Genomic DNA, 144,179 nt, shown 5'->3' on the forward strand with positions numbered 1-144,179 from the left:
ATGAGCGTAGAGAACAAGCTATTTGACTTGGGCCGTGATCCCCAATGGGTATCCAAAGGTGGAAGAGGCCCTTTGTGGTGCGTGACTATGGCGTGCCTTGGGGCGGAGCGGCGCGCAGCCTGTAGGGCAGAGCTCTGGCTCTGCGCAGCGCTGTGTGCGGCGGGTTTTGGCCGCGGCGGGGGATGCGGTGGCGCACACCCGCGTGAGGAAGGAGGCCGACGATGTTGACTGCTGATGTGGCCGCCCAATGGGGGCCCGTTCACACGGCCCTTAAAGGGTCCCTTTTGAATGCAAGAGGGGAGGCAATAGCGACCTTGCTACTGCCCCCCTCCCTGGTGCAAAGCAAGTAGGGTGTCCCATGGTGGAGTAAAGCAGCCAGGTGCGGGACAGTGAGCATAGGAAGAGAGAGAGAGAGCCCGAGGGCGGCAAGGAGCCCACTTCAAGGGCCATCTGGGCAAGGCAAAATCAAGGGCAAATGGGTAGGTAAGAGCAGGGACCAAAAGGGGCGACCAAAGGAGCAAGGACAAGCCAAAACAAGGCCGAGCAAGGTGGAAGCCACACCAAGGGGAAGGAGGAGAGAGAAAAGAAGAGAGAAGAAAGCAAGTGTGAGTCGGACAAAGAGGGCCAAAATTGGGCCAAAGAGGCAGTGCACAGCTAGGCCCCCACAAAGGGGTAAAATTGAAGGAGGAAAAAATAAATAAAAAATAGTAAAAAGCCAAGGGGCAATAGCGACGTCGCTATTGCACCCCCCCCCCCCCCCCCCCCAAGAGCAAAAGAGAGAGGAAGAGAGCAAATAGACTAAAGCAGTTCCCCCCTTCCAAAAAATGCCAAATCAAGGTGCGAGATAGAGCACTTAAAGTGTAAATTCCAAAATTAATGGCCCCCCCTATAAAAGTCAAAATTGGATCAAATTAGGGGCTTTTTTGGTGCCGTTTGAAGTCTGCAAAGTGGAGTTCTCTGACAAGCTAGCCCCTTTGTAACTTTTTCTTGAAAATGGCCATAGTGATGGCAGTGCAAGACAGTGCACATGCTTTTTGAAGTGCAATCAAGACATTGTTGCCCCATCTTGCTGTTGTTTCCCCTTCCCCCCTTCTCTTTCTCCTGCTCTGGTGTTTTCCCTCGATGCTGGTGACGGGAGCAAAGCGAACCCCAAACCCCGACGGACTCTAAAACACCGGGGACCGAATGGCGCGCCTCGAGCCTGTCGTGGTAAAGCAAACAAGGGGCACCACCTAGCTTCAGCGGCTAGGACGCAAACAACACACCACCATAACAAAGTTTTCATCCAAGAGAGATGGATGCTTGGGAGTAATGATGAAGAGGAAAGGGAATGAGATCGAGTGAGAGAGAGAGAGAGAGAGAGAGTGAGGGAGGGGGTATAGCGGCTTAGTACTTAGGCACCACAAAACGATGGCGAATCCGCACACCCTTCACACATACACAAGATCACTCCAAACACAAGACTAGGTGGCGATTCCGCACACCTCACATGGGCAAAACATTGCAAGAAAACATACTCACAAAACCTCAAGCTTTATTTAGAGAATAAGGCGATGAAATGGGGAGCATAGGGTAGGGGGATGAGAAGGGAGAGCGTGGTAGAGCACATGGCGGATAGGTGGGAGTTGATGGCGAAGACTCGCACGAGGGTTACGACCATCATCCTTCATTTAGTTTCCCTTCATCTTCAATAGCCCAAGGGTGTAGAGGTCATGCTCAAGACGAGGATGGTGATTGCGATGATGGTGATGGTGTGGGTGTGTGTGTGTGCACTAGGCACACACAGTGCATAGTGTACTCTTTGGTGATGGTGTGTGTGTGTTTAGTGTGATGGTGAACCCTCTTTATATAGGGTAGGAGGGGGGAGAAATTCTAGAATTTAGAAATGAAGAAATCATTATCTACAGAGGCCATGTGACTGTGGGCCCCACTTGTCTGGTTGTGTGTATATGTGCCAGAACAGCAGTCTCATGAGAGAGAGACTAGGAGAGAGAGATGGGTGAATGGAAAAAAGAGAGGTGACATGGAGAATAAAGTAACTACAAGAGGGGAGAGAGGGGAGTGTGTTCAGAGGTGAATCTGTGTGCAGATTTGTGTGAACACAAGAAAATCAGGTAACCACTGGGTGGGGATGGGTCTGTGGGCACCTTTTTCAGTGAAACTGAGTGTGTGTGAGTGTGGGGGAGGCCATCTGGCTACAAAACAAGAGAGATTTCGAATTTTAGAGAGAGAGGGGGGTATTTGGATCATGGGAGAGTGTAGGAGAGAGAAAAGGGGGGGTGGGGTATACTGTTTTGGAAGATAGGAGAGGTGGCATGTGAGTTAGGGTGCATTATTGGTAAGGACAAGGGGTGGGGTAGCTTCAAGGGAGAGAGAAAGGAGAAAGGACAAGGGGAAGAGAGAGGGGGTTGACCTTTTGAGTGGAGGAGAGGAAAAGGGACACCCAGCGGGGCAACAGTGAAGAAAAAGGAGGCAAGGTGGGGATGGGCTACCCCGCAGGCATGAGGTGGCCTATTTTACCTTTCTTATATATTTACATAATCATACTTTATTTTTTTCTTACTTTTTCCAATGCTTTTTATCACTCCCTCCATAAGAGGGGGTTTTCATGGGGTGGGGACGAGAGAAGAGGGGTATGGGAGCTTGGCTTGTGAAAAGCCCCCATCACTGGCTGTGTGGAAGTGTGTGCCCCCCGGACCGACGGTGTCTTATGTGAGAGAGTGAGATTGAGCGGTTGTGAGTGTGTGTAAGAGTGGAGACAGGCCGTGGCAGTAGGTGTGCATTGTGTGGTGGATTTGTGGAGTGTTTGAGCAGTGTAAATTGAGTAGGCGGTGGTCTGCTAGTGTAAGGTGTTTTTTTTAAGGTGTTTTCTACAAGGATAGGGGTGTTGTGGATACCCTGAGCTATAGAGAGGCCCTCATGTTTGTGTCGGGCGTATTCCCCCATTCCCGTTGTCCAGCGTCTTAAATGTGTATGTATGTGCAGAGTCTTAAATGTGGTGCATTTGTTGACCTGCAAGATCTTTACTACAAAGCATGATCTCTCTCTCTCTCTCTCTCTCTCTCTCTCTCTCTCTCTCTCTCTCTCTCTCTCTCTCTCTCTCTCTCTCTCTCCCCACCTATATGTAGATAAAGTAGTAAGATTCTCCTTATCACACAAAGCGTGGCTCCTATATGTTTCTGTTGCACAGAGATTGCAAACCTCTCTATATTCAAGCATGTGGCTCTGCAAAAACGGCCCTGTTCCGCTCAGCCTCACTAGGCATGATCGTGCATCTCCTCCCTTGAAATTGCCGATATACCAGGTATCATCTCCAACACACACACACACACACACACACATACACACACACACACACACACACACAACATGAGCCATTGGGTAGGAATTATGTTGTTGTGCAAAATTACACCAAGGTGCACAGCAGGAGCCCTCATTACGCCTTCTCTCAGCTGCCTCGTTGCCCTCATAAACTATACACGGGAATGCTTTCTCTGACTATAAATTGCACATAACCGCTTGCTCGTTTCAATCACCTGGCCTTGCTTTGAGATTGTGCAGGGAAATCCACTCAACACACATACACACACACACACACACACACTCACACAGAGAGTGCCGAGTGCACATAGGAACATGTATACGTGCAGATAATTATCTGCATGCCCACCAAAGCCCTCTATGCTGACCCATGCCTATCTTTGCAAACATAGCTATTGGAGAACCTTTTTGAATACTTCAGTGCAAGCCTTGTTGATGCTGGTGCACAATCGGAATTCATTTTGTTACTCGGATCTAGCTGGCTCGCCCATGACTACTCACGGAATCTCTCTAAACTTTCAAGGAGTCCCCAAGTGCTTGCCTTCAACCATACATGAGCCATACAACATATCAACACATGGCTCAAGTAGGCATTCGACTATAATACAGGTAGGTGGTCATGGACCTACTTAGAATTTGGTTATATCAAAGTATGCGAGATAGTCATGATTTTGGAATCTGTTGATAGACATACCCATAATGGTAATCGTTTAAAGCTTTTTGGGGTGAATAAGCTGACAGTGTTACTTTTTGGTCTTGGTCTTGAATAAGCTAACAATGTTACTTTTTAAGTCATTACTTTGAGCCTTTTTTATGTTGCATGCGTCGGAAGTATGATTCTTTGAGGATTTCAAACCATTTATGTTGCATGCATTGGAAGTATAAGTCGTTCAGGATTTCAAACCATTGTAAGGGAATAGACTTTTATAAGCACTATGGTAAGGTCACTTGGACCTTAATCCTCTTGTGAGGGTCTCTTGGTGAGATGGTATAGTTTGTTGGAGATTTTTTTGAAACTTTATTGAAAATACAAGGGAGATGCTGTCAAAATTTCATAAATTATGAGCTTGCAAGATTATCAGCTACTATGACATATGTCCGGATAACATAGGAGTAGACATGGACGGCAAATTATTTTAGGAGACTGCTCAAATTGGGTATATTTGACATATTGATGCTTCATTCATTGCATAATTTTTTGACAAGATTCTACTTCATGAATAATGTAGCTAATGACTTACTCATCAAAGAAAACCTTGAGAATACCGTATTTTTTAAGCTACTATCCAAGGTAAGGGATAGTAATTATCTTTGCGAATGGACAGTCTTACAGGGCGTTTTTGATACTACAGGTGTTTGTTATTTTTGGGATCGGTTATCATTGCATGTAAACATATAAAGAATTACGGATATGGTTTTCTGAATCCTTTTTTAGATACAAACAAGATGCTAGTCTACCACCCATAGGAAGTCTTGACCTCGTGCAGTGGTTGGTAAACCCACAAAAAAATCCATAGAGATACTTTTCCATTTACCATTGAGAATCTCCAAAGGATGCAAGAGACCTCTTGCATTCAAGATCTCCACTTTATTAACTTGATGTTTTTGGCAATGCAAGACATAATCTTAAATATGTTTTGAGGATGCTACCATATTTTTGAGCTAGTAACATGGGATATACTGCTAGTTTCTTATACCTGACATATATTTTAGTTCTTGAAGCCGTAGACCTCCTATGGAGGATCTCGTTGGGAGATGGCATAAACTGAGTTTTTTGAAATGCTACTCAAATTACAAAGGAAGTGTTGTCCAATTTTTGCCAGGTGTTCTACATTGATCGATAACCCAGAAACACATAGGAATTTGCATCAAATATGGTAATCGACACTAATGGTTTTTTGAGAGAGCTCGATGAGTATTGGGGTACACATGCATATACATTCAGAGGTTATCTTACTTGAAATCTTAATAGTCAATCCTAAGGGTAAGCTGTAAACTAGGTCTACATTTGTGACATGGATGACAACTAGATCCTTTGTCAACACCTGCAAATCGCACAAACATAGCCAGTTCTAGTTGAATGTTTTTGTATGGATGCAGGTAATAGCTGGATCCTTCTCCTTGTAGGTCTAGTGAAGGCTCATCCCAAAGGACGGACACATATACAATATCCTGTTTTGTAATGGTTAGATGAATATATTGGCTAGTAGATTTTGTTTGGTATATTGACAAAAGTGAGACAAGAATTTATGTACGAATTGTGTACACACTTTGTGTTATGATAAGTATTGTTATTTAATGTTTTATTTAATGCAATTTTCTAAGTATGGCTTAGATATGAAGGGATTTTCAAACACAAACACACACACTCTGTATCCCTACTAGTCTTTGGTCCGAGTAGTGCCATACTTAGCAATTGTAATTAAAAAGGATATTAAACAATAATACAACTACTCCAATTTATCCTGACTTTAATCAAACAGTTTTTGGCAGGATATGGGTGTTCCTACCCTAAGAATTGGAGTGCTTAATGTTTGTTATATTTTGTGCAAAATCGATACTCCAAAGGGATGGGTTGGGGCTCCTTAGCTCCAAAATTGGTCGAGTTAATACATGTTACATTATTATTCGCTTGATCCACCCAATCCAAAGGGATGGGTTGGGGCTCTCAACTCCTAAATTGGTCAAGCACCTACATGTGTACATATAATTCATATATTATAATCAGTGTCCACCCTCGAGCAAGTGTGGCATTTCAATTGGTCTTTATCTTGCAGGATTGGAGTATTTTATAATAACCACCATTCGACATGGTTCACAAATTTGGGATGACCCTTTCATATTACCCATGATACGATATGACCATAGCCTTGATGTTTTCATCTTTGTGTTGTTTTGACACTCTCTTTTGTGTTCTTTCTTTGTGTGTGTGAGTGCAAGAGAGAAAGAGTGGAACTTCTTTGATTGCACTTCCATCCAAACCCTAGTCTTCATGGCATCTACGGTTTAACTCCTTCATATAGTTTTTGGAGTTCTCTCACAAACTCTCACAGCCATAAGCCCGGTGCTTTCCCAACAAGACGGCAAATTTTTCGACAACGTGCTTTATTCCCATGCACTCTAACACATGCTCGTCGCGGACGACTCACTTTAGGAAGGGGGGAAAAGCGGTTGGAGTACCACTTGTATATACCATTATTATCACCCCATTTCTTTTCTTTTCCGTTTCCTTACAAAAACACAAGTTTTCGAAGCCTGACAGACTCTTAGTTGGCATAATCATGAGCCATACCGTCACGATCTAATACCATAAGAGTATATATATATAAGGGAGGTGACACTAATTTTGGTCAATTTTTGGCCGACTAATAATCATTGTAAATAATTTTCTTTTACAAAAACGCAAAAAATCACAGGTGATCAACAAAAATTTGATAAGTCGAGCCAGGAAAGTCATAATCGACTTTTGAAAGCAAACACCGAAACTTCAAAGCAAGGACTATAAACATGGAAAATATGGAAAAATTCAACACAAAATGAATTTTGAACCAACTTCTGAAGGATCAAAACTGCAGATCGGACGCCATTTGTAAACCGAGCGTCAGAATGACGAACGGTTCAAACCACAGGTGATGTGCCCAACAAGATATGAGCAATGAAGGTAAGTATAAATAGGGCATTCCGGGTAGGCTGGGATCATATAGTCAAATAAGGGCAACAGAAGCTCATTTGCATTCAGAGTGAGAGAGAGAGAGAGAGAGAGAGAGAGAGAGAGAGAGAGAGAGAGAGAGAGAGAGAGAGAGAGAGAGCCACAGGAGCATAGGGTTTTCGGATTGCTTCTGCCCTGCGACCACCTCAGTGGATCTCACTACACCAGATTTGACAATTATGATCATTAACCTTGCAAGAGCATGTGTGTGTGACCCATACTGCATCAACAGTAACCAAACAACAAATCAAAGCAGTACAAGGTCACAAAATCGGCAAACTCACAGGGCCAATGTGGGAGTCCAAAACCCATCACAAACAAGAAAAACTTCATCACTAGACCCCAACTACCTAGCAAAATCAGCCAAACTAAGAACAATAGGAAAAGGTGTTGGAACATGGATCGCGATCCATGTTCCCAAAACCCTAAAATCAAGGAAACTTCTACAAGAGCAACTATAGAGGCCCAGGAACAAAGCCCCATGACTGTTTTTGCAAAAAGCTTCCCAACATGGATCGCGATCCATGTACCTTTTTACCAAAATTAGGATCAAAGAGGTTCACTAGCGGGACAATGTACCAATAGTCCTGGGGTTGCAAAATGATCACAAACAATGCTTTAAAGATCTTCAGATCCACCTAGATGGCTACAATCAGTTTGTAAATGGTCTTTTGGTCAAAAGTACTGCTAAAGTAATTTGAAAAACTTCAAACTTTCCTCGAAGTCTATCAACAAGCAATTGTAACCTATGAACGGTGATGGGATCAAAACCAAGCAAAAGTATACTTGCAAAATGGTGAAGCTTGCAAGATTCAGTTTGCCTTCCCAAAAGAATTCAAAGTCTGGGGAAACTTGCCAGGGAACCAAGCAAAGCTATGAACTACAGACCTCAACCATCAGAAATCAATTCAAGGAGAGATTTCAAGCAAAACATGACTCCAAAAGTGGTGGCCAGAAACAGATTTGGTCAAAACGGAAAAAATATGGCCATAAACTAAGAAATGGGGCAAACTATGGAAAAACATGTCCAAAGTTGAAAAACATCCACCAGTGTATTAGGAAAACCTATAGGAACCAATGTGCACAAGAACTGTGTTCAAATGCTTCCCAACATGGATCATTATCCATGTACCTTTTTAGCCAAAATAATTAAAACCCATGCCATTTGATTTTGGACGATCAAGGAAGCCAAGCCATGAAGTGTCAAGCCATTTGAATCCCAAAAATCCACTTCCAAATGCCAAAATCTCTAAATCTGTACATGATTTTCAAAATTTAGCCCAAGTGTCAAACCATTGATCCAAATCCCAGACTTTTTGGACCAAGTCATAATCAAGATGAACCCTACCAAACGGTATCAACAGTTTTTCAAAATATTGTCCAACATGGATCGCGATCCATGTACCTTAAGCTCTAAATCTAGAGAAAATTTCTCAGTAGCATCCCCTTATGCCCAGGGACAACTTCCCAAAGTTAGAATTTTAAAATGCTTTCCAACATGGAGCACGATCCATGTTCCTTTTTGCCAAAATCTATCTGTTTCATTACAGTTTTGTGCCTATAGTAATTCTAGGTGCACTGGTGAAATTTGGTCAAATTTGGAGTAGTTTTGACAAAGTTAAGCTCACTTTTTTATTTTATGGTCAAGTTTACACTTTCCAACAATTTTGATCAATAGCTAAAACATGATTTCACTTGCAAATTGGCAACAGGATGCCTCGAAGGAAAGCATAGAGGGAGTGGCATGTGGCACCCTATGAGATAACCAATATCTCATCAAATGAGAGAGCTCACCTCGCCCAGCAAATACTGGAAGCAATTCCGGAAAACATTTTCATTGGAAGGTTCCAAGCCGCAGACGGAGAGATTGTAAAGACCACCACCTTTCCCCAGGAAATGTGGACTTTGCACCAGAAACCAGAAGTGCAAGTAGGGGTCAGGTGTTTACAGCTTGACCATTTCTTAAGACTGCCTCCTTGGGGAACGGATTTCAGACAGGCTCACGAGCTCATAAGCACAATGCAGCACGATGGGGAAGCAACTCTAACAGACAAGGACGAGGCAGTCGGTAAGGTAAAAATTACAGCTGAAATCATAAATGAAGCCCTCCATCTGCCTCAAGGGACGCACAACCTCTTGCAGAAAACGAAGGTAATCGACAATGATAAGGCCTTTTTGAAGCAACGTGGTCACAAGCTGACATATCAAGACCTGATCTACTCAGAAATGGAACTGCCATTGTGTCTTATATCCCAGCATTTCAAGGTACATGAGCCACCCAGATATATTGAATCCTTGTTGCATATGGCAGTGGTGATGGCGATGGGTTTGGTTGAAGGCAGGGTGGTCAGTTGCGATTTTGGCAACTACCTTCTTTACACAATTGTGGAAGCAAACCTAAAGGGAGGTCAACGAAGTAAAGCTTACAACGGAGGGCCCATGCTCACACGAATAGCCTATCAACCATTGGGCATGATTGATGACCAAGCGCAAATAGACCTAATCCACAGGTCCAAAAGAGCCGTGAGACCAATGGCAGGACCTTCTACAAGACCGAATCCTAGAGTCAAACAAACTAGGCAAAGTGCACCTCTAAGGGATTCGAATAGTGAGAAAACAAAGTCGGATGCTCGGAGCAGCCAGGAGGAGGGATCCAACCCACGAGATACTCCTTCTGCGTACCAGTCTTCGGAAGAAGAGAAGGATACCCTTACACCCTGGGATACACTTGATTAAAGAAAAAGACTACACATTTGGCAGAAGCTATCCCCATCACTCATGCCAGGAGGACAATGGAAGAGGCACAGGCATTGAGGGAAAAGCTCTGCCAACAAAAGAAAGATCACCAACAAACCCAAGAGACAGAAGCGGATGACGAGAAAGAAGATGATGAAGTCGAGGATGTTCCGCTGATACGCAGGCAGACAGAGGCCTTGGAAAGGATCAAGCAACAAAAGAGGAAGGAAGCTAAAGAGAAACGAGAAATTGCCAGTGCCATGCGGCAAAGAATTCACAATGAGCTCAAACGAAAGATGGAGCAGCGACAGCAAGAAGAATCAAAGAAGCAACGCATCGATGATTTAGAATCATCTGACGAATCTGGAAAAAGTAAAGAGGAGAAAAGTCTCTCGCAAGGAGAGGGACAGCATGAGACACGGGAAGGACAAGACCAAGACCTGAGTTCACCCAAGGATGCTGAGATAGTTTCAGAGAGGTCAGAACAAGAGAAAGGGAAAAGTGCAAGACAGTCGGAGCAAAGAGTCAACAAAAAGCGGACGGAACAGCAAGGCAATCAACAAACGGAATCACAGACAAAGCCTGCCACGACCTCTGACGCAATAGAGGGTTTAAAACAAAAGGAAAAGCAAGCAGAAGTGGTCGAGCATTCAGATCAGCAGGGGCCAAGAACGCAACACACTCAAGCAGCCATAAAAGAAGGAGCGGAGATGGTTAGCTCCTTTGATGTTGACAGTCACCTAGAGCATATCAAACTGCAATTCCAATGTCAAAGAGCTCTTTATAACCTCAAGGAGTTGGAATTAGAAGATAACAAAAAGGAGGTATCTCGAGCAGCAGCAGAATCCGAGCAATTGAAGCAACAAATAGAGGCACTGAAGAATGCACAATTCCAGGCGCAATCAGAGCTGCAGAGAGAAAAGAGAATGCAAGCTACTATTATAAAGAAGTGCAACAATTCAATGAGGCAAACTCAGCTTTACAGATCGAACAACAACACCTCGAGGAGGAGCTAACCAGGGAAAAGGAACAGAATGAGAAGCTACAAGACTCGTATGCCGTGGTTAGCACGTCTCTCACTCAACTCCTTGCAATACAGGAGACACCCTCCTCTTCGACTATGCCTGCAGGCTCTACTTCCTTGAGCCAGGAGATCAAAGAGTTAAAAGAAGCCCTAAAACAAGAAAAATATGATAGACAGATCATGAGAGCAGGTCATAGGTCCCTACAACAGGCAAAGGATGAGGAAATTGAAGACTTGAAAAACCAATTGACTGAGGCAAGAAAGGAAGTAGAGGATCTGAAAGCAAATCAAACAAAGGATCAACAGGACACAAGAGAATTTGAGCAGGGAGATAGATTCGATCACTTCGAGTTTGAAACTCAACAAATGGAGATGGCAACTAAAAGCACTAGAAAAGGCACTCAAGAGTCTGCAGATCCAACCACGACATCCACCTCGGAGTCGGAAAAAGATGAAATTCAGTGTTGGATCTTAGAAGTCAAAGACCGTCACACAAGGCATATCTGCAATATGAGTTAAAAGTGCTGGAATCAGCTGCCCTCCTCATGATCACTCTAGATGAGGTTGTAAAAAATTTTGGGCACGAAATGATCGCACTACCGTTGATGCGTCAAGAAGTTCGATTATGGCAGCAAAAAATGCTCCCAAAAATTGAACCAAACAGCAGAGGGGATTACAAAGAGGTTCCAATTACAGCTCTTCAAATTGAAACAATCCTTGACAATCAACCCCTCTGGAGAAAGAAATGGTTTGATCAGCCCCTACTGACGAAACATATTACAAGAATGCACCCCAACATCTCAGGATCGACCCCACTTACATTCCTATCAATAAGCGGCGATCCTGGGACAGTTTTTACAGTTGGCAAAGCAAAAGATCGGCAGTGCTGAACTACCTTGTAATAACCAAGCCGATCAATAACAACCCCCCATCAGAGCATTACATGGTTCAAACTCTGAAAGGAGTCATCAATATGATGAAGGAGATCCCACATCTTGCTTGCCAGATGCTGGTAAAGATTGCCAAAATGCTCATCACGTGCGTTACAGCCTTCAACGACATTGAAGACAGAGCATCCATGGCAGGTGTTTGTCGAGGGCACACGGGGTATCTGCTGAACATGGAGACTGAAATCCCTAGCAGAAATATTATCATGGGATTATATGCAAGAGTCATGTTTCTGCCATCTCAATACATGCAGACCTTCGAAGAAGCTTTCATGACAGGTTTCTTCGAAGTGAACTCTTCCATATTCAATCCAATGACAAAAGATCTGACAACCCGTCACATCGCTTATCAGAGCACCATAGCAAATAATCCCTTCAGAGAACTAGCAACCAAAGTCAAGATCGAAGCCAGAGCGCAGAAGTTCAGAAATCTCACTGCAACACTCAAAAGAAGGCACTAAAGTTAACTCCCTCAGCTGCAGCTTGCACGAGGGCGTGCAACGAATAGGAAGGGGGGACTGTTTGGTGGATACGAGCGAACAGGCGTATGCACACAAAACCCGGTGGATATTCTATTTTTTCGACAAAAACCCTGTAATTTAGCCTAAAATGAGTTGTAATCATAATGCGGTTAGACCATACTCTTTTTTATTTTCTCTTAGTCTACCCCTTGTAAGAGGCCGGATGGCCATGGGAAAGCCCCCTAACTTTTAAAGTCAAAACCCTTAGTTTTGAAAAGAGGATTATCATTAGTTGGGAGAAGAAAACGTGCGCTGCAAAAGCTTCTTGTGACTACAATTTGTAGTCATCATTTCTCCTAAAACGGGTAATCAGAATTCTATTCCGAATAGTACATTGTGTTCCTTGTCTCTTGCTCTTCAATCTAAGTGTAATCATTTCCAATTCTGTTGTGGTTCGCGACGAGTCGTTTGTGAGCTAAATGCATTAATTTGGGAGTTAAAATGGTTGTTTTTTGATGTTTTGACCATGGATAAGTGTTTCTATACTTAAGGTGGATTTTTCCAAGTACTTTTGTTTTAGTTTTTTGCACATTTTTTGTGATGGATCGTGATTTATGTACCTTCCCAGATGGTCACAAAACTTGGTAGGATTGAGCCCATAAGTGTTGTGATACCTCTCCTTAAGTTTCGTGACATTCCGGATTCGTTTGGATACCGAAACGGCGTGATTATGTTCAGTGTTGAGAATGGACGCATACTGATTGTCTGACTAGGAAGTGGTTGATTTTCTTTTGTTGTAAGAATGAGTAGTTTTTGAGTTTACTTTGGTGAGATTGACACTCTCATTAAGTCTTCGTGCCCCACCCCGAGTCGCTTCCTTGCGTATTAACATTATGTTAGTACAAAAGAGCTATGCTGCAAACGTTCGTCGCGGCAACCCGATAACAGCTTGCACAAGGGTGTGCAATGAATAGGAAGGGGGGAAGGTTTGGTGGATATGAGCGAACAGGCGTATGCACACAAAACCCGGAGGATACTCTATTTTTCGGCAAAAACCCTGTAATTCAGCCTAAAATGAGTTGTAATCATAATGCGGTTAGACCATACTCTTTTTTATTTTCTCTGAGTCTACCCCTTGTAAGAGGCCGGATGGCCATGGGAAAGCCCCCTAACTTTTAAAGTCAAAACCCTTAGTTTTGAAAAGAGGATTATCATTAGCTGGGAGAAGAAAACGTGCTCTGCAAAAGCTTCTTGTGACTACAATTTGTAATCATCATTTCTCCTGAACGGGTAATCAGAATTCTATTCCGAATAGTACATTGTGTTCCTTGTCTCTTGCTCTTTAATCTAAGTGTAATCATTTCCAATTCTGATGTGGTTCGCGACGAGTTGTTTGTGAGCTAAATGCATTGATTTGGGAGTTAAAATGGTTGTTTTTGATGTTTTGACCATGGATAAGTGTTTCTATACTTAAGGTGGATCTTTCCAAGTACTTCTGTTTCAGTTTTCTGCACATTTTTTGTGATGGATCATGATTTATGTACCTTCCCAGATGGTCACAAAACTTAGTAGGATTGAGCCCATAAGTGTTGTGATACCTCTCCTTAAGTTTCGTGACATTCCGGATTCATTTGGATACCGAAACGGCGTGATTATGTTGAGTGTTGAGAATGGACGCATATTGATTGTCTGACTAGGAAGTGGTTGATTTTCTTTTTTTGTAAGAACGAGTAGTTTTCGAGTTCACTTTGGTGAGATTGACACTCTCATTAAGTCTCCGTGCCCCACCCCGAGTCGCTTCCTTGCATATTGACATTATGTTAGTACAAAAGAGTTATGTTGCAGACGTCCGTCGTGGCGACCCGCTAACAGGCATTGACATCGGCGTAACACACACAAACACACACATAGAGTACACACCTGCTTTTTCATTGCTCCGCATCGACATTCATTCAGCGGATACGACATCGGCACTTCTGTTCGGCTGCGGAAGGCGACATCGGCCACATTTTTCCTCAGTTTCGAGCATATATGGATCGGTGTCGGCATTGACCTTTTGGCATCAAATTTGTCAATAATTTTCTCTTGGCATACACGGGTAAGGTACAACTGTCATAGAGGAGTGATACCAGGCATTCACATAGAGCATATATTTGTCATGCGGTGGAAATCAGCATCAACGTTCCTAGTCTACACTAACACACAGGTTTATAGGGGCTTTCGAGCCCACATATAACTACATGCACAATGCCTTCACATGCACTTCTAACAGTCATTTTGGCAGTTGTTTCTTTGCGGATGGCCATGCGTTGACATATGCATGTTCTTTTGAGCTCACAATGCTATTGAGCTCAATAACACACACAGTGCTATTGAGCTCTTTCGAGAGCAGATATCCCCACAGCGATCTTGTTTACTGCACGTAGCAGTTCTTGGTGCCTCTTCATGTGTGATCACTCAGTACATTGAATTGCAGTCACTGCATATGTATGTTGTTTGTGGTGCCAATTTGGCATGATAATTTTGTAGTTTCTCGGTCGTTTTTGAGACTCGATTTTGGAAGAGCCCTTTTTGAGACTGTGGCTACTGTCTTTGAATCTGCTTAACCTCTGGAGGGCTGTTTGTGTGAGGTTTTCTTTGAGCTGGGGTATGCTCGAATGTTGAGGTGGCTGGAGTTCCCCATTATGGTACCCTCACCATAGGATATGTATCTGATTGTATTTTATGATTGACGTCATTGTGCGCTCCTTGCCGCATTGTCGAAGCAAGGGACTTGCCAATACGCCGTGTGCGAGCCATAGACGGCTCCAAGCACACAACAAGCCTAAACTAGCAAGCTCAAGAAAACAAAGGGTGTGTCACTCACCGCTCTACGCTCGCCTTCGTGGTGGATTCCTCGCCGCGATGAAGAAGAAGCTGCAGTCGTGCCGCGCTCAACCGCTTCGCCGCCGTCGTGCCTTCGTAATGCTCGATCGCACACACACTCTCCCTCTCTCTCTCTCTCTCTCTCTCTCTCTCTCTCACACACACACACACACACACACAAGGAGGTGAAGAAGAAGAAGATGGAGATGGAGCAAGAGCACTCTTCAATTGCACAAATGAGAGAATGAGTAAAAATTAGGTTTAGTTGGCTTTTATAGGAGCTCACCCCATTCACACTTGGGCGCCCATGCTTAACCAACTAATCCCTTGAATGTCCAAGTTAAAGTGCGCCTCTCATCGGCGATCACTCTACCTTTCCCTATTGGACCGACAAGCCCGGTACCTGACTCTAAATAATACAACGTTTATAGATCACAGGGTGTCCGTGTGCCGTGAGGGTTAACATGCCCCCCTTCCTGATGTAGATTCCATCCTCGGAAGCTATTGAGTTGAAGCTGGTTCGTCGAGGTGGAAGAGCATTTGAGATGAATGTCCTTAGCCTTCTTCAGTCACTACAAAATCAAACAGCATTGGCACAGTAATTGCATTCTCTTAAAAAGCATATGCAGTTTTAGATAGACACATTGATTGGTAAAAGAATTTCAAACAATTTGGTAGCAATGAACATTAAATTGCAATGTAATCAAATGCATAAACAGATGTAAAGGCAAAAAATTAAACAAGTCTGGGGTCGCTAATTTGACGGTCGAAAAGCACTAGAGATCGAATATTAATACCATGGGTAAGCTTCTTAATTTTCTGTGGTCAATTAAGTTGTTTAATCGCGAGAGCCAAGTATTCATGTTCAAGGGCTGACTAGAGGCTATATCTAGAAAACCTTGTAGTTAAGCTACCATAAAAGGAATTTCTCATGAAATCATCGCCTAACTGATTACTTTTTCTTTGACCCCCCAAGGTCTTTTCACAGTGATTCAATTATGATGTGTGTGCTTATTTTGTATGCCTTGGGTTTTTTGCTTTTCAAGGAAAAGCGCCCACGCTGGGAACCTCTAGGGCTCTAGTACCATAGGCAATACATGTGAGTGAAGTACCAAATCAAGCTGAGATTTCTCTTCCAGCTTAAAATTTTACATTGTGGCACTTTGATTTTTTGCTTGTTCATTTTCATCATTTTAATTTTGTAACTTTGGGGGGTCATATAACACTGTTACACTCCCCAGGCTCATCACATTAGTAAACTCCCTTTATAATACTTACGCTAAAGGTCAATAGGGTTAAGCCCACTAGAAAGCCCTAGTACATTTCATACAATGCTGCCTAAATCGGATTAAGAACCTAAGTAACCATTGTTTATTAGGAAGGCATTCCCCATGGTATTAAGAGAAGATTTCTAATACCTAGCTTGGTCAAACTAGCTTAGTCGGACTGCTTGATTTTTAAACCTAGACAAGTGACTATGACAAAAGATTGCATTGAATTAAATGTTTGATACTAAGCAAATGCGGTGAATATTATGCTACCAGTCACAATCAAAGCAGACAATCATAGATGCAAAAAGATAACGGCAATGCTAATGGACAAGAAACACCTGTTTGTGTTGATGGTCGCGCTTGATTTGAAGGTTCCATGAAGATCCAAATCCTATCAATAGCAACACGCTCCTGTACACACTAGGAAACAAAAGGAATACCTCCAGGAGGCACATCAGTGGGAAAAATTAAAACTCCTAAAAAACAAACTCAAAACACCATCTAGACCCCTAACCTACCTATCTGTCACCCCTTTTAGAATCAAGGAAAGAGGATATTATATAAACCGGGTGGCCACCCTAAGGCTAGGCCTCTATCCTCATCATCTAGATAAATAAAATCGTTGTCCGTGAGGCCATAGTCTTCCTCGGTCTCTATTAGTTCCTCTTCATCATCCTCTTGTGCAAGCATGCTAATCAAGAACCTCGTGATGCGTGGATACTCATCTTGTGCAAAAGAATAAGCATGTGCCATTGGAGACACATTCGCTACTGGGTAGGGATCACTAGTTAGCCATAGACGTATCAGCCATTCTAACTCCTCAAAATTTCTCTCACATGCAAGGCTCTCTATCAAATCCCATTCGCAAGAAAGTATAGGGTAGCATACGTAGAACACTTGTTGAAAAGACAAGGGGTACCTTTCATCAAAAATAGAAGTGCATGCCTCTGGTGAAGTAGCCATTTCTGACAAGACAGATAGATTTGGTTAGGCCTTTAAAACATAAGAGTTGTTTTTGTGTGTTGCTTGACTTGACACGGTGAATTTGGACTTATATGTAAGATCTGATAGGGTGCTCTCTCATTGCTAGGCGCTCTTGCTCTTTACTATTTTTGTTTTTTTGCGAGTATAAGGCTATATATATACATTCCCTAAGATTAGAATTGAGAGGTCAGGGAAAAAGGTTGAGAGGGAAACAAGTGAATGATGGATGTCCACAAACACTCCCCCCTTCCTTGGGTAGATCATACCGTTTGAAATGAGCTTGTCACCCTTTGAAACCAATTGTTCCAGTTGGTAATAGGTGAGGATTTTTGCCAGTAGTTTTCTATTACCCTAGGTGCCTCATCAAGCTGCAAGGGTGGTAAGGTACTCTCCCAGGATTTTATTTGCAACGTTGTTGTAGGTGGTGAACTTACCCCGGAAGGTGCAAACTCTTTCGTGCTTGGATGGATATGTACAGTGGTAGGTGGAGGTTGTGTCGAAGCTTCTATTTGCGTATAGGAACTACATGAAGAGCAAGAAGCTTCATTTGATTTCCCTGTTCCTGAGCTAGGTGGGACAAATCGTTCTTTCTTTGGTACCCAAACTAGCTCTAGAACGGGTGTGTAACGTTCCATGATTTTTTCCTTTCCGCAATTTTCGATTTGTTTTGGAGCCACAAGATTGGGTTTACATGGGCCAGGTGACAGGTAAGAGTACACTTTATGTTTGGGCACCCAGATTTGATCATTTCCTTCATAGTATCCTTGGGCTTCCAATAGTCGTTTAGGAATCCAACGCAGCGTTTCTTTACATTTCTTGGAGTGAGTGGTACGGTTCTTACTAGGTTTCCGTTTTTTTGCATCAACCATGCTCACTATAGAGGTTTTAGGGACCCACTTGTATGTTTTCTCTGTTATATTAGGATGGTTCTTGTGTGTCTCAAGCTTTCTTTCAACTACATTAGTTGAAGCTCTAGAGAGTTGGGCTATGGGGACGTATGGTTCAACCTCCTGGACATGCAATGTCTTGGGTTTTATTTCCTTGGGCAATATCTCAGGGACTATGGCTTGAGTGGTAGGGCTAAGAGTTGGTTTTTGCATTGTAACACCCCCAGTCCCCCAATCAATAGTGCATTTGGTGGCTATCATCCACGTGCGGCCTAGGTTTATATTACCCTCCATAGTTCCAGTAGGCATGACCAAAAAGTCTTGAGCTACCACCCCATTGTCATAACTGACAGAAGTGTGCCAGATTCCAAAAACCGCAGTTTTTTTCTTGTTGACACCCTTGACTTGGATAATACTCTCAGATAGAGGTGGCTTCCCTAACTGACACCACACCCCATAGGATAGCAGATTGTATTTAGCACCCGTGTCCAATAAGGCGTTATATAGCACTTTTCCATAGGCACTATTTAACTCAATGGGGTATCGTAGAGGTGTGTCAGAGTCCAACCCATCCTCTTCGATTTCCACGTGGAATGCATTTGTGACCCCAAGGTTAGCCTCTCGTTTTTGTCTTATACGTTGTTGTCGCTCCTTAGCCTCAGCTTGAGCTTGTATCTTGTTTAACTCGGTTTGTGCTTTGGCAGCCTTCTTTTGATGAATGGCCCGTAGTTCTTCTTGGCTTAAAGGATCATAATATCTTTTGAATTTACTCCCATTGAGGAATCCAATGGTTTCAACTCCATCAAGAGTTTCCACACGAAGGGTACCTTGTGGGGTAATTTCACATACTCTATATGGTCCTTTCCCAGCATATTTCAACTTTTTCTTCTCTTTACGTACTCCATACATAAGGACTTTATCACCAACTTTGATATCCTTGTCCTTCACATGGCGATCAAACCACTTCTTTCTCCTATCCTTTTCCACAAGAGCATTTTGCACAGCCAACTGTCTCTCTTCGTCTAGTTTTTCTAAGATAAACAAACGCTCGGTTAAGGGGTTACCATTCCATCCTTCTTGCGAAGCTACCCTAAGACTAGGAATGACAAACTCCCAAGGCATAACCGCTTCTTGGCCGTATACCATTTTGAATGGCGTACAATTAATAGCCACTTTATAAGCAGTACGATAAGCCCATAGAGCAGATGTCAACTTCAAATCCCAATCAGTGCGATGAGCTTCTACCGTCTTGGTTAAAATAGAGATTAGAGTCTTGTTGGTGCTCTCGGCTTGTCCATTAGCTTGCGGGTAATAAGGTGTAGACTTATGGTGGGATATCATAAAGGTCGTGGTAAGCTCTCTTATTACCTCATTTATAAAATGGGTACCATTATCACTAACAATTTCAAAAGGGCAACCAAATCTTGTGATAATGTTCTCAAAAATAAACTTAGCTGTTGTCCTCGCGTCAGCTTTTTGTGAAGCCTTAGCTTCAGCCCACTTTGTTACATAGTCCGTAGCAACTAGAATATATCGAGATTGAGTGTTGCGAGCTGCGGGACTAATTGGACCTACAAAGTCTAAGCCCCATTTTTCAAATGGTTGGGTTACTTTAATAGGATGTAAGGGCATTCTGTCCTTGCGCTGTGTGGTCTTGTAACGTTGGCACTCATCACACCCTTTTGTAAAAAGTGATGCATCCTTAAATAAAGTTGGCCACCAATAGCCTGATTGCAGCACCTTTCTAGCAGTCAGGTCCCCTGAAAAATGTCCTCCTGCTATGCCCATATGTGCTTCTTGCAAGATATACAAATATTCATCCTCGCGGGCACAACGCCTAAGAATATCGTCCTTGCCTAATCTATACAGGGTTCCGGCAATCAAACAATAGGGTTCACATTCTTTTACTAGCCTTCGAGCGATATCCTTACGAAGTTCCTTGGGTGGAAAACCATTAACTAAAAAGTTAACAATGTTCTCACTCCATTCAGGCATAGTCTCAACTATGAATAGGGAAGTATCGGGTAATTCATCATCAACTCCTGTAGGGGCTTCACCATTGGGTATGCGAGACAAATGATCAGCCATGACGTGCCTTTTACCGGGTCTCACTACAATCGTGAAATCAAACTCAAGAAGAATTAACAACCATCGTGTGATTCTTCCTGTGGAGCATGGCTTGTTTACCAGATACAGCAACGCTTGATGATCCACATAAAATACAAACTTGTTTGCCAGAAGGTAGTAGCGAAATTTCTTTACTGCATAAACCATTGCCAAACCTTCTCGCTCTGTAGTGGTGTAGTTCCTTTCAGCATCGTTCAATTGACGGCTTGCAAAGCTAATGGGATAGTCCAATTTATGTTCTCCTGGTTGAGTGAGAACACACCCAGTAGCAAAGTTTGATGCATCAATATGCACATGGAAAATGACATCCCAGTTAGGTGTCCTTAAAATCGGAGCACTTGCTAGTGTTTTCTTCAATTGTTCATAGGCCTGGTCACACTCTTCAGTCCATTTAAATTCAATGAGAAGCTTGTACAAAGGACGTGCTATCTCAGCGAAAAATAAAATAAACCGTCGATAATAACCCACGTGTCCCATGAACCTTTGAACTCCCTTGTAATTGGTTGGTGGTGGTAACTCTAGAATCACTTTAATTTTGCTCTCATCGGTTGAGATACCATTCTTGGATACTATATGCCCTAAAATAACTCCATGCTTGACCCAAAATTGGCATTTGAACGGGTTCAATGAGATACGATATAACCTACATTTTTCAAACACCTTCCGCAAACATGATAGATGTTCTTTCCAAGAAGAGTAAACACAAAGGTCGTCTAAGAAAGCTTCACAAAACTCTCTCAAATATTCTTTAAAAGCAGTGTTTATTAATCGTTGGAATGTAGCAGGGGCATTTGTTAATCCAAAAGCCATCACACGAAATGCAAACACGCCAAATTCTGTGATGAAGGCAGTTTTAGCTTGGTCCTCTAGCGCTATCGTGATTTGGTTGTAGCCTGAGTACCCATCTAGAAAGCTATAAGCTTCCTTGCCTGCAACTCTTTCGAGTACATGTTCGGAATATGGTAGGGGGTAATGGTCTCTTCTAGTAGCTGCATTAACTTTTTTGAGGTCCACGCACACCCTGAGTTTCCCATTCTTTTTTGGCACGATAACTATTGGCGACACCCATTCAGAGTGTTCAATAGGATATATGAACCCACATTTGATAAGCTTTTCTAGTTCTTCTTGAATGATCTTTGCGTACTTAGGATTCATCGGGTAGGGTCTTTGTTGTACGGGCTTCGCAGTGCTAATCATAGGGATTGTATGTTGGACCACAGAAGGCGGAACACCTTTCATATCATGGTATGTCCAAGCGAATACGTCCTTGAATTCCTTGAGAAGCTCTTTGAGGACCGCCTCTTCAACTTCTGTGAGGTCTTGGGCAATAAAAACAGGTTTTGATTCTTTACCGGGGTCAGCTAATTCTATTTCTTTAACTATTGCCGGACCATCATAGATTCCATTATTCCCATCGATAGGTATTCTTTGGGCTTTTGTGTACACAACCTTTGCTTCCCCTGTGGTGTAAGATTTGAAATGTTCTGGTGCAGGATGCAAGTCTGTGGATTCTGGTTGTGCGTTGGTTTGTGCTTCCATTTCTGCTTTCTTGTGTTGTCGAGCTAACTCTTGGTTTTGACGCCTCCTTGCAGTGCGGCTCAACTTTGGCTTGTCTATGATCTCTAATTGGGCTATGTCATGGGGTCGTGGTCTACACCACATAACATTTTGGAGATATTCACCCCAATTGTCTACCAATTTTCGATGAGCATCACATGCTCCTATATAACTGAGCCATTCTGCTGAGGATCTCTTCTTGTTTATCCTAGCACGTACATTGGCTAGATATCGACGCCTCTTAAGGTTTTTCTTTTTCTTATTTGAGACCTGCTTTTGATTTGCATTTAGATCTGGTTCACTAAAGGAGTCCTCGTTGGTGTCCTCTTCACTCTCGGAGGAGCTATCATCGGTTGATGTGCTCGATCCTTCCGAATGTTTTGACTGTGAACTTGCTCCACTCTCTAATTCATGAGATTCAGAATCCGTTTCACTCTGGGAGTCAGTGTCCAAGTCGTGTTGGTCAAAGTCTTCTATTGAGCTATCAGTGTCACTGTCAGATTGGTCCACAATTGCCTTGCCCTTAGAAGATGCATGTATGGCACTTATCATGTTCAGAGGTGCAATTTGTGGTACCTCTTCCCCCTCTGGTGTGACCCAAGTGGTTCCTCTATTTCCCCAGGTATCTATGGTTGCAGCTAGGTGTACCCAATCCACATTGTCCGACTCAGTCATCCCAGGTAGGATATCCATATAAGGAGAATCTTGGCCAATGTCTGTATCCTTCTTACAAGTGTAACAATATTGTAGTGGGGCCGAGTGAACTGTGGTGTCAGAGCGATGATCAATAATGGTTTTACTCCCTAAGGGGTGTACCTTACCAGTCACCAAATCCACTCTAAGGACAGAGTCTTGGAATTGCAAATAGACATGATTTTTAGACCAATCGTGAACCATTTGTGCTTCCCTCATGAATGGTCGTCCTAAAATCATTTCATATGACATAAGGTGTTTAGAGAAATCCATTACAATGAACGTATGTCGTACCTTGTGTCCTAGAACTTTGATCTTAAGATCCTTGAGCATCCCCATAGGTTTGGCTATGGTACCATTTGCCATCTTTACCACAATGTTAGTAACACTGAGGCGGGGTTTTCCCATGGATTCCCAACAATCTTTTGTAACGATGCTAACTCCCGCACCACCATCAAGAATTCCCTTTATAGTTAATCCCTTGGTAGTGATGGGTAGGGTCGCATTAGACTCGTCGCCTTCAAAATACTGGCCTAATTCGTTAATGGGTACCTCGATCACAGACTCGTGTCCATCTAAGTCAAGTGATTGCACATGATTTTCCTCATCAATCATAATCGAGTCAGGCCTATTTGGTTGCGCAAACTGCGGTAATCCCGTTCGTAGCTCTCCGTTAAGGAATGCTCGAAGTGCAAGGAATAACTCAGGATCTCCATACAGCTTTGCTATGATCGTGGTTCGGACCTCGGAAGACATGAAGTCCACTAGTTTGGCAACATTCATTGGCGTTTTGCAGGGTGTAGGTCCTTGACTAGGAACTGGTGAGGATGGAATCTCATATTCCTCAATGGGATAAGGTATTCCTTCGTTAAACATCCTTTCCAACAAGAAGGGTGTATGCTCACTTTCTGATGTCCTGTCCTCACTCCCTTCTTGGATGATACTAGATATGGCTAACGGTCTATGGTTCATGTGGGGTGGATGAACTTGCGTGGGAAACACTGTGTCATGAATTTTGACCTGCATGGGTTCTGGTTCTAGTTTCCTTTGAGTCTCCTCCACTAAACCTCTTAGATGTTTCACCTGCTTAATCTCGTCTATAGGGTTTGGGTATGTCCCAATCTTCTTTTTACGATTTTTCCCTTTTTGCCCCTGCGATTTATCTTGGGGGTCGTGGATTGGATTTGGAAACACTTGTGGTGTTTTCAGAGGCTCTTTATGGTTTTCTCTCATTCGGTTTTCATTTGGTTCCATGTTACGGTTTTCTTTGTCGGTCTTTCCCTTTGTGGTATTGGTCCTAGTCTCCATTGTCTCGACTGAATCTGAATCATCCTCGAGGTCATTCATATACACGGGGTCATCTCCTGTTCCTATGTTTGTTTTGGAACTTGGCTTTGAATTTTCCGTATTCTGCGACTTCTTCCTTCGTGTCTTCTTTTTCTTTGCTTGGATAACTGACGCGGTATCTCTCTCTTCGAGGATATGTCCTGGCCCTTGAAGCATGGACCGTGTAATCGCATAAGCAGGTGCGACGGGTGGTATTGGCGATGTCACACTAGCAATTTCGACCAAATTCAGGGGTGTGATTTTAGGCGCATTTGGGTTATAGGGGCATTGGGCAATCAAGTGATCTATGCCACAACGATTACATGTGAGTATTGGCATTGCAGACGTGCTCCCTTGATTCATTTGCATCTGTGCAGCATTCTTTTGCAGCCTAATAGGGCACTCCGCTACTCGATGTGGTCCACCACACTCGTAGCATTGAAGAGGTGGCCTCCTAGCCTGGGTGTTGATATTTTGACCTCTGGATGCGAGAGCAGCAGCTTGATAAACCGGCTTGACTTGTCCCCAACAATCTTCCATGTAGTATATAGGACACTCTTCCAATGTATCAAGTCCGTAGGCAATACTAGTGTCTATTTCCTCCTCACAACCATCTGCATAAGCATTAGACGGCTCGCAATCCACTTGGTTCATAGGGGCGACTCTTGGATGCGGGGGCTGCGGTCCTAGCACAGGAGGTGGTAACGGTGTAGCTTGTACAACATTTTGAGATCTAGGGACCATGTGTTGCGGTAGTTGCTCAACAGGTGGAGTAGGCATCAATACAGGAGCTCGAGGTGCATCCGTCCAGGCTACAGGTGGTCTATTTGCCATCATACGTTTGATCATTAAACAATCCTTAGCTTGGTGACCATACCTACCACATGCGTTGCAAGTTCCATTAAATTTTACTCTCAACGTAGGGCACTCACTAGTGCTATGTGGACCTAAGCAAATGGAACACCATTGTTGCTCCCTTCTTGGATACATGTGACTATTTTGAGGGGGTCGATTATCCTTAAGAGACTCTTGGATTGCCTTGGTGAGGTCTGTCAAGAATGTCTCAAATACCTTTGGCTCATTGGCAATGGGCTTTGCAGTCATGGGTTCATACTCAATGGCTTGTGAGCTAGTGGATCTCGTGTCAGTAGACACCCTCATGCCTGCTATCATCAAGTTGTCCTCTAATTGGATTGCATTGGCAGTGACATCTTCCCAGGTTGTGATACCTCTAATCACTAGTCCATTATAGATTCCTTCATTCCTCAACCCTCGAATGAATCGATCAAGCAGTTGGTTATTGTTGAAGCGCTCATTTACAGGGCAGCGAGAGTTTAAGTGCTTTAGACGACTAATGAAGTCTCTTACTGACTCTCCTTCCTTACGTTCGGCCTTCTGTAGCTGAGATGCTACACCCCAAAGCACACCTTCTCGTATGTACTCCTTTAGAAACAACCTTCGAAGGGTAGGGTAGATTGTTTTCTCGTCCACCCTTAGGGTCCTATACCAATCTCCAGCCTTCCCACTTAATGTCAAGCTTAGGGCATTGCACTTATGTAGTTCGTTGCGTTCCCCTAAGGAATCACATACTTGTTCAAACACTTCAATGTGTTTTCTAGCATCTTCGTCCCCATTGAATTTTTGCGTGAGTTTGGCAATTTGTACTGCCTTACTTCTAGGCTCTCTATCAGATGCATGACGCATATTTTCCGTGATAGATCGACCTATGGTTTGAGCAAACGCTGCCAAGTCACCTATGGGAGGAGGCAGGGCCGGTGGAGGTACTCTTGGAATCATATGTGGGAGAGGAACGGGTACCGGTCTTGGCATATGTGTGGATGATGCAGGATATGGAACATAACCGGGCATAGGTCCACTCGGATAAGAGCTAGGGAGCGGCACTCGAGGAGCATAAGCAAGTGGTACAATTGGAGGTGTGGGGGCCATGTGTGCATAAGGGGCTAGAGGCACATACGGTCGAGGCCCCATATTAGGTACTACGACACTAGGTAGTGGCACTGCGCTAACCGTAGATGTCATCGGTACATTCTCTATTAGGCTTATCCCTGGAGTGAGCACTGTGTTTTCCTTGATAGAGGGTTGAGCCAAGTTAGGGAAGCTAAAGTTTTCGCTCGGAGGCTCAGATTGCATAGAGACCCCAGGTGAAATGACGTAAGATGGGTCCATGGGGCTCATTAGAGGAGTCTCCATTTGTGATAGAGTAGGCTGTTGAGCCTTGCTCGTATCCAGAAATCTCATGGGGCCAGTTGAGAGTATATTTACCCCTCGGTTTTGCCTTTCTGATTGAATAATGCCATGGATAACATTACAGATCATTTTTTGTTGATCTTCGATGCTCGTGGCACTAGAGGTGGATTGTACAATCTCTATCCATCCTACATGGTAGGCGTGGCCAGAGTGTAGATCCGTCAACACCTCAGTGTGGAGGTCGTATGTCCAATGATCATTAATGAACCATCCTTCTAGAGTCGACGTGTTAACGGTTTCTTGTGAGGTAGAAGCAATGTTGCTCCCCGTGGTTTTACTTGTCACCAACGGTACTCTAGAGGGAACTTCTGAAGGAGGCAGCTCAACAGGGCCTTCTTGGTAAGAAGTTGGTAGGATATCCACATGGACACTCTTTGGGGGTGTGGGGTCCACGTGCGATGTGAAAGGAGAGTCCACTTCCCCACACCCTTCGTGTGCTTCATTTGCATCAGGTTCCGAGCGAGTAGCTCTACCTAATGTTTCCATGAAACGGCTAAACATACTAGTACTAGGCTGTGGAGCTTCGGGAGGTGCATGGTCTTCTCTCTCAGTGTTTTGGTTAGGGTATGCTTCCATGATTTCTGAGTCGGAGGAGGAATCACTAGCGGCTATTTTAGGGTCTTGGGTGGTGCTACCTTGTGTCCCCGCTGAGGGTCTAGATCCTATCGTGGATGGGTAATGGGTGTCCGTATGAACAGAGGCACCCTCAATATGCTCGTGTACTAGCACCCGCCCAGAGCGTAAGTGCATGTGCTTTTGATACCCTAAGGTGTCAAAAAGCTGCTCTAGGAGGCCTTGTGACTAGTTTTTAGCGTGTTTTTTGTTTGTTTTTTTGCTAGATTTTTTAGAGCGTGTCGTGGAATGGGCCGTGTGATAGCTCGAAACGAGCGTATCGGTCAGAGGGTCGTGCCGTGCTTTACAGCCCTCCGATTGGTCACTCTATGCCCTCGGAATCCCTAAAACTGTCAATTTCCAGTAGGGAACTAGGCCCAAACTAGAAAGTCTAAGGGTGCAAGTGGGAAGAGAAAGGAGGAGAGTGGAGGACTTGTCCCACATGCTCTCATTCTCTCTTGAGGGAGTAGGGTATATATATAAGAGTGAGTCTAGTATATATCATAGGACTGAGGCCTGGGCCTGGGCCTGGGCTTGGGCTTTGGGCTTGGGAAAATGATCCCGATCCCGATCTACCTTTTATACAAACCAACCCGTCCGTTTTAAGAGTCACGTTTTTTATTTTCGAAAAATATCGCCGCCCACTCGCTCGCGTTTTTAATTTCTGAATTTTTTTCCTTTTTTTTCAAAATTATTTTTTTTTTCTCAAAAAACTTTTTTTTTTATTTTTTTTTTTGTTGATGCAGAAAATACAGAAATTGAAAAAAATGCAGAAAAACGCAGAAATGCAGAAAATGCAGAAATTGCAGAAAAAACGCAGAAATTGCAGAAAATGCAGAAAAAACGAAGAAATTGCAGAAAATTGAAAAAACGCAGAAATGCAGAAAATTGCAGAAATTGAAAACGTCAAACTTGGAAATGCAGAAATTGCAGAAATTGAAAAAACGCAGACAATAGCAGAAATTGAAACTTGACAGCAATTGCAGAAAACGCAAAAAACAGAAACCTTCCACACACTCCTTCCCTGCCTTTCCTATGATAGAAATTGCACCACAAGGAAGCGTAAAGTGCTAACCGAGCTTAGTGTAGGGCATATCCCCGGCAACGGCGCCAAAAATGTGCGCTCCTTGCCGCACTGTCGAAGCAAGGGACTTGCCAATACACCGTGTGCGAGCCACAGACGGCTCCAAGCACACAACAAGCCTAAACTAGCAAGCTCAAGAAAACAAAGGGTGTGTCACTCACCGCTCTACGCTCGCCTTCGTGGTGGATTCCTCGCCGCGATGAAGAAGAAGCTGCAGTCGTGCCGCGCTCAACCGCTTCGCCGCCGTCGTGCCTTCGTAATGCTCGATCGCACACACACTCTCCCTCTCTCTCTCTCTCTCTCTCTCTCTCTCTCTCACACACACACACACACACACACACACACACAAGGAGGTGAAGAAGAAGAAGATGGAGATGGAGCAAGAGCACTCTTCAATTGCACAAATGAGAGAATGAGTAAAAATTAGGTTTAGTTGGCTTTTATAGGAGCTCACCCCATTCACACTTGGGCGCCCATGCTTAACCAACTAATCCCTTGAATGTCCAAGTTAAAGTGCGCCTCTCATCGGCGATCACTCTACCTTTCCCTATTGGACCGACAAGCCCGGTACCTGACTCTAAATAATACAACGTTTATAGATCACAGGGTGTCCGTGTGCCGTGAGGGTTAACAGTCATATATGGCAGTCTATTGGTAGTAACAGTGTTAGTTTTTTTTATGCCCATTTAGTGTAGTTGACACATTCTATGCGTTTTTTGAGTTCTGACTCCTCATACAAAGGAAACTCTGTGGATTTTTCCCGCGAGTCGTGACTTTCATTGTTGGCACTTTTGAGCCTATTTCGGTTGAGATCTTGCTCCGATACAAAGGTTACTCTACCCAAAATTTTGCAACTTCTCATGGAATTTTTGAAAGATTTCTTTTTCTCAGTTAAATGGAAGTCACATAACAAGGTTCCTTGTTTCTTTAGAGGTTTATCAAATCCAAGAGGAAGATAATATGAAAACTATGATCCAAGAAATACGCAAGCGGCATTATTTCTCAAACCCTCTTGTTTTAGTGATGGCTTCTTCTTCAAAAAAGGAGGAGTATTTCATCCGCAAGTTTGATGGTAGCACCTTCACCATGTGGAAAGAGCGCATGAAGTAAGTTTTGACTAACAAAGGTCTATCAAAACCATTGAAAGAGCGTGCAGAGGGTGATGGCTATGTGCAGGCTCAGTGGGAGCTTTTGGATGTGAAAGCCATGGCTATGATACATCTACATCTAACAGAGTCACTGTCTTCACTATCATAGGGAATACGACATCCAAGAATCTATGGGATAGCTTATGTTCAACATGGGAGAGCGAAGTAGAGTTTTTCTCATGAAAAAGCTTATGAAGCTTAGTATGAAAGAAGGTAGCATAGTTTTTGGACACTTAAATGAGTTCAACTCCTTGTCAGTCAGTTGACATCTTAGGGCTTTAGTAATTTTGACGACGAGCTCAAGTCTATATTTTGTCATGCTCCCTACCCAATTCATGGAACATATTTTGCACATACATTAGCAATTCAGCTCCAAATGGCAGGTTAGTGTTCAATGAAGTCACAAATGTGTTGCTCACTAAAGAAATTCAGTGTAAATCTCTTAAAGGTGCTACTCATGGATATGCATATATGGTTGGCAGTTCAACGAAGCAAAGAGGCCGTGACAAGAACAACAACAAAAGAAAAAGTAGACAGAAAAATCCTCGTAGTCCAAGCAGAAACATGAACTCTAGTAGAGAACGCAGTGCTAAAGATATTGAGTGTTACCATTGCCACAAAAAGGGCCATTACAAAATGGATTGTTGCAGTTTCCTAAGAGAGTAAAAAAATATGCAAAAAGATAATTCTAGCAAAGGCAAAAGTACGATAAAGATTGAGGAGATCCACGTGGTTGAGTCTCCCATACCTATCACTGTAGTAGAGAATGCTTCTCCTTCATTGATGAATGTTATTCCATTACTGATTCGTGCAAAGGTGACAACAAATCCCTCGGTTGTTCTCATTTTGACTTTGAATCTCTCTCCAAATGCTTTGGTTGCATAGGATGAGGGTTATGTGCAGAATTGGATTCTAGATTCTGGTGCAAGTTTTCATGTCACGCCACATAGAGATTGGTTTTCCTCTACTGCGTTCATGCATGACATAGTCAAGCTTGGTGATTTCTATGAGCTTGACATTATTGGCATTGGTGATGTGAAGCTTTAGATGCGTAACGACACAACTCTTGTATAGCAGAATGTCACACATGTGCCTAATCTTACAAAGAGCTTTCTTTCTATAGGAAATTGGGTAACCTTGGTTACACTACAATATTTGGTAATCGTTCTTGGCTAATCTGCAAGAACAACCTTGTCATGATGAAAGGTCATAAAAATGGATCCCTATACTCTATGCTTGTATCGAATGTCAATGGACACTCTATCTATGTTGCCGAGCTACCGTGTACTGAGTTGTGGCATAACCAGCTAAGGCAGATTTGCTAGAAGGGAATGAAAACACTTCAACATTTTGGCTACTTATTTGTGTTAGATTACATGGATTTTTCATTGTGTGAGCATTCTCTATACGACAAACAAATTAGGTTGACATATTTGCCAATGAATAAGAAACTAGGCGAACCTCGAGACTTAGTGCACAGTGATTTGTGTGGTCCAATGCCACATAAGACTCTAGGGGGTGCAAACTACTTTCTCACTTTCATAGATGATTCAACCAGAAAGGTGTGGGTATATCTCCTTAAGCATAAGGAAGAAGTCTTTTCTACATTCCAAAAACTCCTTGCCATTGTTGAGAATCAATCAGGGAAAAAGCTCAAAGCTTTTTGCACGGACAATGGTGGAGAATATGTCTCCATGGAGAATGAATTGCATGATTCAAGAGTGAGTTATCTCTATGATTTATGGCAAAACTTACTCCAAAGTTTTGGGGGAAAACTGTTCTGACAGCAGTCCACATTATAAATAGGTCACCTAGCTCTCCTTTGAATTTCAAGATTCCATAGGAATTGTGGACTAGAAAAACGCCAACATTTGAGCATTTACGTGTGTTTGGATGTGAGGCATATGCACATGTGCCCAAAGAACTTCACCGCAAGTTAGATCCCACGTCACACAAATGCATTTTTATTAGCTATGGTGCAGATGGAGAGATGGAGTATCGTCTTCAGCACCCAGAATCTCGCAAAGTCATTTGCAGCTCACATGTCATTTTCAATGAATCAAAGATGTACAAGAAGCCCATTAAAGAAATTGAATATAGATGTGTTCGTTTGGAGGATGTAGCCTCCGAACCAACTCAGTCTAGTAGTGATGCACCTAATTCTCAAGTGTAAGATACTACTATTGCTCTAGAGAGAGCAAAGTCTAGCATTCACACCCCGAGACACACTGGGAGTATCACATGTGTCCGAGCGGTTTGAGTCGGGTATACACCACATTTTGGTCACTGATGGTGGAGAGCCAACATGCTACAAAGAAGCCATATAGATTGGATGATAGCGTTAAGTGGGAGTAGACTATACAATTCGATTGTGGCTAATGAGCATGGATTTGGGTGAACTACCAAATGGAAAACATGATTTACCTTGCAAGTGGGTATACAAGAAGAAGTATACAGCAAAAAATCCCGAGCCTAGGTACAAGGCTCGTCTAGTTTCCAAGGGTTTCAAGCAGCAAAAACGATTTTGATGATATTTTCTCTTTAGTAGTCAAGATGGCTACACTTCGCAGTGTGCTTGCTTGGTTGCTATCCAAGACATGGAACTTGTCCGAATTGACGTGAAAACAACATTCTTTACGTGGATCTAGATGAAGATGTCTACATGAAACAGCTAGAGGGTTTCCTATGTGAAACTTAAAAGCCAATGAGGGAAAAATTGGTTTGTAGACTTAAAAAGGCACTCTATGGCCTCAAGCAAGGTTCAAGGTAGTGGTACCAAAATTTCGACAAATTCATGCAGTCTCAAGGTTACATAAGGAGTCAAGAGGATCACTGTTTATACACAAGAAAGCTGAACGATGGTTCTTGAATCATCTTGATCTTGTATATAGATGATATGCTCATTATAGAGAAATCAATTAATGAGATCAATCAGTTGAAAAAGATGCTAACACGTTTCCATGAAAGAATTGGGAAATGCCAATCACTTTCTTGGTATGCGCATCAAGAGAGATAGGCAACGTGGAAGTCTTGAATTGCCTCAAGAAAAGTATATCCACAAGGTCTTGCAATGTTTTAGTATGTGAGGGGGAAGTCATTGAGTACCCGGATTAGCAAGGAAGATTCTCCCAAGTCAGATGTTGAGAAAGAGGAAATGGCAAAGTGCCATATTCTTTAGCAAGTGGTAGTTTGATGTACGCTATGGTAGCCACAAGACCGGACATTCCACATGCAGTGGGAGTGGTTAGTAGATACATGTCAAAACCTTGGCAAGAAGCATTGGGAAGCACTAAATAAAATCCTCAGATGCCTGAAGGGTACAGCTAGCAAGTGTTTACGCTTTGAAAACAGCGATGCATCTATTGTGGGTTACACAGAAGCACACTATGCGGGTTGTGTGGATAGTAGAAGATTCTCATATGGCTATGTGTTCATGTTTGTTGGAGCGGCTATCTCTTGGAGATTGAGTCTCCAAGATTGCATGTCTTCATCTACCGTTGAGGCAAAGTATGTTGATGTGTTTGACGCTAGCAAGGAAGCCATATGGTTAGCTCGTCTAGTGGGAGATTTGGGCATTCACGAGGTTCCAGTACTGCATTGTGATAGCCATAATGCCATTGCTTTGACAAAGAATATGGTGTTTCACTCAAAGTTGAAACACATAGAGGTCAGATACCATGTCATACAAGATGTATTGGCTGGCAAGCGCATTGAGATTGTCAAGGTTCACACTGACGACAACCCCACAGATGCTCTCACAAAGAGCCTAGCCTCGGAGCGGTTTACACATTGCATAGAGCTTATGGGTGTAGGATGAAGCCTAGGTGATGCTTCATCGACTTTGTATAGACTAACTATACTGACGCCACTATTGGCCACCTTGACCTTCAAGTGGGAGGTTGTTGGGGTGTAGGCCAGGTAGCCATGGGAACCACCCCTAACTTCATTTTTTGTATATGAATATAGGGAGAGAAAGTGAAAGTGGATTTTGGCACTCCCACTTTCTACTCTACTAACCCAAGCAATTGTCTGTGCTTCTCCTTCTTCCCCAATTCCCCCCCACAGACGCTCCCTTGCTAGTGCACCTACGCACGCGCACTCTACACCGCACAATGTGGGCATGGTCCTCATTGTGTTCAACCACCCCCCGTGTTGACCCCATCAACAATGTGCATGCTAATTACATTCTCAACAATGTATATGCTATGAATGTTGTATGCACAGCACATAGTGCACGCAACTACATGGAGGCTCTCCGTGCAGTGAACGAGACCACAATGTCCATATTCAATGCCATGCATGGCCTTGATTTCAATGCACATCCAACCAAAGAGGATATCGAGCAAGTTGCCACTCTAGCCAACAATGCATTCATGATTTGGGGGGAACATGGTTTTTGCACTCCACAAGAGTGTGCAGCCTTCGAACGACATGTGGAGGCTTGGGTAGAAGTGTGGATGGCATACATTGTTGTGCAAGGACAAGCCAATGGAGCCAACAATGACATTGACAATGAGGAAAATCAAATTTCACCTTTCCTCGCTAATATTAGCGAAATACGCCCTTGACACCATATAAGCATATTGTACTGTTTTGTTTTGGTCCAAATCTATCTTATTGTAGTTGTTAATTTAAGATGTGTACTTTAAACCCTTTTAATATTTGTCTATGTGGTTCAAAACAAAACAATATGCTCATATGGTGTCACAGTTGAACTGGATTGTTATGGACCGTTAACCGTTGAAATTGGCTTGTTTCCAACGATTTTTGTGCATGTATCATTGTCTAGTTGATGGCTAATCTTGTCGCATAGTGTGCATCATGATGTCTAAAAAGAGTGTGTGTAATCTGATTTGGGTATATTTTTTGTGTTGGTATATGAGTGTGCATGTGTACAAGTGCACACAGGTGTGACGTAATAGAAGGACACTTGTCACGTTGGTGGTTAAGCTTGTTGCCCAACGTATATCATAATGTTTGAGAAGACTGCTTGTCCAATGATTCGGGTGCGGGTGCATTTATGTGCTTGTATGAGTGTACATGAAAGAGACAAAAGAGAGAAAGAGAGAGAGAGAGAGAGAGAGAGAGAGAGAGAGAGAGGGGGGGGGAGGGAGGGAGGGAGGGAGAGATTTGTAAATGACAAATGTTTGATCAAGGTGTGCTCGCCAATGTGTGTTTGTTTGTGTGTGTGTGTGTGTGTGTGTGTGTGTGTGTGTGTGTGTGTGTGTGTGTGTGTGTGTGTGTGTGTGTGTGTGTGTGTGTGTGAGAGAGAGAGAGAGAGAGAGAAGTAGATGAAGAAGAAGAAAAATTTATCGAACGTCGTAGGAAACTATTCCAAGAGACCTTGGAGATCTATCTAGCGAGGGGAGTTGAACTCAAGACAGGTTACTCAAGATGGAAATGGCATAACCAATCTACCAAGCTTGGGTGATTCCAAAAGGTTGTACCATTTTCCTCTTTATTTTTTAAACACACATACAACCACCGGCAAAGCACACACACACCTCTGAGAGAGAGAGAGAGAGAGAGAGAGAGAGAGAATATTTTTGGAATATGCTTGTCGGAATCCAAAAAAAGTTTGTCAAAAAATGCTCGCCAAAAAATTATGTCTCCCATCACTAACTATTAACTCATTCTCTGGATATAATGAAAGAACAAGGAGTGGTGAGAATTATGTCTCACCAAGAACTCCACCATATTGTGTCTCTGGTGCACTGTGCTACACCGCACCGCACCACGCTCTCATACGCACACGCTCCCATAGCACCTCACACAACATTCAATACTGCATAGATAATTTGAACTATGTCCTCATCATCACAAAATTCCAATAGGTTGTCATCTTTTTGAATACATGCACCTACCATGGCTTCTTGTTTTTCTCAAATTTGGTCCAGAACAATTCCATAAGAAATATTTGCCCTAGGAGTTGATTCCTTGGTTCTTCTAGAACCTCCTTATCAATGAGAAAAGACCGCTCTATTTCGAGACCCATATACTATGTGCTTACTTGCAAAACAGCTTCTTTAAAAGCCTCCCAACAATCTCCATATACTTCAAAAAGTTTCTGCATTTGCTCACACATATTTGAACTCAGCATTTGCTCAAATGGTAGGATCATCCAATACACCTTTGAATTTCATCTTTGATTTGTAGCATGCACGATCTCCCTTTTGCATCATGCCCATAAAAAATACCCTTTGCAACATATACAACGGCTACTGTTTCATCCAATGCTTCAACCCGCCATTTCTTGTAATGGAAATGGCCTATAAACTTTGAGAATAGCGGAATTAAGAGAATTAGAGTGAGCATTTTTGTGAGATTACTTTGAAAATATGGAGGGTGAACTTAATTGATGGTAGCAACATAAACATAGTACGTAATTAACTTGGCATGAACAACACTTTTGCAAGAGAGAGAGTATTAGAGAACGTGACAATAGATGAGGATCGGATTTACTCAAAGCCGGTCCCCCCTCCAAAAGCGTTTGTATTATAGATTCTCCCATCAAGAGAGACTTTGTAACAATACAATCTTTGTGTTCCTTGACCTTGGTGATGCTATGAAGATGGAAAGCTTCATGCATCACGATCTTAACATAAACTTTGCAAAAATCATTAACTATCCTAAGCTTCAGTCCCAAGGCCTCAAACACCTTCGAAGGTGGAGAGAGCTAGCGGGGAATGAGGGTAGGGAAGAGGAAGAAGAAACGTTCCATAGGAGAAAGAAATAGTTCCTCACTTATCATCACTCTTATTGCTTAGCATAACGTAATAGCATAGTAATGAAGATGAAGAAGATAGAAAGCTTAAGCATTGAAGCATGGCTCTTGGCTAGATTTGCATTCCATAGCCAAGAGTGTTGGTGTAGGCTCTCCCCTTCTCAACAAACTTGGAGAAGGAGATGGAGCTCTTGCATTTGCACTCCACACAATCAGAGAATGTGTGTGTGTGTGTGTGTGTGTGTCTGTGGGAGAGTATACCCCCCCTCTCATGCTTGGTCCACACCTCTCTCTCTCTCTCTCTCTCTCTCTCTCTCTCTCTCTCTCTCTCTCTCTCGTATTATTTTGTTATTTCCTTTGGACATGTGTCCTTTTGAGAGAAAGAACTTAATTGTTTATTTTTATGTATTTAAATTCTCATTGGACCCCTTTAAAACCTAACCAATAGCATTCAAGCACATCATGAGGGCCACATGTGGAGGATCATTTGAACATGTGCCTTTTATGCTTATCAAGTCATTTGGTTGAATGGAATACTTCAAGGACTTATTCAATCAAGCAAGCTTGTGTCTTTTATGCTTCTTAAGTCATTTATTTTGAATTGAATACTTCAAGCCTTTACAATCAAGCATGGACATTCATGCCTCTTGAGAACTTTTTAAGAAATGCGGAATACAATAAGGATCTAGTAGCAAGGAGAGTAGAGAGATATACGATGCAAAGTAGATTAGTGCCAAATCAAAAAACTTTAGGTTAGCACACTATTACAAAGTGATGGCGTCATCCACCCATGCGCTCTCAAGGTAGAGCTTAGATGGCAATTTAGATAACTAGAGCAAGTAGGAATACAAGGAACTAACAATCCATTCTACCAAATTACTCATGGGAAGGCATCTTCCCATGTACTTTAAGTAGCAAGGGACTTTTAGGTCTTCCCTCTATGATTTCAAAAGGTGTTTTTCCCGTAGAAGTATGGATAGTATTATTATACACATACTCTACAAGAGGTAAGTACTTTTCTCATTGTGAGCGTTGATCTACTTTTGTAAGAGAGGTCTTTAGTAGATCAAGAATCGTAAGATTGTCTATCTCACTTTGGCCGTCTGTTTGTGGGTGATAGGCTGAAGAGAAATTCAATCTTGTACGTAGATTTTCAAAGAGACCTTTCCAAAAATTACTAGTCATTCTAGGGTCTTTATCTGACACGACCGATGTTGGCAATCCATGGTGTTTGAAAATCTGGGATATGAAGAGAGTTGCCATTTGGTGTGCCTTAATAGTCTTCTTGATAGGGATAAAATGTGCTTGCTTGCTAAACCTGTCGACTATTGTCCATATTTCCGTATTCCCATGGATAGACTTGGGTAATCCAAAGATAGAATCCATGGATATACTCTCCCACGGTGAATTAGGGATTGGCAACCGCTGGAGTAATCCAGGTTGCTTCCCTCTATCATACTTGGTCTTTTGGCCTACCACATATTTTGAAACATACTCTTATATGTCCAGTTTCATGATAGGCCAATAAAAGTACATCTCTACTCCCCAAAGAGTAGGTTGAATGCCTCTATGCCTCGCATAGGGAGGAGCATGGGATTCATACATGACTTTCTCACGAAGGGTGTGGGTAACACATAGGCTATTGCCATGGAGAAGATAACCATCCTCAAGGTGAATGGTTTCTCTTTCTTCCCCAAAGCAAGGACAGACATTATGTCTTTAAAGTCAGGGTCATGAGAGAGTTTATTTTTACCTTTGTAAACCCCTTTCTCCTTGGACCGATTGTTGTTGTTGTTGTTGTTGGAATGGCCTTGGGAAGAATTCTGGGCATTAAATTTTTCCCTTTGCATCACTTTTGTCTTTATTTTCCATGGGCTTGACATTCCGTCTAGCCCCTTGTTGGAAATTGATGCGCAAAGCAACCATGGTATGGTGGATTACTTCGGTGATAGAACCAGGCCGTTGGGAGTTGACATACTCGGTCATTTCTTCAGGTAATCCCGCACAAAATTGTTGCTTTTGTTCGGCGAAGTCTATCTTTTGAAAGGCTGTAGCCTTGAGATGTAAACCTGAAAACTTGTCCACATATTTGTGGATAGACTCATGAGAGAGAAGCCTCAAACTCCACCATTCGGTGAGCACTTTGTCCTTTGCATCGCTTGCAAGAAATAACTTCATGATGGAAACTCGTAGAGTTTTCCATGTCTTTGGGGCTTCACCATTGCCACGAAGGCTAGCCCACCATTGACGAGCCAATTTTTGGAAGTGCATAGCTACATAGCGTAGCTTGGAGGACTCTGTGAAGCCCTCATCTCCAAAGGCCGCATCAAATTGTTGGATGAAGGCCAATACTTTGTCAATATCACCAAAGGTGCCATCATAGGTGAGAAAAGAGATACTCTTTCCTCCCTCTTTGAACTTATTTAGCTTTTGTGACCTTCGCCATGCAAGGTAAGATTTGCAATGTCATCCCCTCTTGTATTCTCTAGGAGAATAGTCATAGCTTTCATCGATAGAGGAGGAAGGTGAAAAAGGAGAAGAGGGTGACCTCTTTCTTGTCCTTTTCTTCCTTTGTTTCCCTTTTGGAGTGACGAGGAGAAGGACTATGGGTTAACCGTTTCCTCTTGGGAGGAGTTGGCGATCTTTTAGTTCGCCTTCTTCGTGGAGCCACATCTTCAGAGGAACTTAGGGATTCATTACTTTCTTGATCTTTGGATTTCTCCTCTTGTATGGGAGAGAGTCTTCTTTTGGGGTCTCATCAAGAGGCCTCCTAAGCTCTCTCTCCTCTTGGAGAGGAAAGGAAATCTCGTAAGCACGAAGTTGTTGAGTAACTTTGGCTTGCAAAGTGGGGTTTCCCATAGCTTGTTGCAACCTAGTAACAAGATAATTAACAAACATGGGGGCATCGTCATTAGCACCTTCATGTGCAAAATCAAAGTTGTCAATGTTCATTCTACTCTCTTGGTTATTATCAGCCATGTTAATTATACTTATGTGTTTACTTAGTGTATGCTTCGGCAATTCAAAACCTTAGTTTCTACTCCTCTTAGCCTTTGAAAATAGGCACTTAAGTATCTACACCCACGGCTCGAATTGGTTAATTATAGAGAGTAGTGGAGTGGGTCTAACATAGCGAAGTTGCCGAGGGATAGCTCCTTTCGGACTTCTTATGGCTCAATAATGGTAAAGCCGTAGGCAAGTCTAAGAAGACTCCATTATTAAGACCAAAGCTCCCGAGGTGTGCACCATATCCCACATAGTGGGCTCAACAAAACCGATAATAGATCCCATTCCCACTTACCCTAATATAATTAACAAAATGAACCATTAATAGGCTACTTAAGGACCTCTCTTCTTAACCAAGAAAAGAAAAACCAAATGCTTTGATACCAATATAATGGAAATGGCCTGTGAACTTTGAGAATAGCGGAATTAAGAGAAAGATTGATCATTTTTGTGAGATTACTTTGAGAATATGGAGGGTGAACTTAATTGATGGTAGCAACATAAACATAGTACGTAATTAACCTGGCATGAACAATACTTTTTCAAGAGAGAGAGTATTGGAGAACATGACAAAGATGAGGATAGGATTTACTTGGAGCCGGTCCCCCCTCCAAAAGGCGTTTGTATTATAGATTCTTCCATCAAGAGGGACTTTGTTACAATACAATCTTTGTGTTCTTTGTGACCTTGGTGATGCTATGAAGATGGAAAGCTTCATGCATCACGAGCTCAACATAAACTTTGCAAAAAGCATTAACTATCCCAAGCCTCAGTCCCAAGGCCTCAAACACCTTCGAAGGTGGAGAGAGCTAGCGGGGAATGAGGGTAGGAAGAGGAAGAATAAACATTCCATAGGAGAAAGAAATAGTTCCTCACTTATCATCACTCTTCTTGCTTAGCATAGCCTAATAGCATAGTAATGAAGATGAAGAAGATGGAAAGCTTAAGCATTGAAAAATGGCTCTTGGTTGGATTTGCATTCCATAGCCAAGAGTGTTGGTGTAGGCTCTCCACTTCTCAACAAACTTGGAGAAGGATATGGAGCTCTTGCATTTTGCACTCCACACAATGAGAGAATGTGTGTGTGTGTGGGAGAGTATACCCCCCCTCTCATGCTTGGTCCACACCTCTCTCCCTCTCTTGTATTATTGTATTATTTCCTTTGGACATGTGTCCTCTTTTTCCTCTTTTGAGAGAGAACTTTATTTATTTCTATGTATCTAAATTCTCATTGGACCCCTTTAAAACCTAACCAATAGCATTCAAGCACATCATGAGGGCCACATGTGGAGGATCATTTGAACATGTGTCTTTTATGCTTATTAAGTCATTTGGTTGAATGGAATACTTCAAGGACTTATTCAATCAAGCAAGCATGTGTCTTTTATGCTTCTTAAGTCATTTGTTTTGAATTGAATACTTCAAGCCTTAGTCAATCAAGCATGGACATTCATGTCTCTTGAGAAATTATCTTTGAATATTACATTTCAAAAACCTTAGTCATTTAAGCATAAAAATCACCTCAAGCTTTGGGCAAGGTTCCCACAACCACTTTAAGCATCTTAACACCTCATGCTTGGGTACAATTCCCACCTTGAGGTTAGCCCTAGCTTGCATAAGGTCAAATGACTTTTTAACACTAACTTTTGGAGGTCTTTAATAAAGCTAAGTGTAAGGTCTTTTAAGCTCCATTAGGTAGCATTGCTCTTTGACAAACCATCTCTCATTTGGACCCCTTTACCATTGGCCCCGTGTTGAGATAGATCCGTAAGCACATGTCTATATTCTAACCCTTGTTCCCGTTCATTATCCCACATTAAATGATCAGTTTAATATTAGAAAATCATTTGGGTTGGTTGGATATTAAATTTTATGACATTCTAGACACATTTGGCACACACACTAAGCACTAGATGGATTGATCATACAAAAATGCATAAGTGATTTTTGATCTCCAATTTTCTCACCATGCCCATAAAATGACCCTTGAAGTCTAGATCCGTAGCGTACTCATCTATCATAGATGATAGATGATTGTGATTAGCTATCGGGCACTTGGTTGTGCTTACCAGCTATGTAAGCAATATGAAATTCAAATTGTGAGAGAGTGTTTTCCCATCTCATTTGCTTATCACTCAGTTTAGTTTGCGTCAAAAATTATTTAAGACTTTGATGGTCTGTGCGTAAAACAAATGGAGCGCCTAGGAGATAATGCTTCCAAGCATTTAGGGCATGTAAAATAGCTAAAAGCTCTTTTTCATATATGCCTAGATTCTTTTCTTGGTCATCTAATCTCTTACTTTCATATGCTATGGCATGCCCTTCTTAAAACAAAATAGATCCAAGGTATTGTCCACAAGTATCACACCGGACCTCGAAAGGCTTTGAAAGGTCTGGTAATATTAGAACGGGTTGAGAGATAAGCTTTGCCTTTAAATTTTCAAAAGCTTCATTCTCTTTTGCAGTCCATACAAATTTAACATTCTTTTTAGTCAAATCATGCAACGGGCCTACTATGAACGAGAATTTTTCTATGAAGCATCTATAGTATGCACACTTGCTTTTAAAGCTTCTTAATTCGTGGAGATCTGTTGGTATAGGCCATTCTTTTATTACCTCCAACTTTGTAAAGTCCATTTGAATCCCTGCTTGAGAAATAATATGACCTAAATACTAGAAAATTTTGCATTTTGTAAAGCTTATTGTCTCTCAAAACTTGAAATATTATGTGAAGATGCTTTTATGTTCCTCAATAGTCTTCGAGTAGATGATAATGTCATTGAAGAACACTCCCGATGAGGTCTTCTATTCTTTATGGTTCTCCAATTACACATCCGATATTCTACACACATTCTATAAGTATCGTCTTTCTTTTGTACTAGTAGAACGGGTGAACAAAATGGAGATGAACTAGGCCTGCCCATCCCTTTCTCCACAAGCTCATTTACTTGCCTCATAATCTCCTCTTGCTAAGCCGGTGAGACTCGATAAGGAGGCTTATTAGGAGGTGAGCTACCAAGTAGAAGTTTTATGGAATGATCATCTTGTCCCCTTTTGGGAGATAGCTCCTTGTAAATTCCATCCAAAAATACATCTTGAAACTCATTTAGGAAATTTCTAACTCTTCTTTAGTTTCATTTTTTAATTCATTAGGAACACATGCATCTTTCTTAGACTCCTTGACAAAAACCATGTAACAAGAAAGAGAGCTTTTCATTACTTTGTCTAAAGTTTGAGTCTGTACAAGAGGTATAATTTTGCCCGCACTATTAATATCAAATGCAACATCCTTGCCTCAATAGAAAAAGAGGATTTTTCTCTCTGGAAACTTCATAGTGACAATCATGCGATCAAACCATGGTGCCCCTAGGATAACATCTTCATGTTTCAGTTGAGAGATGAGGAAATCTTTGTTATCAACATAGCTTTGCACATGGAGCCTTAGCTTTCCAATCAACGGAGTGAGTGAGACCTCTTGCCCTTTGAAAGTTCCATCTACTTGTACCACATCTCCCATCTCAAAGTCATGAATTTCTAGCTTGGTAGCTAGCTCAATAGAAATGAAGTTGTGGGTAGAGCTAGAGTCAAACATTATAAAAGCATCATGCCCTCTTACTCTTCCCCAAGCATAAGAGAGTGGTGCTCCTTTGCAATGGCATTCCTCTTTTAGAGCTTCCATCATTGTGGCTCTAGAAGGGTCATTACGTTCACTTCTCTTGGGACATGCACTGAAAATATGACCTTGCTCTCCACACTTGAAACACTTGTTATCTTTATGATAATGTTCAACTTCTTCAAGAGAAAGTTTACTTTTACCTTTGTAGCCCTTTTCTTCCGCCTTTCCCTTGTTGTTGTTGTTGCTGTTGTTGCTGTTGTTGCTGTTGTTAGCCTTGGGAGAATTCTGTGTCGCGGTGTTCTTCCCCTTTGTCTCAGTGGATTCATTGGCTTCCGTTGGCTTTGAGCCCTTCTTAGTCCCTTGTTGGAACTGGATCTTCAAAGCGATCATAGTATGATGTATGACCTCTGTAATAGTTTTCGGTCTTTTTGAGTTGACATACTCACTCATCTCCTCAGATAGGCCAACACAAAATTGTTGCTTTTGTTCCACAAAGTCTATCTTTTTGTTGACAATGGCTTTGAGACGTGACTCCTAAAACTTATCCACATACTTTTGAACAAACTCATATGGGGCCATCTTCAAGTTTTGCCATTTCATGAGGACTTTTTCTTTGGCATCACTTGGAAGGAATTGCTTTGTAATAGGCATCTTCAAAGCTTTCCAAGTTTTTAGACCTTCACATTGGCCACATAGACTTGCCCACCATTGACGGGCTGACTTTTGAAAATGCATAGAAACATCTCGGAGCTTTGAAGATTTCAAGAAATCTTCATCTCTAAAAGCCGCGTTAAATTGTTAGATAAAGGCCAATACTTTTTCAGTTGCTCTGAAAGTTCCATCATAGGTAAGAAAGCTGATGTTATTTCCTCCCTCTTTGAATTTCTTCAACTTTGTTGACCTCTTCTATGCCGCATAGCTCCTTTATTTACCCTTCTCTCCTCCTCTCTTTGACGGCAAGTTGTTGTCCTCCGAGTCAGAAGACGATGATGATGATGATGAAAAAGAGGAGGAAGAAGGCGAAGATGGTGACGCTTCTTTAGCTTCCTCTTGCTTGGATTTATTTCTCCTTTCTTTGCATTAGCATGGGAGGGAGTGCGTGATGACTTCCTCTTCTTTTTGGGAGGAGTAGGTGCCCGCCGAGACCGTCGTCTTCTTAGGACAACATCACTTTTAGAGGTAGGTGGAGTGTCACTTTCATACCTCTCCATTGAAAGTTCAAGGCGCACTTATTCTTATCGAATAGTTTGCCTTGGAGGCCCTTCTAGAATTTCCTCTTTATCACCCAAAGAGATTCCTCTTTTGGAGTTCTCACTTGGAGGCCTCGTAGGAATCCTCTCTTCTTGGGCACTTGGGCTTGAAGAACTTGAATTCGGATTAGAACCTCCACTTGCAAAATAGGGTGTCCAATTGCTTCTTATAACTTGTCAACAAGGTAGTTGAAAACTCTGCAACCATCATCAAAGGTTATACCATGAGCCAAATTGAAGATGTGAATATTAATTATGATCTCTTGATTATGTTGAGCCATGATTGAATTTTCTCTTATGTGAATGTTAACTCTTTCCTTGGCACTTCCAAAACTTTGGCTATCACTTCTCGTATCCCTTGAAAATTAGCACTCTAGTAACTACACTTGTGGTTTAAAATATTGTTAATTGCAAAGAATAAATAAGTGGGTTTAAAAGTGCAAGGTTGGCCTCGGTTCCTATCAAGCTTGCTAATAGCTCAATAATGGTTAAGCCATAGGCAAGCCTCAAAATAGTCCATTGTTAAGACCATAGTTCCTGATGGTGTCTCCTGTACCCTGTAAACAGGCATACCAACCAAGTTAATAAATCCTTGTCTCACTTATCCTATTGCAATGAACAAATCCAACCTTTCATAGATTACCTAAGGACCTCTCTTCTTAGGCAAGAAAAGAGAAACCTTATATCTAATATTAATATCAGAGAATCGAATACTTACTTTTAGATTCAACGGAATTTAACTATGAAAGGGGAGAGTTTTCCTTTAAAAGAGAGATAGCAAGGATATCACAGTTGTGCTCTGCTGATTTCATTGGCTTGGATCTGCATCCATAGCCAAGAGCTTGAACACAGAGTTTGTCTCTAGAGCTCCCATGAGAGAGAGAGAGAGAGAGAGAGAGAGAGAGAGGGAGAGAGAGAGAGAGAGAGAGAGAGAAAGAGTGCTTGCTTTGCCAACTTGGGCACTTGAGAGAATGTGTGAGAAGAGCAAGAAGAGGCCAAAAGTCTCCATGAGCCTCCATGAGTCCCCCCCTTCTATGCTTATGCAAGTGTGTAATTAGACTTGAATTAGAATGCTTCACTCTTGACCAATGTGGTGGGAACACCTCCTAGTGCAACTCAAGCATGCCCAATATTTGTCCCCTCTTGCCTTCAATGCTAGCCCACTTTTCTTGCACTCTTCTTGGCAAGTGCACACACACCACACACACACACACAGTCATAATAACTAATATCTAATTCTCCTAAATGATTTTCTCATGTTAAACTGATCATTTAATATGGGGAAGTGCCAGGGGAGAAAAATCTAGAATATTGGTTAAGCTGGCAGACCGGCCACGGTAGGGATCCAAAGGAGGGAAAATAGGGATCCAAAGGGGGGGCCATCTGCAAAAGAGCAATGTGCAACAATGCGCTTAAAAGACCCTGACGTTCAACCCATTAAGACTTCCAAAATGCTAAGGTTCCAAACTTCAAAGGTTGTGTCGAAAGGTCAAACATTAGGGAAATTGGATGCTTTGTGCATGTCCCAAAAAGTCTTCATGCATTCCTACATAGGAGGGGGCAAGCCCTAGAAGTAGGAGATGAGAGAGAAACTCACACATAGACACACAAGCTCCCTTTACACAAAGGGAATGAGGGACACATGTCAGCTCCCTAGCTCAGATGCCCACAAGGTGTACTCAAATCCTATTGGATGGCCATGGAGGTGGACCAATGAGAATTAGGCTACTAGAGTAAATCTAGTTTAGCTAATTTAAAAGCACTTAATAAAACAACCAATAAGAATAAAGCTCTCTAGAAGATTATTGGACAGTCTCCCAAGGGGTCCAATGAGCATTCAATAGCCCAATGGCTTGCCTGATTCCTATTGGCCAGGAGGCAAAGGGGTCCAATGAGAGTTTAGTTGCATTTATCAATTACCTAAAGCTCTCACAAAAGGGGAAAGGGGGACACATGTCCAAAGGCTATCACTTATGAAACTTAAATTTCATTGGCTAAGCCTGGGGAGGTCCAATAGGGTGTGAGCATGAGCAAAAAGCAAGAGGGGTCGACCAAGAGAGAGAGAGAGAGAGAGAGAGAGAGAGAGAGAGAGAGGGCTGATTTTTCAAAGGCATGATTGCACACACACACACACACACACACACACACACACAAAATGTGTGGAGTAAGAAGACTCTCTCTCTCCTTCTCAAGATTTAATGGAAAGCTTATCACCTACTCCAAGCTTGTGAGAAGGGAGGCCTACACCAACAACTCTTGGCTTTGTGATGCAAATCCAACCAAGAGCCAAGCTTCAATGTATGCTCATCTCCTCTACCATGCTAATTACTAAGCTAAGCTATGCTAATATGAGTGATTATGTGAGGAGATGTACATCTTTCTCGTAAGACTACTCCTTCTTCCCTCAGTCTACTCTCATACCCCGCTAGCTCTCACCGTCTTCGAAGGTGTGTGAGGTCTTGGATCTGAGACCGTGAGGGAATTGATGTTGTGTTTGATAAGTGTTTTGCTTAGTGCTTGAAGTTTCCATTTTCATTGCACTAGCTAGTATTGAAGGACCACAAAGAATTGTATTGTAAAATGTCTCTCTTGATGGGAGAAACCATAATACAAAGCCTTTTGGAGGGAGGACCAGTGTCGTGCCGCTCCGCTCCCATGACAAGAAAATGAGCAAAGGAATGCCAATCAGGTGTATTTGAATCTGTATGATTATTCAGCAGATATAAGGGCTTGCTAACAAGCCAATTTTTTAGCTAAAAGTGTGCCAGATGCGGCTGTAAGGGCAAAAGATGTCTTGGTAATGCTAAACAGTGAGTATTCTTGAAGTGGTCATAGCTGGGATTTTATTAATCAAAGTTGAAGTACTTGAAGGTCTCTACATGCCTATCTTTACGGCTCGTTGATTGGAGCTACGATGAACAAGTTATGGCAGTTTGAAGTTTAAGTCGATTGCAGATCCGTTGGGCAACTGCAACCAAGGGGACAAAACTGAAATGAATGCATCGGGCTGAAGTGCTCAATTTCTGGAGTGCGTCGGTCTTTTCAGATCAGTGATTGGATTTACGGTTGCCAAGTTATTGGTTGTTAAAGATTTACCGGGGGCCATATCGGAGGTAGGCTCGGTTGGTGTCTCAGCTGGGAGTTTTTGTCTTTCATCCAGGTTTTGGAATGCAATGATCACGGGATATACTCCATAAGGCAAGACCAGGAAGCCGGCTATTTGGAGCAGCTGCAAAGAGAGGAAAACTCTCTGAATGCAATCACTTATATTTGCTTGTTGAAGGCATATGGCACTGTCGAAAAAGTAATGCGGGCATTAAAATTCTCGATAATATTGTCGTGGTTGGCAATGCTTTGGCCGATGTGTATGCCTAATGTGATGCCCTTACAATGATTATGGCCACCCAATGGTTATGCTTGGTGATGCTATGGCCGATATGTATGCCAGATGTGGTGCCCTTACGAGGGAAGTCGGGGCCGCCCAAAGGCCACCCGCCCATAGCATGAATTAAAAGGCCACCCATAATATGGTCAATGGCCACCCAATAGGGGAAAAAATTAGGAGTTTGGTGGGAAAGCAAAGAGAAGAAAGAGGCATGGTGGGCAACAGAGAGCGCAGGCAGCGAGCAGAGGAAAGCGGACTAGCGCTCGCCAACACGGGGCTCGGATGAGCTCGACGAAGAGACGAGTTATCCTCAGCAGGCCTAGGTGCCCCCATTCGAGCCAGAAGCCACCGGGTTTGGTGCTGTCGGGGACTCAACTGCCACGTCATAGAGAAGGTACCCATTAGCGATGTTAGCGACATCGCTAATGGGTAGGCTTCTTTTAGCAAGAAATTAAGCTCATGCAAGATATAACAAAGGAAAGGGGGGCTCTCTTTGAGTGCTCTGGTATGTTTTTTTTCCTCCCCTTTTCATTTGAACGCTCTTAATGAAGCAAGCCCAAGCTAAACTTCATTAAGCTATCTTAAGCCGTGCCTACTCTAAAACTCCTAATCTCGAAAGCCATAGCCAGGCCTAAGCCTAATCTCTCAAGCCAAGCAAAGCTCTCGATTTCATTAAACTCTCATTAGCAGAGCCTAATTCTAATCCCGCTTAAGCCGATTTTCGTAAACTCTCTATGCCTAATCACAAACTCTTAACCCAAGCCTAATCCTGATCTCGTCTAAGCCATAATCCTAGCCTAAGCTCGCCAAGCCATAATCTCCAAGCCATTAACCCGGAATTAATCCGGTAACCATAAACTGGATTGGACCACTCAAGGCTTTGGAAGTTGAAGGCAGAAGACAGCCAAAGGCATTTCCTACTGATCGTCTTGATTAGCACTTGGATTAAAACAGGTTAAACTTTGTAAAGTGCATAGACATTTCCATTTTTATTTGATTAAAACAGGGATACTGTGGCTTATTAGGCTTAAGCTAAACTGTCTGTTATGAGCTCTGTTCCCGTTAATTGTGTCTGTTGCACCTCTTTTCCCCTGCACCTCTCACAGCGAGGGGCCCGGTGCCTTCCCGGCTTACCTGTCGATATCCCCCGACATTGACTCCATGAAAATTTGGTCCTCAACTGTTGTCAACCGCTTAATTTCTCTCTCTTTTGAAGTATTTTTCATGCTATCTAACTAGGTGTTATACTTTTTGTTGCTCTCTCCACCCAAGCACTCTTGTTATTCTCATTAGGAATCTATTCTAATGAAATGCTCACTATGTTCATGATTTTTTCCACTACACACAAGTTACTAGGCCATTAAATGTTACATTGGTATCAGAGCACAAGGTTTCTCTTTTCTTGCTCAAGAAGGTAGGTCCTCAAGCTAGCTATAAATGGTTGGTATTATTAATTGCATGTGAGTAAGTAGAATAGGGATTTTTCATCCTTGCAGTGCGCCTACCTTTGTGCAGTTAACGGGGCATCACAATCGACAGTTATGGTCTTAGTAGTGGAGTCCTACAGGGCTTTCCTACGGCTTAAACACTATTGACCTATTAGAAGCTTGACAGGAGTCGGTGCTATTTTGGTGTTGAACGACCCTCTCTTCTATTCCTTTCAATTAATGGTATTTGAGCCACGGGTACAGTAGCTTGAGTGGTTTTTCTAAAGGGGTAAAGAGGAGTAGCAACTAGGGCTTGAAGTGCCAAAGTGTGCGCGTCTGTCGCACCTGTCAATGTAAGGAACTTGCAGATACACTGTGTGCGAGCCACAAATGGCTCCAAGCATGAAACTAGCTTAAACCAGTAAGCTCAAAGATGGCAATGGTGTGTCACTCACCACTCTATGCTTGCTGTCGTGGAGGATTCCTCGCCACGAAGAAGAAGGAGCCGCCGTTGCGCCGCGCTCAACCGCTTTGCCGCCGCCGTGTCATCGTCACAATGCTCGATTGCACTCTCTCTCTCTCTCTCTCTCTCTCTCTCTCTCTCTCTCTCTCTCTCTCTCTCTCTCTCTCTCTCTCTCTCTCTCTCTCACGCATACACACACACACACACACAAAGAGGTGAAGAAGAAGAAGATGGAGATGGAGCAAGAGCACTCTTCAATTGCACAAATGAAAGAATGAGTGAATTTTAGGCTTAGTTGACTTTTATATGAGCTCACCCCATCTACACTTGGGCGCCCATGCTTAGCCAACTAATCCCTTGAATGTTCCAGTTAGAGTGCGCCTCTCATCGGCGATCACTCTTACCGTTTTCTTATTGGACCGACAAGCCCGATACCTGACTCTACCAAATAAATAATCAGCACCCGTTGTAGGTGATAGGAATGTTCATGAGGGTTAACATGTCCCCCTTCCTGATGTAGATTCCATCCTCGGAAGCTATTGAGTTGAAGCTCGTTGTTGAGGTGGAAGAGCATTTGAGATGAATGTCCTTAGCCTTCTTCAGTCACTGCAAAATCAAACAACATTCGCACAGTAATTGCATTCTCATATACAATTAAAAAGCATATGCAGTTTTAGGCAGAAAAATTGATTGGTAGCAGAATTCTAAACCATTTGTCAGCAATAAACATTAAATTGCAATATAATTAAACGCATAAACATTTGTAAAGGTAAAAAATTAAACAAGTCTGGGGTCTCTAATTAAACGATCGAAAGGCAATAAAGATCGACTATTAATACCATGGGTAAGCTTCTCAATTTTCTCTGGTCAATTAAGTTGTTTAATCGCGAGAACCAAGTATTTCATGTCCGAGGGCTCACTAGAGGCTATACCTAGAAGACCTTGTAGTCAAGCTACGATAAAAGGAATTGTTCATGAAATCATCGCCTGACTTATTTCCTTTTCTTTGACCCCCCAAAGCTTTTCACATTGTTTCAATTTTGATGTGTGTGCTTATTTTGTATGCCTTGGGTTTTTTGCTTTCCAAGGAAAAGCGTCCACACTGTGGACCTCTAGGGCTCTAGTACCATAGGTGATACATGTGAGTGAAGTACCAAATCAAGCTGAGATTTCTCTTCTAGCTTAAGATTTTACATTGTGACACTTTTATTTTTATTTTTTATTTTTTTTGTTCGTTTGTTTCCAACATTTTAACTTTGTGACTTTGGTGGTCATATAACATTGTTACCCTCCCCAAGTTCATCACATTAGTAAACTCCCTTTATAATACTTAAGCTAAAGGTCAATAGGGACTAAGCCCACTAGAAAGCACTAGTACATTTCTCACAATGCTGCCTAAATCGGATTAAGAACCTAAGTAACCATTGATTATTAGGAAGGCATTCCCCATGGTATTAAGATAAAATCTCTAACGCCTAGCTTGGTCAAACTAGCTTAGTCGGACTGCTTGACCTAGACAAGTGGTTATGACAAAAAATTACATTGAATTTAATGTTTGATACTAAGCAAATGCGTTGAATATTATGCTACCAATCATAATTAAAGCAGACAAACATGGATGCAAAAAGATAAGGGGCAATGCTAATGGACAAGAAACACATGTTTGTGTTGATGGTCGCGCTTGATTTGAAGTGTGAATGAGAGAAATATTCCATGAAGGTCTAAATCCTAACAACAGCAACACGTTCTTGTACACACTAGGAAACACAAAGAATACATGTAGGAGGCACATCAGTGGGAAAAGGTACCAATACTTATTGAACACAATTAAAAAACATAAGAACCCTAACTTAATTATTTTCACTCCCCCTAGAGAGTCAAGGGAATAGGATATTGTAGATATTGGGGGGAAACCCTAAGGCTAAACCCCTATCTTCGTCGTCAAGAAAAACAAAGTCATCATCCGTGAGACCATATGTGCCATCCGTATAATCATGTAAATTTTTTTCATCATCAGAGGCACCAATGTTTACTAAGAAGGTCACTAGACGCCTATAGTCATCTTGGTCAAAAGGATAGGCTTGTGCAATGGGAGATACACTCTCTACTAAGTATGGATCAGTCGTGGTCAAGAGCCGTATCAGCCATTCTAACTCCTCAAAATTCCTCTCACATGCTAGCGTACCTACCAAATCCCATTCACAGGTAAGCACAGGAAACACCATGTGAAACATTTGTGAAAAGTAACAAGGGTACCTTTCACCCAAGGCAGGAGTGGATGACTCTAGCGTACTAGCCATATGTGTACACGCAAATAGATGATGGTTAGAGTGCAAATATTACAAGGGTCGTGTTCTTGTGCATAATGTGTTTTTATGATTTTGTGCTATGGCTCTTGCTCTTTTACTTTTTTATCTTGTTTTTGTGAGTATAAGGCTTTATATATACATTCCCTAAGATTGGAGATTGAGAGGTCAGGGAGGAAGGTTGAGAGGGAAGCAAGTGAATGATGGATGTCAGCAAACACTCCCCCCTTCCTTGGGTAGATCATACCTTTTGGAATGATGTCGTCACCTTTTGAAACCAATTGTTCCAAGTTGTTATGGGTGAAGGCTTTAACCAATAGTTTTCAACCGCCCTATGCGTTTCATCTAGTTGCAAGGGTGGTAAGGTACTCTCCCATGATTTTATTTCCAACATTCTTGTAGGTGGTGAACTTACAACCGGAGGTGCAAACTCTTTCTTGCTTGTATGGGTATGTACAATGGTAGGTGGAGGTTGTGTCGAAGCTTCTATTTCCATATAGGAACTACACGAAGAGCAAGAAGCTTCATTTGATTTCCCTGTTCCTGAGCTAGGTGGAACAAAACGTTCTTTCTTCGGTACCCAAACTAGCTCTAGAGCAGGTGTGTAGCATTCCGTGATTTTTTCCTTTCCGCGATCAATTTGATTTGGAGCGCCAAGATTGGGCGCACATGGGTCGGGTGACAGGTAAGAACACAATCTACGTTTTGGCACCCAGATCTGATCATTTCCTTGATAGTATCCTTGGGCTTCCAATAATTTTTTAGGAATCCAACACAATGTTTCCTTATATTTCTTGGGGCTAATGGGACGTCTCTTACCAGGCTCCTGTCTTTTAGCACTGGCTATGGTTGCTAAAGAAGCTTTAGGGACCCACTTGTATGTTTTCTTTGTTATATTGGGATGGGTCTTGTGTGTCTCAAGCTTTATTTCAACTACATCAGTTGAAGCTCTAGAGAGTTGGGCTATGGCGAATATGGTTCAACCTCTTTGGACATGCAATGTTTTGGGTTTTATTTCCTTAAGAGGCAATATCTCAGGGACTGTGGCTTGAGTGGCAGGGCTAAGAGTTAGTTTCTGTGTTGTGACACCCCCTGTCCCCCAATCAATAGTGCATTTGGTCGCTATCATCCACGTGCATCCTAGGTTTATATTACCCTCCATAGTTCCAACAGGCATGACCAAAAAGTCTTGAGCTACAACCCCATTGTCATAACTGACGGAAGTGTGTCAGATTCCAAAAACTGAAGTTTTTTTCTTGTTGACACCCTTGACTTGGATAATACTCTCAGATAGAGGTGGCTTCCCTAATTGACACCACACCCCATATGATAGCAGATTATATTTAGCACCCGTGTCCAATAAGGCGTTATATAGCACTTTTCCATAGGTGTTGTTTAGCTCAATAGGGTATCATAGAGGTGTGTTAGAGTCCAACCAATCCTCGCAGGTTTCAATGTGGAATGCATGTGTAACACCAAGGTTAGCCTCTCGTTGGCGTCTTATGCGTTGTTGTCGCTCCTTAGCCTCAGCTTGAGCTTGTATCTTCTTCAATTTTGTTTGTGCCTTATCTGCCTTTTTTGTATGGATGGCATGTAGCTCCTCTTGGCTTAAAGGATCATAATATATTTTAAATTTTCTCCCAGTGAGGAATCCAATGGTTTCAACTCCATCAAGAGTCTCCACTGGTTCCTTGTGGGGTGATCTCACATACTCTATATGGTCCTTTTCCGCATATTTCAAATTTTTCTTTTCGTTACGCACTCCATACATAAGGACTTTATCACCAACATTGATATCTTTGTTCTTTAGATGACGGTCAAACCATTTCTTCCTCCTATCTTTCTTCACAAGTGCATTTTGCACAGCTAATTGCCTCTCTTCATCTAGCCTTTCAAGGATATATAATCGCTCAACTAAGGGATTACCATCCCAACTTTCTTGAGAAGCTACTCGAAGACTAGGAACGACAAAATCCCATGGCATAACCGCTTCTTGGCCATACACCATCTTAAACAGTGTGCAGTTAATGGCAACTTTGTACGTAGTACGATAAGCCCAGAGAGCTGATGTAAGCTTTAAATCCCAATCTGTGCGATGAGCTTCCACCGTTTTGGTCAAGATAGAGATTAAGGTCTTGTTGGTGCTCTCAGCTTGGCCATTTGCTTGTGGATAATAAGGTGTGGACTTATGGTGAGCTATCATAAAGTTGGTAGTGAGTTCTTTTATTACTCCATTTATAAAATGAGTACCATTGTCACTCACAATCTCAAAGGGACAACCAAATCTTCTAATAATGTTCTCAAAGAGAAACTTGGCAGTTGACCTTGCATCGGCCTTACGTGTCGCCTTGGCTTCCGCCCACTTTGTCACATAGTTAGTGGCAACGATAATATATCGAGATTGAGTGCTATGAGCTGCCGGACTAATTGGGCCTACAAAGTCCAAACCCCATTTTTCAAATGGTTGAGTCACTTTAACAGGATGTAAGGACATCTTATCCTTTCGTTGTGTGATCTTGTAACGTTGGCATTCATCACATCCTTTTGCAAAAAGTGATGCATCCTTGAATAAGGTAGGCCACCAATAGCCTGATTGCAACACCTTTCTAGCTGTTGGTTCCCCTGAGAAATGTCCTCCGGCTATACCCATGTGGGCTTCTTGCAGTATGTATAAATACTCATCCTCACGGGCACAACGTCTAAGAATATCATCCTTCCCTAGCCTAGAGTTCCTGCAATGAGAGAGTAAGGTTCACATTCTTTTAACATTTTTCGAGCTATGTCCTTACAAAGCTCTTTGGGTGGAAAACCATTAACTAGAAAGTTCACAATCCTCTCACTCCATTCAGGTATGGTTTTGACTAGGAATAGAGAAGCATTGGGCAACTCATCATCGACTCCAGTAGGGGCTTCACCATTGGGTATGCGAGACAAATGATCCGTTATGACATGTCTTTTACCAGGTCTCACCACAACGGTAAAATCAAACTAAAGGAGAATTAGCAACCATCGTGTAATTCTTCCCGCGGAACAAGGTTTATTTACTAGATACAACAAGGCTTGATAATCAACATAGAACACAAACTTGTTGGCCAAAAGGTAGTAGCGAAATTTCTTCACTGCATAAATCATACCTAAACCTTCTTACTCTGTAGTGATGTAGTCTCTCTCGACATCATTCAATTGATGACTTGCAAAGCTAATGGGGTAGTCCAGTTTATGTTCTCATGGTTGAGCTAGAACACACCCAATAGCAAAGTTCGATGCATCAATATGTACATGGAAAATTACATTCCAATCGGGCACTCGTAGAATAGGAGCGCTACTCAAGGTCTTTTTCAATGACTCATAAGCATGGTCACACTCCGCAGTCCATTGGAACTCAATAAGAAGCTTGTACAAAGGACGAACTATCTCGACAAAGTTTAAAATAAACCGTCGGTAATAACCAACATGGCCCATGAACCTTTGAACTCCTTTGTAGTTTGTAGGTGGTGGCAATTCGGCAATGGCTTTAATTTTGCTCTCATCTGTGGATATCCCATTTTTGGACACTATATGCCCTAAAATGACTCCATGTTTAACCGAAAATTGGCATTTGAAAGGGTTTAAGGAGATGCGATACAATCTACAATTCTCAAACACTTTTCGTAAGCATGGTAGATGTTCTTTCCAAGAGGAATAAACACAAAGGTCATCTAAGAAAGCTTCACAAAACTCCCTCAAATATTCTCTAAAAGCAGTGTTTATTAATCTTTGAAAGGTAACAGGGGCATTGGTTAAGCCATAACACAAAATGAAAACACTCCAAATTCGGTTATAAAGGCTGTTTTAGCTTGGTCCTCCAGCGCAATTGTGATTTGATCGTAGCCAGAGTACCCATCTAAAAAGCTATAAGCTTCCTTCCTGCAACTCTTTCAAGCACATGTTCTGAATATGGCAAGGGGTAATGGTCCCTCCTAGTGGCGGCATTGACCTTCTTGAGATCCACGCACACTTTGAATTTCCCTTTCTTTTTTGGCACAATCACTATTGGAGACACCCATTCTGAGTGCTCAATAGGGTATATGAATCCGCGTTCCACAAGCTTTTCAATCTCTTCTTGAACAATTTTTGCATATTTAGGATTCATTGGGTAGGGTCGTTGCTAAACTGGTTTAGCCATGCTATTCATGGGGATTGTATGTTGCACCATGGAAGGTGGAACACCTTTCATATCATGATATGTCCAGGAAAATATATCTCTGAATTCCTTGAGAAGTTCTTTAAGTACACACTCCTCAGTCTCTGTCAGATCTTGGACAATTGAAACAGGTTTAGACTCTTCTCTTGGGTCTGCTAACTCTATTTCCTTAACTATCGAAACAGATTTACATACACGAGATTATAGAGTAGAGAGAGAGAGAGAGAGAGAGAGAGAGTACACACGATATACGTGGTTCACCCAATGTGGGCTACGTCCACGGGAAAGCAGCCACTCATTGGCTTTAGTACTTCAAAACAAGAAGTAGTTTACAAAGGGATTATACCCTTTTGGAGCTCCCGCCTTGCTTCACTCTCACCACCTCACACCCACCTTGTTACATCAACTTCACACTCTGAAATGTGTGTAGAAATGGCCTCCTTTTATAGGCCAAAAGGGCTGCCCTCTCTCATGAGAGGCAGCCATGTGTAGCCGTCCTTGTGTGAATAAGTCCAAATCAGACCCTCCAATCTGCCCATGTGTAGCCGTCCTTGTGTAGACAAATCCACTTTTGAATTCGGCCACCAGCCACCAGCCATTGACTTCCGACCACCGGCCACCGGCCAACCGACCGGTTGATTTCCGACCACTTTCCGGCTGTCGCCCGGCCATAATATTCCGGCGAAAAGGAATATTCCGGCGAGGGAAAAAAAAGTCTCGATGAATAGCGCTTTGGCTATCACTGTACAAGACACAATTGTCTTGTTTGAATCCAAGCTCTTCTAAGAATTTGTGAAGCCATAGAATTTCTTTGCTTGCCTCCGTCATTGCTACATACTCTGCTTCCGTGGTAGAAAGTAAGACCACTTTCTGCAACTTTGAAGTCGAGCTTATTGTTGTGCCTCCAACTATGAATACATAGCCCGTAGTGCTCCTTCGAGTATCTTTGTCACTTGCCATATCTGCATCAGCATACCCTTGAAGAAAAATATCAGTTCCTCCAAAATACAAAGCATTTGTTGTTGTCCCTTTTAGATACCTAAGTATCCACTTCACAGCTTGCCAATGCTCTTTACCTGGGTTGTCCATGAACCTACTCACAACTCCACTGTATGTGCAATGTATGGCCTTGTCCAGACCATAGCATACATTAGAGAACCTAGCGCTGCAGCATATGGAACTTTAGACATATAGGCTATCTCCTCTTGTGTCTTTGGACACATATCCTTCGTTAGTTTAAAGTGACCAGCCAAAGCTGTAGAAACTGGTTTTGCATTTTGCATTGCAAATCTTTCTAGTACCTTCTTGATGTAATCCTCTTGAGATAGCTTTATTGTCTTCTTCGTCCTGTCCTTTGATATTTTCATACCAAGTATCCTCTTTGCAGCAACTAAATCTTTCATTGAAAAAGATTTAGACAGCTCCTCTTTTAGGCCTTTGATGTCCTGCATGTTAGCACTTGCAATCAACATGTCATCAACATACAGCATTAGGATGATGAATTTCCCATCTCCCAAATTCTTCGTGTAGACGTAGTGATCTGAGTTGCATCTTGTGAATCCATGATCCAACATCCATCGATCAAACTTCAAGTACCATTGTCTTGATACTTGCTTTAAACCATACAAGCTCTTCTTTAATCTGCAAACCATTTTCTCCTTACCTTTTACTTCACACCCCTTTGGTTGAAGCATGTAGATTTCCTCCTCTAAGTCACCGTGAGGAAATGCCGTATTTACATCCATTTGCTTGAGATTTAAATCATGAGCAGCCACAAGGCTTAAGACAAGCCTAATTGAGTTCATTTTTACAACAGGAGAAAATATTTCATTGAAGTCAATACCTTTCTTTTGAGAAAACCCTTTTACCACAAGCCTAGACTTGTACCTTTTCTTCCCACCTTCTTCTTCCTTCAGCTTGTACACCCATTTGTTTTGAAGTGCCCGCTTACCTTTAGTAACTCAACCAACTCCCATGTTTGGTTGCGATGTAGTGAGTCCATCTCCACTTGTATGCTCTTTGTCCATTCTTCTTTGGATTCATGTTGCATAGCTTCTTCGTATGATTCCGGCTCTCCAGAATCTGAGATCAAGAGATGGTTGAAGGAAGGAACAAACCTTTCTGGAGGTCTACTTGCTCTTGTAGATCTTCGGGGAATAGGTTGAGGCTCCTCATTTGGTTGACGTTGTTGCACATTGTCACCGTTTGCAGTCCTTGAGTCTTCACTGTCCTCAAGCTCCATGTACTCATCACCTGTTTCTTTTGTTTGTTTTCTTTCCAAGTTATCTTTGTACATATTTTGTTCGTTAAAAATTACATCCCTACTCCTTAAGATTTTTCCATCTTCAGGATTCCATAGGCGATACCCAAAGTCACCTTCTCCATAGCCAATGAAGAAACACTTTTTGGACTTTGCATCTAGCTTTGATCTTAGGCTTCTATTTATGTGCATGAAAGCCTCACACCCAAACACTTTGAGAAATGCATAATTCACCGATTTACCTCTCCATGCCTCTTCTGGAACTCTCCCATCCAATGCCGTTGAGGGTGACCGGTTGATTAAGTACACAGACGTACTTATAGCTTCCGCCCAAAGCTCAAGCGATAGGCCTGCATGTAGCCACATGCTTCGTGCTTGCTCCATGATTGTCATGTTCATCCTTTCTGAAATCCCATTTTGTTGAGGTGTCCTTGGGGTTGTCCTTTGTCTCCGAATGCCATCGCTCGCACAAAAGCTTTCAAAAGCTTGGCTGCAATTATTCGCCTCCGTTGTCAGACCTGAGGCATTTAACCTTGGTACCTGTTTCATTCTCCACAAAGGCTTTCCAACTTTGAAATATGGAAAATACATCGGATTTATTCTTCATGACATAAACCCATGTTTTTCTAGTCGCATCGTCTATGAATGTTACATAGTACAATGAGCCACCAAGTGATGGTGTACTTGCAGGACCCCAAACATCAGAATGAACCAACTCAAGTTTTTTATTTTTTCTTTCATTTCCTGATTTTTGAAATTTTACCCTCTTTTGTTTACCATAAACACAATCTTCACAGAACTCTAAGTCCACTTCTTTCAAACCTGGTAGAAGCTTCTTTGTTTGAAGGATTTGCATTCCTTTGGCACTCATATGCCCAAGCCGGTAGTGCCACACCGCACTGTCAACTTCTGTAGTTGCTGCACAAGCTGAAGGTTGTGTGCTAACAGTACACAAGTAAAGTGTACCAACCTTTTCTCCCTTGGCAACCACCAAAGATCCCTTTGAGATCTTCCACCGTTTGTTTCCAAATGCAATTTTGTGACGTTCATCGTCCAGTTGTCCTCTAGAGATCAAATTTTTGCGAAGAGAAGGAACATGCCTAACATCTTTAAGCTTCCATTCATTTTCGTTAGCAGTTTTGACAGAAATTGTACCTTTGCCGACAATCTCACAAGCTTCATCATCTCCCAAGTATACATACCCAAAATTACCTTTGGTGTAGTGTTGGAAATGTTGCTTGTGAGGTGTCGCATGAAATGAAGCCCCGGAATCTACTATCCAGGAATTAGACACATTGTCTAATGAGAGAATTAGAGCATCTTGCTCTACTTTACCTGCCACATTGGCCTCCGATGTTGGCTTGTTGTCTTGAGACTCTGTCTCCTTCTTCTTCTTGGACCAGCAATCCTTCTTGACGTGGCCCTTTTTGCTGCAGTTCCAACATTCAAGAACTGACTTTGTGCGTGACTTGCTTCGCCTTGAGCGATCACGACCCTTTTGGTTTTTGAACCTCTCCTTAGGCCTTCCTCTTGTTTCCACTGACAGTGCAGCACTTGATGATTCTCCTGTGCTTCTCCTTCGTATTTCCTCGCTTAGGAGAACACCCACAACATCATCAAACTTAAGAGTATTTGTGCCAGAAATAGAATTACTTACAGCCATGACAAGGCTGTCCCAACTATCCGGTAGAGATGATAGTATAAGAAGAGCTCGCACTTTGTCATCGAAATTGATTTTCACCGATCGAAGTTGACTTATGTTTGTGTTAAAGTCATTAGGTATTCTGCAACTGAACCATTCTCTACCATCTTTAGATTGAACAAGCGCTTCATAAGAAATACCTTATTGGATGCCGATGGTTTCTCGTAGAAGTCGTCAAGTGACTTCATCAAGTCCTCCGTGGTCTTCATCTCCAAAACATTGAAGGCCACCGTTGACGCCAAGCTTAACCGGATTGTTCCCAGTGCCTTTCGATCAAGGACAATCCATGCTTCATCTGCCATTGTTGCGGGCTTCTTCGCAAGACCGCCTAGCGGCAAATAGAGGTCCTTCTGGTAGAGATAGTCTTCAATCTGCATCTTCCAATGTTGGTAGTTTTTGCCGTTGAACTTCTCAATCTTGAGCTTCCCTTCCTCCGCCATAACTCCCACTCGATTCAAGAAATCCTTTCCTTGAGATAATTTAGCTACGAGCAAACCTTGCTCTGATACCTGTTGTTAGGAAATAAGACGTAGCTAAATAGATAATTGAGTAGATTACTTAATGGAGAGAGATAGATTTACATACACGAGATTATAGAGTAGAGAGAGAGAGAGAGTACACATGATATACGTGGTTCACCCAATGTGGGCTATGTCCACGGGAAAGCAGCCACTCAATGGCTTTAGTACTTCAAAACAAGAAGTAGTTTACAAAGGGATTATACCCTTTTGGAGCTCCCGCCTTGCTTCACTCTCACCACCTCACACCCACCTTGTTGCATCAACTTCACACTCTGAAATGTGTGTAGAAATGGCCTCCTTTTATAGGCCAAAAGGGCTGCCCTCTCTCATGAGAGGCAGCCATGTGTAGCCGTCCTTGTGTGAATAAGTCCAAATCGGACCCTCCAATCTGCCCATGTGTGGCCGCCCTTGTGTAGACAAATCCACTTTTGAATTCGGACACCGGCCACCGGCCATTGACTTCCGACCACCGGCCCCCGGCCAACCGACCGGTCAATTTCCGACCACTTTCCGGCCGTCGTCCGGCCATAATACTCCGGCGAAAAAGGAATATTTCGGCGAGGAAAAAAAAAGTCCCTGAATTTTGGCCGTGAAAATTGCCCTTGAATTTGGCCATGAAAATTTTGGTTTCCGGCGAGTGATTTTCCTTCACGCACGATGGCTTCTCTAGTTGACTTTTATATGAGCTCGCCCCATTCACACTTGGGTGCCCATGCTTAACCAACTAATCCCTTGAATGTTCCAGTTAGAGTGCGCCTCTCATCGGTGATCACTCTTACCCTTTTCCTATTGGACCAACAAGCCCGGTACCTGACTCTACCAAATAAGTAATACAGCACCCGTTGTAGGTGATAGGAATGTGCGTGAGGGTTAACACAAAGTACACCTAAAAGTTGTTAGAATGTCCGACAATAGTAAAGAGAGTGAAATAAATGTTGATAACTTTGATTTTGCTAATGAGCAGGAGACTAATGATGCCCCTATGCTTGCTAACTATCTTGTTTCTAGGCTTCAACAAGCCATGGGCAATCCATCCCTCCAAAGTGAAGTGCAACGGCAGCTTCGTGCTCATGGGATTCTCCAGCTCCCCACCATGACGAGAGAATACCTAGGAAGCCTCCTTGTGAGACTTCCAAAACAGGCCTCTCTCTAATTCGGGAAGAAGAAGAAGATCCATACGAAGGGCTCAAAAATTTGCTTCTTGATGATGCATCTCCTTCCCAAAGGAGAATTCAAGAGCCTCCACCGAAGGAATGAGAAAGAAGTAAGTCTCCTACCACCTCGGCGGAGATGGCTCCACAAAGACGGCGGGCTAAACGCTAACCATCACCTCCAAAACGGAGAATACCATCACATGCTTCTCCACACCATAATTCAAAGAGGGATGACAAAAAGCAAGAGAAGAAAAAGGCGAGAAAGAGGACACCCTCTTCTCCATCTTCTTCATCCTCTTCCTCTTATGAAAGTGATGGTGAAGACAAAGAAGATCAAGGCAAGAAAAAGGCAAGAAAGAGTTCACTCTCTTCTCCATCTTCCTCAAATTCTTCACCTTCTGAAGAAAGTGATGGTGCAACCTTTGAACCATCAAAAAGAAGAGGCCATAGGAAATCCTATGCTGCGTGGAAGAGGTCGTCCAAGCTCAAGAAGTTCAAAGAGGGAGGGAAGAGCATCACTTTCCTTACCTACGATGGCACCTTTGGTGCTACGGACAAAGTCTTAGCCTTTATCCAACAATTCAATGCGGCGTTTGGAGATGAGGGCTTCACGGAGTCCTCTAAGCTACGCCATGTAGCTATCAATTATGCGGCTTACATCCATGACAACCTGGTGAAGATGGGCAACAAAAATCCCACCTACATTGTGCCAGGTGATCTAATAACAAAGGTGATCTATGATGCACTTTCAAAAGTCCGCCAGGCAATGTGTGTAGAGCCTACGGGCCAGCAATGAAGCTCCACGAACATGGAAAGCTTTAAGAGCTTTCATTCTGAAGTAGTTTTTGGCCACCGATGCCAAAGACAAAGTACTCACCGAATGGCGAAGCTTGAAGCTCTCTCCCTACGAATCCATTCACAAATATGTAGAAAAGTTTTGGGACTTACAACTCAAAGCCACTGTCTTCAAAAAGTTGGATTTTGGAGAGCAAAAGCAACAATTCTATGCGGGCTTAACTGAAGAAATGGCAGAGTATGTCAACTCGCAAAGGCCACACACCATATCGACTGTTATACAACATACTATGGTGGCTTCTCAAATCAATTTTCAAATGGGGACTAAAAGAAGTTTTAAGCACATGGAAAACAAGGGTTCCAATGAGCCTAAGGGGAAGGACAGTGTCCAAAAGTCTCATGAGGGCAACTCCAACAAAGCTAAGGAGAAGGGAGTTTACAAAGGCAAAAACAAACCCTCTCCTGAAGAGCTTGAGCGTTATCGCAAGGATAACCGATGTTTCAAGTGCGACAAGCAAGGGCATGCATACCGCGCTTGTCCCCATAAGAACACCCGCCATGAACCTCCTAGAGCTACCTTGGTCGGAATCTAAGAGGAGGAAACTCACCACAAAGGATCTCCTCTATGCCATGCTTAGGGAAAGGTGATGCTTTTATTCTCTTTGACCTTGGTTCTATTCACAATTTCATATTCACAGAGTTGGCCACCAAACTAGGCATACAAGCTTATGAGATGGGAGATGTCCTACCCACAGACGATGCTTTCAAGGGGCAAGAAGTTTCAGCCACTCCCTTAATCGGGAAATTGAGGCTCCATGTCCAAAGCTATGTGGACAAAGAGGACTTCTTTATCTCTCCTCTCAAGCGCGAAGATGTAATCCTAGGGGCACCATGGTTTGATCGCATGGTTGCCAATGTTAAATTTCCTGAAAGAAGAATCTACTTTAGGTTCATGGAAAAAGATATGTACATAGATGCCAAGCAAATGGGTAACACCATACCCATTGTACATACGCAAGCTTTCAATAAGTCAATAAAGAGCTCTATTTCCGTGTACATTTTTTGTTAAAGATTCTCAAAATGAACCTAATGTTTTAACAAAAGAAAATAAACACACTCACAAAGAATTAGAGTTATCCAACTTTCTCAAGGGGTTTCAAGATGTCTTTATTGACGACATCCCTTGTGAGCTACCTCCTAAACGAGGCAATGATGACCATGCAATTGAACTTCTTCCAGGAATTTCACCGCCTAATAAACCTCCTTATATAGTTTCTCAAGCTCAACAAGAGGAGATTATACCGCAAGTGATCAAGACATTGTAAAGACCGCATTTCGTATTACATTTGGTCTTTACGAATACATTGCCATGCCTTTTGGCTTGATTAATGCACCAGCCACATTCAACCGCTTGACGAAGAAGCTATTTAGGCCTCAGCGAACCTTTACTGGAGTGTTCTGTGATGATATCATCATCTACTCTTATTCATTAGATGAACACAAGCAACACCTCTCGGTAATATTTCAAGTTCTAAGAGAAAATAAACTCTATGTTAATCGAAAGAAAAGTAAATTTTTCTTACAAGAGATTCAATATTTAGGTCACGTTATCTCTCAAGATGGCATCAAAATGGATCCATCAAAATTAGAGGTAATAAAAGGATGGCCTAAACCAAGGAATCTTCATGAACTAAGAAGCTTTATAGGTATGTGTGCATACTATAGACACTTCATAGAAAAGTTCACACTAATAGCAAGACCATTGCATGACCTAACAAAGAAAAACGTAATGTACACATGGTCTGCCAAGGAGAACAATGCTTTCAAAAAATTTAAAGAAAAGCTTATCTCTCAACTTATGCTTACACTACCGGATCTCTCAAAACCATTTGAGGTCCAATGCAATGCTTGTGGTGATTGCCTTGGAGTTGTTTTGCTCCAAGAAGGGCACGCCATAGCCTATGAAAGTCGAAGGCTCGATCTTGTTGAGCAAGCTCTAGGCATATATGAAAGGAACTCCTCGTAGTTCTACATGCCTTAGACTCATGGAAGCACTATTTATTGGGGACTCCTTTCATTCTGTGAACGGATCACCAAAGTCTTAAGTACTTCATGACGCAGACCAAGCTCTCCGATAAACAAATGAGGTGGGCAAATTTCCTTTCACAATTTCATTTTCATATTGCTCACATTGCTGGCAAGCATAATCAAGTAGCCGATGCACTCTCAAGATGGCCAAGAGTGAATGCGGTTTCCATAGCAACTCACAATGATCTATCTTCTATGATAGATGAGTATGCTATTGATCCCGATTTTAGAGATGTGATTTCAGCCCTTGCACTAGGGAAGAAAGAGGAAACATTTACTTCACAAGATGGTTATCTTCTCTTTGGCAATAGACTATGTGTTACTAACTCACTCCACGAAAAATTCATGTATGAATCTCATGCTCCTCCTTATGCGGGGCATAGAGGGATTGTATCCTAAAGGGGATTGAAACATATTTCTATTGGCCTACCATGAAAGCAAACATACAAGAGTATGTTTCTAAACGTGTGGTATACCAAAAGACGAAGTTGATAGAGGGAAGCAACCTGGATTGCTTCAACCTTTGTCAATCCCTAATTCACCATGGGAGAGAATATCCATGGATATTATCTTTGGATTGCCTAAGTCTATCCATGGGAATACGGGAATATGGATGATAGTAGACAGGTTCAGTAAACAAGCTCATTTTATACTTGTCAAAAAGACTATCAAAGCCCATCAAATGCCAACCCTCTTCATTTCACAAATCTTCAAGTACCATGGCTTGCCAATGTCCATAGAGTCGGATAGAGATCCTAGAATGACCAGTAATTTTTGGAAGGGTCTCTTTGAGAATTTAGGAACAAGGCTAAACTTCTCTTCAGCCTATCACCCGCAAACAGATGGCCAAAGTGAAATAGCTAACCTAACAATTCTTGATGTACTAAAAGCCTATGTACCGGACGTAGATCAAAGATCCCAATGAGAGAAGTACTTACCCTTAGGGAGTATGCCTACAATAATACTGTACATACTTCCACGGGAAAAGCACCTTTTGAGGTAATCGAGGGAAGTTAAAAAAGTCCCCTGCTACTTAAGGTACAAGGAAGATCTTCGCTGTAGATGAGTATAGTCGAGACCTACAAGAATCTTTCCAAAAGATTAAGGATGCTATCTCTATCTCACAACAAAGGCAAAAGGTTGATGTCTGCTGACAAGCATAGAAGAGCCCAAGCCTTTAAAGAAAATGATTGGGTCTTACTCAAATTTCCCAAGGCTCGATTAAGGCACACGATGGGCAAGAATCCTATAGGACACCAAAAGTACTATGCTAAGTTAGCAAAAAGGTACTATGGTCCCTTCTAGATTCTTAGGCCAATCAATGGGATGGCCTATCAACTCAAGTTGCCCAGCCATTGGCTCATACCCAAAAAGTCTTCATGCATCCCTACATAGGAGGGGGTGAGCCCTAGATGTAGGAGAAACTCTCTCTCTCTCTCTCTCTCTCTCTCTCTCTCTCACACACACACACACACACACACACACACACACACACAAACACACACACACACACACACACACAAGCTCCCTTTACACAAAGGGAATGAGGGACACATGTCAACTCCCTAGCCCAAATGCCCACAAGGTGTACTCAAATCCTATTGGATGGCCATGGAGGTGGACCAATGAGAATTAAGCTAGAGTAAATCTAGTTTAATTAATTTAAAAGCACTTGATAAAAGAACCAATAATAATTAAGCTCTCTAAAAGACTATTGGAAAGTCTCCCATGGGGTCCAATGAGCATTCAATAGCCCAATGGCTTGCCTGATTCCTATTGGCCAGGAGGCAAAGGGGTCCAATGAGAGTTTAGTTGCATTTATTAATTACCTAAAGCTCTCACAAAAGGGGAAAAGGGGACACATTCAAAAGGCTATCACTTATGCAACTTAAATTTGATTGGCTAAGCCTGGGGAGGTCCAATAGAGTGTGAGCATGAGCAAATAGCAAGCGGGGTCGACCAAGAGAGAGAGAGAGGGCTGATTTTTCAAAGGCATGATTGCACACACACACACACACACACACACACACACACACACAAGTCTATGTGTGGAGTAAGAAGACTCTCTCTCTCCTTCTCAAGATTTAATGGAAAGCTTATCACCTACTCCAAGCTTGTGAGAAGGGAGGCCTACACCAACAACTCTTGGCTTTGTGATGCAAATCCAACCAAGAGCCAAGCTTCAATGCATGCTCATCTCATCTACCATGCTAATTACTAAGCTAAGCTATGCTAATATGAGTGATTATGCGAGGAGATGTACATCTTTCTCGTAAGACTACTCCTTCTTCCTCTCAATCTACTCTCATACCCCGCTAGCTCTCACCATCTTCGAAGGTGTGTGAGGTCTTGGGTCTGAGACCGCGAGGGAATTGATGTTGTGTTTGATAAGTGTTTTGCTTAGTGCTTGAAGTTTCCATCTTCATTGCACTAGCTAGTATTGAAGGAATACAAAGAATTGTATTGTAAAATGTCTCTCTTGATGGGAGAAACCATAATACAAAGCCTTTTGGAGGGGGGACCGGCTCCATGCAAATTGGGTCCTCAACTATTGTCAATTGCTTAATTTCTCTCTCTTTTGAAGTATTGTTCGTGCTATCTAACTAGGTGTTATACTTTTTGTTGCTCTCTCCACCCAAGCACTCTTGTTATTCTCATTAGGAATCTATTCTAATGAAATGCTCACTATGTTCATGCTATTTTTCGCTACACACAAGTTAGTTGGCCATTAAATGTTACACACACACACACACACACACACACACACACACACACACACACACACACACACTTGTTAAGTTAAAACAAAGCAAGTGTCTGCTACTTTAAACATGTGGCCTAGCTAAGCTTAGTTTAAGACCTTACTAAACGAGGAATGGTTGATCTGAACCTTAGTTTTTAGCTTTTCCCTTTCATTTAATAAAAAAAACTTTCTATTTTTAGACTCCTATAATTGTTCTCAATCATCTCCTTTGTCTTGTACCTTTGATCTAGGTTGCCCGAGATACATTTATCCTTCCGAGATAATTGATTAGCAATTACCTTTGCTCTTTTATGGACTTTCCCCTTTTGGTCCCAAGCCTTGACCGCTTGGTCCATTAACACTTAATTAATTTCACTTGTTCTCTTTTTATTTTCCTTAAACTTAAGTGCCCAATTTAAGTTGGAAAATAATTTTAGAAGGTTATAAGTTAATATTCAAGACATCTACACAAAGTTCCACTTTAACTATTGATTAACTTAACAGATGGAAGCATTTTTCCATTGGTAAGGGTGACTTACTCCACAAGGGAGTACGTGTATCAATGCACAATAACATCATGAACCAAATTCTTTATGAGTGTCACGATAGTCCTAGTTTTGGTGATTGTGGGATAAGAAAGACCTATGCACTCGTACGCCCAACAATTTTGTTGGCCATACTTGCATAAAGACAGATAAGATTATGTGATAAATTGCCAAAAGTGCGAGGCTAATATGATAAAAAGACTAAAATCTGGAGGGCTACATCATCCTTTAGAGCTCCTCGATGGCAAGTGGGAAGGTATCTCAATGGATTTTATAGTGGGACTACCAACCATTGCACATGAACGTGATTCCATTTGGGTTGTGGTTAATCATCTTACCAGGATGTGTAGGTTGATTTCTACAATGATTATGGTGAAAACTCTAGAATCAGCAAGGCTATTTGTGGAGAACCTCGATAGTTGTATGGTTTACCCATTAATGTTCTAAGTGATCACGATCGTAAGTTCAATAGCCCTTTTTGACGAGCAATATTCTAGAAATTGGATACTAAGTCAAGTTTTAGTACAACTGAACATCTTCAAAGTGATCGTCAAACCAAACAGCTAAATCAAGTCACAGAGGACATGTTTCATGTTTATGTAAGTAAGAATAATTGGGTTGGGAAGAGTACCTTCTAATCAATGGAGTTTGCTTACAATAGTGCCAAGCATGTTTCTACATAGTTCAATCTCTTTATGTTAATGTACTGCTGCAAGCCCTAGTCATCGATTCAATGGGATTAGCCAATCAAGGGATCCAACAAGTCAAAGACTTCTTACAAGATCACATCTCTATGTTATGTACTGCTCATTTAAATGACAAAATCAAGCACGAGATAGGCATCAAAACTCTGCTAATGAAAAACGACGGTTGGGTACTTTTCAAAAAGGTGATCAAGTTTTTCTACATGTATCAAAACATTATAAAACTCTAAAGACAATTCGAGTTTCGAAGATATCTCCTCGTTACTATGGTTCTATAAGGTCATCAAATGCATTGGTGAAGTTGCCTGCAAGTTGGTTTTACCATTGTCTTCGAGTGTGCATCCAATGTCCCATGTTAATCGTTTGAGGAAATGGATAGGCACTTATGACAATGTGGTGGATATAGATGTTTCGATCGATTTTATTGAACCACCAAGTTTGCCTCATGAACTAGAACATATTTTGGATTCTCATATATTTTTTTACGTACAAGATATAATGAACACCATCAAGTTTTGTTAAGTGGAAAGACAACTCTAAGGAGGGTTCCACTTGGGAAAACATTAGTGTGATTAAGAAAAGATTTCCCATTCTTGTATTCAAGGACGAAAACTATTCTCCAAGGGGGGAGCAGTGTGAGGGCAAGAGTCCAAGATGAGCCCATAAGCTTGGGAGATGGGCTTTATATAGAGGCTAGATAAGGGCAAGGTTGTTGGGTGGTTAAAGGCAAGCTTATTCCCTTTGCCCTTCCACAATTGATGAGCTTCCTATCAAGAGTGTTGTCTCTAAACTACATTTATTATGTACAACTACTACTGGCACTAAAAAAATCAAAACCCCCAAATTACCCAGGAGATTCCCCTCGTTTTCACTGCATGCACTTTCTCTTCTTGCTCCACCCCTTCTCTTTGGCCGCTTGCCAGCGCACCTTTCCTCTAAAAGTTTGCACTGTTCCTGGACCTACATCGAGCTTTGTTGCCATTTTTGTGCTGAAATCATTAATCCATGAGGTACTTGCCCTACCCTTGCACCTCCCCTCTATCCATTCTCATTTGTGCCGCGAGAGAGAGAGAGAGAGAGAGAGAGAGAGAGAGAGAGAGAGAGAGAGAGAGAGAGAGAGAGAGACACACACACACACACACACACACACAGAGAGAGAGAGAGAGAGAGAGAGAGAGAGAGAGAGAGAGAGAGAGAGAGAGAGAGAGAGAGAGAGAGAGAGAGAGAGAGAACTCATGTTGTCAGGCGTGAGAGAGAAAAAGAAGGGCCAACTGGGCTATCCACAATAGAAAGAGAGATAGAGAATGTCCACTGTTGGTTCGCGCTCCAAAACCAGAGACACAGAGAGAGAGTGAGGATATGTCCCAGTTTCTCTTTATTTATGAATGCAACTCAGCGGGTGCCCCCTACTACTACTACTATTGTGTACAACTACTACTTGCAAAATATAGTCAACAAAGGTAGAGGCAAGAAGCACTAGCTTGTTTGTTGAGAATGTGGAGTGAGGGTTTCTTTCCAAATGAAGTCAATTGGAATGGGAGGTTTTAAGGTGATATATGCTATTAATTTTTGATAGGATTAGTGTTACAACGTGGTAGAATGTAGTGATGGGAGGTTTTGTGGTTGGAAAGCAATACACAACTACGATCGACGCTTTTGTTGACTTGTGCTCAATAGTCAAATTCCCTATTAGCGTTCAATTGAACACGGCGACTAGCTACCCCTAAGGTGTTGTTCTCATGGGTTTGAGGTTCTCAACTGCAACAAGTTGCAAACCAATGTCCAATTGCGAATCGAGAACTTGTTGCCAACAAGTTCCCTCCTTGCTTCATGTTCATGTTGGGTGGGGAGGAGCATAACTACAACCGCCGAAAAAGACAAGCGATTCTAGAATTGCGCTGCTCTTTCGTCAAATCAGATTGTTATTAGTCCCAGAATTGGAAGCTGGCTCAAATGAGATACGACAAGATAACCCTATGATTTATTTCATCAAGATTCATGAGTGTAGGTGCAACATATGGGGACTTCCGCAGCACCAAAGGTCCCGCCAAATCTTAGCTTTCCAAGTGCCGTTTGCTGATCTGGCACCTGGACGCTTGCCTCGTCAGCCTACGTCCCTGCAGCTTTCTCTAAAATCCTCCTCCATTAACCCTTCTCCATTTCTTGTTTTACTTCTGCAGGCACCCGAGCTCCCCCGTTGCCGCTGCTTCACGCCCTTCCTTGCAGGGCGCTTCACTCTACCATCCGCTTCGTCCCCCGTGCATTTATTTCTTCGGTGCACTTCTTCCGATTTCATTTCGCAGATCTTTTCCTTGTTCAGACCTGCGTTTTCCACACGCATTATGGTCACTCCTTACTGGCGATGACGATAACTACTTCCCCTTGACACCCTAAAAATGGAGCCCCTCCTCCTCCTCTCGTCGCGTTAGCGATGGGGTAAGTATTTCTACCTGCACGCTCATTGAACTGCTACACCACACCCGAAAGCTCAACATAGATGGTTCTTTCGTGCTTGGCCAACACATTCTGGAGATTTCTCTCTCATCTCAAGCATTCTGCGATAAGCTCTTGCAGTAAAGAGGACGGGGGTATGGAGCAGCAAGGAAATGAGCGATCTATGCAGGCTTCGATAAGAAACTCTTCAGCAGCTGCAGAAGAGAAGGATTCTGTGACAGAGAGAGTTTCCACAGGTTTATGGCAAAGTAGGCATTCGATCATCAGGATGATTCCTGTGAAGAGAAAGCTTGAAGAGCTTGAGCTTGGAGCAGATAGCTCATCTGCTTCTCAAGCGCGAATAAGACGAGAAAGTAGGGATGATTACATTGATGCATGTGATTCTTTCATTTGTGAGAGGGCCCAAAGCCTTGAAGAAGTGAGAGATTTACACATGGATGAAAATTTGGTCACCCTTCCTGAAATCAATTGCAATCTAGACCTTAGCCTAGGAAGGGAAACTTCAAAAGTTCCTAATCTGGACATTAACACAGGTTTGGCTTCCCTTGCTGAGGAATTTAGCACCAACAAGCTCAGCAAGGAGTTCTCAAGTCATTTGGAAATAATGGAGCTAGGTACTGAAGATTTATGGGCTGTAGATTTATCAGATTGCATGAGTTCTGAATCAGGGAAAATGAAGTCTGAGACTGCTATTCTCAAAAGTCCGCAGTTTTCTGAGCCAGAAGCCGCTCAGAAGGCAAGGCCAGAGCATTGCATGGATGCAGTGTGTCAAGAAACTACTGTTAGCATTGAAGAGATTGGGTTGGGCTCATCTGATGAGAATGGCAAGAACCTAGACAATGGACGGCGTTTCAACATGCTACTGCAGTTTTTTGTCAAAACATATATGGATGGTCGCACTATCGTTCTTTACGGGAATGCCTCCGATACAATTGAGTCTGTCCATAGGCAGATATCTCTCAAAACTGGACTGCCATTGTCAGAGCAAAGGCTAATCTATTTTGGGAGGCAGCTTCAACAGGACCAGACTTTGGCAGACTGCCACATCACAAATGATGCCACTTTGCACTTGGTTGCTCGAATGCGGAGTACTGCCCTTCCTCATTCATGGCAGCTTATCAATGATCTTGTTGCCACCATCAGAGGAATATGTTCCATGGGCAACGAAGATGGAGAGGCCAGGTACAACTTGATTCAGGCTCAGCTCAGCATACGGGCTTGTGTAAAAGACTTTTTTAAAATGGCCACAAAATCTGCTTCTTTTTCTGAGCATATGCAGATTTTCCAACTAGCAGGAGCTACTTCTGCACTAATCATGCTACTTCTTTCTCCCATTGAGTCCAATGGCGAAACAGCTGAAGAATCCATTAGGCTGTTTTTCTGTACAAATGAAGACTGTCTACCTGCTCAGCTGCACAGCTACTGCGTTCCTGTTCTACTTGACTTCTGCAAGTTACTTGCAAAAAGCGCGCCTGCCCATTCACTGTATCCAGTCTGCCGCAATGCCCTTGCCTGTTTGCTGGATATGACTGGTCCTGTTCAGGGCAGTTCTTTTTTTCAAGATGTTAAGGCCGATGCAATTGTTAATGATTTTTCCCCTTTTGTCAATGAACTATCAGTAAGCCTTATTTCCAATTTGCGTTGGACTGCAACACAGTACAGTACCAAGGGAAGGTCTTCCCATATGTCTACTTATGTCAAAGATGGTCAGGATTTCACAGCCTTTGTAACACTGCTGTGCAAAGCTTTCGAAGCATTGAAGGATTCTGGGGATTCTTGCTCATTTGGAGGGAGTGAGAACGATGTGGTCAAAACGGGTCCTATATATGGACAACTTACTTGCATGCCTAAGGAAGCAGAGCATACTCCTATCTGTTTGGAAGCTGCAGGGGACGACAAAGCCAAAGATAGTGCAGAATTTTCCATAGGTTCCCAAAAATGGCTGCAACGACTTTTCCAAGAACTGCTTCAAGCAGTTGATGGTTGTTTGGCAGCTATTCGACCCACTCAAACCTCTGGGATTTTGGATGAAAAAACTTTCTGGTGGGCTCCTTTTCTAATAATTTTAAAAGGGCTTAATTCCGTTGTGAGAGTTTATGGGGATGCTTTCACTGAACTTCTAGCAATGGTCCAGACACATCAAATCACTTTAAATATGCTGGTCAAGCACTCACGATGGCAGGATGACCATTCTTGGTTACTTGACTACAAGCAAGTGCTAAATTTTGAGTCCAAAAGAAAGCTGGCCATGGCAATGCTACCAGAGCCACAAGATGATCATGAGGAAAGGCAGGAGATTGCAGTGACAAGATCAAGTTTACTTTCAGAGTCTTTTGAGATGCTAGCGTATGCTGACCCGGATGCCTTGCAAGGGGGAATCTCTTTGGAGTTTATTTCAGAGGAAGCAACAGGACCTGGAGTTTTAAGGGAATGGTTTTTTTTAGTTTGCCGGGAAATTTTTAATCCGCAGAATGCTCTTTTCAAGTCCTGCTTAACGGATGGCCGAAGGGTTTTTCCCAATGCTGGTAAGTGTCTTACAGATATGCATTTTTTTGGCCTTTCTGCTTTAGCTTTAAAAATCACTTCTACAATCCTGTGAGATTAAGATAGGGTTTATGATTTTCTGCAATGATGAACTGGGGCCTTAAGAGTAAGATTTAGTTGTTTTACCAAAGGAAGGCAAGTGGTTATGTTGGCCATGCTGGTTAGCATCACCTCGCATCAGGTGGGTGAATCGACATCTTTGACACACTATGAAGTGTTTTACAGGGCTTGACTATCAACTTTGAATATCACGTAGTTGAACTTTCTGGTTTGTGGTGTCAGTTTGATTTTTAAACAAATGAATTAGGATCATCAAGCAATGTAAAGAGGAGTGCTACTGTTATTGTTGGCCTCCTGGCCATATTTTTTATGAAGGTATACAATTTTTGCTACTCCTTGCGGCCAGGTATAAAAGAGAGATGAGAGGAGCACAGTGTATAGCAACAAACACACACACACACAGATATATATATATATATATATATATATATATAGATAGATAGATAGATAGATAGATAGATAGGTTTAATGCTAGAGCTACTGCCCCAGCTTACCAATATGCCATAACACAGGTATGCAAGAGACCTGCAATGGAGAGGAGCACAGTGTATAGCAACAAACACATAGCAAGAGAGTGAGAGAGGTTTAATGCTAGAGCTACTGCCCCAGCTTACCAATATGGCATAACACAGGTATGCAAGAGACCTGCAATGGAATGACTGCCCGCATGAATATCGAGGCTAGGTGTGTCAAAGTGGCAGGGGAAAAGTGAGTCGGGGTGAAACCTCTTTTCTAGTATGAGCAGCCACCTTGACACAAACAACTCATGGTAGAACTTCCTCTGGAGCAGAGTTCAACACCGGGCAGCCCTCTTACCAGTCAAAACCTCTGTCAAGGGGCTTTAGCAGCAGCCCCAAGGAGATGAAGATTAGGAGAATTGTGGGCAGCTTGGTGTGTAGGGACCACTCCTGCATGTGTAGCCACAAGATGTACGACAAGGAGCAGATTTCAAAGCTACATGGAACAGGGAACAGGAATGCGGATTGATTTCAAAGCTACATGGAACAGGGAACAGGAATGCGGATTTTGGGGGGGGGGGGGGTGTTTCCGAAATGGGAATGGGGTTGAAGAATGCGGAACGGGAGGTGCAAAACACGCTTCAAGTATGCAATTTTTGGCTCCATTACTCTAGGGCAGTTGTTTCAGCCGTGCAAGAACGCGTTCCCACGTCCTGGTGGTCCAAACAGGCTGTTCCTTGGGCTGATTTGCTGGGCTATGGCTGGAATTTGCTGTCGCTAGGGCTGATCTGGTAATGGGTGGCTGTGAAATGCAAAAACGTTGGGCTGATCTGGGGGTCTGGAAATGCCAGAGCTTGAAGGTGCAAAAACGCCATGAATGCCGATGGTACTGATGGGCTAGCTGCCCATAGTGTGGTGTATTGACTTCTGATGCTCCAAGGGTGCCCCCTAACCTAAGGTCACTTATATATGTAATTATGCTGGTTCGGGCAAGGCTTGAGAAAAACCCCACGACTTGGTAAATCTATACCAATATGTTATTAATAAGTTGAAGAACTCCTAATAAGAGGCGCTCCAAGGGTGCCCCCTGAGGTCACTTATATATGTAATTATGCTGGTTCGGGCAAGGCTTGAGAAAAACCCCACGACTTGGTAAATTAATACCATCATGTTACTTATTAATAAGTTGAAGAACTCCCAAGCAAATACAAAACAATGTGGTGCATAAGGGGTCCTGTCACAAGTTGCCGATGTGTCAAGCCACTGAAGACCTAGAGGGTTGGGCACCCTAGCCCTAACCTTGGCCAACTTGCAAGTCTTGGCCGAGGGGCCTAAACCCTAGTAGAAGTAGCAGAAGCAGGACTCACCTAACTTACAAAGTCTCGTCGAGTGGCCCAATCATTAAAGTAGTGTTAGGATTAAAAATCCTAACTCCCAACAACATATGGGACCCCGTCCGATGGGGCCTAAAATAAAGGAGTCACACACACACATACAAAAACTTGCGTAAGTGTTGATGACGTGGGACTTGTACGGATTTTCATGAAATGCGTTGGCAGCTTTGGGCGTTAGCTTTTGAGACTAGATGCTTTTGGATATGGTGCTTTTCACGTAAACTGCTTTTGGTAGATCAAGGACCTTTAAATATGTGCTAAAGGCTCACTCTTTGGCATGCTTCCACGTGGAGATGCAGAGGAATGTTGTCGACTTTGTACTGAGTTCAAGCAATATAAAGAAATACTGAAAGGGACCGCCACAGTTTGGGGCTAGTGCCCTCTTGGGGTGGAACTCTGCGACTCCGTGTCTCGTGTGCAGTGTATCTCTTTCAGTTCCGTTGCTTTGAAGCATTTAAATTCTGTTTAGTTTGTTCTTTTCTGTTGCCACGTGGTGCCCTCCCGTTACAGAGGTATCAGAGCTTCAATTGTGAGCTTTTTTGAAAGCATACCTGTCCTTCTAAGAGTAGACAGAGCAAGATGGGGCTTCCAGATTTCACAAGATTTTTTAGAGAGAGAGAGAGAGAGAGAGAGAGAGAGAGAGAGAGAGAGAGAGAGAGAGAGAGAGAGAGAGAGAGAGAGAGAGAGAGAGAGAGAGAGAGAGAGAGATACGGTTTCTGCAGTAGTTTGACATCTATGCCATGGGGAACTAATCAGAATAATAAAAGATCTCTCGAGCCATCGCTCCTCTTAGAGATAGTGCCATGCAGTGGTGGATGTCTATAACTACCAAGCCACACACTCCAAGGACTTGGCAAACTGTCAAGAATTTTTTTTTGCATGAAATTACACAACATTTTTCGTGCGAAGTGTAGCTTCTGGCACAGTGGGATTGAAACTGGCCCGTAGGGTTGTACACTTTGGCTTTCACCCGAAACTTTACTTTAAGCTTTAACACACAGAAAAACCTTGCAGAAGGAACCTATAACGGGAATTAACACTTCAAAGCACACACGACTTGGAAGCTAGAATGCCCCGAGCAGATGCTTGACAACCTGTAGGTCCCAAAAACTGGCGTCCCTTTCGGTATCACTTTATTCCTTTAGAGGGTAAAGTTACAAAACTCTAGAGTCTTGGGGATCTTCACCTGTATCCAACTAGATCACACTTGTTCTTGCAAAATTTTGGTAGCATAACAGCCCCAAAACTTGCCTTGAACAAATCCCCTTGCTGGAACTCGCTTCCAAGGACATAAACCCTCTGTTTTTGGCCCAAAAACAGCAATTACAGCTCGCTGTATTTACTGGTTTTTACCCTGTTTTCAGCCCTAAACAGTCCTAGATAACAGTGGGACATTGTTCCCAATGCTTCTGGCATTCATACGGCTGCAAAATAGTCTAAAAACAGAGCATAACCAACATTGAAAATGCACCTGTAAGGTGAGGTTATCACCCTCACCGGTGCCCGCTTTTGGAGTAGCAATTAGCTACTCCTGTTCCTGCTCAAAGAGGCTCTTGCCTCGGCACAGAAGCATAAGACCACACAACTGTACATAGGTCAAATGAAGAACCCTCTTGTGGGGCATCACATAACTGCACAGAGGGGAGAGAGAGCAGTGTAGAGTGTGCAAGACATCACCTCTTGCACTACACTGTACATGAGAGGGAAAGCTTGCATACAATAGCTTTGATACCTGCAACAATCCACCTTGCGGATGAAAGATGCAGCCCCACGTTTATTTCAACGTTTCTCTCTCTCTCTCTCTCTCTCTCTCTCAAGGTGGAAAATGCCCAAAAATGTGCCAAGTGGCACTAATGCATGGTTTTCCCGTTTTGTATCTTTTGGTCTAAAAATATCTCAATCGGTTGCTCAATTGACTTAGCGGCAGAGTAATAAAATGTTCCTCATGTCATTCTGGAGCTAATGATGCAAACAAATTTCATGGCCCAAAATAGGAGTTTCCTAAATTTTAGGAGATGCTTCCATTGGACTCTCACTAGTCATTTGATCATCTTTCATCACTGGGCCCACATCCAAAAATGCAATGTAACCCAGTTCTCGGGTGATTTTGTAATAGACTTGGGTACTCCAAGTCAAGAATCAATCACGATAGCACTAAATAACCACTTCAAAACAGTTCGCAGTTCACAATAGATTTGCACTGGCCCGACAGAGTTCCGTGTCTAGAGATATTGGCTCCAAAGACTGGCGCCCCTCTCGGTATTTCTATGTATTAATCAGTTCAAAGTACAAGAGTGGTTCGGGTCTCTCTCTCAGACTCTGCGTCCAGATGCTCGGCAGAGTGGGAGCCCAAACCACTTATTTATTTTACAAGGGATGCCAAAAGCAGAGCCCCAAAAGCTTCAATTCAAAAGCCCAAAAATAAAAGCAAGGTTTTCCTTTTCTCTCCCAAACTCTCTCTTGAGTTTCAAGAATAATGCAAAAGGCTTTCTCTCACTCTTTCTCTGAGATTGTGTAGCATAAAAAGCTGGCCACGCTAATTTCCGGAAATCTCCCTTTTTTGGCGCCGCAAAAAGCGGGATCCTGCCACGTCATCATGTCTGTGCTTTTTTCGAGAGTTCAGCCCTGCTACCCTTTTAGGGTTAGGGTTGGGGTTAGGGTTTTTGGCAGATTTTAGGGTTTGCAGGTTTTAGGGTTAGGGTTTCCAGATTTAGGGTTTTCAGCAGCAGTCAGGGTTAGGGTTTCCTCTCGGGCAGCCACGTGATCACTTTGTGACATACCCCCCTCTTGAAAGCATTGTAATCGCCCTCGATTATGCCTACAAAACAGACAGAGGCCATAAACCGTCTTAGTAGACTGTGATTGTTAGTACCTACGTACTAGGAACACACATCTAGCACATGTACCAATCGACAGTCACATCACAGGACATCACTAGACATCACAGGATATCACATGACATTCAACATTCATTTGGATCTTAGACCATGATTTATCGGCAATGTAGCTAGCAATCGCATCTAGATCCAATCGGGACCTCATCGATGTCCGATTGACTAACCCCTATTGCAACCACGTCTATTCGAGATCAATCAGACCAAAATGTTGCAGTATTTCGTTTATCAGCTCTTGCACTCAAAAAGAAGTCAAGAACAAATCAGTATCATAATCAGGAATTTCATTTCATAAAGTCATACAGCAGAATATTGTTAGCTTTCAGTATCCCTGAAGCTCAAAGAGACATCAGTGACTCTAGTATCTAAATCAAGGCATCTGTTGACAAAGGAGCGGAGTGACTCCCCTCTTGTGCATCCCACTGCACCAGATCTCCGGCCAAGCTGAATTCTTGGTTCCATTTGGAGTAGACTATGCTAAACCAAAAGCCTCGATGTAAAGTTTCAGAATCTGAGGAGTATTTGCCAGGTCCTCCTCCTCCATCCACTTCGCATCCAATGCTGGATAGTTCTTGAACTTAACCAAGAACTGCCTTCGGACTTTATCTTTATTCTTCGTATCCTTATGTGCCAAAATCTGTTCAGGAACAAGGATCTCCTCGTTTTCTTCCACTTCGGGTTGCTCATCAGGCTCCCCATCATCAGGCACATCACCTTTAAAAGGTTTCAAGAGACTCACATAAAATGCATTGTAAATCCTCCAAGTATCAGGCAGTTTCAGTCTGAAGTAGACATCATTTATCTTTTCAGTGAGATCTGGAAAGGTCCGTAGTATCGCATACTAAGCTTTGGAAAAAGCCTCTCCTTTCCCTTTTTCTTCTCAGGCGTGCCTTCTAAAAACGTAAGAGCACCCAATCATCCTCCTTCAATTTCAAGTCGCGACAATGGCGATGCGTTGCCTTTTTCTGTCATTCTTGAGATTTCTGCAAAGTCTCGCGAACCTTGGCAAAAGCCGTATCTAAGTCTCGCGAATAATCATCCGCTTCAAAAATTTTATCTTTTGTGCTTAGGAAGGGTGGAACCTTCGTAGCACCTTTCACAATCTCAAATGGTTCCTTCCTCGTCGAAGAGTGTATCGTGTTATTGTAGGCAAATTCCATTTTACAACACCTTGTTCTTCTCTCATAGAGCTTGGTGTAGGGTCTCTTGATCTTGTGGTTTTAGCTGCAGTCTCAGTATTGATGTTTGTTCCTTTCTGTGGGATGTTAGTTCGCGATTCACTTTGTGTCAAGTGCAGTGGAATTGAAATGGTGAAGATCTAGTTTTACACTTTCCACAAAATCCTTCAACTTCTTTCCTTGCGTTAGTGAATGCTTTATGCTTGAATGATGGTTCTTTTTACTTTCCCTTGAAGAGAGGGATTGAGAGAATGCAATAGAGATGTGTAGAGGGAGAGACAAAGAGAGAGAAGAAGAGAGCGACACCCGATAGGGTCCCAACCAACCCTCTCATGGGCCCCCCACACCGTTACCGATGTGGTTATTTGCTTTAGATTGCGTAAATGGAATGTATGTATACACAATGCAATACCTCAATGCAGACTCTACTGACTCGATGACGACAAATCACCGCGTTAACTCCTCAAGAAGAGGCACCTCCGGGGTTGATTTAATGCACCTTGGATCCTTCTCGATGTGGGAATTGCGAATGACCACCACGGGATGATTTGCACTTCTGATGTGAGAAGAATGATGGGATGAAAACGCAGATCTCGATGAGGCTGATGATGGACAGCAATGGAGCACTCGAAGCCAACGAGGGAATTGTTGAGGGGAGGCTCAATGGGCTGCTGAAGTACCGGACCGCAACGGGAAACACGTGCAGATAGTTTCTTGAGAGATTCCGTCGCAAGGAAGGGCTGAAAACAGTAAACGCTGCTGAGAAGGGCTGAAATTGCTAACTAGGGTTGCAAACTTGAAACGCTGTTGTCCCAAAACGCCAGGTTGAATTCAGGCTGAAAACGCTAATGTGTTGCTGCTGTAAACGCTGGCTGACCAAGCTGAGCAAAACGTTGGCAGGTTTGTGCTCTTCTGGCGCTAGACTGCTGCTTCCACTTGCGCTTCTTCTCTTGCCTCAAAAGGCCAGGCTCATGTTGCTTAAGTATTGGTTATTATCCGGGTCGGGCAAACCGTCCACCAATTCCAACAAATAAATCATCAAAATGATTTATTTAAAATAGGTTAGGGGGGTCCAAATCTGGGTGCAACTGTTGCACATCCGCGCACCTGGGAATCCGATCGACGCGCGGTCGGGCACGTTGGATTCCTCCATCCTAGAACTACATGCTTGTCATGCCAGATGCCTACCGTAGTGTAATAACATTTGGCAAAATGCGTATACAAGCCATTTATGCAAGAGGGTTCCAAAACTGGAAAACCTAATCTAATGGATTTGTCCGGACATGCAGGTCTTGCAAACAGGCTCACAAAATTGTATGTAGTAATCCTCCTAGGATTCTAGACATCTCTATCTAGGAAGAAGGGGAAAACTGGCTTTGGAAGTCGATGAAGTATGTCTTCGTGGCACACAGAGCCATGTGCACGTGATATCCTCTTTTGCTTAAGGTGAGGTACGGGTATCGATCTCCATGGCCTCTTTGTATGAGGCTAGCAAATCCGGGTAATCGGTGAAGAATTCTTCGTCCACCCACGCTGCTTCATGTGTCTCTCAATCCTTGAATTTGAGGAAATATTGCTTTGCTTCCTTCTTATTGCCAAACTGAGTGGGAGGCATTCGAAAACGCTTCGACTTGGTGACTTTGACTGGAACAATGATCTCCGGTGGTGGTTCTTTTGGATTGCTCCTTGGAAGGCCACCCTTGTGGTGGCAACTCGACAGGTCCACTTTGGAAACTGGTTGTGCCTCTTGTGGACGCTCCAAAGGAACGGCCATGTGAGGTCTCGGCTATCGGAATTTGACCAGCTTTGACTTGAGTGCTCTGAAATCCACACAAAACTGAAATGAGTTTGATTTCTTACGAACAAAGAGAATTGGTAAACAAAAAAGACCGTACCTTGGGAGGGCGAAGCCTCCTAAATAAGAAATTACCTGGTTTTGGCTTCTCTTTATCCGATGAAGAAATTTTTTTACCTACATGTTCTTTGTTATGCAATTGGTCGGAGACAATGTTCCTAGGTCGATGGGAGGGTTTGTAGGCGAATGATGATCATGGGAAAACACCGAATTGACCTTAACAAAACCTTCACTATACCTGCTAGGAATACCTAAGTTCCTTGATGGGGGTTGACATAGACGATCGTCGCTTGGACTCCTCGACGTAGCTCTCTGTTTGCTTGGACATGAAAGATGAGAGGGAATACCGCTCTCGCCTCGATTGAGGACGGGCTGCGACACGTCATCTTTGATGAGAAACGTGAGCTTCTCCCAATCGCTAATGGGTTTAAACATGCGAAACCACTTAATGCCCAAAATGATATCACATCTTGCAAGTTTAGAGACTATAGAACGACGAGTAAATTGGTTTGTTGAATGATCAACTTGACATCATCACATTCTTGAAAAATCGAAGCGTCCATGCCTTCATAGAATCCTTGTACCGGGAGGGTGGGGATGGGAGAAGTTTGAAGACGTGCACGTTTCACAAGAGATTCACTATCTTGAGAACTTCCAGAGTCAAACAACACAATGACCTTTTGACCATTAACATGTTCATAACATTTTATGAGTTTATCCTCTTCAAAAATCCCCTCCTGCTTAGCTTCTTGCTCTACCACACTCATAGCATTCACATGAGAGGTAGCATCAGAAGTTGATGCAGTAGAGGTTTCCTTGTTAGATTCTTTCTTAGGACATTCCCTTTTCATGTGACCTACTACGTGACAATGAAAACACCTATGTTCCTTTGCATACAATGCTTGTTCTTCCTCACTTAATCGACCACCTAAATCTCCTTGAGCAATCTTTTTAACCAGGTGTGAGTTTAGGTTTATCAGATTTTTCCTTTACCCTTATGCTTAGATTTACCGCCCTTAGATTGAGATTGGGATGGAGAATTAGATTAGAAGAAGAATTGAAAGAGTTCTTATGGTTACCATTCCTGAAACGAACGAGGAGATGGATCTCCCGGCCACACGAACCGCCTACAGATACGCGTCGGACGAACCACCCGACCATAGCCACCATCCGGCAGCTCCCCCGTGCTGGGGCCAGCGTCCGAGGACGTAGGCGTGCACCTGTAAGACCGAGCGTCCCATACCACCCGGCCTCACCTCCTTGAGGTGACCTCGCTCACTCCTAGCTTCGCGGGCTAACCACTGGCACTCTGCCAGTGGGGGTCGATAACTGCAAATGAGGCCTTGGCCTCCCTTTTATAATAATGGCCGGCCACAATGGCCGTGTTCGCACTACGTCCGCCCGGACACTGGACGCCCATCCCGACGGCATCTGGGCTAGATTCCCTCTCCTGTGAGCGGGACATAACAATTCCCATCTTTGTCCTTAGACGAGTCATGAGAAGAAGAGTTACCATTACTTGAGGCCGTCTTCAACTTACCCTTGTTGTGCTCCATCTCTTGGAGTTGAGCCAAGCGTATAGCATCTTGCAATGTCTTTGGATCACCTGCTTCCACATCAAACTTGATCGAGTGGTCCAATCCAAAGAGAAAAGCCTATAACCTTTTCTCATCCGATTTCTGCAATCGTCGACCTAACTACGATACATGGTTAGCATACAACATCACAGGTTTACCTTGTTGAGACGAAGCCCGAGAATTCTCCTTCAATTGCTTCAGGTACTGTGAAGGTAAGAAGTGAGTCAAGAGATCCTCCGCGAACTCCTCCCAACTAAGCTCAAGAGGGGGAACGAGGAGAGACTCGGAATGGACAGCCATGTGGGCTTCTTGCTTCTTCTCCATCCACTCATCCTTTTAAGTGATGGTATCACCCGTGAGATGTATGGATGCCAAGAGAACCTTGTTATTTTCAGACTTTTTCACAACCGCAAAATAGGATGTAAATTGATGTAACCAAGAGTAAATGACAATAACATCCATCTTACTGTTATACTTACTGTTTTCTAATGTGCAGGCGCAGCTTAAAGAGATTCGTGAGAAGGAGACTCTCTCAGTCTGCTCTTCTCCAAAGCATGTCACACATGATTTGCATGATGATTTGGATGATAATGATAAGCATAAAGAATTGCATGATAATGATGATCGTGATGAATTGCATGATAATGATTTGGATGATAATGATAAGCATGATGATTTGCATAGTCAAGATGTGATTACTCACAAGCATGATGATTTGTATGATCAAGAGGTGATTGTTCACAAGGATGATGGGTTAGTTGATACTTTTTCTAGTGAAGCTAACCTCATTGCAAATTCGATCAATCACCAAGGACCGATCTTGGCTCTCGAGTCGAGGTCCAAAGAACACCCACAAGAAGATTCCGATCACTCACGAAGAACCGATCTTGGCTCTTGAGTCGAGGTCCAAAGAACCCCACAGGAAGTATTGTGTTCGAATGATTAGTCAGCACGCATTGTTCGAGTTTTTATTCGTGATGATTTCCTGTATTTTAGTCACCGTCATTATGTGATCCCTTTTCATAGGCATGCCATATTGTACGATGGGCACGATTCACTCATGAATGAGCACGGATGCATGCGGATTACTCATGAAAAGATGAAATATTTGCACCCAAGGAATTCACATTCAATGTCTCTTCCTTGGCATGACACAGTACTCAAAAGAGCACAAGAAAGATTGAGCATTAAGCATGGGCATTTCCATTGTGATTTGCCACAATTGATAGATTTAGATCAGCAAGACAAGTTTCGATTCCATTGTTTGCGTGTGTTCGATGAATGGTCTGGCACTCCTTCTATATGTTCATCTACATTGCATGCACAGTCTTTTAGGAAGACTAGAATTTTTCGAGTCACTTTACATGGAATGGGTATGTTCATGTATCCCAGGGGCGGGTGGGTATGGGTAAAGGCTATACCAATCCCTGTCCCTTATGCCTGTCTAACTTGACCTTCTGGCATACTAAGCAACTGTGCACAAATTCTTCCACATCCTTTTTGAGTCTCAGCCAAAAGAAGTATCTCTCTACCCCCTTCATGGTGGTAGCAATGCCGCGGTGACCCGTAAAAGGTGGACAATGGCATTCAGTCATAACCTTTTCCCTCAACGGTTGTGTAACGCACAACATGGTTTTTCTTATCAAGTAGCCTTCCCGAATGGAGTATCTTGTTACTGTCTCCCCATCCCGTATCCGCGTGAAAATATCTGCAAAATCTGTATCTGTGGCATACTGATCAACCATATCCTCGAAGCTCCTATGATGTATTGCGGAAATAGCCAGAACCAACGGCTTCCAAGACAAAGCATGTGCCACCACATTCTTCTGTCTCTGAACATGGACAATCTGGAAGTGAAACTGTGACAAGATGTTCGCCCACCGCAGTTGCATTTCCGAAAGCTGCTTCTGTGACAAGTAGTAGCGCAAACTCTCATGGTCTGTAATGACAGAAAAATCCGCTCCGAGTACGTAATGTCGCCACTGAGAAAGAGCATGGATAACCGCCAACAGCTCTTTCTTATAAATCTGTGCTGTCATCTCCGGCCTAGAGAACAATCGGCTCTCGTAAGCAATGACATGGCCTTCTTGCATTAAGACCGCACCCAGACTACGACCACAAGCATCACAATATACTTCAAATGACTTCTGCAAGTCTGGCAAAGTGGAAGGAGCCACACGCAGATGACTGTGTGTCGCTTTCAGCCCGGCCCAAAGAAGAAGGCATTGCAGACCTTTATGAAGTTCAAGTATCGCATGACCCACGCATCAGAGTGGGCCGGCGAAGAGTCCTTTCTAGGATTTCAGACCCTGTTGGCGATCTCTATAGTTCGGTATCAGTACCTCACTTTGAAAAGGAGGGGATGTCATGGACTCACCGTGACACATCTAACCCTATGTGCATGTGGACAAGCTACTTCTTGACAAGGGTTCAGTCCAGTTCAGTCAGTCTAGCCTAGGAAGTGTTCTTGCACTTTTGTGAGTCTGTTCGCAAACCGTGCATGTCCACACACTTAGAATAGATGCATATCCTCTGGTTGCACACAACATGACCATCAGATTTCCATTAGAACCCATCAGGAGCATTTTTACAATGCATAGACCTATTTTCCCTATTTTAGCCAATTTTCACTTATTATTTTTAAGTGATTTTTGTTGGGAACTGGGTAGGGCAAATTAGCAGAGCTTGTATATAAGTAAACCGAGCGCTAGCACTTTTTGGCAGAGAGGCAGCAGGAACCAAGTGGTGGTCAACAGGCAAGACCTCCCCTCGCAACAAATCTAGCGTTTTTAGCCATCTGCAAGGCCTAGCGTTTTTGGCTGACCGCAGCAGGACAATTTTCAGCCCTAGTGTTAGCAGTCCTCCATAGCAAGACAGCAAAATGCCTAGCGTTTTTGCATCAAGGACCCAAAACAGGCCTAGCGTTTTTGGATCAGCCTGACGTCTCAGCGTTTTGCAGATTCACCGCGACGGAACCACTAGAAGCACCAGCGTTTTCAGTTTTCAACAGTCAGACATCGCAATAGAAGTCCCGAACCTTGCAAATGTCACCTTCTCGCAGCATATCCTCGCCGCACGGTCAGATCTAGCGTAGTTTGCAGTTTCAGTCCAAAAAACGCGGATTTTAGCATCTGCGTTTTCAGCGTGTCGTCGTCATCGACATAGAGTCAGAATTCAGCAGATAAAAATTTGCAGATTTCAGCCATTAGTGTTTTCAGATTTCAGCCCGTCTCATCGTCGTCCTCATCGTCGTCGACGACGGCGGCAGGTCCAAAGCATTGTAGAGATTTGTGCAATCAATAGTAGACCGCTCTCGCCATAGATTGGGGCCTTCGGAGGAGGGTTTGACATCATTCTGGTGTCGTATTCTTCTCTCTCTATCTCTTAGTCTCCGAACCTTCATTCATAGTGTTTATCCACTTTGTTTGTGATCACTTGCACTCTCTCACTAAAGGAACGGAAGGCTCTCCCTTCCATAAGTAAAAGGAACCTTGAGCACAATTCGGAGCACGCATCCTGAGCAAAGTTCAACATTCACTTCCGCTGCACCTTACATAAAAGTAGGTGCCTCCAAAAGCAGAAGCTGCTAAAAATAGGTTGCCCTTCAAATGCTAACGGTCAACTACTTTAAAACTCTGACGCTAAAAAAATCAATGCTAACTTGTTGGTTTTTTGTCGTGTTTTGCGGGTTGCCACGTCAACATTTCGTACGCCATGCCTCGTTAGCATTCATTGATCTCTAGCAGATGTCTAGATGCACTAAATTCATCATATTAATAATCAATATCACCTTTGCTAGTGATTAGAGACAAAATGCTGTAGACAAAGACACCTTGTACTCAAACAGACACAGTTGCAAGAGTACATCAATCAATGAGTCTTTAAGAAATTCCTAACCATAATTTCAAAAATTAGGGTGAACTTTAATGCACATATTATAAAGTCACTCATTATCAACCTATCAGCACCCTCGAAATCTCGGAGAGGGATCGGTTGACTCTATTCTCTTTTGGGCAATGTGGGACAAAGGAGTGGAGTGACTCTCCTCTTGTGCAACACGCACCGCACCTGATTCAACTTGCTGATTCGACGCTCACTTTTGGAATAGGCAAAGCTAAACCGAAAGTCTCAACGTAGAGCTCTAGTATTTGAGGAGTAGGTTCTCCGCCTCCATCCACTTTGCATAAAGGCTAGATTATACCTGAACTTCACCAAATATTTATGGACTAGCTTACCCTTCACTTCCTTTCCTTGTGCACTAGGACCTGATCATGTATAAGAATTCCCTTAGTTTCTTGTATGTTTTAGTTGTTCTTGTGGCTCCTTGTCCTTTGGCACCTTACTCTCGAAAGGTCTCAACAGACTCAACATGAAAAGCATTGTGAATCTTCCGAGTATGTGGCAACTAGTCTGAAGGACACATTAGTGATCGTTTTCAAAACCTAGAAGAGCCCACAATTTCACATGCTTAGCTTTGAAAAAGCCTCTTGACCCTTCCTCTTTCTAAGGCGCGCCTTCTCAAAAAGTATGTCACGTGCACATCTAACCCTATGTGCATGTGGACAAGCTAACTCCTACTTCTAGGATTCAAGACAGCCTAGGAAGTGTTCTTGCACACTTTGGGGACTGTTCTTATACAATAGCATAATACCAAGCATAGGTAGTATCCGTTCATACGAAGCACCTCTTATTAATAATGCCCTATTTTATTAATAAGTGACATAGCAGCCATCAGATACCAAGTCAGGGGGTTTTATGGAGGATGGCCCTACCTAACCTTGCATTCCCTATAAATGGGTCACCACTTAATCATCAAGTCAATACCCTTGTGGAAGCAGCTAGCCCTAGGGTTTTGCTAGCATCAGAACACCATGGCGTTTCCTCCCAAGCCTTTCAGCCCTTCAGTACCCTTAGCGCCAGCAAGACTCCCAACATCAGTAGCCTTTTGGAAGCAGATCAAGCATTGCAAATTTCAGCATAGCGTTTCAGATTCAGCCATGCTCAACCAGCATTTTTCAGATTTGCAGAATTCAACCCTTCTTCATTATCGTCATCAGCACCATTGACATCCTCATTAGCAGAACAACCCATAGCCTTGTCAAGTTTGCAGATTCCCTGCAATTCCCCTGGCGTTTTGCATTTTTAGTGCTTAGTCTCTAAGATCCAAGCAATCAGTAGCAAGATCCCATAAGCATCTCAGGATCTAGGACCATTGTATGAGCATTTGTGCAATAGGCAAATACCTCTCTAGCGATAGAGAGGAGGGCCTATGGAGGGGGGTTTGGGACCTCATCTGGAGTTACTCTCTCTATCACTCATAGAACCTTCATTCAGTGTATCATTCTCTCTTCTCTCTCTAGTCTATTGCACATCTCTCACATGAAGTAAAAGGAACTCTCTCTTGAAGTAAAAGGAACCTTGAGTATGCACTGAGGACTCATCTTGAGTTATCACAATAAATCACTTGAGTATGGGCTGAGGACTCATCCTGAGTTATCACCGTAAATCACTTACAGTGCACATAACAACGAAAAAGCACCCAATCTGTCACGTGCACATCTAACCCTATGTGTACGTGGACAAGCTACTTCATGACTAGGGTTCAGTTCAATTCAGTTCAGTTAGCTTAGGAAGTGTTATGGCTTTTTTGTGAGTCTGTTCGCAGACCGTGCATGTCCAAGCACTTAGAGTAGATGCATATCCTCTAGTTGCACATAACATGATCATTAGATTTTTATTAGAACCCATCAGGAGCATTTTTTAGAGTGCATAGACCTATTTTCCCTGTTTTAGCCAATTTTTACTTATTATTTTTGAGTGACTTTTGGTGGGAAATTGGGTAGGGCAAATTGCCTCAGGAAGTATATAAGAAACCCTAGCGCTAGTAAGATCTGGCAGAAGAGGCAACATGAACCAAGTGTTTAGCAGACACCTCCTCTCAGCAAGACCCCCCTCGGGGCAGTCAACCTTGTGTTTTCAGCCACAGACCAAAGATCAACCAGCATTTTCAATAGTTGCAGATCAGCCAACATTTGCAACTTGTAGATCTACCTGGCGTTAGCAGACCACAGCAGGACACCTAGCGTTTTTGCATCTGGACAACATTAGGCCCTAGCGTTTTTGGATCAGCAAATACCCAGCGTTTTGCAGATCCTCCGCGACAGAACCACAAGTAGCATCAGCGTTTTCAGTTTTCAGCATCAAGACACCGCTGTAGAAGTCCCAAACCTCGCAGATCCCACCTTTCTGCAGCGGATCCTCGCTGCACGGTCAGATCAACGAGCGTTTGCAGATTCAGCTCGGAAAACGCAGATTTCAGCATCTGTGTTTTCAGCGCGTCGTCGTCGCATCGCCGCCATCGACATCGTCACCGACATAGAGTGACAATTCAGCAGATAAAGGTTTGCAGATTTCAGCCATTAGCGTTTTTCAGATTTCAGCTCGTCTCGTCGTCGTCCTCATCGTCCTCATCGTCGTCGACATCGTCGGCAAGTCCAAAGCATTGTAGAGATTTGTGCAATCAATAGTAGACCGCTCTCGCCATAGAGAGTGGGGCCTTCGGAGGAGGGTTTGACAACATTCTAGTGTCGTATTCTTCTCTCTCTATCGCTCAGTCTCAGCAGCTTCATTCATAGTGTTTGCCACTTTGTTTTGTGATCTTTTGCACTCTCTCACCAAAGGAACGGAAGGCTCCCCCTTTCGTGATAAAAAGGAACCCTTGAGCACAGTTCGGAGCACTCATCTTGAGCAAAGTTCAACATTCACTTCCATTGCACCTTACATTGGTATCGGAGCTTTGGCAATGTTCTGTATCACTCAAGGAAAGAACCACCAGATTTTCTTTTGCTTGTTGAGGTCACACGTAACCCAAGTACTCTTGGGCGTGTCGATTCCTAATCGCGTTTTTGAAGAGTGACAGGAAACTCAAGAAAGAAGGGCTTGTCGAGCCTTCCCTTGTTTCTCTTTTCACTCATTGAGAGCGGACCGTGCACTTAGCGGCCGGCTGATCGACGTGAGGTGTGAAAAAGCAACCTTGGTGTGAGCACAAGGCCGCCAAGGGGTGCGCCCGCGGGAAAGAGGAGCTTTGGTAAGAGAAGATTCTTCTCTAACACAAGTTGCAAGCTAAAGAAGAACCTCAAGAACTCAAGAACTCAAGATCCTCAAGAACCCAAGAACCCAAGACCCACAAGAACCTAAGTTCCTCGTGAACTTAAGAACCCAAGACTTCAGTGTGTGGTCATTACCCGAAGCGGAATGGATACTTCGCATGGAGATGATGAGCATGAAGAAGGTGAAGAAGAATTTTTCCCACCAGGAGGTTTTTCCGACCCTCCCCCTTCCCGATCTACGCCATGGTTTGCACCAAATCCTATGGAGGCTTTGGTCAAGTCGATGATGGACATGATGGCACAACAAGAAGCGACTCGCGTTGCCTTGGAACGTGAGCGCGATGAACAAAAAGAAAGAAAAGCAAAAAGAAAGGCAGCTATTGAGCATGTGAGCAAGCGTGCTTTGCGGCTGAAGCAAGACAGGTAGCTATTAAGCAAGACAGGTAGCTATTGAGCGTGAGTGTGAGCAAGCGTGCTCGGCGGCCGAAGACAAACGAGCAGCCTTGGAGGTAGAGTGTGAGGTGCAGAGAGACCTACGCATGCAAGAGTTGGTCCGACAGGCTCTCACTTCGAAACCTAAGCCGGACAAAGATGTTGGTGGTTCATCAAGTGGCGCACGCCGAGATTCGGACTCCAACAACCCAGTCACAGAGAAGTCACGTTCTGTAAGTATGATGGTAAGATGGGTGCTACGATTATTCACTCTTGGTTGCATCAATTTAATGCTTATTTTGCGACAACTAAGAAGACAGGGAATAGCAAGGTTTTGACGGCAGCCATGTACCTTGCCGGTGATGCCATTACTTGGTACCACGCATGGCAAGAGGCACAATTAACCGCGCACCTAGAGAAGCCGAGGAAGGCACACCCCTTTCTTTCAATTGGGTCGACTTCCAAGACAGGCTCAAGGCGCGGTTTATGCAACCACAATACCTAGCACGGTTGAAAGACGATTGGTGTAGTCTCAAGCAAAATGGTATGCCAGTTATGTTTTTATCTAATCGTGTTTTGCAGCTCGGCACCCAGTTATTAAAATCGGATGATGAGCGCAAGGAGGCTTTTATTTTCAGGTTGGACGACTATATCAGGTTTGATGTCGAAGTCCTCTACCCAATCGATCTCAACAAGGTGGTAGCGATTGCTCTCGCACAGGAGATGAAGCACAACAAGGGAAAGCCCAAGGAAAACCAGACTTCTCCAAGTACCACTCAGACTTTGAGAATGATAAGAACGGTAAGAATGGTAACTCTTCTAACCAATCTTCCAATAGTCTCTTAGAAAAGAACTCTCCAAATGAACCTAAGGGTAAAGCTAACAAAATTGCTAAACTTAAGCTCACTCCAGATGAAAAGGCAAAACGAGGAATTTCAGGAGGTTACATCACGTCAGAAGAGCAAAGCATTTGTTCTAAGGAAGGTCGTTGTTATCATTGTCACATCAAGGGTCACATAAAAAGAACATGTCCTAAGCTTGAATTGAATGACTCTAAAGAATCCACAAAACCCACTTCCTTTGTCAATGCAATAAATGAGAACACGAGTGTGACCCAAGTTTCTCATGATCCTCCCATTGATGAGTCTCTCATCAAGTGTTATGGTCATGTGAAGGGTCAGCGTTTTGTCATATTGTTTGACCCAGGCAGTATGCGTGATGTGATTAGTGACTCTTGTCGAAAGAGTCCGCTTTGAGGTTAGCACAACATCTCCTTTTGAGGTGTCGGGCTTCGCTCCCGGTATGGACTCTCACATCACGAAAGAGTGCCTTGATGTTTTGTTCACTGTTCAACAAGTGTCCTTCCGCAGAAAATTTGTAGTCTCTCCTCTCTCAGGATGTGATATGCTTTTGGGCATTCGATGGTTTCGTGAGCATAACCCTCTCATTGATTGGGCAGACAATACGTTCCCTTTCAATGCCAAAAGTGACTCTCCCATTGTCATTCGTGGAGAGCAAGTTGTTCATTCTTCATCTCTCATTTCTAATATGCAGGCGAAGATTGAAAAGAATCAGGGAAAGGAGACTCTCTTAGTCTCTTCTTTTTCAAAGCATGACACACATGAATTGGATGATAATGATTAGCGAGATGATAAGCATGATGATTTGCATGATAAAGATGTGATTGAGGATGATGGTTTAGTTGATACTTTATCTAGTGAAGCTAACCTCATTGCAGATTCAATCGATCACGAAGAACCGATCTTGGCTCTCGAGTCGAGTTCCAAATAACCCCCACAGGAAGTATTATGTGTGTGCATGATTAGTCAGTACGCATTGTTCGAGTGTTTCATTCTTGATGCTTTCTTGTATTTTAGTCAGTGTCGTTATGTAATCCCTTTTCATAGGCATGACATATTGTACGATGAACACGATTCACTCATGAATGCGCACGGATGTATGTGGATTACTCATGGAAAGATGAAATGTTTGTACCCAAGGAATTCACATTCCATGTCTCTTCCTTGGCATGACACAATATCCAAAAGAGCACAAGAAAGATTGAGCATCAAGCATCGGCATTTCTATTGTGATTTGCCACAGTTGATTGATATAGATCAGAAAGTCAAGATTCGACCCCATTGTTTGCGTGTGTTTGATGAACAATTTGGCACTCCGTCACTTTGTTCATCTGCATTGCATGCACAGTTTTTTTGAAGGAATAGTATTTTTCTAGTCACTTTACATGGAATGGGTATGTTCATGTTTTTATGTTGGAGGTGGTTTCAAGAATTTTCATCCTCGAAGATTCTTGAAGAAGTTAGACGCATGACTATAGATGAAGTTGAAGCATTGAAGGAGCTACAAATGACATTGTGTCGCTTTCGGCCCGGCCCAAAGAAGAAAGCGTTGCAGACCTTTATGAAGTTCAAGTATCGCACGACCCACACATCAGAGTGGGCCATACAGTTCTGTACCAGTACCTCACTTTGAAAAGGAGGGGATGTCACGTGCACATCTAACCCTATTGTACGTGGACAAGCTAAGCTATTTCATGACTAGGGTTCAGTTCAATTAGGTTAGCTTAGGAAGTGTTCTGGCACTTTTGTGAGTCTGTTCGCAGACCGTGCATGTCCAGGCACTTACAGTAGATGCATATCCTCTGTGGTTGCACACAACATGATCGTCAGATTTTCATCAGAACCCATCAGGAGCATTTTTACAGTGCATAGATCTATTTCCCCTATTTTAGCCAATTATTATTTTGACTTTTATTGGGAAACTCGGTGGGGAAAATTGCCTCATGAAGTATATAAGAAACCCTAGTGCTAGCAAGATCCGGCAGAAGAGGCAACAGGAACCAAGTGTTCAGCAGGCACCTTCTCAGCAAGACCCCCCCGGGTAGTCAACCTTGCGTTTTCAGCCACAGACCGAAGATCAGCCAACGTTTTTCAACTGTTGCAGATTAGCTAGCGTTTTGCAACTTGCAGATCTACCTGGCGTTAGCAGACCACAACAGGACACCTAGCGTTTTTGCATCTGGATAGGATTCAGCCCTAGCGTTTTTGGATTAGCAAATACCCAGCATTTTGCAGATCCTCCGCGAGAGAAAACAAGTAGCATCAGCGTTTTCAGTTTTCAGCATCAAGACACGGCAGTAAAAGTCCCAAACTTCGCAGATCTCACCTTTGTGCAGCAAATCCTCGTCGCATGGTCAGATCAACGGGCGTCTGCAGATTCAGCCCGGAAAACACAGATTTCAGCATCTGTGTTTTCAGCGGGTCGTCGTCGCATCGTCGCCATCGACATCATCACCGACATAGAGTCAGAATTCAACACATAAAGATTTGCAGATTTCAGCCATTAGCGTTTTCAGATTTCAGCCCGTCTCGTCGTCGTCCTCATCGTCGTCAACATCGTCAGCAAGTCCAAAGCATTGTAGAGATTTGTGCAGTCAATAGGAGACGGCTCTCGCCATAGAGAGTGGGGCCTTTGGAGGAGGGTTTGACAACATTCCGGTGTCATATTCTTCTCTCTCTATCTCTCAGTCTCAACACCTTCATTCACAGTGTTTGCCACTTTGTTTTGTGATCTTTTGCACTCTCTCACTAAAGGAACGGAAGGCTCTCCCTTTCGTAAGTAAAAGGAACCCTAGAGCACAATTCAGAGCACTTATCTAGAGCAAAGTTCAACATTCACTTCCGTTGCACCTTACACAATCATTCTCCTTCATTTGCAATTTGTCTTTCCACTTGTTTGCTGCCTAACCAGAGGTAAACTCCTTCTCTAATGATTGACATCAACGTTTACGATCACGAAAGAAAGAATTTTCAAAGGAAGGAAATTCACATACTAGAGAGAAGAAAAGAGGAAGGTGGCGCATCTTAAACGGTTGAAGAAGATGTGGGCAGTTTATTGCGGGCTCTAGCGTGGGAGTTTTAGCTCCCTCGTGTGAAGGATATTGTAACAGACTTGGACACTCCAAGTCAAGAATCTACCGCGACATCACCAAATAACCACTTTAAAACAGTTCACAATTCATAATTTATTGGACACTGGCCTGGCGGAGTTCCGTGCCTAGAGATATTGGCCCCAAAGACTGGTGTCCTTTTTGGTAGTTCTTTTTGGATTAATCTGTGTTCAAAGTACAAGACTGCGGACAGGCGCTCACACTCAGACTCTACGTCCAGATGCTCTGAGTTGTGAGAGGCTTGCTCACATATTTAAAGTTACAAGGGATGCCAAAAGCAGGGCCTCAAAAACTTGTAAAAGCAATTCTATCTTTTCTCTCTTGAGCCTTGCAAAAATAAAGCAAATTAAAAGCTCTCTCCCTCTAAGTCCTTGCGTAGAAACTGTCACAAACGGGAGCGCATAACAATGTAACATATACTCGGATAAATAGAATTTATCACTTAATACTGAAGCCAAAGGATATAGAGAGAAATAGATAGAGAGAGATAGAGAGTGAGAAGATCGACAGAGTACTGGGACCAGAAGATGGGCTGGTCTCCCCCCGTAATAGTATCTTTATTACTGAGGAGAAGTCTATACAAGCACTTAAACTGAACGTATTACCACGTTCGTTCTAGAATAAGACTTGATGGTTCCCGGAAGCCTTAGCTTCCGATTCCTAGGGCAAAACCCTATTCCAAGGAACTTTTGTTCCTTATTCCAATTCCTCGAGAATCAAGGTTCTCGCCTCTGGATCTCACCTTCCAGACTCAGGGCATGGCATCCCTACAACTCTTTTCCAACTCTCTTTCCAGAGTCCTCTTCCCGCAGAACAACTCTGCTTTCCCGGACACGAATTCCTTACTTGGGAATCCCAACTTCCGGATCACAACGTGAGAGACTACCTTTCTCCGATCCGTGGATCTACTTCTCAAACTCGGGTACGAAACCCTTGGGCTGATCTGGCTCTAGTTCCTCAGAGCGCTTTTCTCCTGCAGAGGCTCATACCTTCCTCTGCTCCTACTCCCTCACTAAGAGGAAGTACACCTGCAAACAAATATTGAGAGTTCATAACATGAAAATCGTTACCTTCAAAGTCTCGACGCTCGAAACGCAACTCCGTTCTCGAAAAGCAATTCCCCGGAAGAGATCTCTCCATAGAAAATCCTCTCTTCCAATCCTACACACAAAAGAGGTGTGTTCTCGGGTTCCTTCTCGTAAATCAGCCCCGTCTACGACGTTTATGGGCTGAAAACAGAGAAAAACAGCAGCTTGTCGCAATGGAAACACGCTCCGTAGGCACTTCTTCGCGAGGGAACTCGCGCATTGGGTCTTGGCGACATCTGGTACACTTGGGGTAACCATGGGCATCACCGGCAAACGTCTTCTTTGCGGGTGAACTCTGCAGCAGCATCTCCTTCTTGCAAAAACTGATCCTCCCCTCTGAGTGAGGGCATGTGATGCTTTTATAGCTCCTAGCCACGGGCACGAATAGCTGCTCGCGTAGAGATCGCGGCCGGTTTTTTTTTTTTAAAATAATAAATAATTTTTTTTTTCAATTTTTTTTCGCTATTCTTCCAGAAAAAGAAAGAGAGAAAACACTGGCTGATCTGTTGCCTTATTTATCAGATGGCTGCCCACTTATTAAGTGGGTGGCCGACGTATTTTAAAAAATAGTCTGAACCTGCCCAAAAACTCAATAAAACCTATAAGTTAAAAACAATGCTTTCACAGCACTTCCCAGGCGTTCCTGGATGCAATCACATGCACAGTTGCAATGCAGACATAGACTTCCTCGCGGGAAAGCATCCGCTTTCCCGAAAAGCAATCCCGCTTTCTCAAAAAGCATCTGTTTTTCCTCAAAGTTTCCTCTGAACCCATCTTCATTCAAGTACTTGCTTGTGCACAATTCTAACACAGTTCGGAATTTCCTCCCGACTAAGGATATTCCCTTTCCGATGCACCCGTCACCCACCTTGTGACGCATCAGGAATACCGATCACCTAGTCCTTTCCTACCGAACTTACGGTACAATCTCCTTCACGATGCTCTATGTCACCCATCCTATGACGCATCAGAGATGTCCGTTCCCGGATGGTCGGATACTTCTTCCCGATGCTCCCTTTCACCCATCCGATGTGACGCATCAGAAGTACCCGTTCCTGGTGGCCTTACAGATATTCCCTTTCAAAGTGCTCCCGTCATTACTCTGAATGACGCACTAGGAATGTTCTGTACTCAGATGTCTCCAGTGAGAAAAACCCTCTCACTTAAAATTCAATAATTCATTTAGAATTATTTTTCCTTGGTGTTCCAAGCGAGAAAACCCTCTCACTTACAAATCCAATAATTCATTTAGAATTATTTTTCTGTAAGATAAAGCCAATTTAGCAACAGAAACCCACGCAGCCAAAATCTGAAATTCACTTCCGTAAAAAGCGTCAAAAAAGACGGACGTCCGTACGGTTGACCACGTGGCATAGCTTCCGCAAATTCTGTTGCTTCCGTACGGCGGTGCCACGTCAGCATTCTACTCTGACTGTTCCAGGACTGTGTGGAGGTCTAGTGGGCAGCCATGTCATCAATTTTTGCACCCGCCAAGGACTATCCCATGCCAAGGGGGTGTGTGTGTGTGAGGGTTTGCCACGTCACCATTTTGTGACATATCCCCCTCTTGAAAGCATTGTAATCGCCCTGGATTACGCTTGCAAAACAGACAGAAGCCATAAATTGCCTTAGCAGACACTGACTGTTAGTACCAACGTACTAGGAACACACATCTAGCACATGTACCAATCGATAGTCACATCACACGACATCATTAGACATTGCAGGACATCACATGACATTCAACATTCTTTCGGATCTTAGACCATGATTTATTGGCAATGTAGCTAGCAATCGCATCTAGATCCAGTCGGGACCTCATAGATGTCCGATTGACTAACCCCTATTGCAACCATGTCTATTCGAGATCATTTAGACCAAAATGCTGCAATCATTTCGTCTATCAGTTCCTGCACTTATAAAACATAGTCAAGAACAAATCAATTTCATATTCCGGAATTCCATTTCATAAAGTCATACAACAGAATATTGTCAGCTCTCAGTATCCTTGAAGCTCAAAGAGACATCAGTGACTCTAGTATTCTAAAAATCAAGGCATCTGTTGACAAAGGAACGGAGTATCTCCCCTCTTGTGCATCCCACCGCACCGATCTGTGGCCAAGCTGAATTCTGGGTTCCATTTGGAATAGACTATGCTAAACCAAAAGCTTCGAGGTAAAGTTTCACAATCTAAGGAGTATCTGCTAGGTTCTCCTTCTCCGTCCACTTCGCATCCAATGCAGGATAGTTCTTGAATTTAACCAAGAACCGCGTTCTTACTTTACCCTTATTCTTTGTGTCCTCATGTGCCAAAATTTGTTCAAGAACAAGGATCTCCTCGTTTTCCTCCACTTCGGGTTGCTCATCGGGCTCCCCATCATCATGCACATCACCTTTGAAAGGTTTCAAGAGACTCACATGAAATGCATTGCGAATTCTCCAAGTGTCAGCCAGTTTCAGTCGGAAGTAGACATCATTGATCTTTTCGGAGATCTGGAAAGGTTCGTAGTATCTCATACTAAGCTTTGGAAAGAGCCTCTCCTTTCCCTTCTTCTTTTTCAGACGTGTCTTCTCAAAACGTAAGAGTAGTAATCATCCTCCTCCAATTTCAAATTGTGACGATGGCGATCCGTTGCCTTTTTCTGTCGTTCTTGAGATTTCTGCAAAGCCTCGCGGATTTTGGCAAAAGCCGTGTCTAAGTGTGCGTATACTCATAAGCTTCAAAAATCTTATCTTTCTTATCTTTCGTGCTTAACCTTCGCAGCACCCTCAACAATCTCAAATGGCGCCTTCCTCGTCGAAGAGTGTATCGTGTTGTTGTAGGCAAATTCCACCAAAGGTAGATACTTTTCCCATTGAGTCTTCTGATCCGAGATATAAGACTTCACTATATCTCAAGCCACTGAATTGGCAATCTCAGATTGCCTGTCAGTCTGCGGGTGGAAAGATGACGAGAACTGGAACCGCGTGCCAATGTTCTCCCAAATTGCCTTCCAAAACAAACTCGTAAATCTGGGGTCCCTGTCGGAGACAATTGTCTCAGGCATGCCATGTAATCTAAAAATCTGGGCTACAAACAGTCTCGCTAAGTGACCCGGCTTGACTGTTTTCTTCACTGGCATGAAATGAGCCTGTTTGCTAAATTTGTCAATAACAGTCCAGATACCATTGTGACCACTCTGTGTTCTCGGGAGATAAAAAATGAAATCCATTGCAATACTTTCCCATGGGCGGGTGGGTATGGGCAAAGGCTGTAACAATCCCTGTGCTTTATGCCTGTCAAACTTGACCTTCTGGCATACCAAGCACCTGCGCACAAACTCTTCCACATCCTTCTTGAGTCTCGGCCAAAAGAAGTATCTCTCTACCCCTTTCATGGTGGTCGCAAGGCTGCGATGACCCATAAAAGGCGGAAAGTGGCATTCGGTCATAACCTTTTCCCTCAACGGCTGCGTAACGCACAACATGGTTTTCCTCATCAAGTAGCCATCTCGAATGGCATATCCCGTTACTGTCTCCCCATCCCGTATCCGTGTGAAAACGTCTGCAAATTCTGGATCTGTGGCATACTGGTCGACCATATCCTTGAAGCTCCTATAATGTATTGCGGAAATAGCCAGAACCAACGGCTTCCGAGACTAAGCATCTGCCACCAAATTCTTCTGTCCCTGAACATAGACAATCTGGAAGTGAAACTGTGACAAGATGTTCATCCACCGTATTTGCTTTTTCGATAGCTGCTTCTGTGACAAGAAGTAGCGTTGTCACGTGACACATCCAACCCTATGTGTCCGTGGACAAGCTACAGCACGACAAGGGTTCAGTTAGTTCTGTCAATCTAGATTAGAAGTGATCTGGCACTTTTGTGAGTCTATTCGTAGACCGTGCATGCTCAATCACTTAATGTAGATGCATATCCTCTGGTTGCACACAACATGATCATAGGCATTCCCATTAGAATCCTTCAGGGGAATTTTTTAGTGCATTTAGCCTATTTTACCTATTTTTGACATTTTTCACTTATTATTTTTAAGTGACTTTTGTTGGAAAGTAGGTAGGGCAAATTGAGTAAGTTTGTATATAAGCAAACCAAAGCTAGCACTAAATGGCAAATGAGGCAGCAAGAGCTCCACCGCTCAATAGGCAACTTCTGAAGCAAGACACTTGGTGGATTTTCCTCCAAGCAAGGACCATCTTTTCCCTAGCATTTTCACATCCAACATCATCACCAGGAGTTCCCACAGCATAGCGTTTTTGCACCAGGTAGTCACCGCAAGCAGATCCTCATGCATAGCGTTTTTCAGTATTAGCTTCATCGCCGGCAAAGCTGCAACACATCAGCGTTTTCAGCCCTTGCCATCGGCACAGAACCCCCATGCCTAAGCGTTTTTGTCCTTGGCAAGAGCAGCTTCAGTTTTCAGCCTTTGGACAGTGTCAGCAGGTGATTTTCAGCCATAAAAGACCATCAGTTTTCAGCCCTAAGACCTGCAGAATTTCAGCGACAAAGACCAACAGAATCAGCCCCAAAACCAGCGTTTTGGATTGTAGCAGATTTCAGCCGAGAGCGTTCTCGGACAGCATATAAAAGATTGCAGATTTCAGCCCTTAGGTCGGTGTCGCCATCCCCGTCGTCATCACCGACATAGCCTAGACTTGCATCAGTCACATGCATTCAATTTGTACCGGTTTGTGCAATCATAAGTAGACCACTCTCTCCGACGAGAGTGGGGCCTTCGGAGGAGGGTTTTACAACGTCTCTGGTGTCGTATCTCTCTTCTCTCTCTATCTCTCAGTCTCATACAGTTGCACGCACAGTTTCCATTCACTTTGTTTATGATCATAGCATTCTCTCACTAAGAACGGAAGGCTCTACCTTCCATATAAGAACAAAAGGAACCTTGAGCACAGTTCGGAGCACTCATCTTGAGCAAAGCGCAAACATTTATTCCGCTGCACCTTACATTGGTATCAGAGCTTTGACAACGTTCTGTATCACTCAAGAAAAGAACCACATGAACCACATAATTTTTTTTTTGCTTGTTGCGGTTGCACGTAAGCCGAGACTTCTTGGGCGTGTCGATTCCTAATCGTGTTTTTGAAGAGTGACAGGAATTCCAAGAAAGAAGGGCTTGTCCAGCCTCCCTGTAACAGACTTGGACACTCCAAGTCAAGAATCAACCACGAAAGCACCAAATAACCACTTCAAAACAAGTCACAGATCACAATAGATGTACACTGGCCCGGCGGAGTTCCGTGCCTAGAGATATTGGCCCCAAAGACTGGCGCCCCTTTCAGTATTTCTTTTTGTATTAATCAATCATCAAAGTACAAGAGAGCGGTTAGGGTTTCACTCTCAGACTTTGCGTCCAGATGCTCTCAGAAGAGAGACCCTCACCACTTATTTAAAGGTTACAAGGGATGCCCAAAAGTAGAGCCCCAAAAGCTTTTAAAATAAAAAGCATCAGTTCTCTCTGTCTCTCTTAGAGAGTCTTGCAAAATTCCCATCGCTCATTATTTTTCAAATTTTCTTTTTGAGCCTCCGCGATTTTCAAAAATTAGGGTTTTTGGCAAAAACTAGGGTTTGCAGGAATTTTAGGGTTTTTGGCAGAAATTAGGGTTTCTACTATCCGCCACGTCATCACTTTGTGACATACCCCCCTCTTGAAAGCATTGTAATCGACCACGATTATGCCTGCAAAACCGACAAAAGCCATAAACCGTCTTAGCACACACTGACTGTTAGTACCTACGTACTAGGAACACACATCTAGCACATGTACAAAATCGACAGTCACATCACACGACATCACAGGACATCACCAGACATCACAGGACATCACATGACATTCAACATTCATTCGGATCTTAGACCATGATTTATCGGCAATGTAGCTAGCAATCACATCTAGGTCCAATCGGGACCTCATCGATGTCCGATTGACTAACCCCTATTGCAACCATGTCTATTCGAGATCAATCAGACCAAAATGCTGTAGTCATTTCGGCTATCAGTTCCTGCACTCAAAAGAAGTCGAGAATAAATCAATATCATTATCAAGAATTCCATTTCATAAAGTTATCCAGCAGAATACTGTCAGCTCTCAGTATCTCTGAAGCTCAAAGAGACATTAGTGACTTTAGTATCAAAATCGAGGCATCTGTTGACAAGGGAGCGGAGTGACTCCCCTCTTGTGCATCCCACTGCACCAGATCTCCGGCCAAGCTGAATCTGGGTTCCGTTTGGAGTAGACTATGCTAAACCAAAACATCGAGGTAAAATTTCACAATCCGAGGAGTATCTGCTAGGTCCTCCTCCTCCATCCACTTCGCATCAAATGCAGGAAAGTTCTTGAACTAAACCAAGAACCGCCTTCGGAGTTTACCTTTCTTCGTATTGTTATGTGCCAAAATCTGTTCAGGAACAAGGATCTCACTTCGGGTTGCTCATCAGGCTCCCCATCATCAGGCACATCACCCTTAACAGGGTTCAAGAGACTCACATGCAATGCATTATGAATCCTCCAAGTATTTGGCAGTTTCAATCGGAAGGAGACATCATTTATCTTGTCAGTGATCTGGAAAGGTCCGTAGTATTGCATACTAAGCTTTGGAAAAAGCCTCTCCTTTCCCTTTTTCTTTCGTAGGCGTGCCTTCTCAAAAGTAAGAGCACCCAATCATCCTCCTTCAATTTCAAGTCGCGACGATGGCGATCCGTTGCCTTTTTCTGTCGTTCTTGAGACTCCTGCAAAGTCTCGTGAACCTTGGCAAAAGCCGTATCCAAATCTCGCGAATATTCATTCGCTTCAAATATCTAATCTTTCGTGCTCAGGAAGGATGGAACCTTTGCAGCACTTTCAACAATCTCACATGGCGTCTTCCCCGTCGAAGAGTGTATCGTGTTATTGTAGGCAAATTCCACCAAAGGTAATTTCTTTTCCCATTGAGTCTTCTGATCCGAGATACAAGACTTCAATAAATCTAAAATCACTGAATTGGCAATCTCAGATTGCCCGTCAGTCTGCAAGTGGAACGCTGACGAGAACTGCAACCGCGTGCCAACGTTCTCCCAAATTGCCTTCCAAAACAAACTCATAAATCTGGGGTCTCTGTCGGAGACAATAGTCTCAGATGTGCCATGTAATCGGAAAATCATCGTGATCATTCTGTGTTCTTGGGAGATCAAAAATGAAATCCATTGCAATACTTTCCTAGGGGTGGGTGGGTATGGGTAAAGGCTGTAACAATCCTTGTGCCTTATGCCTGTCAAACTTGACCTTCTGGCATACCAAGCAACTGCGCACAAACTCTTCTACATCCTTTTTGAGTCTCGGCCCAAAGAAGTATCTCTCTACCCCCTTCATGGTGGTAGCAATGCCGCGGTGACCCGTAAAAGGTGGACATTGGCATTTAGTCATAACCTTATCCCTCAACGGTTGTGTAACGCACAACATAGTCTTTTTCATCAAGTAGCCTTCCCAAAGGGAGTATCCATCTACTGTCTCCCCATCCCGTATTCGTGTGAAAATATATGCAAAATCTGTATCTGTGGCATACTGATCGACCATATCCTCGAAGCTCCTATGATATATCGCGGAAACAGCCAGAACCAACGGTTTCCGAGACAAAGCATCTGCCACCACATTCTTCTGTCCCTGCACATGGACAATCTGGAAGTGGAACTGTGACAAGATGTTCGCCCACCGCATCTGCTTTTCCGAAAGCTGGTTCTGTGACAAGAAGTAGCGCAAACTCTGATGGTCTGTAAAAACAATAAAATCCGCTCCGAGTAGGTAATGCCGCTACTGAGTAAGAGCATGGATAACCGCCAAAAGCTCTTTCTCATAGATCTGTGCTGTCATCTCCGGCCTAGAGAACAAACGGCTCTCGTAAGCTATGACATGGCCTTCTTGCATCAAGACCGCACCCAGACTACGACCACAAGCATCACAATATACTTCAAATGACTTCTACAAGTCGGCAAAGTCAAAATAGGTCCCGTAGTCAATTTCTCTTTCAATGTCCGAAAGGCAGTCACCTCTGTGGGTCCCCACGAAAAAGGTACTCCTTTCTGTGTCAAGGTATGCAAAGGGGAAGCAACCTTTGCAAACTTTCGTATGAACCACCTGTAGTACGAACACAGTCCCAAGAAGCTTCTAACTTCATCGACATTCCTCAAATCGGGCCAATCACGGATAGTCTCTATCTTGGCCGGGTTCATTTGCACTCTTGCTGCTGACACAATGTGTCCCAAAAAGTGTATCTCTGGTAGGAAAAATTCACTTTTCTTTGCATTAATCACTAACGTGTGATCTCATTATGCCTGAAAGACTTGAAGCAGATGATCTCTGTGTTCTGCCTCATTCTTGGAAAAAACAATGATGTCGTCAAAGAAAGTGCCAACAAATAGCCTGTACTCTCGAAAAATCCTGTCCATCATCCGGTTAAATGTCGCAGGTGCATTGGTTAAGCCAAAAGGCATCACCAAAAACTCAAATAACCCAAAAGTCGTCCGAAAAGCTGTCTTGTAGACATCTCCTGGCGCTATCCTGATCTGATGATATCCACTCTTCAAGTCAATCCTGCTAAAGCACGAGGATCCCTGTAACTTGTCGAGTATATCATCGATCCTAGGAATCGGAAATCTGTTCTTGATGGTGATTTCGTTGAGAGTGCTATAATCGATGCACATTCTCCAAGATCCGTCTATCTTCAAAACCAACAACACTGGAGAGAAATACGGTGAAGTACTAGGTTGGACAAGACCCTTTTCCAAGAGGTCTTTCATTGGGTTCATAATCTTTTCATTCTGTACTCGGCTCACACGATAAGGTGGCCGATTCGGTGGCGTGCTTCCAGGTATCAGATCAATGGTTTGATCTTTTAGGCCCTCTGAAAAGCAATCGGCATGAGTGTGGAGAAAAATCTTGGCGTTCTTTTGATTAGGTCAAACATATTCAACCTTTATCCAACGTTCAGTTCTCTCCCAAAAGAATGAGTAAGAAACTGAAGTTCATCAAGTACAATCTCTAAGCCCTTCATTTATCAAAGTTGGCCTTGGCTCCTTCAAAAGAGCTTCCTGATCCTTCACTTTGCCCCAAAAGCGGCAAAGTTTGTACTTTCATTCATTAGATTCGGTGCAGGTCCCACGCCATGTGGTACCAGTTTTGCTTTTCTATCTGCCTTTTTTGCCACATTCCTCAGCTGCTCTCGAACTCTCAGGCCTGTCGTCGTCTTTATCATTTTGTTCTTTTGTGCCTTTTTAGGGCACTTCGCGGAGATATGTCCATATTCCCCGCATCCAAAGCACTTTCCCTCTTTGATGAAGCGAGCTCTCTCCTGAGGAGTAAGCTTGGGTCGTGCATCCTTTTTCTCTGGGTTGCTCTTTTTCTTTCTACTTTCATTCCTAGAAGTCTGTTCGGCTCGTTGTGTCATGGCCTCATCTGTGGGGTAGGTCAGACTGCCAGAGTAAATGGCAAAGCCCCGCTTCGCATGACTCATCAACTCCTGAATAGAAGCTGACTTCTGTTCCAAGCAGTGATCTCGGATCTCTGTAGGTAGACCCAAGGTAAACCGCTCAATCTGTTCTCTGAACGAGATCTTCTTGAATGAAGAGGCGGGTAGAAAAGAGCTCCAGAATCTTTCACAATAAGCATTGATTGTATCTTTCTTGGTCATCTGAAGATGGTTCCAAGCAGCTCGTACATCTCGTTCATATTCTTGCGTCAACCAAGAAGAAATAAAAAGCTTCTTAAATTTCAGCCATTTAACTGGCGCACTTTTGTTAAAAGAAGCGTGGACCACCAAGTACGAGCATTCCCCTTAAGGTAAGAGGTAGCTCTCCGAATCTTGGAGTGCTCTGAATAGCGTTCTCCCGCGAAAGCGATGTCAAACTGTTGTATAAAAGACAAAGCCTTCGAAGCATCTGAGTATCCTGAAAAGTATCAAACTTGATCAAGTGGCCACCTTCCTTAAACTCTCGGACTTTCTTGTTTTTATCTTCGAGAAAGTCATACTGGTTGGCTTTGTAAAAATTCTTCTTGCTCGCATAAAACTTTCCGTCATCGGAATCTGAGCTGTCTGTAGACGAGTCCTCAGTAGAACTGTCAGTCTCTAGGCGAGATGTAGCCTTCTTTGCCTTTTTCTTGATCTTTCCGAAGCTTTGTTTCTTGCTTCGCTTTTTACCTTTTTTGTCTTCTTCGCTCGAATCCGAGGAGCTAGAAGAACTATCAGAAGAAGAAGAAGAAGAAGAAGAAGAAGAATTGGGTACTCCTTCAAATCGAACACGCTTCTTCTGTTTCTTTGCCTTGTCAAAAGTCGACTGACGACCCAAATAACCTGGAAAGTCAGTGCTTTTCTTTTGCTTTTTGCCGTGCTTTTTGGCTTTCTTTTGCGCGTCAAAAAGTTGAGCAATCCGTGCATCACCCACGTTCTCCAGTTCCTTCTCCGTATATTTTCTTGGAGGCAGAAGGTTTCTTGAGAGCAGGTTTCGGGAGTGGTGTTGTGGTTCTCTGCCACTCCATCTGTACCCCTTCCAAAGATGTCTGGTTCATATATTGTGCCATCTTCAGTTCCTTGGCAAAATTGAGCATCATCTTTGTTGCATCGCCAATCAATTGACGACGCTCCATCTGTCGTTGCTCCGCCTGAGTAGGCCGAGGCGGGCCATACTCTATGTCTGAATCTTCGTTGTGATCCCAGCCCGCATCTCTAGTTGCAGAGGGAGTCGACTGATCATTGCCTAAAGCCATAGGTGCCGCGGAAAAAAAAAATATTTGGGGATTGGATTTTCCGTAGAAGAGAAATCGGCCGTGCTCTGATACCCTTGTAACAGACGACACTCCAAGTCAAGAATCAACCGCGACAACACCAAATAACCACTTCAAAACAAGTCACAGATCACAATAGATGTACATTGGCCCGGCGGAGTTCCGTGCCTAGAGATATTGGCCCCAAAGACTGGCGCCCCTTTCGGTATTTCTTTTTGTATTAATCAATCATCAAAGTACAAGAGAGCGGTTAGGGTTTCACTCTCAGACTTTGCGTCCAGATGCTCTTAGAAGTGAGACCCTCACCACTTATTTAAAGGTTACCAGGGATGCCCAAAAGTAGAGCCCCAAAAGCTTTTAAAATAAAAAGCATCAGGTCTCTCTCTCTCTTAGAGTCTTGCAAAATTCGCGTCGCTCATCATTTTTCAAATTTTTTTTTTCTAGCCTCCGCGATTTCCGGAAATTAGGGTTTCTGGCAGAAATTAGGGTTTGCAGGAATTTTAGGGTTTCTGGCAGAAATTAGGGTTTTTGCTATCCGCCACGTCATCACTTTGTGACACTCCCCTTGTGCCTCCTGAAAGCATTGAGAGCGGACCGTGCACTTAGAGGCCGGCCAATCGACGTGAGGTGGGAATAAGCAACCTTGGTGTGAGTGCAAGGCCGCCAAGGGGTGCACCCGCGGAAAAGAGCAGAACTCGGGTGAAGAGAAGATCCTTCTCAAACACAGATTGCAAGCGAAAGAAAACCCTCAAGAACCTCAAGACCCGCAAGAACCCAAGTTCCTCGTGAACTTAAGAACCCAAGACCACAAGAACCCACAAGAACCCACGACTTCAGTGGATGGTCATCACTCGAAGCGGAATGGATACTTCGCTTAGAGGTGATGAGCATGAGAGAGGCGAAGAAGAAAGGTTTTTCGGACCCTCCCCCTTTCCCATCTACGTCAAGGATTGTAGTAACTCCTATGGAGGCCTTGGACCATATGTTTATGGAAAGGAAGTTAGAACGCGAAGCAAGAACACGCAGAAAGAAAAGCAGAAATAGAGCGTGAACACGAAGAAAGAGTGGCAGCCATACATCGCGAAGCCAAAGCAAGACAAGAACAGAGCGACCGACACATGAAAGAGTTCTTGCGACTCTTTTCTCAAGTTCAGGCACAGATGCAAGAGAATCAGGACAAGGAGACTCTCTTAGTCTCTTCTTCTCCAAAGCATGACACACATGATTTGCATGATGATGATTAAAATGACAATGATAAGCATGATGATTTGGATGATAATGATAAGCATGATGATTTGCATGATCAAGATGTGATTTCTCACAAGCATGATGATTTGCATGATGATCAAGATGTGATTTCTCACAAGCATGATGAGTTGCAGGAAGATGATGTGATTGTTCACAAGGATGATGTGTTAGTTGATGCTTTTTCTAGCGAGGCTAACCTCGTTGCAGATTCGATCAATCTCGAAGGATCGATCTTGGCTCTACAGTCGAGGTCCAAAGAACCCCCTCAAGAAGAACCGATCTTAGCTCTCGAGCCTAGGTCCAAAGAACCCTCACAGGATGTATTATGTATTCGCATGATTGATACGCACGCATTGTATGAGTGTTTCATTCGTGATTGTTTCTTGTATTTTAGTCAGCGTCTTTATGTGATCCCTTTTCCTAGGCATGACATATTGTATGTTGAGCACGTTTCTCTCATGAATGAGCACGGATATATGCGGATTGTTCATGAAAAGCTGAAAAGTATACATTAAAGGACGTCACATTCTATGTCTCTTGCTTGGCATAACACATTTGTAGAAAGAGCACATGAAATTATGAGCACTAAGTATAGGCATTTCCGTTGTGAATTGCCACAATTGATTGCTTTAGATCATAAGAGAAAGATTCGATCTCATTATTTTCATGCGTGTGGTGAACGGTTTGGTACTCCGTCTCTTTGTTCATCTACATTGCATGCACAATCTTTGAGAAAGACGAGATTTTTTCCACTCACTTTACATGGAATAGGTGTTCATGGTTTTGTGTTGGAAATGGGTTCAGGAATTTTCAGCCATGGAGATTCTTGAAGAAGAAAGAAGCATGACTAAAGACGAAGTTGAAGTATTGAAGGAGCCACAAGAGACTTTGTGTCGCTTTCGGCCCGGCCATAGAAGCAAGCGTTGCTGACCTTTATGAAGTTCAAGTACCGTACGACCCACACATCAGAGTGGGCCGGCGAAGAGTCCTTTCCAGGATTCCGGATGCTATTGGCAATCTCTCTCGACGCCATACAGTTCGGTACCAGTACCTCACTTTGAAAAGGAGGGGATGTCACGTGACACATCCAACCCTATGTGTCCGTGGACAAGCTACATCACGACAAGGGTTCAGTCATTCCAATCAGTCTAGATTAGAAGTGATCTGGCACTTTTGTGAGTCTAGTCGTAGACCGTGCATGCCCAGTCACTTAGTGTAGATGCATATCCTCTGGTTGCACACAGCATGATCATAGGCATTCCCATCAGAATCCTTCAGGGGAATTTTCCAGTGCATTTAGCCTATTTTACTTATTTTTGACATTTTTCACTTATTATTTTTAAGTGACTTTTGTTGGAAAGTAGGTAGGGCAAATTGAGTAAGTTTGTATATAAGCAAACCAAAGCTAGCACTAAATGGCAGAAGAGGCAGCAGGAGCTCCACCGCTCAACAGGCAACTTCTGAAGCAAGACACTTGGTGGATTTTCCTCCAAGCAACGACCATCTCTTCCCTAGCGTTTTCACATCTAGCATCATCGCCAAGAGTTCCCACAGCCTAGCGCTTTTGCAACAGGTAGTCACCGCAAGCAGATCCTCATGCATAGCGTTTTTCAGCATTAGCTTCATCGCCAGCAAAGCTGCAACACATCAGCGTTTTCAGCCCTTGCCATCACCACAGAACCCCCATGCCTAGCGTTTTTGTCCTTGGCAAGAGCAGCTTCAGTTTTCAGCCTTTGGACAGTGTCAGGAGGTGATTTTTAGCCATAAAAGACCATCAGTTTTAAGCCCTAAGACCTGCAGAATTTCAACGACAAAGACCAACAAAATCAGCCCCAAAACCAGCGTTTTGGATTGTAGCAGATTTAAGCCCATAGTGTTTTTGGACAGCATATAAAAGATTGCATATTTCAGTCCTTAGGTCGGTGTCGCTATCCCCGTCGTCATCGCCGACATAGCCTAGACTTTCATCAGTCACATGCATTCAGTTTGTATCGGTTTGTGCAATCATAAGGAGACCACTCTCGCCGACGAGAGTGGGGCCTTCGAAGGAGGGTTTTACAACGTCTTTGGTGTCGTATCTCTCTTCTCTCTCTATCTCTCAGTCTCATATATCACTTGCACACACAGTGTCCATTCACTTTGTTTGTGATCATAGCATTCTCTCACTAAGAACGGAAGGCTCTACCTTCCATAAGAACAAAAGGAACCTTCAGCACAGTTCGGAGCACTCATCTTGAGCAAAGCGCAAACATTCGTTCCGCTGCACCTAACTAGCGTAAACTCTGATGGTCTGTAAAGATAGTAAAATCCGCTCTGAGTAGGTAATGCCGCCACTGAGTACGAGCATGGATAACCGCCAAAAGCTCTTCCACATAAATCTGTGCTGTCAATTCTGGCAATGAGAACAATCGGCTCTGGTGAGCAATGACATGGCCTTCTTGCATTAAGACCCCACCGAGACTACGACCACAAGCATCACAATATACTTCAAATGACTTATTGAAGTCCGGCAAAGTCAAAACTGGTCCCGTAGTCAGATTCTCTTTCAAAGTCCGAAAGGCAGTCACCTCTATGGGTCCCCACGAGAAAGGGACTCCTTTTTGTGTCAAGATATGCAAAGGGGAAGCAAGCTCTACAAACTTTTGAATGAACCACCTGTAGTACGAACACAGTCCCAAGAAGCTTCTAACTTTAGGGACATTCTTCAAATCGGGCCAATCACGGATAAGCTCTATCTTGGCCGGATCCATTTGCACTCCTGCTGCTGACACAATGTGTCCCAAAAAAGTGTATCTCTGGTAGGAAACATTCACTTTTCTTTGCATTAATCACTAACTTGTGATCTCGTAATGCCTGAAAGACCTGAAGCAAATGATCTCTATGTTCTGCCTCATTCTTGGAGAAAACAATAATATTGTGAAAGAAAGTGCCAACAAATAGCCTGTACTCTCGAAAAATCTTGTCCATCATCCGGTTAAATGTCGCAGGAGCATTGGTTAAGCCAAAAGGCATCACCAAAAACTCAAATAACCCAAAAGTTGTTCGAAAGGCTGTCTTGTAGACGTCTCCCGGCGCGATTCGGATCTGATGATATCCACTCTTCAGATTAATCCTGCTAAAACACGAGGATCCTTGTAATCTGTTGAATATATCATTGATCCTAGGAATCGGAAATCTGTTCTTGATGGTGATTTTGTTGAGAGCTCTATAATCGATGCACATTCTCCAAGATCCGTCTTTCTTCAAAACCAACAACATTGTCCAAGAGGTCTTTCACTTGGTTCATAATCTCTTCGTTCTGTGCTCGGCTCACACGATAAGGTGGCCGGTTCAGTGGTGTGCTTCCAGGAATGAGATGAATGGTATGATCTTCAGGACGAGCAGGTGGTAACTCGCCTGGCAAGCCCTTTGAGAATCAATCGGCATGAGAGTGGAGAAAATCTTGGCGTTCTTTATCAAGTTCAGATATATTTGTCCTATCCTCATCATTCAACTCTTTCATAAAGATCGAGTAAACAAACAGACTGGAACCAGTCCTGTTTTCATCTTGCCTTTTCTTCCACGTTCCTCAGCTGCTCTCGAACTCTCAGGCCTTTCGTCGTCCTTGTCGTTCTGTTCTTTCTGTGCCTTCTTAGGGCACTTCGCGGAGATATGTCCAGTTTCCCCGCATCCAAAGCACTTCCTTCCCTGACGAAGCGAGCTCTCTCTTCAGGAGTAAGCTTGGGTCGTGCATCGTTCTTTTCTGGGTTGCTCTTCCTCTTTCTACTTTCATTTTGAGAAGTCTATTGCGCTCTTTGTGTCATGATCTCATCGGTGGGGTAGGTCAGACTACGAGAGTGGACATGACTCATCAACTCTTGAATGGAAACTGACTTCTGTTCCAAGCACCGATCTCGGATCTCTGTAGGTAGACCCAAGGTAATTCGCTCAATCTATTCCTTGAACGAGATGATCTTAAATGAAGAGGCGGGTAGAAAAGAGCTCCAGAATCTCTCGCAATAAGCGTCCACTGTATCCTTCTTGGTCATCCGAAGATGGTTCCAAGCAGTTCGTATATCCCGTTCATACTCTCGAGTTAGCCAAGAAGAAATAAAAAGCCTCTTGAATTTCAGCCATTTAATTGGCGTAGTCTTGCTTAATAGAAGCGTGGACCACCAAGTTCGGGCATTCTCCTTAAAGTAAGAGTCAGCTCTCCGAATCTTAGAGTGTTTTGAGTAGCGTCCTCCCGTGAAAGCGATGTCAAACTGCTGTACAAAAGACAAAGCCTTCGAAGCATCTATATAACCAGAAAACATGTCAAATTTAATTGACTGTCCACCTTCCTTAAACTCTCTGACTTTCTTGCTTTTGTCTTCCAGAAAGTCATATTGGTTGGCTTTGTAAAAATCCTTCTTCTTTGCATAAAAGTTGCTGTCATCAGAGTCTGAACTGTCTGTAGACGAGTCCTTGTAGAGCTGTCGAACTGATGGGGCGAGACTTAGACTTCTTTGCCTTTTTCTTTCCCTTCCCGAAGCGTTGCTTCTTGCTTCGCTTTTTGCCTTTTCGGTCTTCTTCGCTCCAGTCAGATGAGCTAGAAGAACTATCAGGATTGAGAAGAAGAAGAAGAAGAAGAACTGGGTACTCCTTCAAATCGAACACGCTTTTTCTGTTTCTTTGCCTTTTCAAATGTCGACTGGCGACCCAAATAACCCGGGAAGTCAGTGCCTTTCTTTGCTTTTTGCCGTGCTTTTTAGCTTTGTTCTGCACGTCAAAAAGCTGAGCAATCCGTGCATCAACCACCTCTTCTAATTCCTTCTCTGTATATTTCTTATGAGCAGAAGGTTTCTTGAGAGCGGGTTTTGGAGGTGGTGGTGTGGTTTTCTGCCACTGTGCGTGCACCTTGGAAAGAAGTCTCGCTCATACATTTTGCAAATTTTGGGTCCTTCACAAAATTGCGCATCATCTTTGTTGCATCGCCGATCAATTGACGACGCTCCATCTCTCGACGCTCTGCCCGAGTAGGCCGAGGCGGGCCATATTCCTTGCCGGAATATTCGGTGTGATCCCTTTCCGCATCTCCGGATGCAGAGGGAGTCGATTGGTCTTTACCTGAAGCCATAGGTGCCACGCTAAAAAAATATTTGGGGTCGGATTTCCCGTAGAAGAGAAATCGGTTGTGCTCTGATACCACTCTAACAGACTTGGACACTCCAAGTTAAGAATCTACCACGACAGCACCAAATAACCACTTTAAAACAGTTCACAGTTCACAATTTATTCAACACTGGCCCGGCGGAGTTCTGTGCCTAGAGATATTGGCCCCAAAGACTGGCGCCCCTTTCGGTATTTCTATTTGTATTAATCTGTGTTCAAAGTACAAGAGTGCGGGCAGGCGCTCACACCTAGACTCTGCGTTCAGATGCTCTTGAGTTGTGAGAGGCCTGCTCACATATTTAAAGTTACAAGGGATGCCAAAAGCAGAGCCCCAAAAGCTTCAAAAGCTCGGAAAATAAAGCAATTCCATCTTTTCTCTCACAAGCTCTCTCTTGATCCTTCCAAAAATAAAGCAAATTAAAAGCTCTCTCCCTCAAGTCCTTGCGTAGAAACCCACGCAGCCAAAAGCTGAAATTCACTTCCGTAAAAAGCGCCGAAAAAGACGGATGTCCGTACGGCTGTCCACGTGGCATAGCTTCTACAAATTCCGCTGCTTCCATACGGCGGTGCCACGTCAGCATTCTGCTCTGACTGTTCCGAGACTGTGTGGAGGTCTAGTGGGCAGCCCCGTCATCATTTTTGCACCCGCCAGGGACTGTCCCATGCCAAGGGGGTGTGTGTGTGTTAGGGTTTGCCACATCACGATTTTGTGACAGATATCGCAAGCATCCCGAAGGTTTGGTCTCCCAATGGTTTTGGTTCTGCCCAAAGCATGTCTTGCATCTTCATACAGTGGATACAATATGCACTGCTGACAATTCAACCTGAACAAGTCGGCATGGACCTCACGTGCGAGGAGGTCCAAAAATTGCTCGAAGGGGGGGTTATTGAGTAGAGACTGGATGTCAGATACTTCCCTTGCAACAATACATATGCCAATGACCGATGAAAATGTAGCAGAGCCATTCCATAGGCCAAAGGGAAGTGGCCGTTCTATTACTCAAAAAGGAGTGAGATCAAGGTATCGTACTTCACTTTCATGGACGCAATACAGAAGATTAGCTTCACATTGGCGTTGAAGGCAAGGGTTACGAAGGTCTCTGGAGCTCGTTCTGAGATCTCTGTCAGCACCAGAAGACTATACTGCATCTACTGCTGCAAATTGGAAAACCCTTGGGCAAGCTCAAAATTCTCATATTATTTAAGTGCATATGCGTAAGGACCAATATTTGATGATCATACAGTGCATCCTGATATTGCTTGATATGTTCATTATATGAGCTGAACCACAAAACTCAGCAAGGGTGCCCCCCATCCCTACCCAACTAAGGGGGGGAAAGAAAAGGAAATCTGTGGTGGTGTTTATGTGTTTTTTGTTTTTTTTTTTGGGGGGGGGGGGGGGGGGGGGGGGGGGGGGCGCTTTTGGTGGTCGAATGTAGGGAGCTGTTGCAACCATAGCAGCTAAAATAGGCGTATTTTATTTAGAATACACGACGTCCCGTATTGAAACGTACAATACGTCTCATAACGTTTTCTATTCTTAACGTTTTTTTTGCTCAAAACGTATGTCTTTTTCTAGTTTATCAATTGTGTTTAAGAGCTCCATGGTGCTTGTTTATGAATGCTATGGTTAAATATTGAAGAGTCATTGAGGAGGTCCATGAACCGCTTCATTTGTTCTTATTTAAGTATCATATATAAAAGAGTTGACGTATTTTATTTTTGAATCTCAAAAATACGTCTAGTACGCGTATTGTACACCGCGTATTAAACGTCCCATCCCGTACCGTAGGTGCTATGATTGCAACAATTTTTAATTTTTGGCCTGTTTTTTGTGATGGCATTGCTTTGCAAGGTGGGCATTGATATTTATGTTGCTTATTTTGCAGCGTCTTCTGTCAATCCTGGACATCTCATGTACTTTCGGTTTTGTGGACGAGTTATTGCTCTGGCGCTCATGCATCGGGTTCAAGTAAATGTTGCATTCTCTTCGGCTTTTTTCAAACAACTAGCTGGGCGCGCTATATCATGGCAGGATACAAAAGATGCAGATCCTATCTTTTATGAAAGCTGTTTAAAAGTTTTGGACATGGATGCCGAAGAGGTGGATGCAGATGCTCTTGGCCTTACCTTTGTTTGTGAAGAAATGCAGCTGGGGGCAATGAAGACAGTCGAGCTCTGCGCTGGAGGAAAGGATCTACAGGTGAACAGCCAAAACAGGCAGCTTTATCTCGAGTATTTGGTGCAGCAGCGTTTTGTCAACTCTGTTGCGGAGCAAGTGAAGTCTTTTTCTCAGGGATTTTCCGAGCTTCTGTCCACTGGGAATCTGGAACAGTTTTTGCAAGGGCTGGAGGTAGAGGATTTCAATCTAATTTTGCACGGAAACGAGCACTTTATCTGTCTGGATGATTGGAAACTGCATACAGAATATCACGAATACATTGAAACAGATGATCAAATCATCTGGTTTTGGCAGGTACAAAATCAAGAGCTCTGTTTTCTGAGTCTTATGAAGTTACATAATTAAATAAAGAACAAATGGTCTATGCTCCATTCCACCCAAAAGAACAGGATTGCCTGCCCTGCTGTCTCTTTGCCATTGTTTCCTTTTGCATAGGTCTTGATTAGACATCACTTAAATTACCCGTTTCATTTTTCTGAACAAGGATACGAATTTAAATGAAAAGTTCCTTGATATTTTATCATCTTGCTTGATCTTATGCATCTGAAAGTGGTTATGGCATCGTGGTATCTTTTCCTGCATGGGGCTTGGGTTGCTCTTTCATGTGCCACAAGACATATATTACTAATTGTCAATGATAGCCTTGGATTGTATAGTAAAGTTAAGTTACAGGTGTAATAATGTAGTTGAATTATTTCTTCAGTTTGGAACTTAATCATGTCATGTTAATGGGTTCCACTGGTGGGAAAATGGTGCGCTAGATTGGTTATTGTAACTTAGGTCTCACTAATCTCGTCTACCTTTTGGCAGGTTCTTGAAAGTATGACTAACGAGCAACGTCGGAGGCTCCTATTCTTTTCAACCTCGTTACGGCATCTTCCCGCTGAGGGGTTTGCAGGATTACATTCAAAATTCCATATTCACAAGGGACACACAGACACAACCTGGCTTCCAACCGCTCACACCTGTTTTTTCCAACTTATTCTTCCTCCTTATCCTTCCATGGAAGTGATGCGTGAAAAACTCTTTATCCTCACAGAAGAACATGTCATCGAAGGTTTTGGCTTCGCTTAACCTTGATCATCCTAGGCATGTTATGTAGGTGTTAGGATAATTTACAGTAAATATCAGGATCCTATACAGCGTAACGGGTTATGAAAAATGTTTTTTGCAGTTCAAACTGCTGTAAAATTTTGGTACCTTTGTATCTAGATTTTTCTACTGAAAAGTGAAAACACGAACAGGGCAGTCCCCCATTTCGTTCTCAGAATATTGAGAGCCATGCCATGTATTTATTTAATTGCAATCAAAAGGTATTTAAAAGGTCAAATTTAAAGCATGACAAAGAAGACTACGACGATCTTGAATAGCTTTCCTTGTTCTTCTCAGCAAAATTCTTGTTTTGCATACTCCTCTAGTGATTAGGCAGGCTCTTTTGATATGCTCATCCCCAAATTAGACGAGAGCTGAGATACGGTGAAGCTTTGTTAACGAGAATGAACCAATTTTCCAGATGAAAGGGTTACTGATTGTGAGGGATTTTGGTGGTGATCAGAAGGTGTCAAAAGATTACAGTGGTCAAACCAACAGCCTTTCAAGATGCAAGCATAGGGTAAATGCCCCAGTTTAAGGTCGTCGAGAAAAAGATTACTCAAATCTGTGATCAAGAATTAGACACAATGAGCATCCATAAGGTAGCGCAGGGGATTGAGGAATACTAGGGATTGACAGATTGTGGGGTGACATTGCATGGGCATCACATCAACAGATTTGCGATTTTCAGGTCGAAAAAAAAGTGTCCCCGAAGCAACACCCACGCTACCTCGGGAAAAGGAATTAGCCGTTCCACCCACTCTGCCTTGTACTATCACTAGAGCAGAAATAGCCATATTAAGTGACCTATTACTGGTGCTCGTATTCTTATTGGTGCCTTTACTTTAAGTGGTTGCATTTGGAGGGAATCCCTCACTTTGCATCCTGTATAAATGGTTGAAAGCTTCTTTACCTTGCATCAAGGCAATGCTCTCTTCTTGCATCCATTGAAAACAGACCACTACTTCCTTGGCTGATGCTTGCTTGGTTTATCCTCCTGTAAAGAGGGCTCCAGGGCTAATATCCTTGCTTCCTGGCTCTCCCCTGTTGAGCAATCAATGCAATCCAAGAGACTACTTGTACTTCGAAATATATAGCATTTATCATATATGTCCCATCAAAGCAACACCAAGCATGATTCTTTTCAAGAGCCCCTCCCTAACCATCTCGTCAACTTCTTGCATAATGCTTAGTTGATTGCATTTGCATTAGCATTCTCTGCTAGCAGCCTAGTGTTGACTCTCCCCTTGTTGAGCATATCTTGCAAATCAATGCAGTCCAAGAGACTTACTGTGCTTTTAAAAGTACATTGCATTTGCATACACGTCGACCAAAGCAATGCCAAGCACGACATTACTCACCAACCATCTCCATATGAATTTGTTTGCCTAGGTCAACTTCTTGCAGGATGCTTGAGTGATTGCATTTGTAATAGCAAAGCCTGTGCTTTGCCTCTTTTGATATCTCCTTAGAGCATCCTAATCTTCTTCAACTATCTTGCAATAAGCGCTTTCAAGAGACCATATCCCAAATAGGAAGCTCATTAGGGCTTTCATAAAGACACCACACGTGGGGTACATGTTGACCCAAGCATTACCAAGCACAAGGTTTCTTTCCAAGTGCCTTGAGTAACAATGCCATAATGAATTTGTTTGCCAATGCCAACTTCTTACATAATGAAACATGCCTCCAAAATGCAAGCATAGGTGATTACTTCTAGAGAGAAGCTCTTGGTTTGCATCCTTTATAACTGGCCTAGAGCTTCTTTACTCTATATCCATAGCAATGCCCTCTTGTCGCATCCAATGAAAGCAGTGCAAAGCTTCCATCCAATGAAAGCAATGCAAAGCTTCTAGCTCTTGCTAAGTTGTTTACCAAGGGACAACATTTTGAGAGCTCCTCAATGCACATTCTTTGCCAAAACCAAGTGCCACTATATACCTTCAAGATGCAAGCAAAGGTAATCGGATTTGGAGAGAGATCCTTGCTTAGCATCTGACAAAATCAAACCAAAGTTTTACATTATCACATGCCTTCAACATGCAAGCATAAGCGATCACATTTGGAGAAAGGTCCTCACTTGCATCCTTTGTCATCATGATTTTTTTTTCCCATGGTAGCATCTTGCATAATTCTACATGAATCTAGAACGCAATCATGGATGATTGCATTCGGAAAGAAGCCATGGAGAGTGCTACTTTGCCTTTCCCTCTTGGGCATAACCTCCAAGCATTGCATTCCAAAAGACAACAGCCCAAGAGGAAGCTCATAAAAAGCTTCTTGCAATTTTTTTAAATCTACACCACATTGACATACATGTGGACCAAAGCATTGGCCTTAACTAACAATATCACCATGCATATTTTCAGCCAAGATGCAAGCATAAAAGAGAGCATTAAGCTATAGTTTCTATGCAGTCCTTGAGTCCTTGTATAGGTCATTATTATAAATTAAAAAATCTCTCCTCTAAAGTTACCATCTATATCTTGCAAAGTTGAGCAACCAAAATTGAACAAATCCTTCGATTCCAAGAAATAAAAGAAAGGAAAAAGCCTTTAAAGCAATAATCTTCAAGTGTGATGACAATACTAACATTTTAAGTGTAATGATTTGGAAGATGATTCACTACCCTCAGCTTGCCTCAACACTAAGTAACACCTATATTTAAAAAAGGGGGGGGGGGGGGGGGGGGGGGGGGGGTAAATGGGATCAAGGGCGGGGAAGTTCAAGCACGAAAGCTGGGGAGATCACAGCTGCAAGAGGCAAATCAAAAACTAAACTTGGACAACCTGGGGAATGCATGTCATCTCACAATATAAGGTCATGAAAACGGCTGTGCATACATGATGTGTCGGCGGGTGAGGTGGTTAGCCTATGTGACCCTAAACCTGGATTGCAAAGTCACCGGTTCAAATTTCGACGGTGCACCTCGTTTTTCCCGCTGGCAAGTTTATTGCGCCTAGATTTTTGCACGGCCGTGTTTAGTGCGCCTCGAAATCCCGCCTCTCAACCCCGACTGTCGATCCCATTACTCCACCTCTCATTAAAGATAGGTGTTACTTAGTGCTAAGGTTCAGCTTGTGCAAATAAGCTTTTCTAATCATGTCATCTAGGCCTACAAGTACCACCTCTTGGAGGGACTTTCAATGCATTGTTAACCTCTTGGAGGGACTTTCAATGCATTGTTAACCTCTTACATTAGAAACATTGCTGGTTTTATAAATGTAGGTGTCTTTTTGGCTTGCCTTTGGGGAAGGCCTTAGTGTTTGGTTGGTCTTTTAAAGCTTTGGAGACAATGTCATGATGATTTCAAAGTGGTATGTGAGTTATGATAGTCTACATTTGTTGGCTCAAGTAAAATGTTACCTTGGAATCTCAAATCATGCTATATCATAAAAACGAATGATGATGCTTTTAAGGAGATGTCCTTTCATAGTTTCCTTTCAGTTTTCAACAACTTGCTTTCTCAATTTGACTTGAAGGTTCTTAAGGTTTTAATTTGACAAATAAGTCTTAGAATTTCATAATTTCATTGTTGTCCTAAGGGGTACTACAATCAAGGTAAAGTATCTTTTTTGGTTTTGGACTAGACACAACAAGACATCTTTTTTGGTTTTGGAATGTAAAAAGACATCTTTTTTGGTTTTGGACTAGACACAACAAGACTTGCATGTTCCAATTCCTCGTATAACGGCTATGGCGTGGACTTTGGAGCTAGAAATAAGGACCAGGAAAAAAAATGAACAAAAATTATGCCAAAAAAGAACTTGTATAGCGTTACCCGTTTCCTTCAAAGCAACTAAAAATTTAGCCAAGGTTTCACAATTTTACTCGGTTAAAAATATGCCAAGAGTGTAGGCCGCTATCCTAATATGGATGGGCTAAAACTTTCATTTTTAAACCTCTCTCGTACATATAATTTTTTAATTTTTTGAAATATTTAAAACGTCTTTGGGTGAACTCACGTGCTACACTTACATATTTTGAGGTGGACCTTTGGGGATAGAGGGGTGTGTGTGTGTGTGTGAGAGAGAGAGAGAGAGAAAGAGAGAGAGAGGTAGAGAGAGAGGTGTAAGAGAGAGGCAAAGAGTTTTAACATAGGGAGTCCTCCCCCCCCTTCCCCCGCCAACCCCTTCTCTCTCTCTCACACACACACACACTTTGTCACTATACTTAGCCTGACCTAATGACATGCCTAGATAGGACTTCCCATATGGCTTGAGAAGAATGCTTATTTGGCTATTTTCTTATGTTGACCTTAGTATAATTACCCGTATCGCTCCTGATTAGGAATAGATAGCCTATGCATGATGGACTTGAGGGTTACATTGTCGAGTCTGGACCTGAGACTTCCCCATGTGGGTGAATCTAGCTTTTGCTAAGCACAAGGAAGGTGATAATTTTACTTTCTTGTGGGCAATTACCTTTTCCATTTTCCATATTCTATCCTCAATGTGTAATGGAGGGTCTTTTCTCTTCTCTATGTCATGATATGATGGAGCTGACTAGTGGTTTAAACCCTATGGGAACCTCCCCCTTGGTTAAGTTGAAGTGATGCTGTGACAACTATTAATGTCTTTATTATTTCCCATAATGTCGGGTCCTTCCCTACGTTTTTCCAAGATTCTGTCTCCCCCCTGCACATTCTGAATAAACCTCAAATAAATCTCCCCTCCCTCTCCTGATCTACCGATGGGCTCTACTCAATTTTTCTCTCCCCTACTCGGATGACGTATTCGCCCCCCTACCACTGCACCCTTCCAGCCCCCCCCTCCCACCCCCGCCCTCTCCCTCTCTCTCCCTTTGCCATCTTGAAGCTTTGCAGACTTTATAGCCTTGTAACATGTAGAGCCTTGGCTCTTTCAAGTCTCAGATCGCGTGGGATTCTACAGCTGGCTATGGTTATTGCTTTGCTGGTCTCAAGGACATTGAGTGAACTCCACTGGCAGATGGGTTGCCTATGTAACCAAGGTGAGGGTTTTCTACACCCTCACTTAGCCTTGTTTTACTGTCCGTTTTCTTAAAAAACGATTGAAAGTAAGAGAGGGTGGTGGTAGCTTCTTTGTGGGTTTTACTCTTGCAACATGGAGATGGGTGGAGCAACCCGCTGCCTCACATGTTTTGTTCTTTATGTCCTACTTGGGTGTTGACTAAACCAACTGTCGTAGTTTACTGTGATAAATTGGTTTGCCGTTATAAATATGGGGAATGCCATGCTGGACCATTGTGGGGAATGCCATGCTAGACCACTATCTTTTCAAATCTATTGGGTTTTTGACAAACATAATGGGAAATTCTTACCTCTGATGCTGATTAAACTTTGTTTAAGAAATTGCTAAACATTAAATAAATAAATACAAAATTGAATTTCTTTGTTTAAACAAATCCTGTTTAATAAAAAATGGATAGATCATATAGATAATGAGTTTTAAAACCTCATAACTTGTATAATGTCCTTAAGTAGAACATGGTACACATAATTCAGATGCTTACTAAATCTCTAACTGGGTTACTATATACTTTCACTAGTTTGGCTTCAAAAAAAAAAGAGTTGAGCCTAGTTGTGGATTGGAAAACGGAATATGGCTTGCTTGGTAAAGATCCGAAAGATATCTCTTGGAAAATATGGTTCAACTTGGAGACTTCATACTTCAAATCACTTTTTAAGGAATGATAAACATAAAAACTGAGATTTTAAATGAATTACATTTTGTAAATATCTAATGACACTTGAATCAGAAGGAGTGATGGCCTTGTGATTTTGAGAATATCATTTGGAAAACATGATTGAACTTGGAATAAAGAAAAGTACTCAAATTTGAGCCACTTACATCAGAAAGGGTGGCAACCTTTTGATGCTTTACAATATTGTATACTCTAAATTTATTTTGGATAGTAGTTTAAGCTAATTGTTTGTAAAAAGTAGGACAAGGGTAACAATTGATAGGTTCTTTGACACCTGTAATATGTATTTAAGGCTAACGAATCTGTTGTTTTGTTTATAAAGATGCAGGTGAGAATTCTATCTTTACTTAGGAGTTTTTTTTGGTTTAGCTACTATCTAACTTTGAAGAGCCATGCCGATTCAAATTGGATGACCTCCGCAACTCTATTTCTTTTGAGTAGGATCATTGGAATGATGCCTCATTCTTATTATATTGTGCAAAAATAGATCTAAAACGGAGTCATTTTTGTACAAATCTCTGTTCAATTATCTAAAGCAGTTGTCTTTTGATCGTTATGTTCTTTTGTGTATATGTATTAAGTTTAATACAACACACACACACACACACACACACACATTGGTAAAACATGGGTTTTTAACATACCGTGGTCATTTTCCTCTCAAGGCTTAGCTACATTTTGATCTTGACTTTGCCTGATATTGGCATTTTAAGTGATTAATGTAACCCCTCTGATTGTAGCTTGTAGTAAAGATCTAATTCTTCTTGTTTAATATCTTGGGATTGAACCCTACACCTTTTTGTAAGTTTTTTTTCCATTGCCTAAGAGACTTCTCATGTGTTTTTTGTCTTCTTGGAAGGAATTTCCCCTTACAATGGGTTAGAGTTTGCCTTATTTGTTCTTTTCCACGAGTTCAAAATCTCTATAAAGGTGCTCCAGTATTGAAATTCTTCGGGTGGCCTCTCCTTATGAAGTTGCTCTTTGTTGAGGGATCGTGTCTCTTATGGCCCCTTGGAATGTTGAGGAAGCTCCAAATACTGCATAAATTTTGCCTCTATAGGTAGATGGACCCTAATTTTGGGTTGAGTTAAGCCCTATGGTTGTTTTCTCCCTGAAAAAAACCCTCCATGAAGATACTTTCTTAATTGAGTGTGTCCTCATGCTTCACCTCTTTTATTGTTTCCCTAACTTCTCATGGACTTTCTTACTTTGGGTGGGATAACTCCCTTGGACTTCCTACCCTTGGGCCGCGTGTCCACCCTTGGAAATTGGTGAGGTGTTAATTGCTTGGCCTTGACTTGGGCCTTATGCTACGCCTCATTTGAGTCTGATGCTCCGGGGTGATGGTCAATGCTCGATCTTAGCAAACCATGGCTTGGGGCCGTGAAGTGCACAATGGACCCGATGGGGATGACGGACGATGGAGCATAGTCCTAACCCAAAATTTCTCCTCAATCCACCGTATTGGCACGTTGCGGACGCGTGATTGGGTTTGAGAGGGCCCGATAACGGGAGTGTCCACCTCCGTTCTTCAACGCGGAGGTAAACAGGGAGTCTGCTCGTACAGGGACTCCAAGGCAACTAGACCCAATGTGATTTGGGGCACCAAGCTCACACGCGGGGCTCCGCGGGGCCGTCAGGATGCATATCGGCATGGCTCATTGGCAAGATACAACGACTCGCTACTTATGGACCGCTTGTCCGAATTTGACGTTTAGATACTCCACATGGAGGTCTTGACATCTTCTTTGAGATTAGCTATGCGCATTCACAAACATGTGCTCGACGCCTCTTCATTTGCCTACTCAACATATCGGTAGATTTGGGCCCGCCGGTAGCCTGCGGTCTGCTAGGGCATTTTCGACAAATTTTCAAGATTGTTCAAAGTTGCCTGAGAGGCTTCCAAAGGAACCTCTTGGACATGCGCTTGAGGCCCAAATAGCCTTGTTCGCTCAACTTGATCCTAAAGATGCTTCCGCACTTATCTTCAACTTTCACTGCGTAGAACCGCGACGACTCTCACGTGTATCAAGCTAAAGGTGACGACGGCCCATTTTCTAGACGGACCCTCCATGAGCTACACTAAAGGGGATTCAAATTCGTAGAATGCGAGCCTCCCAGCCTACACGCTCAACATTGTAGGGACACCTCTCAGTGAAGGTTCCAGCTTGACTATCCTTAGCACACCTTTAACACTTGGTATGAGAGATAACTTCCCATCAAGTAACAACAAGCACTCATTAGCAATGTACGCAAGGTCTACTAACATGAAAAGTCACTAAAGGTGCAAGCTAGCAATGCACATGCACTGGGTCATGAGGAACGTGACCAGGGTTGCAAAGTGACACGACTTCATGGAAAGAGGGATGCTCGGTGGTAGAGGCTCAACTGTGGCTCAAGAATACATGGAATGCAAGCAAGACCGGCCTCCGAGTTGGCAGGTGATGTCAACTCTCATTTTTCTTTGGCAAGGGCTCTAGGTGAGGAGTCCCTCCATGCATAGCAGGCAAGATACAAGAAAAGCAAGCTGGGGCCAGTCATTGGGTAGCCACGGGGGCAAAGTGCTAATTGTCTCCACTGAGCAATCACCTTCAAAGGAGGTCACCGGTTGGATCGGCCTCTAGATATGCAACTTTTCATTAGTCAGGCTCATTAGGAGTCTTCAAGCACCTTGTGAAGAAGGCAAGCGGACCCGGAGTCAAACATGAACATCACACATTGAGCTTCAACCTGGTCTTTGTAAGGCTTGGTAGAGAGGTCCAAGGCAAGGGGCCGATTCAATCAAAGATACAGCCTCCACTGTCAGCTGGATGACGAGGCAAATTTTAGCATTTTCACTTCAAGCCTGCCTGGCACATGCTAGGAGTCACAATGGGAGTGGCTCATCTTTAGAATGCAAAGCATCGGAACTTAGAACCCTGCAGGGTCATAGGCAATGTGATACGCTGTCCCTCGTTTAAAAAGTGCAATCATAGCATCATGAGCAAACAGGTTTTTGGATTGAAGACAGTGTAGGGAGTGTGGTCCTTGACATGAACATTGATGCGACAAGTGCATGTTTTCCACGAGGGCCTGGGAACCCCAGTGGAAGACAAGCTTGGACGGTAAGTCTATGATCATGAAATCACAGGTGGAAAGAGAGCAAACTTGTTTTGTGGCTGAGTGGACTGGGACCCCTTGGTCTTCATAGCAATGGAGCTAAGTGAAACTCATTCAGGTCTATAGAAGACATGCCATGGGAAATTGGAACATCAGTTTTCACCTTGGATGGAGGGCGTACAAGGAATACTCCATCCTCATGGAGCCTTGCTGGGACTGGGACAAAGACCACTTTAGAGGAAGCGAGGATAGGTACAAGGATGCTACCACAAAATGTATCAACACATAATAGGGCGCAACGAAGCCACAAGTTCTTAAGCGTCTGGACTGGAATAGGGCATCTTATCCTTCAAAGTATCTTTGGATTGGTATGCGACGGGCTTCTTTATCGTGAGGGAATGAAGAGATGTATCCATATATGTAGTTCAGAGGGACACATCACAAGGTCAGGCTAGAGAGACCACCTCAAATAGTAGCAGCATCAGCGAGGTAGGTGCCAGAGGGCCCTCCTCCACAACAGTTGGCAATAGGCTAGCAAGAAAAATTGTTGTGCTAGGTCAGCGTGAGGTCGAGAGTACCTCTTGAGGAGAAACCAATCGGTAGGTGAAGGCAGATAGTCTCGATCCTAGCCCCTATGCTAAGCGGGTGAGCCAAGCAGGGAAATATCCACCAACTCAAACAAAGATGCAAGCATCAACTTCTTAGCCCCAGAAATTCACAATTTGGACTAAGTGCCTGTGGAACATTAGGCTACATAAAGAGTCCCTCAAGACAGCAGCATGATAGCATAAGTGAGTCAGAGTGCTTGTGGACTATTAGGCTACATAAGAGTGAGGATTATCATCGGCGAGGCTGGGGATCCGACATGACTTGGGTGGACGTTGCACCAAAGAAAACCTGGGAACCCAAAAAAACTTGGGTGGACCGTGCACAACCTTGAATTCAAAGACCAAGAGCGGGTGGACCGAGCACCACAGTGAAGTTGGAGGCGATCTTTTTTAGCACCAAAGATTTCGGGGATAGCCCCCATCAAGATGACTCAAATGAATGGGCCACATGAGGAAGGTCCCCTCCAAAGATGATGGAAGGCTGCGTGATGCCTTCCAACAATGATGCTTTTGGAGAATAGCACTGCTCATGTACTAGAAGCCAAAAATCAGCCCCAATATGGCAACAAGCTATGTCAACTCAATTGGGTGACATAGACCCTTCAAGAAAAAACACCTACTTGGCTCAGATAGGAGGCCCTATAGGTACAGAGACATGTGGTGTAACCACATCGGCTCAAGAGAGGAGCCCACTCACATTTCTCCTAACAAACTGAGGAGACACCCTTCATCAGGATCATAGCGGATCCAAGATAGGGAAACCATGAAGACCCAAGATGAGTGACTCTCAAATTTGCCTTTAGCAGGCCACTAGAGACGGATTTGTGAAGAAAAAGTCAAAGTTTTTCAAGAGCAAGAGAGATAGATTTGAGAAACTAAGGCTCAACTAAATAGAAGTCTTCAAGCATGCTAGAGGCAGACTGACCATCTTCTTCTTTTTGAGTTACCTACTTTAAGTCTTGCCTCAAGTTTACAAGACTCAAATCCGAACACCAAGATTCAAAAGAGTCCGAGAAGTATGACAGAGCTTCAAGGGATCATCCAGATTGCCTATCAGCACCTCGACAGTCTCAAGGAAACCTTGGCTTGTATGGTAAAGAAGAACTCAATAGGGCTTTATCTATTTGGTAAAAAATGGATGGAGGCCGACACTCAATAAGCCTAGATGACAACTTCTTAAATATACCTTACTTCAAGCACATGTAAGGCTCATCAGGACTACTAGTCTATAAGAGCACTCGAGCAAGTGCTTCAAGAAGAATAATCTAAGGGCCAAATCTTTAGGAGCCAACCAACAAGGCTCAAAAATTAAGCCCAAGGGTCGACTTTGAGGAGTACTTGATCCCCATGGAGTTGTGAAGACTGGAAAATCTATTTGATGCACACTACTCCCCCACCCATGCAATCAACCAAGCTTCACCACTAAGTGGAGCTTTGTCGCTATTCTCAGGAAGGATAGACGAAGACCAGCTTAACAAGAAGCAAGTGGGAATCAACATGACCTGGTTCTCACACTCAAAAGACGATTTTTGCAACATCAAGGTAGCTTTTGTAACATCAGCATGTGGTCTATGCCTACTTTTGTAAATTCTTTCTATCAACCTTTTGCTAAAGTATCAGGGGGACTTGGTACTCACCGCTTGTGATCGCCATCAAGCTTGCACAACTGTTGAGGGTTAGATAAAGATACTACCACTAAAGGTAAGACCACCTAGAAGTAACCCAACTTTTTTGCAAAAGTAGATGCACATAGGTCTACACCCTCCAAGGCATTGACTGGGAAGATTCCAGCCCTAAAAATGCCACTCTGGTTTTCTAAGGGGGGGTGTATGCTATGCCTGGGGCTCCGAGATGATGGCCAATGCTCAATCTTGGCAAGCCACGGCTAAATGCTTCGGGATGGACCCAATGGGGACAACGGACGATGGGCATAGTCCTGACCCAAGATTTCTCCTCAATCCACCGTCGTGGCCCCCTCTGTTTCTTCAATGCGGAGGTAAATGGGGAGTCTGCCTCTCACAAGGACTCCAAGGCAACTAGACCCAAGGTGATTCAAGGCACCCGGATCACATGCGGGGCTCCACGGGGCCGTTGGCTTGCACGTCGGCACGACTCATCGACAAGCTTCGACAATTAACTACTCATGGATTGCTTGTCTAAATTTGACGTGTAGATACCCCACATGCATGTCTTGACATCCTCTTTGAGATAAGCTATGCACATTCACAAAGATGCACTTGATGTGCTTGTTGTTTGCCTACTCGACATGTTTGTAGATTTCGGCCCGGGGCATTTTTGACAAATTTTCAAGATTGTCCAAAGTTGTCTAAGAGGCCAGAGGAACCTCTTGGACATGCCCCAAATAGCCTCATTTGCCCAACTTAATCCTAAAGACGCTTCTGCACTCGACTTCAACTTTCACTCTATCGAGCTACGAACGACTTTTATGCGCATTGAGCTAAAAATGACGACGGGCCGTTGTCTGGATGGACCCTCCAAGAGATACACCAAAGGAGACTCAAGTTAGCAGAATGCAAGCCTCTTAGCCTGCACACTCAAAGTTGTGGGGACTTGGTCTCTCGGTGAAGGTTCCAGCTTGAGTGTCTTGCGCACACCCATAACACCTTACTCATTCTCTCTTTCTATGTCACTTTGCACCACTGTGCCGTTCCTTGGGAGATGCTCTTCTATAATCCTTCTGCATAAATTGTCGGCAAAAGTATAGTTTGTGTCAAAACTGCTAGCGAAAATGAATGGAATCTTAAAGATGTTAGGCATGTTCCTTCTCTTCGTAAAAATTTGATCTCTACAGGACAATTGGACGATGAAGGTCACAACATTGCATTCGGAAACAAACGGTGGAAGATCTCAAAGAGATCTTTGGTGGTTGCCAAGGGAGAAAAGGTCGGTACACTTTACTTGTGTACTGTTAGCACACAATCTTCAACTTGTGCAATAGCTACAAAAGTCGACAGTGTGGTGTGGCACTATTAGCTGGGGCATATGAGTGCCGAAGGAATGCAAATCCTTCAAACAAAGAAGCTTCTACTAGGTTTGAAACAAGTGGACTTAGAGTTTTGTGAAGATTGTGTTTATGGTAAACAAAAGAGGGTAAAATTTCAAAAATCAGGAAATGAAAGAAAAAACAAAAAACTTGAGTTGGTTCATTCTGATGTTTGGGGTCCTGCAAGTACACCATCACTTGGTGGCTCATTGTACTATGTAACATTCATAGACGATGCGACTAGAAAAATATGGGTTTATGTAATGAAGAATAAATCCGATGTGTTTTCCATATTTCAAAGGTGGAAAGCCTTTGTGGAAAATGAAACATGTACTAAGGTTAAATGCCTCAGATCCGACAATGGAGGCCAATATTGCAGCCAAGCTTTTGAAAGCCTTTGTGCTAGCAATGGCATTCGGAGGCAAAAGACAACCCCAAGGACATCTCAATAAAATGGCATTTTGAAAAGGATGAACATGACAATCATGGAGGGAGCACAAAGCATGCAGCTACATGCAGGCTTACCGCTTGAGTTTTGGGCGGAAGTAGTAAGTACGTCTATGTATTTGATCAACCAATCACCTTCAACGACATTGGATGGGATAGTTCCAGAGGAGGCATGGACAGGTAAACGGGTGAATTACTCATTTCTCAAAGTGTGTGGGTGTGAGGGTTTCATGCACATAGATAGAAGCCTAAGATCAAAGCTAGATGCAAAGTCCAAAAAGTGTTTCTTCATTGGCTATGGAGAAGGTGACTTTGGGTATCGCCTATGGAATCCTGACGATGGTAAAAATCTTTAGGAATAGGGATGTAATTTTTAACGAACAAAATATATACAAAGATTACTTGGAAAGAAAACAAACAAAAGAAACAGGTGATGAGTACATGGAGCTTGAGGACGGTGAAGACTCAAGGAGTACAAACAGTGAGAATGTACAACAACGTCAACCAAATGAGGAACCTCAACCTATTCTTCGTAGATCTACAAGAGAAAGTAGACCTCCAGAAAGGTTTATTCCTTCCTTCAACCATCTCTTGATCTCACATTCTGAAGAGTCGGAATCATACAAGAAATCTATGCAACACGAATCCAAAGAAGAATGGATAAAGAGCATGCAAGTGGAGATGGACTCATTACAGCGCAACCCAACATGGGAGTTGGTTGAGTTGCCTAAAGGTAAGTGGGCACTTCAGAACAAATGGGTGTATAAGCTAAAGGAAGAAGAAGGTGGGAAGAAAAGGTACAAGTCTAGGCTTGTGGTAAAAGGGTTTTCTCAAAAGAAAGGTATTGAATTCAATGAAATATTTTCTCCTGTTGTAAAAATGAACTCAATTAGGCTTGTCTTAAGCCTTGTGGCTACTCATGATCTAAATCTTGAGCAAATGGATGTAAATACGGCATTCCCTCACGGTGACTTAGAGGAGGAAATTTACATGCTTCAACCAAAGGGGTATGAAGTACAAGGTAAGGAGAAAATAGTATGCAGATTAAAGAAGAGCTTGTATGGTTTAAAGCAGGCATCAAGACAATGGTACTTGAAGTTCGATCGATGGATGCTTGATCATGGATTCAGAAGGTGCAACTTAGATCATTGCGTCTACACGAAGAATTTGGGAGATGAGAAGTTCATCATCCTAATGTTGTATGTTGATGACATGCTGAATTGCAAGTGCTAACATGCAGGAAAATCAAAGACCTAAAAGAAGAATTGTCTAAATATTTTTTAATGAAAGATTTAGGTGCTGCAAAGAGGATACATGGTATGAAGACATCAAGGGAATTTTGCTGGTCACTTTAAACTAACCAAGGATATGTGTCCAAAGACATAAGAGGAGATAGCCTATATGTCTATAGTTCCATATGCTGCAGTGGTAGGTTCTCTTATGTATGCTATGGTCTGGACAAGGCCAGACATTGCACATGCAGTGGGAGTTGTAAGTAGGTTCATGGACAACCCAGGTATAGAGCATTGACAAGCTGTGAAGTGGATACTTAGGTATCTGAAAGGGACAACAAAAAATGCTTTGTATTTTGGAGGAGCTGATATTTTTCTTCAAGGGTATGCTGATGCAGATATGGCAGGTGACAAAGATACTTCACGGTTGGAGGCACAACAGTAAGCTAAGCTTTAAAGCTTCAGAAAGTGGTCTCACTTTCTACCACGAAAGCAGAGTATGTAGCAATGACAGAGGCAAGCAAAGAAATTCAGTGGCTTCACAGATTCTTAGAGGAGCTTGGATTCAAAAAAGACAATTGTGTCTTGTACAGTGATAGCCAAAGCACTATCCACCTTGTAAAGAACTCAACCTTTCATTCAAGGACAAAGCACATTGAGGTGAGATATCAATTCATACGCACTCTTTTGGAAGAAGGACAGCTAAAGCTAGGAAAGGTGCATACAAGTGAAAATCCTACAGACATGTTTACAAAGGTGGTGAACAAGGAGAAGTTGAGCTTTTGCTCTTCTTCAATCGGCATTTAAGAAAGCAGGATGGAAAGTAGTCACAGGTTTGGTGTGGAGATCAGTCTCCAAGTGGGAGATTGTAAAGTATGGAGCCTGATTTACCCCTTGTAATTTTTTGTATTAAAAACACACATTTGTAAGGCCCCCGTTATGAGGAGAAGCCATCGTGTGTGCATAAAAATCACTCACCAAAAACCAAAATCACTCGCCAGAGACCAAAATTTTCACGGCCAGTCTCGATCATGTTGATGATAACTCATGGCATAAATTAGTATATTAGCTTAAGGCTAAGTTTGAAGTGTTTATGTGCTTCAAACAATTGTTTCTTTGAATGAAAATGTATTTGATTGTACCGTGTGCACCTTCCATTTTGATTGAGGAAAGTAGTATATGTCAAAAACATTTGATTCTAGGTTGTGGGATAAAACACCAATGTATAGTGCCTTATTGGCACCTCAAAAAAATGATATTGCTGAGAGAAAAAAATAGGTCACTTATGGAGATGGTGCGAGAGATTTGGACTTGAAGATTACAAGCAAATTTCCACTCCTATGGAGACAAGTTTGAAGTTAACGTCTACATGATGCTATAGATGTTAACCTGTTAAGTATGGAGCCTAATTTACCCCTTGTAATTTTTTGTATTAAAAACACACATTTGTAAAGCCCCCTTTATGAGGAGAAGCCATCAAGCGTGAAGAAAAATCACCTACCGAAAATCAAAATCACTCACCGAAAACCAAAATTTTCACGGTTCGCTTTCCTTTTTGCTGGAATATTATGGCCGGAAGGCGACCGAAAAGTGGTCGAAAAACGACCGGCCAGTAGTCAATGGCCGGTGGCCAATTTCAAAGGAGGACTTGTCTTCTCAAGGGCGGCCACACATGGGCGGATTGGAGGGTGTGATTTGGATTTATTTACACAAGGGCGGCTATACATGGCTGCCTCTCATGAGAGAGGGTAGCCCTTTTGGCCTATAAAAGAAGGCCTCTTCTACACACAAAAATGGAGTGTGAAGCATTGTGAAGTTGATGTGAGGTGGTGAGAGTGAAGCAAGGTGAGAGCTCCAAAAGGGTATAATCCCTAATACCCCCAATAATTTATCTCCCAAGTTAAAAAATAAGGGAGGGGGTATCATATTTGGGGGGGGGGGGGGGGGAGTAAGAAGTAAGAAAATGGAAAAATGAGAGAAGGTTTTTGTGTTTCAAAATCATGGCCCAAAAGAGTTTTTCCTCGAATTTGTGAGTCAATATCTACAAAGATACATGCAAGAACTAACACTGCTTTGTAGATGTTGATTGCTTTGTGATTATAGTTCATTTGTTGAGGGATGAAAGTTTGTATATAGATACAAATTTACACGGAGAACCTAACACAACTTTATAACCATGTTTTTTGTGTGTAATTTAGATGGGTCAAAATTGGACGAGTAGCTAGAGTGGAAACTGAACAGGCACATAGTTTGAAAGTCAAACTAAGACACATTGAGGGTACATCTAGTTATTAATAGATGTGGTTCTTTAGTACGTTGCCAATCACTATGCTACACGCTCTTTGACTAGTTTTACTCTGCTAGATCATGTGAGACCTAAATTTTATATGTAAGATAGGGTATGATAGTTTTCTGCATTGATTGTCATATAAGCGTAGAAAGGAGGGTCATATCCCCAAATATGAGTCGTATATAGGGGTTTTATCAAAGTTATCTGCTTGCAGGTGGCGGACCGTTTTGTATATACAGTGAATCCCTCGGGATCTCACCTCAATGAGTTTTGACTTGGAGTGAAACACGGGATTTCTTGCCAAAGCAATGATACTCTTACTTTCACTATGCAAAATTGGAACCTATTGAATGCCAAAATATCCCACGAAATGTGCCAACCTTGTAGCTTCTTTTTTGACTTCTAATGCTACAACCTCTAGAGTGGAAGAAGACGTAAAATCTAGGAGAGATGATATTCAAGAAATGGTTCCTCCGCTGAAAATACGAAAATGTAGCAAGTCTTAGATCTCCTACTATCTTCACAACACATATAATTTGCATCCGTGTAAACAACAATAGATGCATCGCTGTTGTCGAAGCATAAACACTTGCTTGCTATACCCTTCAAGTACCTGAGAATGTGTTTCAATACTATCCAATGCTGCTTGCCAATATTAGCCATGTACAAACTAACCACTCTCATTGCAAATGTATTTTCTGACATTGTACTATCATAGGATATATAATACTACCTATAGCTAAAGAATATGGCACACTTGCCGTTTCTACTCCATCAACATCCGACTTGGGAGATTCTTCTTTGCTTAATTTAAAATATGATGGAAGTGGGGTACTCACTTCTTTCCCACCACCTGCATATTGAAACGCTACAAGACCTTGTGGATATAATATTCTTGAGATAAATTAAAAATATCCTTTTTCCTACCTCTCTTGATATGTTTACCAAGACAATGATTTGCTTTGCCCAAATCCTTTATAGTAAAGTTTTTGCTCAACATTTGATTTCATTTGGAAATATTCTCAAAGGACTTTCTTGCAATGATCATGTCATCCACATGTAAGATGAGAATGACCAACAAACCATCACTAAGTTTTCACGAATTCAAGCAATGATCCTCTTGATTTTGTCTAAATCATTGGGAATACATAAAAGTATCAAAATTTTGATACCATTGCCTTGAAGCCTGCTTTAAGACATAATGCGCTTTCTTAAGTTTGCATACAAGCTCCTTCCTAATAGGCTATTCAGAACCTTCATGTTGCTTCATGTAAACATCCTCTTCAGGATCCCTATGAAGAAAGGCTATGTTCACATCCATTTGGACAAGCTCCATGTCCCAAGGGTTACTAGGAAAATCACTATACATAACGTAGTCATTTTGACCATGGGTGAGAAGATTTCATCAAAACCAACTCCCTTCTATTTCTTGAATCCCTTAGAAACCAATCTAGCCTTGTACTCAGGCTTAGGATCATCAAATGTAAAATTCTTCTTGTAAACCCATTGCAAGGCAAGGTCTGCTTGCCTTGTGGAAATTCAAAGTCCCATGTCTCATCGTTGACAATTTAGTTGTACTCTGATTGCATGGCCTTCTCCTGCTTGACCTTATGATTCATTTGCATGGATTCTTTATAACAATATGGCGCACTAAAATGTGTTAGTCAAACTAAGTGATAGCATGAAAATGTGGTTCAAAAATTAGTGTCCTTGACACTTCTTTGTGAAACATTTATGGATGGTGCTTTAGCACACTTTTGAAGATGTTGTTGGGAGACTACGCCTTATGTTTATTTTTTTAAACGTTGGCAATCACTTTAACAATTTCTTGAAATGTCTCTCCATCTACCTTTCATGAGTGTTGCCGTAGCTGAATGCCTCTCTCTTCCCCCCCCCCCCCCCCCCCCCCCCCCCCCCCCCCCCCCCCCCCCCCCCTCTCTCTCTCTCTCTCTCTCTCTCTTCTTGCATGCTGTTTAGCAATCTACCCTCATCTCTCCTTATCTTGAAGCAAGCAAGCATGGCTTGCACATCCATCTACCTCAATGACGTCTACATCCTGGCTTGATGCGAATGCACTCAAAAAACTGCAATCAATGTGATCCAACCTTCAAAAGAGCAAGGCTCTTGTCTACTCTACCCCACATTGGTGTGACTCAGATGTGGCCCAACAGGACATTCAACAACAACAGCCTTCTCACTACACTCAAGGTGGATGGCTACCCATGGATTGAAGCATTAGAAACTTGGGAGAGGAAATTCAGCAACAACATTTCTATGTGGGTGAGAGCACCTTGGAAGAGGGGGTTGTGCTGCACCAGTAGCATTGGTAGATCCTTCGGCTTGGATTGCAACCCACGTTCGTGGAAGCAGCAATTGGACACCAAGAACATCCTCCAAATGATCGACACATTATCAGGTAGCCAAGAATTGCAGACAATGGTTTTGGTTACCATCATCAAACTTCAAATCCAATGGAGTGGTCTCACTCATCTCAGAATCATGTCAAGGACAATCCAAGAAATGATGGGATGTCCCCTCATGGCCGCACTGATTACTCAACCACGATTCGCCAAGAAGCCACACATATGAAGCGACTGTATTGGGCCATGATGAAGTGAGAGAGTCGTCAAAGAAAAAGAGAACGTGATGCATCATGCTTGTCAATGCCTGAAGATATGAGTATAGTTTGCAAAACAATGGTGCTTTGCTAGCAAGAAGCTACAAAAGGCATGAATTGCGAAGCTAAGAAAGCCACCTTTTGATTGCTTCTAGAGAAGCTAGCACGGCTGCACTATGGATTAGAGAAGTGTATACCCTCCAACATACAAGGCACAATAACCAAAGTCAAAGAATCCTTGTCTGAGGAGGAGCTGAAGCTAAAAAGAGTTTAATGCATGATGTTGGTGAATAGCGAAGGGGATCCATCAAGGTCTATAAGCAATTCGGAGATGGCGAGGTTCACAGGGTTGCATCAGCAAAATTTTGTAGCAGCGAATTCACGATTACAACAGGCTAAAGCAGGAGCATTTCCATTGCAATTATGCCAATGTCAACAGCTTCAAAGTCATTGCATCAGGTAGGAGATAAGAGACATTGTGTTTTCTTTTTGGAAGATGGAGACGCGAGTGTCCCCAAACAAAAAGGATGTGCGTCGAAAGCATCTGGGGCAAAAATCTTACATAAAGAATCCAATATATTTGCTTGACAAGTCCCAGGTATGCTTTAAAAGTGCTTGAATTATTTTATTCTCTTGCATGCTCTAGTATAGGTACCATTCATATAGGTAGTAACTGTATTTAAGTAGTATTACATCATGTATAATGTTGTCTATGAAGCCTTAGAGGTCTGTACGCTCCAAAAGGAAATCTTTTGGTACTCTTGGAGCACCAATATAAACTCAAATATATATATTTTACTATCTCCATAGCAAGCACCATAGGTATAGTATATACAAACTCTTCAACCACCAATATATACTCATGGATCTCCTAAAATACTTAGAACCATGAAGAATACCTTCACCCTGGGTAGAACCTAGCATGAGTTCAAACAAGTACTTCAAGTATACATGAAGGCAAAAAAAAGTGCATTGGGCGAAAGTGCATAGACTAGGTACTTCAACACTACCGATTTTGCTACATGTACCTTGTAGAAATATATTACATTGAAGATTACCTAGAGTACCTACATGTAGATGCTAGTAATACTACATGTCAAAGGGGTTGGTGCTTAAAAGCACCAATGTAAACTCATAAGTTCTATTAGGGTCCTCCTGGACAACAAATGTACATTTAATGGTAGTTTAAAACCACCTTTGTAAACTCATAGGTCCTTTACAACTATGACAATACATACCAATAGGCTCTCTTGGGCTACTTTGGAAGCTTCAAAAGTACCTTGAGATTAGGTAGAAGCTAGCATGTGACCACCAGCATGTACTTTTGGAATACAAACTCTAGGTATATAGGTACTTTAAATGTACTCTTTGAGGTACTTATTAAATTATCAATTTCAAGGACTTAGGTACTTTTTGCAAAAATTGGTACTTCATTTAGTACCATTTATAGTGGCTTAGATACTTTAGTACCTAACAAAAGGTTTCAAAAATATCACGTTAGGTAGCATGTTCAAGTTACAATGACTTTACCCTTCTCTTCACAACCTCAAAGTTTTGATGAGATTTTCTTTTCATTGGATAGGTGAAATTTTATAGGAGATTCCAAATGCAATATTCACACATCAAGATGATGTTTGAGAGATTGAAGCCTTGGTTTGTTTGCAAGTTGAAGGATAGTTACACTTCTTGTTGCATTGCTCACATATAAATGATATACCTCAAGGATGCATTCAACCATATGAGACAAAGCAAGACATGAGTGCACAATGAAGGGTGTGGTTGCAAGTGTTACCATATACATGTGGTAGTGATCTGGGTGAACACATTAGGACCGCAAGGGCATTTTTCACCTCTTTAGGAGGTTTTTTCCCCCGAGCATTGTATATACGCCCATCACTCTAGGGCTATCCATCTTTCCATTGCACACTAAGTAACACACTCTCCATTGTGTGCCTTGAGCTTCCTTCGTCTTCTCCAAGCTGTGTGTGTTTCTCTGCAACCCTAATTCCAACAATTGGTATCAGAGCAGGTTGCGTCCTCTCGAGCTTAGTCACCAGCTGCTCCAGCACGCCTGCTCACTTTCTCCGATTTCAGTGAGCTTTGGCAAGCGTTCATAGGTTGATAAAAATTTTGGGCAAGCTCGTAGAGCTTAGTCTGCTCAGATTTTTGATTCGGGCTCATTTCGGCCTCCGTTTCCACTACAGGCAGTACTGCACATGCTATTTTGTCATTTTGTGTAGAATTTTTGTCAGTGCCAATTTCTGCATAGCAGGTGCCTTACAGTCTTTATGGTTGTGCTATATAGCAGGTGTTGTTCCCACTACGTTTCTCCTATTTTCGAGTAGTTTTCACATCAGGTGCAGCATGTACCATGGCTGACAACAACACAGATGTCTTCAAGATGTTTGCTGCTGAGGACAGGTTGGATGGGGACAATTACCCTATGTGGGTTTATATGATGCAACACGTTCTTGTGTCAAAGGGCGTCTAGAATATTGTGCAGGGCATTGATGTACATCGTGGTTGTGAGGATGTAGGCGATGTTGAGGATGTTGCAGGTCTTGCTGCAAGGATTGCTGCTATTAGAGTTGTTTTGCCTATGGCAGAACAAGCTCGTTGGGATGTAAAGGATGCGCAGGCTCATGCATTTTTTGCGTTGTCTGTGAAGCGCACCATTGTTCCTCACATCCATTCAACAAAATCTGCAAAACAGGCTTGGGATATTTTGGCTGGTCTTTATGAAAGTCGCAATGAGGCTAAAATTTCTTTGCTGCGTAAAGAGCTGGAGTCAAAGATTATGCATGAGGAAGATGATATGGACACTTTCCTTGCTAGTGTTAAGGAGCAACTTATTTCTACAGGTGAAGTCATTTCAGACAGCTCCCTTGTGCAGATTGTCTTTATGCCTTACCAGATTCCTACCAGACTTTTGATAGTACTTGGAGACTGATGACCCAAGGAAATCCTAAAGTTGTCAAGTTTGATGCATTTTGCACATTGCTGTTGCAAGAGTCACTTTCCATAAAAAATAGAACTAGGCAGCGTGCAGTTGAACATGCTTTTATTGCTTCTTAAAGAAAGGGTGGTAACAACAATGCGGCCACTTCTTATGGTTCTGCTGCGAGTGGCAAAACTTCTGTTCCTAATGCTTTTGCTGGCAACAATTCGACTGGAAATTTTGGTGAAAAGGGCAAAAAGAAGATGCATTGCCATTATTGTAAAGCTAATGATCACTTGATCAAGTCGTGTCCTAAGTTGAAGGCCAAAGAGGCTAAGAAGAAAGAGGGTGGTTCCACTGCAAATGCTGGTTCCACTCCAAATATAGCCATTGTTGAGTCTTCTCTGAAAGGAGACTGTGTTGCTGATGTTGATGCAGAATGGGTTTTTAGTGCAGAGTGCACTTACAATCCTGCTAGCAGTCCATGATGCATGCTTGTCAGTTGCTGTAGATTCACATGTGTGGTATTTCGACAGTGGTGCTACAAAGCACATTACCTCACATCGTGAATTGTTCACCTCTCTAGAGTTTGTCCCTCATGGGAATTCAGCCACTTGTGCCAACAATGCCTCTTATCCGGTTCAGGGAGTTGGAAAGATTGTGCTTATAACTTCAAATGGCAGTTCCTTCACACTTGTTGATGAACTTTATGTACCTGGGATCAAGAAGAATCTCTTGTCTGTATCCACACTTGCTGGACTTGGACTTGTAGTCAAATTTGTGGATGACAGATGTACAGTTCATGATCTCAGTTTTGGTGATGAAATTGTTGCATCTGGCCTTTTGTGCCGTTGGACTGTATAAGCTTACTTTGTATGACAAGTGTGGAATTTTTTTTGCAAATGCTCTTACAGATTCAAGGGCTATTTCAGATGCAAACCTTTGGCATGCATGTTTTGGTCATCTGAATTTTGCCAGTTTGCTGTGTTTGCAAAAATCTGATATGGTTGCTTCTTTGCCGCCTCTCGAAGCACCTATCAAACATGTTTGTGAAGGCTGTATTTTGGGTAAGATGCAACATTCTAAGTTTCCAAAGGATGGTTCAGTTCGGGCCACATGCAGGTTGCAGCTTGTACATAGTGATGTTTGTGGGCCCATGAAAACTCTGTCCTTGGGCAATTACCTGTACTTCGTGACTTTCATTGATGATTACTCCAGGCATGCATGGGTATTTCCGCTTAAAGAGAAGTCCGAAGTTTTTATGTGCTTCAAACAATTTCTGGCTATGGCTGAAAATGTCTCAAAATGTACTATGGGCACCCTTCGTTCCGATCGAGGGGGGGAGTATATGTCTCATGAATTCAATGCATTTCTGGCTAGTCGTGGGATAAACAACCAATGTACAGTGCCTTATACACCTCAGCAAAATGGTGTTGCTGAGAGGAAAAACAGGTCACTTATGGAAATGGCATGATGTATGGTCAAAAGTCAAGCTTTGCCGCATTCCTTTTGGCTTGAGGCCATCATGTGTGCCACTTATGTACTAAACAAGTGTCCTACGAAAGCTTTGCAGTCTATTACTCCATATGAAGCATGGCATGATAGAAAGCCTTCTATTGAGCACATGCGTGTTTTTGGCTGTTTGGCATATGCTTTGGTGCCACAAACACAACGCAAAAAATTGGATGATAAGGCTGTCAAATGTATTTTTGTTGGTTATAGTCCTAAAAGCAAAAGTTACAGGTTGTATCATCCACAAAGAAAACGTATTCTGGTTTCACAGGATGTTGTGGTTGTGGAAGATTCTGTTCAGCCCTTGCTGTCATGTACTAGAGACAGTAATGTAAGCTCACAGGACATTTATGACACTTTGTTGCCTCTTTTCAATGGTGGAAATACGAATGTAAGTTCCAATGCGGCAAATGTACAGCCTATGGGGTTTTTGAAAATGTTACAGATCAGCCTATTAATGATGCAGATGTACATGATGTACTTGATGAGGAAAGGGCTGAAAATGAGCAGGCTAGAGGTATGCCAAAATGGCTGGTGCACACTTCGTGTGACAGTAAATTGGATGCACCTTTGTCTAGTTGTACTCGTTCAAGCTCTCGCCATGCATCTTATGGATCGGATTGTTATGCTTTGGATGTGTCTAGCTTACATGATGTTGAGGAGCCTCTGTCTTTTGATGAAGCACAGAATTCAAAAAATTGGATGGCTGCCATGCAATCAGAATATGATGCACTTATAGAAAATGACACAAGGACTTTATGTGATTTGCCTCCTGGCAAAAAGGCCATTGGTACGAAGTGGGTTTACAAGTTGAAACGCAAGCCGGATGGCGAGATCGATCTCCATAAGGCTCGACTTATTGCAAAGGGTTATGCACAACAAAAAGGCATAGATTATGAAGAGACCTTTGCTCCCACTTGTCGCATGGCTATTGTGTATTTTCTATGTGCATTGGCAGCTCATTTTGGTTGGGATGTACATCAATCAGACATTGTTACTGCTTTCTTGAATGGTGACATATTTGAGGAAGTTTATGTAACGCAACCTCGCGGTTTTGTCATAAAAGGACAAGAGGAAAAAGTGTGCAGATGTAAGAAGGATTTGTATGGGTTGAAGCAATCTCCTTGTGCTTGGTATGAGAAAGCTAACACTCATTTGGTCAAACGAGGCTTTCGTAACAGTCCAACAGAAATCACATTGTATGTAAAGCCTGAGGGTGATGTACTTCTCATTGTGGTTCTTTATGTCGATGATTTGCTGATCATTGGACCAAATGAGCGACATATTGCTGAATTTAAGGCTGATTTGAATGCTACTTTCAAGATGAAAGATTTGGGGCTGTTGCATCATTACTTGGGTATACAGTTTAAGCAGTGTGATGGTGGTATTGCCTTGTGTCAGAAAAGTTACATAGAGACATTGCTATGTAAGTTTGGACTTGAGGATTGCAAACCTATTTCCACTCCCATGGAAACAGGTTTGAAGTTGAGTCTACATGATGCTGGCGATCCTGCTGATGTCACTCTTTATCAAACTGCTGTTGGCTGCCTCATTTATGTATTCAACACAAGGCCAGATATTCAGTTTGCAGTCTCACAGGTCAATAGATTTATGCATAGCCCACGATTTAAGCATTGGCAGGCTGTCAAGAGGATTTTCTGCTACCTTAGTGGCACTTTACATCTTGGCTTGTTTTATCCCAAGGGGGGATCATTGCCGCCAGACTTACATGCTTTTTCGAACTCAGATTGGGCTGGTTGTTTTGACACGCGAGTCTCCAGAAGTGGTTTTTGTTTCATGCTTGGCAGTTCATGTATATCATGGTTGAGCAAGAAGCAACCTACTGTGGCCACTTCGAGTTGTGAGACTGAGTACAGGGCATTCTTCACAACTACGGTTGAGTGTATGGCTCACACGCCTTATGGCTGATTTGGGTGTTGGACAGGACACTGCCAACACTATCTACACTGACAGTCCGAGCGCATTGGCAGTTGCGAGGAACCCAGTTTTTCATGCTCGCACAAAGCACATTGAGGTGCTTTACCACTATGTCAGTGAGAGGCTCTCAACAGGAGAGATTAGCTTGGCTTATGTGCCAACACAGGACAACCTTGCAGATCTTTTCACAAAGGCATTGCCTCATGAGAAGCTTGAAGCTTTCTTCAAAGCTTTGGGCTTACTCCCCTTTGTGGACTGATCATGTCCTCAGGGCATGGCACTTCCCTTTACTCATGTGCCAGCTCTCGTTCACCGCATCACTCCAGGGGGATTTGTTACCATATACATGTGGTATTGATGTGTGTGAACACATTAGGACCACTGGGGTATTTTTTCCCTCTTTAGGAGGTTTTTTCCCTCGAGCATTGTATATACGCCCATCACTCTAGGGTATCCATCTTTCCATTGCACACTAAGTAACACACTCTCCATTGTGTGCCTTGAGCTTCCTTCGTCTTCTCCAGGCTGTGTGTGTCTCTCTGCAACCCTAATTCCAACAGCAAGTGTCAAGTATGCTTCATAGAAGAGGATCTAGGAAAGTGTGGAGCTACTGCGTACACACACAATAGCATCAAAAAACTGGATGAGATGGTATTATGTTTGAAGCCAGATGAGTCTAAGTTTCATAAGCTCTCTTTTTTGAAGGGAGAATGTGATCAATGTGGATCGCAGCGGTTAGTGATCTGTCCAAAAGAAGAATCTGAAAATGCATTTCAGATTCAGTAAAGGTGTTTGAAGACATTGCACAGCCCATCAAGAGGTCAAGAAGTGCAAGGATCTACTGGTCAAGGAAATGGGATGTGCATATTTTACATCCTTCCTTAAAAAGAATCTAACCACCTACATCAGACACAATTTTATTGCCAGGTGGCAATCTCAGCAATTCAAAGACTGCATTCAAAGGTTTCCTAGAGATGTGGTAGTCTCTGTTATAGACTTTGTTGAGAATTACTCTTTCAAGGAGAAAAATGAAATCCAATCAATGCATTGGTACTCTTCACAAGTCACAATCTTGGTGCACATCACCTGTGTTCGAGACAAGGCCGCAGTGTGTTGAAGTATATAAATTTTTGCATCGCTGATGACAAAGAGCATGACACATTGTTTGTGTAGCATTGCATGCAGTTGCATAGTGTGTGGCTACAAGAGCAAGGATTCAAATCCTTGAAGCGACACTGGGTCTGGTCAGACGGGTGTGCTGCTCAATTCAAGGCATCCATGCCATTTTTCTTTGTATCAAGGTATTCTAGCTTCTCTGAACGCTTGAACATGATATCTAGTTTCTTGTTTTCTCCTAGACTTTGAGACGTGTCATTGATCTAGATACTACTCTTTGACTGGCATTTAGATGCTATGGAGTTTTTTTTCATCGGGCCATGGCAAAGGAGAGCATGATGGGGCCGATGCAATTGTCAAAAAGGATTTGACACATGAGCAATTGAAACCTGATGCATGGCACATGTGTGCCAAGGATGTGGTTAGTTTCTTGAAACATAAATTTCACGATGAAAACACCCAGTCAGAGGTGACTTGAATTTTTGGGGACGTCGAAGCGGCCAGATGTGATGAGGGAGAGGAAATGGAATTGCAAGTGAGTGGAAGGGTCACGATTAGTGATGCTTTGCATGTAGGTAATGAAGCGGTCCGGGGCGGGCAACAAGAAGAGCAACCTCTAGACACCCTTCAAGGCTCCCGTGCTGCTCAATTGGGTTGGGGTTGGAAAAAAAACAAACACACACACAAACCCGCAACCTAACCCTACACAAATTTGGGGCACCACCTACTTTAAGAGCGAACTAGGACGCAAAAGAGGAGAATCGTTAGAGCAACCCACAAACAAGCAATGAATTTACACTAACCCTAATACCAATGGAACACTCTCACACACTAAAACACGAGAGAGAGAGAGAGAGAGAGAGAGAGAGAGAGAGAGAGAGAGAGAGAGAGAGAGAGAGAGAGAGAGAGAGATAGTGCTCGGGCTGCTTTGAAACGTATCGGCAATGATCAAGCAAACACAATTATATATTTAAGAAAGAGAGAGAAAGGGGGAGGGGGTGCTTGTTGCATTAATACCTTCTTACAAATCTGTCATGACAAATCAAAGTGAGATTAGTATTTGTTCAACATAGCTTGCATAAATTTCACCACAACACATCACAAAAAAAACCACCCCAATCACTGTCTTAAAGCCAGGGGAGTCCTCTCCACCCTGTCGCCCTCTTACAGTATGTGGGATTTATGGCTAGAATGATGACAACACCAGAGACAAGCTATCAAGAACTTAACAAAAAAAACCAAAACACTTACGCATCATTGTTGTCCATTACTTCACGTTGGAAGGGAGACAAAGTATCCAAGCTTAGTCCAAATCCACCCTCCTTGATTCAGCAAATGTTGGGCTTACACTAGTAGGAGAAATGATAGATTTCCTACTCTCAATTGAATGATCACTCTCTCTCTTACAATGGCATAGAGTTCCCTTGCTAATCCCCTATTACAACACATGCACATGCATAAGACAATGAGCTTCCACTCAAGAGCTCCTTCTAGAGAGGTTGAGTTTGGCTTCTCAAGCTATAGCATAGTGCTCTTGCTTATGGCTCCCCCTTTTGTGCTAGCTACACCCTCCTTTTATAGCAATTTTGAAGGCTAGGGTTACTCCTCTAACCATGGTTGGGTTAGATTTTCAGCAATTTATCTAATTTCTTTTGCTTGGAATTATCAAGAAGTTGGTGAGGAAAGATAGAGGAGAGAAATGGAGGTGATAGGACTTTTCATAGTGGGTTAGTGTTAGTAGAGTTAGTATTAATTTACAAATGGAATTGGATATTTACAATGGGAGTATCCATGTAGGATACAAATAAGGAAGAAAAAAATCTTAAGAGGTAAGAAAAGGTGGCTTTCTTACAAGGTTGATGCTCCAAGTGTCTTGAGTAGGGCCGATTTTGACGCCTGTTGACGGTCCACTAGCTTTGACGGTACATTTTTTCTCCACTCTTGACCTTCCTTGAGAGACAAGGTAATTGAAGTTGAGTAATCAACCACCATGATGCTGTCTTTTAAGAGAAGAGGCTGAATTTTGTGGTTTTTTTGATAGATATGGGTAAATTGGAGGAGGAAAAATGAGACTAGGTGGTCAATTTTGGAATGGAATTGTGTGTGGGAGGTATGAGTTCACCATGGTTTCTCTTATTCTTCAAGGAGAGGAGTGGTGAGAGAGGTGGGGATGATGCGTGGAGAAGTGTGTGTGAAAGAGGAAAATGATAAAGTGGAAGAGAGAGTGTGGCTGCATAGCATGGGAAAACTGGGGTCCACTAAAAAAATCATAGCTCACAGCTCGTAGCTCAAAAACATATGAAAAAATTTGAGGCAAAAGTTCAGCCCACGAGCTACAACTTTTGTTTGTATCACCTTTTCAAATTT

General features: G+C 42.9%; 1 protein-coding gene across 1 annotated transcript; it reads left to right on the top strand.

The window, feature by feature from the left end:
* Positions 1–70,050: 70,050 nt before the first annotated feature.
* On the top strand, positions 70,051–115,498 carry LOC147425105 (E3 ubiquitin-protein ligase UPL5-like). Its single transcript, XM_086499947.1, has 3 exons — positions 70,051–72,871; positions 113,942–114,528; positions 115,045–115,498. Exons 1-3 carry the CDS (start codon positions 70,390–70,392, stop codon positions 115,306–115,308), a joined length of 3,333 nt encoding a protein of 1,110 aa, XP_086356073.1. The 5' UTR covers positions 70,051–70,389; the 3' UTR covers positions 115,309–115,498.
* Positions 115,499–144,179: the final 28,681 nt, after the last annotated feature.

Source organism: Adiantum capillus-veneris, chromosome 25 (assembly GCF_014529385.1).
Source record: "Adiantum capillus-veneris isolate H3 chromosome 25, ASM1452938v2, whole genome shotgun sequence".
NCBI lineage: Eukaryota > Viridiplantae > Streptophyta > Polypodiopsida > Polypodiales > Pteridaceae > Adiantum > Adiantum capillus-veneris.

Coding starts and splice junctions, on each gene's coding strand:
- LOC147425105 (XM_086499947.1), top strand. CDS start 70,390: ATGGTTCTTTCGTGCTTGGCCAACACATTCTGGAGATTTCTCTCTCAT. Junction 72,872..113,941: donor AAGGGTTTTTCCCAATGCTG/GTAAGTGTCTTA, acceptor CTTATTTTGCAG/CGTCTTCTGTCAATCCTGGA. Junction 114,529..115,044: donor AAATCATCTGGTTTTGGCAG/GTACAAAATCAA, acceptor ACCTTTTGGCAG/GTTCTTGAAAGTATGACTAA.